This window comes from Triturus cristatus, chromosome 7 (genome assembly GCF_964204655.1).
Source record: "Triturus cristatus chromosome 7, aTriCri1.1, whole genome shotgun sequence".
NCBI classification, from domain to species: domain Eukaryota; kingdom Metazoa; phylum Chordata; class Amphibia; order Caudata; family Salamandridae; genus Triturus; species Triturus cristatus.
Window position 1 is genome coordinate 257899736 of NC_140590.1, and position 144179 is coordinate 258043914.

At 47.1% G+C, this 144179-nt stretch overlaps 1 protein-coding gene across 1 annotated transcript; it reads right to left on the reverse strand.

Annotated features, from left to right (window-relative positions):
• Positions 1-17788: 17788 nt before the first annotated feature.
• On the reverse strand, positions 17789-81776 carry NOSIP (nitric oxide synthase interacting protein). The gene is made up of 9 exons (XM_085616146.1): positions 80722-81776; positions 40227-40350; positions 37342-37447; positions 33133-33214; positions 29654-29786; positions 27581-27699; positions 23022-23209; positions 18502-18610; positions 17789-18104 (listed from the first exon to the last, which is right to left on the reverse strand). Exons 2-9 carry the CDS (start codon positions 40294-40296, stop codon positions 18033-18035), a joined length of 879 nt encoding a protein of 292 aa, XP_085472272.1. The 5' UTR covers positions 40297-40350; positions 80722-81776; the 3' UTR covers positions 17789-18032.
• Between the last annotated feature and the right edge of the window lie 62403 nt (positions 81777-144179).

Consider the following 144179-nt stretch of genomic DNA (forward strand, 5'->3'; position numbering starts at 1 on the left):
GGTAGGGCAATACTTTGGCTCAAATCTTTTCTGAGCAACAGGTCCTTCCAGATCTTCGAGGTAAATACGGTCTCCTCCAGTAAACCTCTGAGCTGTGGGGTTCCGCAGGGCTCCTCTTTAAGCCCTGCGTTATTCAACATCTATATGAGACGACTGGCTGAGGTTGTTCGTCCGTTTGGCATTAAGATCATCTCTTATGCGGACGACACCCAGCTAGTAGTCTCCTTGGCACAGGAGGATGGTCAATCTGCACAAATGGGTTTAAGGAATTGTTTGGAGGAAGTAAAAAGCTGGATGACAACATCCTCCCTTAAGCTTAACGGGGATAAAACTGAGCTGATGCTCATGGGCCCCGCTGCTCCTACGCTTTTTGACTCCTTCTGGCCTCCATGCCTAGGCACCTCCCTGTACCCAAGGACAATATAAAAATCTTGGGGGTATGGCTGGATAGATCCCTAACCTTTGACACCCAAGCCATCAGGCTCTCTGCAACCTGTTTTTGCCTCCTTAGGATGTTGAAAAAAGTGCTCCCACTCCTACCTATGGAGGCCAAGCAGGTGGCTGTTCAAGACCTGATCCAGTCTCGACTGGATTTTAACAACGCCCTTTATCTCGGTGCCCCCCACTACACACTGCGCAAGCTGCAGATCGTCCAAAACTGCGCGGCTCACGCATTGCTCCAGCTGCCTCGGAGAGTCTCAGCCAAACCAGGGCTGAGTAGCCTGCACTGGCTTCCGGTTCGGCAAAGAACTGCCTTTAAGGCATTGTGCATAACCCACCAAGCCTTCTGGCACACAGGACCGGCAATTAGCCGCAAACTTATCTTACAGTACCTTCCTAGGAGACACCTTCGCTCCAGCCAGTCCTTTCTAGTCACAGTTCCCAGAATCAGGAGAGCCAGGGCTGGGGGTGGGATGTTCTCCTACAATGCCGCCAAGACGTGGAACCTCCTCCCGCTTCAACTCAGGTCGAACCCCAATCTGCTTTCCTTCCGCAAGCAATTAAAGACATTTCTTTTCAACGTCCATGATTAATCCCCAGCTGACCGCCTCTGACTAATGACCACACTCTCTAGGCAGCGCTTGGACGTCTCAGGGCAGCAAATCGCGCTTTATATATCTACGTTTCATTTCATTTCACTATACACTAAAACAGAATTTTGGCAGAGATGGGTGAAAATCTGAAATTGCATATTTAGAGGCTAACGATGTATCTGAAACAGGGAATAGGTCTCAGTTAAAGTTCCAACCACCCAATCCACATCCGAGTCATCAGATCTGTTGCAATTATCAAGAGGAGCACACTACTCAGTTAATTATCTTACCTATAATGAGTTTGCTAGAACATTTCTCTCAACACCACTATCAATTAAGCAAACTGAATCTTTAAAATGTTTCTTCATACAGATTATTTGATCTAGGGCAAAACAATCAGGGTGAGTATTACTTACCTGAGTAATGAGCTCTTGTTTTGAAGATTTGTTGATATCTAGTTATTGGAAAGTTCTTTAATTCATATCTGCTTCCACAAGTGTATCCCATACGGCTCATATATCCAAAACCAGTTTGCATTTAGTCTATTCAGTTTGTGAACATTCTGCGTGTCTCACTGTATCCTTCATAAATCACACAGAGGTCAAATTACCCGAGCTCAGAAATTTTAAATGTTTTAATTCAGTCCATAATAAAATGTTGTCTCTGTTTAGAACATGGCTGCCTTGTGTGGAATATAAAAGAACTAAATTACTTTCTCACATTCTTCCTTTTCACCATCTTGAGGTTAAGTGGGGGCACAAACAAAATCTGTGGCAAGCATTTTGATTGTGGCGTACAACTAGAAGAGCATCTCCAAATAGGTTAAGTAATTACTGACTGTTTTCTATAGTACATATAGCTGTATCTGGATCAGCGTCCTGTTTCATTGTTATAAGGGGGTGCTTCTCTGGTGCTACAACTTTAAAAGCATTAAAGATTTGGTTTTACCAGTCCGTTACATTTAGTATACCTGTCCCAAGAGTTATTGTGGAGTCAATCTTTTTGCGAACAAATGACAGAGGTTATTGTAAATTATTATTATTCAGAGCTTCTAAGTTTTGTTTTCTGCTGGAAAGACTAGCATGTGTATCTGTGTTGACATTGTCTGCTTATCATAAACAGGTATTTAGTTTATTGTTTTGTTCTTCATTTAAGGTATCAGCTGTTTGGTAGAAAAAATTATTGAAGTTCTCTTTATGTTTATTCTGGGATTTTGTATCAGGTTTAAAATGGATGGAGATATAGGAAGCAATTTGTGAGTCGTAACTAAGAATTTGTGCTAAGTGAGTTTTGATGTGGTCAATTTCTGGTGGAGTTCTACTTTATTGATCAGTTTTTTTTAATCTTTTCCTCTTTTACTTAATAATGTAGTTAATTTGAGGTCTTCATTCAACCCATTTTTTATGTAGGATTCCCTTCCTCTATATTTAAACTGGAAGCATCAGACTTAGTCAACGCTTTCAGTAGATAGGAGAGTAAAAAAAGAATAGCACCTACCAGATTCAAGTCTAAGTCAGGATGTGAGATAAATACTTGATTTGACTAATGTTCCTTATTAGGAGCCGCTGAAATCTCTGTTCATGCATTAACATTTATTAGAACATTGGAATGTTGGGAGCTCCATTGAAAACAATGGAGCGCTCCGGGCTTATAATGGCTGGTATAAGCCAGGAGCTCCAACATTCCAATGTGTCTTTGTTCACAGCTCTCGCTGTGAACAAAGACTTCAGGGAGCCTGAGGGGATTTGAATCCCCTTGTGCTCCCTGAAGGCTTTGTTGTGTTAGAACATTCTGCCTTCTAGTGGCAGAATGTTCTAATAGCCTTATAGCCCTTCGTAGCAGGGCTATACTGGCTATTAAAGTCCCTCTGCTTTGTTAAAGTCCCTCGCCTTCGGCTCGGGCCTTTAACGCTGCAGCGGGCCTTTAACAGCCGGTATAGCCCGCTACGGCAGGCTATAATGAATCAGATTCTTTTGGCCTTCTGACATACCTGGAAGGGTTTATTAAATGTTTTGTGTTATAGTGTTTAACAGAGTACACTGTAGATTTAAGTGGCATTCACAAAGTGCCCATCATATTGTCCAAAAGAGTTGGGAAATTTAATTTGTCTCAGCATCTCGGTTTTATTTAATTAACATCCTCTACCAATACTGCTACTTATTTAAAATCAGTTGAAATCATTTTAAGTTCTACAAGACCGTCTGAAATGTTGTGTAAATCTGACACCATAGTGTTATAGGTATTTGTAAGCATGTTTGCTATAATCGTGTTTTACCTGACATTCTTAGGGTGGTCTTCCCCTAAACGTTTTACATTCTCTCCTCTTGTTATGCTGAAATTAATTTTTGTTGGCTTTAGGACGCAGTGCCCTTTACCACTGCTATCCAGTGCTAAAGGCTTGTACCTATTCTTTTATAACACGGGAACATTGGCTAACACCTAATTGGCACATTTAATCTACATATACATCCCTAGTAATAAAGTGCAACATGTCCCAGGGTTTGTACATTAAATGCTACTAGTGGGCCTGTCCATAAATTACTATCTTTTGCATTTGTCACCCCGAGTGGGACCGATATGCCCAAACGTGGGTCCCATACTCTCCATGCCAACGGAGTCAATCTAGCTTGGCTGATGAGGGGTGAAGCCCCGAAACCGGTCCCAGGATGCTTGCTTCAGGTCAAGGGAGGATCTGGCCTGGCAGTTTGGGCTGGCATGTTCCCACGGGGAGCAGGGTCAAGACTGATTTGCATATGGCTGGATTTAAAGTGGAATGGCATGGGGAGCAAAAAAAACGATGGCTTTAGGTCCATATCGCTTTACTGGGGTGGATGTTTGACATTGTTCAACATTCGGTCCATCAATTGTTCTTTTTGCACTTGTGAGCCTGCAGCACTGATTAGGACACCCACTTAAGTAGCCCTTTTAAAACCGGTCTCTAGCCTGCAACTGCAGCCTGTGTGAAGTTTTATACTTCAATTTCAACTAGGCAAAATAAACCTTTTGCCAGGCCTAAGCCTTCCTTTTTAATGCACATAAGTCACCCGTAGGGTGGGCCCTAAACAGCCCTTAGGGCAAGGTGTAGTGTATTAAAAAAATTGGACATTTACTTTTAAATTTTACATGTCATGATAGTTAAAAGCTCTTAAATTTGTTTTTCACTACTGCAAGCTCTACCATAGAATAACATTGGCATCTTTATTTTATTTAATAAGTGATAACCTTTGTTTAGGAACAAGTAGAAGTGTCACGTTTGAACTCAAATGAACTGTACTTTAAAACCTTTTTTAATGGTAAAGTCAGATTTTATGTCACAATTGTGAAAACAATAGTTTAGAAAGTTGGCATTTTCTTGTCCTAACCATTTGGTACATGCAGACGGTATCCTGAGTTGCATGACTAGTTGTCAGTTGAGCATTGTGTATTCTCAAAAACAGTGACACAAAGGGGAACTAAGTTTTGGCAGGATGGGCTATCCTGCAAGGATGGGAGGCGTGGAACTGTGTAGGGCCTCACTTATATTTCAAAGGAGCAGCCTCAGCGCACTCATAGTATGTGGGAAGCTGGCTCTGTATATACTCTACCAAAGTGAGGTATAGTGTGTACAGAGTCCAGTGGAACCCCAAACATAGGCAGGGGTAAAGTTAGATAGCACCTCACTCTCTATTGGTGGTAGTGTGGCCGAGCAGTAAGGCAGTATCAGAGGACAGTGTTATGCATTTGTTGTAGACACTCAGTCAGCAAATGAATTCAGACACTCAAAGACTGAACTTCAGACCAATTGTTTTGGTATAAAAAATTAGTTTAATTATTTTATTTTCTAGAACCAAGCAAGCCTGGCACAGGTAAGCAATAAATACTTTACAGTAGTAATGCAGTTTGTAAACAGTTCAAATTGTAATTGTATATGCACTTTGTTTTGACTTACAGTATGGTTCCAGAGAAATGCAGTACTTTGTAAATACAGTACATAGACTTGAATGGGCTTTTCAGTAAAATTCCAGGTAAGTTACGTTTGAGATTACTTTTCTTAATCAGAGTATACTACTCTGGGACATTTCCTGTAAACAGATAAGTAAAATCGTTTTTATTACTTAGTGCCATTTTAAAGAATTTCTTAAGGTTTTCCAACCCCACACTTACAAACCTTTCCAAGAAAAACAGTCAATGTTATCCTATGGAGGAAAGTAGTGTTATCAGTTTTGAGGTAAGTATTTGGTAGTGGGTGGTGAGGTTCTGGGGGTAGACTCAGGGGTCCCCCAGGGTCAAGGATGCACTCTTGTTACACCCTCAGCCGCACTAGGGCAGCCGGTTGCAGAGTGCTGAGGCTCAATGTTATACAATAGGGGTTAGGGGGCCTCAGGGAAAATGTGGAAACAAAGTAGCACCAAAGGTGCACCATCAGTGGCACTTGGGTAGCCAGGTGCAGGGTGCTGTTTCGACGTCAGGCGCCCTGTTGTTTGCAATGGGGAACCTATGGTTTGCAAAGGCACTGCAGGTTTGTGAACGAAGGTCTTCTGGGTGCGACCACCACTTCAAGAGGTAAGTTAGGAAGTAAGGGGTTTGTTAGGCACCATCGGTTTGGGCATCCAAGGCCGTGGGGCGTCAGGTGCAGGGGTACCTTTTGGGGTCGAATCTTCTTACCAGCTCCTGGTCGTGGTTGGGGGGGGGGGTATCTTCCGAATTTAGGCTGCAGGTGTCAGCTAGAGGCATGAGGCAGGTCAGGGGTCGCCGAATCTCGGGTCAGGATCGCCAGGGTGACCTCCTCGTGGTGTTTGCCCACTCGAGCTCCGTGGGCAGCGGGTGCAGAGTGGGGCGGATTTACGGTGTCTGGCCGGAGCCAGAGGTTGCCGATGAATAAATCCGGTGTTCACGGGAGACGCAGTCTTTGGGGTTGAAGGCAGGCAGGTCCTCTGGGGTTTTCGAGGTTGCTGGCTGCAGGACACACCAGTATTTCGCAGGAGCAGGTTCGAGGTGGAGACAGGCCGGTAGGACTGGGGCCAAGTCAGTGGGCGTCTTACTCTTGTTAGCTGCTGCACGGCTGTTCGGTCGGTTGTCTTCTTCACCTTGTACTTTCTTCTGGTCTGAGGAAGCAAGGTTCAGGGGTGCCCCTAAATACAAGATTTAGGGGCGTTACAGGTACGCAAAAGGCAGGGACCAATGGGTCCCTTCCCAGGGGTGGGTACATCTCCTATTATGCCACCCTCCTGTCCCTGGTTGGCTGAGTCCCCCCATCTGCAAGAAGGTGGGGACTAAGGGTTTGGCTTCACCTCGCCTCCACCACCTGAGGGGTGGAGTTGGGCACACCTCTCTTCCTCACTTGTTTGGCCCGCCGATTCACCCGCCCAAAATTGGGGGTCAAAACCAGTGGGGACCAGTTGCTAAAAACAGCAAGTGGCCTAGGGAAGCTCACAAAGGCGGCAAGCCTTTGAAGCTTCCCCTTCGTAAACCCTGCCCATCCTGAGGGAGGAGGCTTGGCACCTCGTCCCCGGATGTGTATTGTTTCAGGCCCCAGAGACCAGCAGGCTCTCGACCCAGGGGTCCAGAAACATGGCTGGTGGTGGCAGCTGAAAGCAGCCACTCAGCCTGGACACTAGTGGTATGTTAGTTTTCAGGGGGCCCTCTGTGTGCACTTTTCATTAAATCCCACACTAGCATCAGTGTGGGTTTAATGTGCTGAGAAGTTTGATACCAAACTTCTCAGTTTTCAGTGTAGCCATTATGGTGCTGTGGAGTTCGTAATGACAAACTCGGAGCACATTATACTCTTAATGGCAGCACTGCACTTACAATGTTTAAGAATGGCCTTAGACACTATAGGGATACAGGGCTCATGCACCTGTACCCTCACCACTGGTATAGAGCACCCAGCTAGAGGGGTGACTGATCTAAGCCAGGGCAGTGAGTTGTAGGCACGACACACAGGGATGTGTGCTATGTCGACTCTTCACTTTGTTCTGCACCAAAACATGCAGCCTGCAAAGGCAGTGTGTGAGTGTAAGGGTGCAGGACCGCTAAGTGTGGCACAATAAGTGCTGCAGCCCTTAGAGGCCTTCTCAGGTCACAGTGCCCTGGGTACCTGTGGTACCATTTACCAGGGGCAGACCTGTGGCCAGAAATGCCAATTGGGTTTAGGCTTCAATGCAGTTTTAGGGAAAGAACATAGGCCCTGCATACCTGATTATCAGGAGCCCAGGGCAGACTCAGTCAAAGTACATCAGCAATTCAGCAAAAAGTGGGGGCAACCATGCAGAAAGAGGGCACTTTCTCACATAGTACACTAGTTTTTGTCACCCCAGACATCCTGGGACCACGACAGGGAGGAAGGAAATTATACAACCATCGGGGGGGGGGGGTGCAAAACTCCAGACGTTTTCTCCACTTCAAAGCTGCCACCAAGTGCAAAAATTGGACCCTCAGACCCACATTACGTTACACTCCTGGACCAACTCTTCGTGCTACAGCGACCAGCAACACAAGATCTACAACAGCAAGGACTGTCTGCGATGCCCGACAGGATCTTCCTGCTCCAGCGTTAATCATCTGCAATGTCCAACATGCTCTTCACGTTCCAGAGATGAACATCCATAATGCTCTCCCTGCTCCTCGTGGTCTCCTCCACTGCGAGCTGAAAATTCTCACCGGACTTAGAGAAGGTAACGTTTTCAGCTGGACTAACCTGATCCCTTTATCTGACAGGCACTCGATCGCGGTCAGCCTGAACATGTGCCTTTCCACAGTCTAGCATAGCCAGATGACCGCAAGTGGTGCTTTGTTCTTATAGGTACCTTACTTACCGAAAACTTTGAAAATTCATACCTCTGGTACTACTGATTGGATTTTTATTGTTTTTGTCTCAAGAAATTCTACTTTCGTTTTCTAAATTGGTGTGGCTTTTTCTTGTGTTGTGTTTTCCCTTTAGTACCGTTTGTGTGCTGCGCAACTACTTAACTCATTGCCTCTAAATTGGGGCTGACTGCTATTGTGTCAAGCTACCAGAGGTTTAAGCACAGGTTAATATAGAATCTTTGTGGGGGGGGCGTGGCTAGCAGCCCGAGAAAATGACCGCAGCCTAGGGAGTCTCCGCTGTCCGAATAACTTCCCCGCAGATCCGTACACTGATCCGGAGGCTTTTCCGGCATCCACACGTAATTAGTGGTGTTGTAAGAACCCGTGCCTGCACTGCTGGTGGTCCGAGCTTGAATAAGGGCTCCTAGAGGCAGCGACGTCGAGTGAACAAACGTGGCCTATCTCGGTGAGGTGCGCCGGGCACTAGAGTTGATGAGGTGCCGGCCACCCGAAGGTCCTGAACCCACCGAGAGCAAAGCACGGTGTTGGGGCTAGGAAGAAGCCCGGCACGGCTCTAACGCACTACCGCCTTGAAGATTAGGGTGATTAGCGGCACATTTACAGAAAGGACGAACGTGGCCTACCCTGAGGTGAGCCGGGAACTAAAGTTGATAAGGTGATGGCGGCGGCACACGCGGGGATCCGGATCTTAGCAAGAGCGGAGCACAGTGTCTGGGCTAGAAGGAGACAGCTTAGCATGGCTAAACCGTACTACCACCTTGTTGTGATCAGGGGGATTAACGGCCGCATCTACAGCATCCGTGACCGTAGAGGACTGCGGCGGCGGTGCCAACAACGTTTCAGAGCTTCGGTGCCGGCTGGGACGAGAAGGGGCCGCCCAGCAGCGGCACGAGTCCCGAGTTACAGACCGAACGGAGACGACCCGAGGGGACACCCTGACGATCATCTCGAGCTGTAAGAAAACCAGAGCACCAGAGGTAGGAAGTAAAGCCACCTCCCCTTTGGGCCTCGCCATAGTGACTGCATCCACTGCGCAGTATTGACGCAGGCGGCCCTTTAACGACCCTTGAGAGGGGGAGTCTGCATCGGGCAATCTGCCGCCACCCTCAACATTGGAACACGCGACAGCACCAGGACCCACCGATCCTGTAGTAGTGCCCTACGGAATACGACGCAGTGCTGGGGGAAAGAAACCCGAAAGGCCGCATGTACTAGAGCAGCGCACTGGCAGGCAGCGGGGACTACCACCCCAGTACTGGCACATAGTGATCCGCCGTACTCACTGCAAAAATGAGGGGCAAGCCCCAGAGGGGTGCGCATCAGGCCAAACTGGAGAAATTCGCCTATGCCAAATCACAGGCAGAACACGCAGGCCAGGACAATGCATCAGCACCCAGCTCTAAAGACGCGGACAAAGAAGAGATCACACTGCAGGACATTATGACCACATTAAATAGTGTCCGCGCTTCCTTAGATTCTCGTATTGGGTCCCTCTCAGTGGAACTTTCCTTCATCAGAGCAGACTTCAATAAAATGTCAACCAGAGTCTCGGCAGTGGAAACTACAGCTTGAGACGGACAACAAACTGCTGGTCGCAAAGCTCGAAGATCAGGAAGGTTGATCGCGGCGGAACAACACTCGGCTCATAGGCGTACCGTAACGGGCAGGCGGCCCGGCACTTGACCTCTTTGTTGAAGACCTTATCATAAACCACCTTCAGCCACGGGGCCTCTCCAAACATTTCTCTGTGGAAAGGGCGCACCGGGTGCCGGGTGGGAAACCGAAACCGGAAGCTCCCCCAAGAACCATTCTTGCCCGCATTTTTAATTACCGGGATCGTGATGTGATATTGCAAACTGCCCGCACTGCCCCTCCATTGCGACTCGACAACTATACTATCCCAATTTTCGCAGATTACACGGCAGCAGTTACGAAACAACGTCGTGGATTCCTTGCTGTGAAAAAGACACTCGGAGACCGTGGACCTAAATATTCCATGTTATTTCCCGCTAAACTAAGGGTAGAAGCGGAGGGCAAAGCGTGGTTTTTCCTGACACCCGAAGACGCTCAGGAATGGCTGGAGGGTTGGCACAGGGTCACGGGATCGACTCGGACTGGAGTTGGTAACGGACGACGGGGGAGAAATGATACACTGGAAGACCCAGAACGAGCGGACAAGATGGACGAACCATCGTAAACCAGTGGAGGAGGATGACCATAACTATGGCACGGATGACATTGGCATGGATGAACAGTCAGAACATGATTGCTTAATGGCTGATTAGCCAACCTCTGGCCGATATCAGTAAATGTCCACACCAGTGAGAGACAATCATATAAGGATGACGGTGGGGACATAAAAACCTTCTACAGGGACTTAATTGCCACCTAGAACGAATCCTTTTAATGCACTCACTGTTGTAACGGATGCAGCCATTAACATATATGATGTAGTGGGGGAGGTATAAGGGGACCGCGGATGATCTTTACCCCCCCCCCCCCCCCCCCCTCTGTTATGGTATTGGGAAAGAGTACTGAGCACTCTGCACAGTTTGGGAGGCGGGTAGTTTTAAGTCCGTCATGCAGGGAGGCAGGGAGGAGATAGGGTGGGGGGAATTGGTAATTGTTATTTATGTTTTGCTGTTTGCAGGTTCTAAATGGGCAGCGGTTAGTTACTTTCACTTAAACACCATGTGCCTGACACAATGGCAACACAATTTCAGCACCATGCGTACGGACCATGACAGACATGGCAGCAGGAACGCAGCAGAGTAGTGACCCAACACCACCTCCCTTGACGCCGACTGCTCCCTTGTCACTGATTACGTGGAACGTTCACGGGCTCGGTGATAAGATAAAAAGAAGATTAGTTTTGCAATACTTAAAACGACAGGCCCCCGCAGTGGCGCTACTCAAAGAAACACACTTGGTGGGTCTATCATGTAGGGTAATGGATCGATGGGGTTTCCAGATGGTGGTGCATTCTGACTTCACCTCGGGATCACAGGGAGTGGGTATCCTAGTACGAAAGCAGTTTCCGTTGATAATTAAACAAACATGGATAGATGACCAGGGTCGATTTGCAGCCATCACATGCCAGTGGGAGGGACGGGCCTTTAACATAGCGACAGTATATATTCCTCCAGCACTTCACACAATAGCCCTCCCAGCCCTTAGTGAATATTTACTCGTCCTTCAAGAGGGAGAAAACCTAATTGGAGGGGATTTTAATGCCACAATCTGCGGTAATCTGGACCGACAACTCCCCAAAGTCCAGAGAGGTGAGACCTCCCGTCTCTCGGGATTTCTCAAGGCGCTTGGTCTCCTGAATGCCTAGCGCTTCCACCCTCCACTGACTCGGCAATTCACCTTTCATTCCGGAGTGCACAATAGCCTCTCACGAATAGATTATTTTTTAACGTCGGCGGATAGTCTGCGCAATATAGTTGAGATCAATACCATGCCTAGAGGTATCTCCGATCATTCACCACTGTTATTAACATACATCCAAAAAAGTATGAATAGACGTCACATTTTCCCCATATACCCCGGCTACCTACACAATTCCAAAATTCAAAAAGATATCACTACCGCCACACGACACTATTTCCAGGAGAATGCCCAATCCGCTTCCTCTCCGGCCACCCTTTGGGAGGCTTATAAGACTGTGATTCGTGGCCAGGCCATCGCCTCTATTACAGGGCACAAGTCCGAAAAAAAGAAGAAGGTAGACACTATGGAGCTAGACTTACACCATGCAGAGGAACTCCATGCCCAAAACCCGATGAGAGTGTCGGCTCACTCGCTACATCTTAAGCAACAAGATTATAGGGAATACCTGAAAGAATACGTCAGGGCCAGGTTGCAGGGTACGCAGCATAAAATTTATGAGCTTGGAGATACGGCGGGGAAGCTTCTGGCCTGGCTCGACAAGAAAGAACGCGCAAAACAGTGGATCGCGCAAATACGCGTGGAAGATAATCGAACTATAACAGATCCTCAGGGAATAGTCAATTATTTAGCTAAACATTTTAAACAGGTATATACACCAACTTCCGCGACGACGATTGAGGAAGCACACGCCTTCCGTAAAGATATTAAAATGCCCACATTGGCTTCAGAGGTGGTCTCCACGCTTGAAGCAGACATTACAACGGACGAACTGCAACTGGCAATAGGGGCCATACAGTGAGGGAAGGCGGTGGGGCCAAACGGCATACCCGTCGAACTTTATAAAAAGACAGCTAATACTATAGCCCCACATCTGTTGAGCATGTATCTCGAGAGTCTGGAGGCAAAGGAGCTCCTACGAGATCAACGCGTTGCCACCATAGTGGCGATTCCTAAACCAGGTAAGCCTCCCGAAGACTGTACCTCATATCGCCCTATATCGCTGATAAATGCTGAAGCGAAAATTCTCGCTAAGCTCCTAGCAACTAGATTAACCCCTCATCTCACTGATCTAATACACCCGGACCAATCGGGCTTCATGCCTGGTAGGAGTACGGCCCTCAATCTGAGATACCTACATGGGTTAATGGCACGTATACCCTTCATCCGCGAACCAGTTGTCATTCTCTCCTTAGATGCCCAAATGGCATTTGATATGGTGGAATGGCCCTTTCTTTTTGCAGTCTTACATCATTTCGGTTTTGGCCCCAAATTTTGGGTATGGGTGCACTTGCTATACTCCAAACCTCTGGCTCATGTCACAGCAAATGATCGTATGTCAGAGGATTTTTCACTGGGGCGCGGAACACGTCACCGTTATTGTTCGCCCTGGTCTTTGAGCCACTGGCGGCATGGATTAGATGGGAACCGATGATCCGAGGGCTCCATTGGGTGGCTAGTTGGGAGGATCGCATCTCCCTATATGCCGATGTTGTGTTGTTATATTTGGCGTCCTCCAGACGGTCTATTCTTGTGTTATTAAATATATGCGACTTATATGGTCAGGTCTCAGGCTACACCATAAATTGGTCCAAGTCGATTATTTATATTCTTCGGGGCCCCCCGCCGCGCCTCTCACAGGGGTGCAAGTTGCAAATAGTAAAAGGAAGTTTTAAGTATATGGGTATCCATATCACACTAAGATCAGACGAATTTGCTAAGAAAAACCTTATACCACCCCTGGAACATCTTAGACGCGATACGATACACTGGCAGGCCCTACCGTTGACATTACTCGGGAAGGCGGCACTTTTTAAGATGATGGCGCTTCCCAGGTTCCTGTACGCCCTGGAGAATACCCCATATCCGGTGCCACCAAGTTACTTTAAAGCAATAGCGGCAGAAGTCTCTAGTTTACTCTGGCAGAACAAACCGGCACGCATTGCCATGGACAAATTGGTCAGAGACTGGTATGATGGGGGCATAGCGCTCCCGAACATACAACTATATTACTGGGCATCGCAGCTGAAGGTCCTCAATCCATGGATACATGCTCCACAGACAGACCCTGCATAAAAAGCGGACTGATGTGGATTGGGAGATGTGGGCGTCATGAGAGCATTATATGCAACAAAGCGAACTTCCCCACTGATCGGACCCGCGGCACATACAGTTCAGGTTTGGTACTCTGCCTCAAAAAAACTAGGCTGGAATGGAGTTATAACACGGCTCACCTCGCTCTGGAAAGCCCAGCGACTGGGAAGACTTAGGAATAGTAAGGGTTTCCATGTGTGGGATTCTATTGGCATCTCTATGGTGGGTGACTTATCGATTAAAGGGAAGATGGTTATCTTTGATCACCTACAGGAGCACTACGAATTGGCGTCCTCTGAAAAATGTAGATACATGCAGATTAGACACGCACTTATGGCTGTAATACCACCTGATACCACACTTCCTGAGGCCTCCCCCCTGGAGGATAGGTTACTGACTGAATGCATGGACAAGAAGGCTACCTCCCTCACTTATCGTAAGCTGGTAAACAATCTGCCTGATCCAACGCAATCCCTACGCACAAAGTGGACGGATGATCTGGGGGACCTAGACGACACAGAATGGCAAGAGGCGCTTTCGTCTCCTTGTGAGGTGGCAATAACCTCCCAACTTAGACTGGTGCAGCTAAAGATATTGCATTGTACGTACTTCACACGACTGACCTTGCACAGAATTGGGAATACCGTAGATCTGCTTTGTCTGAAGGGATGCGGGGAGGAGGGAACGTTCTAGCACACAATATGGCAATGTCAACGAATAGGACCTTACTGGGTGGTGATAATGCGAACCATTTCTCAACTAAGTGGAGTCTCGGTTATACCAAAACCCAAACGGTGTTTATTAAATATTTAATGAATTATTCGAACGAAGATTTGATAATGATGGTATAACCAAATGATGGTCCAGGCTGATTGACAGTATCAAGATGTTCACGATCGCTCCGTTTCATTCCTGTTAACATAGCGGACCCTTTTGAGGATTTTTTTGTCAGGAATATGCAGAGTACGTCTGGTCTGTATATAGTTACATTTTGCACTTTATACCCTACATTTGTATGTATGAATATCCACTTATTGCTCTTACATGTGCTTTTATGGTCATTATTGACCAAATAAAGATATATTTGAAGTTTTAAATATTCTTATCATCCAACAGAACCTAGCACACACCCGATTAGCAGCATACAAAATCAATATTAATGCAGAGTAATTGTCAGCAGGCTGTAACAAGGGTCTCCTGCCTGAGAAAACCTACGGGGGCTGCTAAAATGATAAAATGTGGAGCAGATTGTCATAAGGAAATGGCAACCAGGCCATTCAACCCTACACAACCCCCCAAAAAAGTTTCAAACATTTTTTTTTTTTTTAATTTCCAATTGGATCAAATGGATCAGGACACAGCTATGCTTACAGGTGGTACTTAATGTTACAGCAGGATCCAAAATTCAAGAAAAATCCAGTGTTCCACTTTGAAATAACTGGTTGCTAAACTGCAAAAATATGCATACATATAATTACATGCAAACTATCATCAGTGTGAAAGTAGAGGCAGACTTGATGTTAAATTTTAGTGGTATTCAAACTGTCATGTATTCAGAAACCCCAGCACCACTTCGATGTAGACAGAATCCCCCTCTAATGCAAATGCCACCTTAAGTAGACATCGTGTCACTCTAGTGGAAACACAAAAAGTCCCCTCTTCTGTAGATTCAGTATACAAAGCCTCTCTCAGATGGATTCAACACACCCTCTCCTCTACTGGCACCACAATGCCTCTGTAGTTGAGGATCTGCAATATATCCTATTGTATCTCCATCAGCCAAGTTTCCACAATAACTTTTCCGCTTGCAGCTGCAGAGCGGAGACGTTTATGGAAAACTTGGCTGATGGCGATATAATCAAATATATTTCTGATCTGGGGAAACTATTGGAAATCAATCATCCTTACTGTGATTCTTCGAGGCTGTGACTGGATAAGGCCTTTTTGAGGTGACATATTTAATAACCCAGCCTATTATCTTTTGACAAGCGAGGACCAAAAATTAATTGTATATGAGAAGAATTTGAGAACGACCCATTGGGAGTGGAAGACAGTTTATCTTATCAGAAATGTTGGGTGAGGAAATAGAACAGATGGTCTTTCCTGGTATAAGGTGTTGAAGAAGCAGGGGTACCCGTTTAACACATTGGCTGCAAATACTGAACTTCAAAGGTTGTACCTTGTAATAATCAATTCACAAACTTCAAATTGGACTTAAAAAAATTACCTTTTTAATGATGGATTTGAGACATGAGAACGTATTCTGACAATGAGGCTTTTAAAGTTTTGTCAACATAGGTAAATAAGTTCCCGCTACACAAAACTCAACAAATAAATAAATAAAACAAAAATTATGACTACTGGAATTTTCTGTTCTTTATTTTGGGGGTAGGATAGTATGGTCAGCATAACGGACTCAAAATCCCATAATTTTGTGTGCCTCCCTCGTTTGATCTCGCCCAGACAAATTTTTGCTTTCTGGTAGGCAAAAGCCTCTTGTGGACCACAACAAAAATCTTACAGTGTGCTTAAAGTCCGCCCACTGCTTACCACTGGATGGCTTTAGGGCCACTCTCATTTGCTTGCTTTATTCAATGGCTTGCTTTCCTTTTTCACGTTTGTACCTTTTTTGCATCATTTTGATTTGGTGACTAATCAGAATTAGGAAACTTTTTTTCTTTTTCATTCAGCACTTCATGAGAGCACATGTTATTCTTGCTCCCTTTCTCGGCATTAGCTTTGCCAATGCTTGTATATTACGGCACTACTCCTCGTATGCAGATATAACCATACCTCCTTAGTGGCCCGCAATTGCTCCACTTATGCAATAGATTCTACAGTGACCCTATTATAATGGCCTCCAAAATTATCCGTTTATTTTGGCCTCACAATATCATTACAAAGGCGACACTCCAGTGTCCCTTTTCTGGGTGTAACACAACCGTCCTTGATTTTTGGGAGAACAGAATCCCCTTCTTCTCTGGAGACAGGCTCCACAACGTCATTATTTAAGGTCCACAAAGGCCCCTGTCTATAGGATCCACCATGCTTCTCTTATCTACACACCATAATGCTCTCTCATGAGAACATTTCACACAGTGCTCCTCTTAAGGAGACTTCTAAAACATTTCAGTTTTTATGGGCTCACTGCCTGCCATCAAACGTCAAAACAAGACATGGGCCACTCAGTCACTTGGCAGTTTGTCTAACACCTCCCAGTGCAGTATATCTGGCGGAGAAAAAAACGGAAAAAAAAAACAAATCGGCTTGCTTATAACTGATCAGACTTCCGTTCCCCCACCAGGAGAATCCTCACGTCCTTCATCATGCTACCAGATGCTGAGGGCTGCCGTGGCTTCTCCTGGGCCGGGTGGTGGCGCCTCCTCCGGCTCTCCGGCTCCCGCCTGCCTAGTGGGGTGAACTGTCTTCCCGACCGGCCTCAGGATCCCCAACACGTCCAGGAACTAAGTCTTAAACACTGAGGCTTGATGAGAGGTTATTGCCGCTCATATTTATCCTTAGTTTTTCCCACCACCCGGCTCCAGCTGCAAGAAAAGTGCGACTGCATCTACGGCAAGCATCCAGGATAAAACAAGAAAATGGCACAAGCGCATGGGGGAGCAAAGAAAAACAGACACAAGAGTGGATCTTAAGCACGGCACGGCCCGAGGTAAAGAGCAGCCGAGGGGGAGCCTCCAGGCAAATAAGTAAATTAACGGAGCGCGGTATGCCTGAAGTGGGCGCCGCGCTCCGAAATATAGTAAACAAGACACATATGGGTTTGACTGCCCTACAATAAAGTCCTCCAGGCAAGTAAGTAAATTAACGGAGTGCGGTGTGCCTGAAGCGGGCGCCGCGCTCCGAAATACAGTAAATAAACAAGGCACGTATGGGTTTCACTGCCCTTCAACAAAAAGCTGTCGGCGTTGTGCTAATGAAGCAGCGTGTGTCACGCCGCAAGTGAGAGATCGAATCTCGGTGGGCGTGGCCAAAAGGAGACAAGGCGGCAACAAGGAGGGACTACGAAGCCTCCTTTACAAATCAAAAGGCAGCGTTTTGCATCTAAGCTGACGCTAGCCAATTACAAAGATGGGCGGGGCTTCAACTCTGCCTCTGAGAGCTTCTGAATCTGTATTGATTCCAAGAAGCTCTCGGATGCCGAGAGCAGTGCATGCACGCTGCTGCTCTCCAGCCGAGACCTAAAAAAGGCCTGGATTGCAGCACAGCCAACGATCCATTCTGCCTGCAGGACGGTTCAGTCCTTCGCTACTTGACCCTTTGAAGCGGAGGCTAAATTTACACTTTCCCAGGCTCCGTCCACCGAAATTCTTGCAGGTGATTGGGAACCAAAACCATATAGGCGACAAATGTAACAAGTGCTACTTATGCTTATTCTGTCGCTCTGGCCTGCTTTATCTTGCAAATATAGCAAGGGAAAACAAATAATTAAATTATAACAGTATATTTACACAAAGACTTTAATGTGATAAAATGCATTCCTTTTAGAAACACAAAAGCGCCATCTACTCATGGTAGAACAGTTTTTACATTATCCGCTGGTCTTTGTTGAAACAGGCACCGGCTTAATCTTGCAGCAGACAAAACCAGCATCTGCACAGAAAGCGGGGTATATGTGTCCACTTAGCAGGTCCTGCTGCAGCACAACAGAGAGGATGGGATCGGAGCAAAAGCACAGGCCTTTTCTTAAGCCTGCATGACTGGGCGTGATTCCTTCGCCTCTAGCTGCACACCAGACCCTGCAAAACCTGTGCCGCCCTGGAAGAAATCAAAAAGATGTATGAATGCCTATGATGTGGAATATTCTTAACAGTCCTTTGGCGTGATAAAGAGGACCCTTCCTGTAAATTGCCTGTAAGTTGCCAAGAATGTTGTTTTAGGGTTGTGACAGCTGCTGACAAATAGCTCATAACTACAAGCGCACAGACTGCAATTAACAATGCACACATAGGAGCAACACTAAAGAGGATGGCTCTTGTTAAAAGTATCGCTGGTTGGCAATATTAAGCAATACTAAAAAGAGCTTCAGCACTTGCAGGTATTTTTGGTTATTCTTACAAAATGGTGGCACTTAACATGGGGTGTATCTCTGTGTGCACTTTGGAGCATCCTTCCTTACAGCGGAGCTGTAGATCTTCGCCGCTTGTAGACTTACCCTCTGGATAACTATGATGTCTTTCTCACTGAGACACTCTCCATTGAGTGGATCCTGCATGTCCTTCTTAATGAGCTTCTCCACACACTCTAAAGTCACAACCGCACCACTAGGAAAGCAAAACAAGCTCCAATATTAGAACCAAAGAGAACATGGATTTAAATACACAACGGGTTGAAGTACTGCACAGTGACAGACTGCACTAGGGATGCGGCATTAAAACCAAACGGCCAGTCGAGCACAATAGGGTTTTTCCAGTGATCAGCTTAAATGGAACCGAAGAGGTGCAGCCCCACATGGCACAGAGTGTACATGCAAACTGTAGGCGAGGTGTTAGAACAGGAAGACTAAGGATTTTACACACAGGGAATTTGGAATATAAGCATAAGTGCCTTAAGAGAACAACTTTCAGTATGCAGAAGCAAAAAAGTTAATCATCGGAGAATGGAAATTAGAGAAGTCAAACAAGTTTGCAGGCATTAAAGTATAATTCAGATTATATTATATTTATTAAAAAGCAAAGTACTTAAATAGTTCGTGATGTTAAGTAAAGCCTAAGTGTAGTAGAAGAGTCTACCTATCAAAAATACAATTTGAACACAAATGGAGTGAGGAACATTAATATGAGAATTGCTGAGAAAGAGCATTCAAGCTTAGTTGAAAAACAGAAACAAGCAAAGGATGGATATCATGGAAGCAAAGAGCGAGAGAAAGAAGAAGAAAGACAAAGAAATGGAATTCAGATGACAATGTCTGTAGGTAGTACTCAAAGATGTGCATGGTAGCCTCAGTCGGAGCAATCATAGGATATAAGACTAAGAGAAGGCCCATCTTAACAAGGCTGAACTAGAACAACCTCAACAATGCTAAACAATATGCTATAAAAACCAGCAACAGCAGAAGGACAATAATTCCAGAGTTCAACTGTGCGTGAGGAACAAAGTCAAAAGAGGTCTTAAGAACCACTCTCTGCCACCATGCTAACCAAATGAACATTTGAAAGCCCCATTTGCTCATTCAGTAATGGGGTCTACAGTCTCAGAGTACAGTAACAATGCCCAGATTCTTACGGATGTAGATGAATCAGCAGAGGTAATAAGCAAACTACTAGCTTGCCTTAAAATGGTTAATACAGTAAACATGTTTTGTTTACTACCAGGCACCCAATATTCATTTGAAACATCATGGTATAATCTAATCTCTCATGTGCCACCAGCTGATGGAGTGAAGAACCTAGAAGCGATCACTGGCACACACTCTACTATGCACCTTTACTTAGCAAGGTATTAAATAGTATCTTCCTCACCATTTTTTCACTGCAAAACATAATACACTGCATTTCTCCTACATTATGACTGATGCACTGGCACCCGAGTCAATTACAGTTTTTTTTTGTTTTAACTTTATTTATTTTTTGAAAAGAAACAATACAGAGATCTCCGCAGTTGTTACGTTCAACATAGGTGTGAGAGATACATTTCGACAATTCTATCCTCCTGTCCAATAACAATCTATAAGCCTGGCTCCAGGCAGCATTATCCTGTAAACCATTACAACAATCACATCCGTCGGAACCCGTAGCTGAATACTGTGCAACACTGACCCTCCCCACATCCGCCCAGGTCATTAGAACTCAACATTCATATTGGTCATATCAAATCCCTGCGCAACCCTCATCTCCGTACCCGAAATACGGGAACCCGCAGTGCCCCAGCCATCCCAAGGCCCACCCAGTCGCGCACCTCCTCCAAAGCAAGAACCTAACCTACCCCTGTGGGCACTATTCCTGTGCTGGAGTGTGATTGAGAGGAGCTCGGCAGATTTGCAATGTATGTTTTATATGGACCCCAGATGTCCTTGGGACGGGCCATGCTGGAAAGGAGACTAGAGTAAATCTCGCTCTTTGTGCTGCAGAACGCCATTGCCGTGAGCCATGCTTTAGCCGTGGGAGCTGCCCTACCACCCCACCGCTTAGCAATTTCTCGTTTAGCTAACAGAAAGCCCAGAGACGCAAGCCTCCGAACTGGTTTGGGAAAGTTGACCGTATAGCCCAGCAATGCCACCTCGGGGGTAGGAACAAGCGTAAGCCCCAGCATCTCCTCTAGGATTTTGTGTACCTGTGTCCAGTATGGTTGCAGTCTCGGACAGGTCCAGGTCATATGGGCAAAATCTGCATGAGGTGAAGAGCACTTCCAACATGTGTGAGGCCGTTTGGGATCAATGGAATGGAGTCTATCCGGTGTCATATAGCTACGGCGGAAAAACTTGTAATGTAGAAGTTTGTGGCGGCTATTGAGCGAAATCCGATTAGTGACTTTGCAGCAAGCGGACCAATGCTCGTCCGTAATAGGCCTACCCAAGTCCGCCTCCCAGGCCATACGCAACCGGTCATCGGAGCAAGGAACCAGCGCAACACACGTCTTGTACAGTTTAGAAATAATATGCGCACCTGTATCCCTGTCAATGAGGAGAGTTAGGGGCTCGAATGAGGCCGGCTCAAGGGGGAATCCCATAATTTCCGACCGAACCGTAAAGTATAGCCGGTTAAGGATGAATTTATCCATGAAACTGGCATCACTGAATCGTGCCTCTTCCGATACCGAGAATATGTGCCCGCCCGGGTATAAATCCCCAATTTTGGTGAGGTTAACGTGAGTTGCACAAGCCTCTCGCCCATGCCCGGCAACCAACCTGCATTGGGAAGCGGGAGAGAAGAGGAGTATAAAAGGGGCTGGTCCAAGTAGCACGATAGTCTGTTCCAGGCCCAGCAAGTGGTGGACACCGTTTGAATATCCACCGGACTTCTAGGTACGCCCCTGGGTAATACCGCTGACAAGCGACCCGGGAGAACAAAATCCGCCTCTGGACGAAGAAATGGGATCCGCGCGTCGGGGTGATACCAGGCGTAGGCATGTGCGCACTGAGCTACCAGATAATATAAATACAAATCCGGTACTCCAAAGCCGCCTTTGTCGTGCGGGAGAGTGGGAATCTTCCAACGGATCCGGGGGTGCTTTCCTCCCCAGACCAATCTAATTAAATGGGACCGCAGGGTGGCGAAAAGTCAATTACAGGTTCACAATGCTGATATGCGACATGTGGCTATGGCAAAAGGGCTAATATCTATGCTGCAGGATACTCAGAAGGTAGGGGTTGGCTGCATAAGGCATAGAGAAATTCGATCCCGTATGTAATGGTGCAAGGTAAAAATTACATTGGCTAAGGGTTAAGCATAAGATCCAGTCTAAAGTTTATTCATCCTACATCATAGTATTTATAGTGCGATCCCCAAGTTCAGTTAATAAAATATTTCCCTCTCCAACAAGTAGAGTGCTTTAATCTCCGACAGATGCTTAATGATTCAGGTTCCATTTTGTCCTACGTCAATGGAAGGGTACAGATTTTCCAGCCCATGATGGCTCTCTATGGAACTTGATTCCTGACAATCAATTTTGAACAAATTTAAAGCAGGCCTGAAAACCAGCCAGCTGCTGCCAACGGATGATCCACGACTAACAAGCTGGAAAGGTTGTATGATGGAACCACGCATGCCATTAACTAGCAAGCCTTTACAACAAGGTTCTTACAATGCATGCTTCTTTACCACAAATCTTTTACGTTATTAACCCAAGACCATTAAACCCATACCCACCACAAACCCTAAAAATACACTTGCCACCCAAAAACCCATACCCTGCCTAAATCCTAAAAATACCCTTGTCACCCAAAACCTCACACACATATATATTCACATAAAAACAAAGGTTACAGGGATGTTGTACTTAAGCTGACATTACACTCGTATACAACCAGAGAAATTCAGCAGTTATAGTTACTGAGCTAACTATAAATTACGCCCCCGCAATGAACAGCTATGACCTCACATATTACTTCACTCATGACATGGTCAGTTTTGAAGATTCAATCGGCGCCAAAGATATACGCAACTGAAAAACTGCTTTTTAATGGAAATCCAGTCCTAACTATATACTGGCGACTGCCCGAAGGATATAAATGGAGATTACATTTTCGGTATAAAGGCATACGTGGTAAAAGCATGCGTGGTTAAGGCGCATGCCTTGTAAGGCCTATGTGGTTAAGGCATGTGTTGTTCCGACCGTGCTGAAAAGGCTGTTCCCCAGCTGGTACGCTGCACATCCCTGTGCCGTGCATAGGCATGTAAAAGTAACACACTATACATGTGCATTCACGTTTTTTCCTCTCGCCAACCTGTTAGCCGGAGTCCAAGAATAATCAAAGAATAAACACATCTACAGCAGAGTATTTTGGTTCCTACTTTTTAACTCCCCAGTTCATGGAAATGTAGTTTTATTTCTAGCCCACTGATTTCCCCCATGACGCCATACTAATCAGTTGGTATCTCTACATTAATTCAGTGATAGTTTTTCTGCTCACAATGCTTATCGCCTCGAAATATTTAGCTTTTCTTCCAAAGCAGGCGGGTAGGTTGCCAAAATAACAATATGACAGAAAAGGTGAACGTAACCACTTCTACTTACGATGGTCGCAGTACAGCACATGGAACAGAATTGCCAAGCATGTCACGGGTCACAGCGCAGATGTAGCGGTCCTGCCTATTTATGAGGCCAACTCGGTCCAATGTCTCATCCACAGGTGTGAACTTCACAGGGATGAGATCCTTCATCTTCAATGGTTTGTCGCTCATGGGGCAGTAGACAGTTTTATCCTACAAGAGCGGATTACCAGATTAATATAGATGTTTTGAAAATGATGGGCCATCAAATGTGTAGCGGGAGTAATAGGAAACCCGAATGATAAAGGGGAAGCCTCTTATGTTTTCAGTAGGGAGGATTGCGGTGTCACGTGCAAGTAAGAGGAAAGGGTGGATGGTATCCTCATCGTACCAGAGATAATTAGGGCTGTTACCTATAGACATCTGGAGAGGCAGGAATTATTTTCAAAAGGTGAGAGTGGTTTCTTCCAAACACAAAAGATAACAAAAGAGCACTAGCAAAGAGTAACAAAAAATGTAAACAATTTTAAAGTCTGTTAGGAAAGAATTTTCATGGGTGACTGTTAGTTTCTCACTGAATGTGCTTGAGGTAAGTTTTTTCGAACTCGATAACTCAAAACGAAAGGAAGCTGACCTAGGACATCTGAGAAGATGAACTGGACAGAGTTGTTTTCACTAGAGGTCACAGGAACATAGTCCTGCAAAATCTGAACAGCACCTGAAGTTTGGTTTAATGCATTGGATTAATTTTCTGCGATAATTATTGGTCATTTATTTTCTTTGGTTCAGTATCCACACAGATAGGGATGTCTTATACAACAATAGCGTGAACCCAGGCCACGTTGTATTAACCTTGAGAAAACTGCATGTAGGAAGATGTCAGAGTAAGAATTAACTGTTTCTTCAAGGCACTTTCTAATGCATGCATGATAGTATGTGATAGGTCCCACAAAAGAAAAACCCATCTACTTGTAATCAAAGTTTATGGGACCTTCCTTAACATCATAAACCCTGGCTATTGATGCCTAAATGAATGATCTAAGAATACTTAAAAGAAAGAAAACTATCTGAACTTAAATACATTTCAGGTGTTTCTTTTTTGAACATTTAAAAAATAAAAAGCCTAGGAAAATAAACAAAAGGTGGGAAAAGAAATCAGTTACTGTAGGAGAAACAGGTTGCTTGAGAGTCGCAGGGTATAGTGCAGTGCCAGTTATCTCAGGTACATTTTTGGGCTGTGACAGTAACTTTACAGTATTTACTTGAACAGAGAACCTTGTTTCCTACTGGGAGGGCAAACATACTTAACCATTGTCTGTATTTTCATTAAATTCATAAGCAGTCCACGTGCCTATGCTTCATTGTAACTTTAGTAATATTCTTGAGAAAACTTGAAAGTAACCTTTGTCACAGGCATGTCCTGCTGCAATGACAAAGCCACACACAGGTCATTTTTCTCTGCCACTGCTGCACCAGTATTGAGCTCACACACTGAACTCCATGCAGAACCATGGGGAGCCTCTCCTACAAGACTCAGAAAACAGCATGTACAGCCTTTATGGGAAGCAGCATTCTACATGCATCACTAAAACGCAACCTGAGAGAAGAATCATAGCATCGTTTTCTATAAGAACCAACCTGATACAGACCTACGTCTGTCCCTATCTTGAGACAACACCCATATCTCAAGTTCCAATATCCTACAGCCTCATAGAGGTCTTGGGTGCAGAACCCTTTAGGATATAGTCTTTCACGAATCTCAGGGCACAGTTGCTAGAGGGAGCAGTTTCCTGCATGCTAGGGTCTCTAGAAACTTGGCTCCAACAGGATGCAGGCACATTGCTCCATAACAAGCAGCCACATAAAGGGGGTCAATGGACACCAGGTTTAATCCAGAGCATCAGTCCGATCTAAGGAGCAGTCCCCTGCACAAATCATCATCTTACAACTTTTCAGCTGCAGTCTGGCACAGAAAGCTGCACCCAATGCGTTCCACAAGGCAGTCTCTTATCGAGACTGACTTCCTACAGCTATCTGGGCAGTGTCACAGTCAGTCGGCAGCTTTAACAGTCTCTATAATCAGCTTATTTTGAGAACAGCCACTAAAGGAAGCAGCTTTTAATATGCTTTAGAAAGCAGACCTCTAGAGAGCAGTCTCCTACAGGCCTAATCGCACAGTGCTATAAGTAGCTTTTTATATGTGTGATTAATATGCCGCTAAGGGAGCAGCCGCAGCAGGATGAATAGGAAGCTCCGATGTGTATTAGTAGAAGGTAGTCTACTCACTAGAGCAGCCTACTACAGGCCTCACTGCAGTCCCCCTGGTAGGAAATGGCCTCCGACAAGCCTCATCGAGCAGCCTCACACAGACTTAACGAGCTAGCCTGTGAAACAAGCAGACTTCGACAGTTATCAGTCCACAGCCTGGTCTCGGTAGCACCCTGGATGTTCAAATGAACAAACCTCCACGCAGCAGCCAACATCTCCAGTGCCTCGAGAACCTCACAGGTGATTTGCTGGGCTTTATAAATGATTGATTGATTGATGGATGGATTTTGGCAGCCCGTTATACATGCATTGTGGTGTATAGCCTCAAACTGCAATAAGCCTCCTAGAGCCTTCATGAAAGGATTGGACCTTAAAGCTAACATCAGTAAAATCTTTAGAATTTGCAGTCATAAAGTTGCGGTTAAATAAACACAAATTCTGCAACTAAACCCATCCAAACTATGATTAATTTCAGTTATCTGGGTCTGGTCTTTAATCACTCTGGGTGTTGGCACAAGCAATTGGAAACCAGAAACAGTGAGTCTGGAAAGAGTATTAACACCCTCTTTCGATCTGCCGTCAAATGAGGAAGGAGACCAGTACATGACTTGCTAGTAATCTATCTGGCAAAATACCTAAGCGTGGCTAACTATGAGACGGGATCTGGGGCTTCAATAAAGTAACTGGGTAACACATAACCAAAAATAGGTTTGCCTGTCACTTGCTCCCCCTCCCCCAATGCACTGCAATTTTATTTGTCTAAAAGAGTTGGGGTTAATCCTCTGAAGGACAAAATACAGACCCGCCCTATTATGTTGTGGTGACGAGTTTGGACCAATAAGTCTCTAGTACTAAACAAAGCAATCATTAAAGATTGCCGGTCATTGGACCTGGGCCTTGATATTCCTTGGCTGAGGGAGATTAGGGACTGGACTCTGGCATCACCCAGACCAGAGCAATTTTAAAATCCCTCAACCCTTTTCACCTTCAACAAAAGGTAATTGAGGGATTTGTGTGATGCAAAGTACCAGGCAGCAAGGTGGGACAAAATTAGAAACGGGTCCTCTTTCATATCTTCTATTTCGCTGGGCCCTTCTGAATGTACACAGCCATATTTGCTATTTAATGCCCACCACCATCAGAATTTCCTCCTTTCGATGTTTAGAACCAAGTCAGTCAATTGGCTTGGGGCATTCCCTCAGGGTAATAATTGGGAGCTTTACCCTGGGATTCAATCTCTCCACAAAGTACTTTACATGCTACTTTCTTTTGTAGGTTTTACTCTAAACCCAGATCATGTACTGTTAAAGCTCTTTTTAACAAATTCTCCTTAAGGCATTGTACGCAGGCACTTTACTTCCTTCAACGCTTCAATTCTGATGAAATTATAATAACTGTTTCTACCCATTTCAGATTGGTAACAAAGATTAGGAGGTACCAGGGGATTAGTGGGGAAGTTCCCTCTGGGCCCCTCAATGACCAAAAACCCATGACAATATGATGTTGCAGCTTTCTGTTGGCCCACTATATGGATTTCCCTCTCTTTTGTTATGTCTACATTACAGTGCCTGCATGTAGGTTTTTGCACAGGGGGGAGGGGGGGGGGGGGGGGAGGGCGGCCTGATCGGACAACTGATGATTGTTTATAAATCTTATTTAATTCCTGTATTGCACTACCAACACCTTAAATAGTTGATTCCTCGTTGCCCTTTTTGCTGTTGTCACATCTCAGGGCTGTGGCCCCTTGTTTTTGTTTTTATATCCTGAGGTGTGAGAATATAGTTTTGTACTCCAGTGATGTGGCCCCCATATTAAGCTCGCTAATGTAGCACATCTTGGACATTCAGAAGTGACAATTGTGTTGGTGAGAGCGCATAGCAGATCCCTAGTTGAGGCTTTTATTCCCCTCCCATTCCTTTCACACTAAATTCAAATATGTAATGTCGTTTTTCGGGTTTGTCATGGGTTGGGGGTAGTCAAGGCATGATAGAGCTTCCTCGGGAAGTGCTTATATTACGTACTGCCAAAGACATGGTTGGATATTAATTGTATTTTAATGTATTTTCTTTTATTGTACCTTTATGATCCATTTATATAGATTGAATAAAGTTTATTCTGACTCTAGAACAGCCTCCTATAATAAGCATTCTTCTAGAGGGCTTGGTGCGCTAATCTATATTAACAACTTCCACTAGACCAAAGAGAACATTCTTCGATAGAAAGCACCCTCCCTACAGTTCTCCTAGTGCAGCCTTTGGGAGTCTATTCTCTATAGTTAGGCTTGTACAGCCATCAGATTAACCATGAACAACTTACGGGTTTCTTCAAGGTGGTTGCCTTGGCCTCAGGAGTGAGTGAGGGGATCCAGAAACTGGGCAGCTGTTTATCCTGTTCTTCACGACTGAGCTTGTTACTTGTGCTGGGCTGGGTTCCTCCTGTAAATCTCCAAAACATCACAACAGTTAGCAATATTTCCAAATGCTTGAACATACTAATAAAGACTGCTCCACTGAAAAATACACAGTAAAAGCAGTGTTAACATTTCCACAGACAATGGGGACACATAACACTAATATTACTACTACTACTACTTGTAAGAGCTAAAACTCCACCAGATAAATGTAGTGCAAGTAAAGTTTTGAAGATGTCATATCCAGATCTAGTGGCCTTCAGGTGTTCTACGAGTCACCACTGGCTTAGAAACACACTGCAAGAACTCACCCTTCAGGATTCAACATATGATAGTGGTATCCCTATAGTGCAGGGGGCAGTCTGTAATATGTCAGAGGTCTACTCTAAGCTGAGTTGGTGGTAAACCCCTCCTTAGTCCTCCCTAACCACTTACCATTTAGTAGCAAGTATTTCCTATTTTTCAGCCACTCATCCTGGTCCCTCCTATATGTACTACTAAGTAGTAAACTTACATGTTTGAGGATCTCTCCACAGAAAAGACAGGAGACGTGGAGGTGGAGATTTACCCCTGCAGGTTTGTGACTTGTATTTTGTAATAAGTAGTACTACTTTGCATACTATATAATGTAGTTTGTTAATTCATGCCCAATATGAATGCCAGTTGTCTGGAATCGTGTAACTGCAACAAATGATGGATGGAATGCTGAATGATTCAAACATTCTCTCCCAGTCAAGAGATCTGGGTTAAATCCATCGTTCTTTTGCCCACTACGCCACCCCAGTATGAGCCAGCCATATGCAAATCAGTCTTGAACCTGTGCCTCATGGGACCAGTCCAGACCGAACTGCCAAGCCAGGTCCTCCCTGGACCGGAAGTAAGCATCCTGGGACCGGTTTCAGGGTATGTCACCCTTCTTCAGCCAGGCTAGCTTGAATCCAGTGGCACAGTGAGCAAGGGACCCACGTCTGGGCATACCCATCCCACTTAGGGCGAAAAGTGTAACTGCAACAAATGATGGACAGAATTCTGAATGATTCAAACATTCTCCCCCAGTCAAGAGATCTGGGTTAATTCCATCGTTTTTTTGCCCACTACGCCACCCCAGTTTGGACCCAGCCATATGCAAATCAGTTGTCTGGAATCATCACAGAAAATTTGGCAACCTGCTCACTTAAATATTTTTAACTGCTTCTTTTTGGGGCTCTGCCCGAGCTACTCTGCTTGAGGTCCAGCTCAACTGAGAGGGGCGTTCTACTCTAGTAGGTGCGTTTGCCGAAAAGTGGATCTGCGAATATGGGGCCTGGATATTTATTTCAATCATTTATTTATAAAAATCATCTCCATAAATAATAAAGTGTTCAAGACAGAGATGGCTCAAGCTCCGAAAAAAAGAATTAAAGAAGAAAACTATGTAATTACAGGAGAAGGAAACATTGTGCCCCTTGGGATCCGTTATGATGAAGGTCGCCTACCCAGTTACATAAAACTAGTCTGGACTAAGATTTTCAAAAAATCCTCCCCTCAATGGAAAGCAAAGGATTCTCCCCCACAAGCTAGCCTGGTATCTTTACGGTCAGAAGCATACAACTGTTCTAGCAGATGCCAATTTCTAAGCAGGCCTTACTTTGAATACCAAGTACCGGAAATAGGAAGCTCAGGACAGTTAATAGTAAGGAAAATTATGAATTTCAAAACTGAGATGTTAAAGAGGGCAAAGAGGTGTAAATGCCTGTCTGGCATCTAGAAAAACATCTGGAAAATGGACAACTGTGCGAGGTCCCCGATTATCTGTGAGCAGGTTCTATCTAATATCTTCAAAAGTGGGAAACTACAATGATATGACAAGCCCTTCACTCACACAAACATTTCCTGCAGTGTGCATTTCTCAACTCTCCCTCATTTTTGATTCTCCTTCTCCACACATCTCTCCATCTCTGTGTTTTGAGATCACCTTCCACACTCTGAATTTTACTCACCCATGAAAGGGTTCAGGGGTTTGCTGATGATCGATGTTTCCTTTTCCAGAAATCCTTTAACTTTAGATTCTTTTGCTGCTTTCTGCAACTCCTGCACTTCTGCTTTTCTTTGGTTCTTCTGCTTTTCATACGCCTGAAGCGAAAAAGGAATCCACAGTGGCTCTTTGCAGAGGCTCTTCCATGGAGAAAACCCACAGGAACTCATGTACGGAGGGTTTTAGCATTTGCAAACCGTCTCAATCTGTAAATCGGAGGGTTTGCAAAAGTTAAAACCCTTTTTTAGGTCTCGCCTAGCTATTGCGTTTACGCAATCGCTATGCGAGACTCTAGTAAGAGGGGCATTTCAAAGTGCTCCCAAAAGTGGATTGCATGGCGAGCACACGTACAATCACGTGCATCGTGCCGCCATGCAATCCGTTTGGGGGAAGCGCTTCAGCCCACTGGCACGTGCACGTGTAGCCACAGCCTCGGCATCATACTTCAAAGGGTCCGCTCCCCCGCCTGGAATGCGCTCCCCCGCCACAGCATGCCGAGAGATTGTTTCCTCATGGCGCCTCTCACAACTGTCCCTCCCCCACCACAGGGCTAGTCTCACGGACGCATTGCCATCCATCGATTTCACTTTCATGCACGTGTTCTCTTTGTCTTTCAGCACACAGCCTGCCCTCCCCCCTCCGTGTTTTCTTGCAGCTTTGCCCAGATCTGAGTCTCAAACAACCAAAATAATAAATTTGCCCTGCACGCTTTCTGCGCTTACAAAGTTAACATATGCCGCGCTCATTCCCTTTTCATCCTTCTAAGGTCGATAACATTAGCTCCATTAATTCTGCGTCTAAGCATTTAAATAACCATATGTTTTCTTGCAACTTTAGGCACTTCACACACACAGCCCCACTGCTCACACACACACACAGGCATCAAGGCAGCAACAGAATGCTCTGAGCCCCACCAGTGCTTGCCACACACACATGCCTCTCGCATCTCGTGTTTTCTTCCAGCTTTGGCCCGTGTTCTCTTTGCCTTTCAGCACTCAGCTTCCCCGTAACCACCATTTAACTATTATCCTGCCACACTCATTCCCTTTTCATCCTCGCTTTCACTTTCATGCCCGTGTTCTCCTTGCCTTTCAGCACACAGCTTCTCCGTAGCCACCATTTAACGACCATCCTGCCACACTCATTCCATTTTCATCCTCGCTTTCACTTTCATGCCCGTGTTCTCTTTGCCTTTCAGCACGCAGCTTCTCCGTAGCCACCATTTAACGACCATCCTGCCGTAAACACCATTTAACTACCATCCTTTTAGCTAAAATAAAAGAATTGCCTCTAAGGGTTTAAGGAACCATAGAAATACAAGGCAAGGCAACATACGCTCCGAATGCCACTCAGAGCCACATAATTACATGCTACATAACTACAATGCACTCAATACAACAGACACTCCAAAAACCAATCAGTGCCACATAGTTACACACCACATAATTACACAGCGCTCAATGCCACATACACTTCAAATACCATTCAGCGCCACATAATTACACACCACATAATTACACTACACTCAATGCCACATGCACTCCAAATAACACTCAGTGCCAATTAATTACAATGCAAACAATGCAAGATACACTCAAAGTAACACTCAATGCCACATAATTACACGCCACTAAAATCAACATACACTCCACACAAAACCACTCAGTGCCACATAATTATATTCTACATAATTACACTCTATCTATCGCCCTCACTCTCTATCTATCTTATCTATCTATCTTATCTATCTATCTATCGGACTATTGCACTCTATCTATCGCATCACCACAGCCATCACTTGGCACCACCACAGCATCACTCAAGGGCACCACTACATCACTATGCGCTACCACAGCATCAATTAACGCCACAGCATCACTCGACACCACCACAACATCACTCACCGCCACCACAGTATCAATCTGTACAACCATTCAACAACAACTGGCTCTAATATGTTCTCTCAATATTTAGGCTTTATTACAAATGGCACAAAAAAATGATAATATTTAACTTCTGTTCCTGGATTTTAGGCGCAATTAAATACACTAAACATAATCTTCACAAGAGTTATTAACAAAAGTTTAAACGATTGCCATTATAATTTACATTAACTTTTATTGAAGTATTAATTATTTGCAAAAATTAAAAGCCATTGTCATTTGTAATATCAATACATCTAAGTCACGTAAATACAACACATATTGCATTACAAATGCTATAGGTGTCACATTTGCAACAGTTAAAACTATTGACATTGTACATGAGAAAGCTAGTAAGTTCAATATTTTCAATACCAACACATAAATAAAAAATTTGTCAATTTACAATACAAAAAGCTCAAACTTTCCTAATGCGAGACCTATTGCATTGCAAATGCTTGTTGTATATACTAACCACATTTAGTGATTCAGAAAATAGTTTCTGAATCACTAAATGTGCTTAGAAATCGATAATGATTTGTTATTTACAAAATCGGTATGCGGTGTATCAATGTTTTGTGAACAAAATTCAGTTCCAAACTTACTGACAGCTCAAATGAGGTAGTAACTGATTTGCAAGAGGAAATTGGTCCCACCTTGGGAAACCTTCCCCTTTAACAACATTGAAAAAACTGTTTGCTGGGGAGTAGGCAAGGGTTTGTGGTACCACTGCAAACTCGCAAACAGGTCAAAAGTAATCTTTTGAAATGCAGCGCTGTCTCCTTTAAGTAAAACAGACTGCAAAAAAAAAAAAGTTTGCTTTATTTAAAAGGCATTACAGACTAGGTGGTCTGCTTACCCCAGAGCACCAGCATCCCTTTGACAGCCTCCAATCACAGCGAGTGGCAATTTGTGACCTACCTCATTAAAAATCATGAGGTAGGTCGGATTGTGATTCCTTACTTTACGACTCAACTTTTTCCATATATAGGTTGGTTTGCAAAATAATTTTTGGGTCGTAAAAAGGTAGTGCACAAATAGTGACTTCATTTTACAACCACATTAGTAGTACATGAGGTCTCTAGGCTCTACCCCTTACATCAGTCAGCAAAATAAAAACCATGCAGTGACCTTCTCAGATTCCTATAAAGAGAAAAGCAGCCCATGAATACATACCTCCTGTAGCATCAGCCAGGGTAAAATCACACTCCAAGTTCCTGTCTCTTATACCCTTTCGCAGACAGGAAACACTACCAGTGATTCACAACAATCACAGCTTATGACTCATTCAAAATCTCTAAAGGTCCTGCAATACATGTTTTTCTACAAAGTGAAGGCACACTTTTAAGACCCATTTTCACCCCCTCTTCAGCAGGGAGAAAGCACACTCTCCTGCAGGGGACCACCTTAAAATATAATGCAAATCCTCGCTAGCACTACCTAGGACGATATAGGTACTGTGAGCGTGTCTGTTTCTGGACCTACATACTATTAATCACCCAATACACATAATATGTGGTACCTTCATCTGACGAGCAATTTCCTTCTTCTGATGCAAAATATATTCCAAGATTGCTTCTTTCTCAAAGATATAACCATCCGGGCTGTGTAAAAAAAAAAAAAAGCAAAGGAGAGACAAATTAAAGAAGTGGGAGAAACACAACATTCAAAGACATACCCTCAACCACAAAAATACACAGGAGGGTTCCGAGAAGTGAATTTTCAATCAGACAAATCACTGCTTTTCACAAAATGCAATTAATCTGTTTAATCTACTGAGTGAGTCCACAATGTCGTGAAGGTTGCCTATCCGGTACGGTTTCTCTCCGACCATGCCCAGCTACTATTGGAGTGTAGCGTGAAGAGTCATTGGGTCCGTATCCCACTGTGGGGGTTCAAACCCAAGGCGCTAGGGGACCCGGAATATGCTACTGACTAGCAGGATGCGCTCCAGAGTTTTTTCACCACGAATTGGCACACTCCAAGCTCTCATGGTGCACAATGGGAGGAATTGAAGGTAGTTGTGATGGGTGCGAGCCTTGGTATGAAATAAGGCATTAGGAGGAAGCTAGAATGGGAGTTGGGCGTAAGGGAGGAACAACTCTCGAGCTGCAACGTCGAATGAAAGGGTGGGAGCTAGGCAAGGCATCACTGGCAGAGGTACATAGGATGGTTGCTACCGTCTAGGACAGACTAGACTGCCATGTCCGGAAAGATTGTAGGCAATGACTTCATAGAGAAGGCTATAGATCAGGATGAATGTAGGCTTGGTTACTCAAAAGAGAACACCCTTCACCAATAATTCTGCCCTTCGCGACCAAATGGTTCGATGGTAATGGGTCAGATGGCCGTTACCCGACTACTACATGATCATCTCGCTATGGTATATACTGCTCTGGCACCAGTGGTGGCTTCAGGGGTGGGGAGGGTTCCTGAATCGGGTGGCTGTTCCCTAGCTGATAGCAGGCCAGCCAGAGGGTAACGGGTGGAGGTGGCACTCTCCATACGCCACTGCCTGCTGTTACCTCTTCCCAAGAAGGGGAGAAAGATCCAGTACAAATTAAACCAATTGGGCCTCCTGTTGGTGAGATGCCACGTAGCCATAAGTGGGCCAATACACCAAGTCCTGTCTGAGAGGTGGTCACATCTCCCTGTGACAGGAAACCTATCGTTCTACCTTTCCCTGCTCGAGGTCAGCAGAAGGAGGGCAGAATCAGGTCTGTGGTCGGCAGCAGCAGTAGCTTGCTGGCAGACCCTGAAAGGCGGTTACCGAGAGTAAAGGGGGTGCGCAAGGTGGTCCCCAGTACATGGGATCATACTTCCAGCACCGGATTCGGTTAGGGGTATGATTCCAACATGTTTGATACCACACATGACTAGGTTCAGTGCAGCCATTATATAGTTGCTGGGGTGCCAATTAACAGGATCCCAGCAGTCTACAGTGCAAAACCCACTGATACCATGCAAAAAGTGGGTGGAACCATGAAAGCAGATTCAACTTTCCTACAATTTTTTCTTATGCTTAACTATCACGGACCCTAAGGTTAGAATCTATGGAATTCTGATTATCAACTGAATGATTGATTGTTCTGTCTCTTAGCTATCATTTCACCTTCTTGAGACTCTCCTGTTTCTGCTTAGGCACTCATCACACTTTGACAATTTGTATGTACATGATTATACTATGCTGCAATGTTGTCTTATTTCTTTCAGTGGGTGGCAACTCCGACAAACAGCAAGCCACAGTGACCAGCCAGGACCAGGGGTTACCAGTTACCTATCGATCTTAGCAGTCTCCGGTTCAGTTCTGAATCCTTTGAATGAAAAAAGATCGAACACCATCCTGAGGTGAAACAGAGAAGCACTGCTCCTACAGTCACCCTCCCAGAGTTCTGTTACAGGGACAGTGCTCGCCAAGGACGACTTACTTATACTGGTCACAGAAACCTCTCAGAAGACAAAGCCTTGTGAGAAGAGGCCATGGCAGCCAAGTAGCATAACATGCATATTAGTAGTGTACAACATTCACTTACGAGGCAGTGTAATGGCACTGCTGAGAGATAGCAGATGTTTATGTTTATTGTTGAAAACTCACCCAAGCAGTACCGGGTTCTATCAGGAGAAAAGAATTCTGTAAAGTGTTGAACCAGGGTTATTAATTTCTGTTTCCTGTCCTTGGTGTGCTTACTTGATTTATCAAGTTCTAATATAACTATTGCTTGTTATACTCTCCCAGGTTTTCTGAAAGATATGTTTTTAACTTGTTTGAATATTTGATGATGTATATGTTTTTATCTCATAAGGATCCTGCTAATAAATACATATTGTATTTTATATTATTTTTTTGGTTTCTATTCAGTGTTGGTGATTAGGCCGTGTGGGTATGATAGCAGTGTGTATCTCTGTATGCTCAAAAGAAACCCAAAGGGATCTTGTCTTTGACAAAAGTGTATATGTTTATTGTTAGCCAACTAAATGCTACTTATTTAATCAACCCTGGGAGGATGAACGGCTGAGTGGACTAGCCAGAATTCAAATGTGACCATCGGAACAAACACAGATCTATTAAGTAAATCTATTAGTCCCTTATGTCCACAGACAAACCCGGTGTGGAAATAGATCAGGGAAAGCATAAGCTATGGGTTGCAAAAGACAGGGGACTACAATATCCGGGGGTTCCCACGTGAAAAGTACAGGGCCTCCTAAGTGAGCAGATGCGTTTTAAGGCCTGGGCAAAGAGGTCAACTGCCCAGGACCCCCACCTTATAAGGCCCCTTCTAGTATAGTGATTAGGACAATCCGCTGTATTACTAGAATAACAGTCTGCTAAAAAACAGATTCTTTTATTCCGATAACTGGCCATGCAAGCTTTCATTTTCAAAATAGAACCCTTGCACTCTCAAGCAATTGTTGGCTTTTAAATTGAATGAGAATCTCTATCGCTCTCTTATGTCTCTCTCCTTACTTCATCTCACGTCTACCTCAACCTTTTCTCCTGCTTTCTCTCTCTAAACCTATGTACATACCGTCCTCTGCATCTCTCGTTACCTCACCAATGGCTAATTCGCATTTCCCTCAATACACCTCTATCAACTCCACCTAATTGTTATGATTTCACTTCTCTCTCTCTCGACCGTTGTGTCTACCTCTACAGTATTTCACCCCCATTTTTTTCTTCTTTCTCTATACTTCTCTTCTCCAACGCTCAGCCCTCTCTCTACAGGCCCTTTTTGACTTATTCTCTCTCTACCACACCTCTCTCAATTCCTTTCTCTACCCAGTCTATCGTACCTAACCTCTGAATTTATTTCTTCACGTTTGTTACATCACCTCTCCACCTCCTCTCTTTCTACTTGTTTTCTTTATACCGCTTACTACTTTATTCCTTTTGTTTACCATTACCTCCTCTCACCATTTCTGTCAAACCTCTGTGCACACCCTTCTCTATTTCAACGTAGCCTTTTTCTCTCATCTATCTCTACTTGCTTCCCTTTATATATCTAGCTACCCATCCATTATCTTTACCTCACAGCTGTCCACTCTTTCACTCTCCATCAACCTCACCTTTCTCCACTGCACCTCTATTCTCTCTACACCTTATCTCTTCTTCTCCAACTCACCTTGCTCTCTTTCTCTCTGCCTCACTACTCTTTTTCTGACCTGTTGTTGTAGGTCTCTGCTCAGTTTGCCCTTCCCTTCACATCACTCTCCATTTACCTTGCATGTCTCTATTCTTCCCTGCCTCATCCCTCCACCTCCCATCTTTCTATTTTACCTATCTTTATCTCACTGTGTCCCAATACTCTCCCTCTCTCTCTAAATTGTATCCTACTTACTTCTAGCTCTCTCTACCTTACTCTAAAACGTTATCCATCTTGCACTTTTCTGTACCTACCTCTTGCTTGTTCCACCACTCTATCTTTATAGCTATCTCACCTTCCTCCAACTTTTTGCTCCCCCAAACTCATCCATCTCTTTGCCTCATTTCGACCCCTACCTTCCTTGTCCCCCTACTTCACTTTGCAATACTATTCTCTATACCTCGATTTTCTTCTCGGTCTCCTACTTCTTTTAGTACTAGTAGGAGCGACAGCAGGGTGATAGGAAGGAGTTATACCTTATTCACTCCATACCTGATGCACTCTGTATTTCCTGTCCTAAATCCTACCTCCCAGCACAGACATTCATGTTGTCCCGGAGAGTCACACAAGCTCCAGACCATGATACTCACGTCACGACTGGGTCTTTGCAAGGCTGCAGGGACAGGCAGCAGCAGTCAAAGTCCTTAACAGCATCTTTACTCAGGCGGACGGTCTGCGTTCCATAGCCAGATGCAGCTGTGGAAAGAAAGGAAGGTATGGCTTTAAAGTTTAGAGCATTCAAACTGAGCAGGAAAGCTAGCAGGGACTACAACACTAACGGAAAGACACCACTTAGCAGGCAACACAACCTGAAAAGCTCTCATGTCATGGGCAGGCATTAGACTGTAACAACGTGAATATAAAAGCACAGTCGACCCTCAAAGCCAAAAAGCAGACCATTGTTGTTGGTGGAACACTGCACTGACATGATGTGATGTTGGATCATCTACGATCCCATAGAGTCATTACCCTATGTGGGTCCTGCTCAGATTTACCCACTCATGACTCTAGATGAGACTTGCTGGACCAATCCCAACATGATCCTACACGGGACCTGCACCATCAGGATCCAATGAGGCATGGTGAGATCTACTGGAGGACTAGCTAGGATCAGAATCAGATCGTATCCATTGTGGGAGCTGCTAGTATTCTGTCCTGTTATGACCTACTGCGATCCACAGAGTCATGATCTCAAGCAAACATGTCTATATTATGATGTAACATGGGGCTGTTGGAATAGGATCACACAAATCCACTGGTGTGCCTTCACATGATCAAACTTGGAAGTTGCTGGGAACTACTCTGCTTGGATATTATGTGGAAACTAATAGCGTCCGATCTTCAAAATAATCTAACCTGAGACTTGCCACTATCTGCTGTTGTCATTATATTTGAGAGCTGCTAGAATCCATCATGTCATACAATAAGGGACCCAGTTGTATGTTATGTTATCTGGACTTGTAAAGCGCAGCTTATCACCCAAAGGGTATCCAGGCTCTAGAGCAGGTGTGTAGGGTGTCTGCTGGTAGTTTGTTCAATAGCCGGGTCTTCTACTTCTTGCGGAATTCCAGAAGAGAGGAGGAGGCTCTTATGTGTAGGAGGTCATTTCAAGTTTTGGGTGGGAAAAGGCCTCCTGTTTTGCTTTTGCAGATGCGAGGGGTATGTGCGAGAGAGAGTGTGAGGCCGAGCGTAGGTGTCTGGTGGGATGGTGGGTGTGGAGGTGGCAGTTGAGATAATCTGGTCCTATGCTGTACAGTGCCTTGTATGCATGTGTGAGAAGTTTCAATTGGCAGCGTTTGTGTATCGAAACCCAATGGAGTTCTGAGGTGAGGCATGATGTGGGTGCGCCATGGGAGGTCCAAGATGAGTCTGACTGTGGTGTTCTGGAGTCTCTCGAGAGGGTGGTTTTGGATTCTTGCATAGAGTGCGTTGAGGTGGTCTATTCTACCGGTGACAAGGACTCAAGCGACGGTATGCCTTGTGGACTTGGGGATCCATGTGAAGATTTTTCTGAGAATGCGTAGTATGCAGGAGGAGCTCACTGTGTTCAATTAGGAAGCCATGTCAAGTTTATCATCTAAGATGATTCCCAGGTTTCGTGCATGGTTAGTTGTCGATAGTGTTGGGCCAGGCTCTAATGGCCACCAGGTGGAGTCCCAGGAGGAGCTCTTGTTCCAGTAGATCAGCACTTCTGTCTTGCCCGAGTTGAGTTTCAAGCAGTTGTTTTTCATCCATTCTGCTATGCAGATCATTCAATTGGTGAAGTTGGATCTGGCCGTTGGGGACTTGTCTGACATTGAGAGAATGAGATCGGCGTAGTAGATGATGGAGATGCTTTGAGATTCGATGATATTAGCAAGTGGTGTCAAGTACAAGTTGAATAGGGTGGAGCTGAGAGATGATCCTCTAGGTACTCTGCAGGGCTTGAGGTGTAGGGAGGGAGTCTGACTCGCTGTGCTCTCCCTGTGAGGATGGAGCATATCTATTCGAGAGCTGGACCTTGGATGTCTTTTGCGTGTAGTCTTTTGATGAGGGTGGGGTGTGACTTTGCGTCGCACGCAGATGAGAGGTCCAGCAGTATAAGGAAGGCAGTTTATTCTTGGTCGTTCTAGATGGATCCGGATCTTATCTGTGGGGGCGATGAGGGCTGTCTCTAGTCCTGTGATTGCTTTGGAAGCCAGATTGGGAATGGTCGAGAAGGTTGTGCAGCTCCAAATGGTTGGTGAATTGCTGGTTGACGGCCTTATTAGCACCGTAGCTGGGTATGGTAGTAGGGAGATGGGGCAGAAATTGCTCAGTTTGTTGTGGTTTGCTGACGCTTTCTAAAGGAGGCCTTGACTGCGGGACGGTTTCTAAAGGAGGCCATGACTGCAGCATGCTTTCAGTTCTCAGGGAACGTTGTAGACTTCATAGAGGAGTTGATGTAAATTTTTTGGTTAGAGGATTGTGCAGTGCACTATTCACAACGTATTTTTTCCACAAAATAAATATGTACAAGTACAGATAAAATGTATAGAAATGAACAAACATACACACAGACAAATGTAAAAAAAGGACGACCATAAAACAGCAAACCCTTGTTATATTATACTGAAATTCTGAACTATGATTTGCTTTATTATGGCATATTTGAGTTCAGAAAAACGGACCAACTGTGTGTGAAATTGACACTTGGGCTCAGTCCCAGATCTAACATTTAATTATCCAATAATACTGATGTCGTCTCTGGATAGATAACCAAACAATGGTATGCTCGTGTCTGAAAGTAAATATTTTGTAAGCTTCTTTCTAATATTTTTTTTTATAAGAACACCAATATACAGTAAATAAAGAACTAATCCAGTCCATGGCGTTTGGTGTTGGTCGAAGCCCACTCTTGAGCTGCTGGAACCGCTATCATCCATGCAGCTGAAGCACCTGGCCAGATTCACAAGTATTTCTCACAGCTCAGAGCTCCTATTCTCCAACCACTTACCTGTATCCTTTTTCTTCTCGTGGTAAGTGTACACAGCCCCCGCAGTGCAGTTTTTCCCATGACGTGTCATTGTGTAGCAATTCTAGAAAGATGATGCGCAGAAGAAAGCCTTTCAGACTTGCACCTGTGTGAAGGAAATTTAAAAAGTCAACTGTGTTCCACCATTCTCAATCCACTGCAGGGACTAAACGGGGCAAACATGGAACGCATGCATGTCTAAATTGCACCTTCTCTCTCAAAATCACGAGCTTTGGGCTGTGGTATTTCATAAGGACCTGACCCCTCTCCCCTTAAGCTCAACAACTATAGGGAACTACTACCTATAGTCATTGGAACATTCAGTACAGATTTCCCTCATTCGGTTGCAAACTCCTATGTGATACAAGCAAGTTCAAGTGGAAGAGAGAAAATACAGCATGGCCTCACAGGTCTATACCTGGAATAGGAGAAAATGTGCTTTATAAAGGAACATAGAGAGCCAGTTGGTCTAAGGTAAGTTGGTCCCCAAACCACTTCCATTTGCCTAGCTTGATTTAAAGGCTCTACCTCTTTTCCACCATCTCCATTCTAGAACCTGGGTGCTGACTCAATGGGACTAGTCCATGAAGATTCACATTTCAAAGAGTTAAAATGTTGAAATTAAGTTCTTTGGATGAGAAAGAACCTCACGCGGTTTAGTCACCCAAACAGAAAGGAACCTACAAAAGTGACCACCATGTCCCAATTAATTTATAACACCTCCATTCACAAGAATCTACCTGATTACGACATTAGCAGACTGCCGCACATTCAACACAGCCACCTTTAGGTTTCCCTTGTGACAGCGCATCACTCTTGAGCAGAGGAAGCTGCAATGACAGCAGTCAACCACATACAATAAAAAATCCTATGAATAGGGCACAGGGTCCTCAGGTGCAGAAGATGAGACTAATGCAGGGAACCTTCAGAAGATAACGGCTTGCCCACTTCTGTTTTTCAATCACCGCAGAACACCCAGGGTGGCCATTTTGAAAACAGAAGCAGTACTCCAGCAGTGTATGGGACTATGGGGCAAATGCATCAAGGTAATCATTTGCAATTACCAAATAGCAAATTTAAAGGATTCGCTATTTGGTAATCACAAATGCCTATGTATGAAGGATTCGCAAATATTTTTGCAAATCCTTAACATTCCCTAATAGCGAATTGCAAATTGCGATTCACTATTAGGGAATGCATTACCCTTCATTACCACGGGCCTATAGGTCCGTAGGAAAGAATGGTAATGCATTCGCAATTTGCGATTACCGAATTGGTAATCACAAATTGCAAATGCAATTGCTAGGGGGCCTAAGGCTCCCCTGATGCACCCCAAAAAAGGTAAGTGAGCACATGTGGCGCACACACATGCCCTAAGGACATGTGTGCGCGCCACATGGTACTTTGAAAAATGCACTTTTGTGCATTTTTCAAAGGATTCACAAATTACCATCAACTTGAAATTGATGGTAATTTGCAATTCCTAAATGCAAAGTCCCATTTTGGAAATGCTACATGCATTGCATTTAGGTAATCGCAAACAATGCAATTACCTATTTTGTGAATGCAATGCCCTTGATGCATTGGAATCAGCCCATTTTCGACAGGTCAAATGCTTGATGCATGTGCCCTAATATTTCCGAACAGCATGGCTGTTCGTTACCTAGTGCACCTGCATTATATGTTCCTCTTTGTTCATAGTTGAAGGTCCGATGTCCTTAACCTGCATGCGAGATGCATTTAGGTGTACTACAAAAATACACTGATAACAAACATACGAATAATGATGCAATCCACTGAGTGCGAAAATTAAACAAAAAGATGTTTGTGGTGGAAAATGGTGGCTTTTGTTGGCTTGGCGATCCAGAAGAATATGGTGTGGCCTTAATTGCGCCAAGAGAAACAGCTGGTACAGACACCAAGTCTTACACATGTGGTATCGAATTTTAAAATTAATTATTCTGTGCTTTAAAATAATATAAACTAGATGTAATGAAAACGTTTGCACTGTAGTTTATCATGATGAAACTTATGCTAGCTGAGTAGTTTTCAAATCCATTTGCACGGCACAGTCACATGCATAAAACTGTTGTGTCTTTCTATTTTCCTGGTCTGTGTATGGAGACCCTCAGCTGTGACCGTCATCAAATGCACGAAATATAGTTAGCACTCCGTAATGTTCCTTAAGGAAGGAAAAGATTTGAATGTGTACAACTGAACGTCATTTCCTTTGGTCGAACGAAGGTGCAGTTCATATTTTTGAACGTGGTATTATTAGGTCGAGCCTGAGCCAGGGCGCATGCGCTGCCCTGCGAGGGCTGACTCCTCCTATACATTTTATTAGCTTTTGTGTGTGTCTTTCAATAATGAAAGCGCGCAAATGGCTAAAGGCGGGCACATGTCCCACCTCTTTCCTAATGTTCACTCCCACGGCGTTTTGCTCTTGGGAGCGGGCAGCAGCGCGCAGGGTGGTGGCAGCAGCATTCCTCATGGGTTCAGGTTATCGTGCTTTCTCTTTCGCTTGTTTCAAAGGCAGGCTGGCTTTTTACAGGCGCGGTTCACAGGATTTACTTTGGAAACATATGGCCAGGTGTGGGAATTAGGAAAACGTGTTTCTTTGTTTCCCAGAGACAATGAGTCCACCAACACTTGTGTATTATAGAGTAGTTGTAGAACATTTTGAAACACTTCACGACATATGACAAGCTACCAAAGTTATCAGGTGCGCTTCCTCTAGATCGCACTTAAAAAGTGCTTTAACGAGAAATACTCCGAGTGGGACTATATTCACACCAATAGGCGATGATTAAAAGATGTATCATTGCAGGCAGTGCGAATAATACGAACACACGCACAGCTCATTGTTTCTCTATGTGCTAGAAACAAGCCTTGTCAGAAGCAGCTTTAGATGCCCCCAGAAGTTATATTAACGGTAGAGAAAAAATGCAACAAACAAAACTTGAGACTGGCTCAGCAACAAAGTTTCTTAAGTTTAACATCGGTGCGCCGGAAGGAGCATGTTTACATTGTTAAACTAATATAATTTAGAACAACTGGTTTCTATTTGCTTCTAAATATCCAATTACCTTTAATACTCTTTGTAAATATCTCAATGGACATCAAAGCCCTGCTTCGACCACTAATAAAAATAAATCTGATCTAACACTAGGTGTTTTGCCAAGGTTTTCTCCTTTAGAGGGTACTGCACAGTGTTTGGAATGGATTAAAAGGTTGCTTTTTAAATTGCAGGGCCTTACAGTGCCAGGACATGAGGCGCATTCTCCGAACCTAGAGGGGTGACCTTTAAAAGTGCATGTCTTCACGGTTCTAGGCAAGCCCATTTTAAGAAGTAATTAATTCAAAGTTGCTGCTGCTCATCTCGTTTCAAGTTCTTCCCAGCTTCGTGTCAGTCATGCAGAAGCCTCGCACTTACCCTGCCTTCCTCACCCGGATCCGGCTGTGAGACAGGATTTTGTCATAATAGGCAGAGGAGTCTGCGGGGTCAAAGGCAGACAGTAGCACAATGACACACACTGGCAGGAAAAGGATCTTCATGGTGTAGCCTCCCCAGTGCCCTTGGCTCGTCACAAAGGAGAACTGGCAGGAGACGTGCGGAGCCCCTCTGTAATATATCCCAGCTCCGGGGGCTGTGGAAGGGCTGCAGCACGGTCCGCTTTCACTTTAGAGGCCGCGCTTGTTTATTTAAATTAATTTACCGTGCGGGCCGAAAGGGAGCGTTTCTATTCACTAAACTAACAAGCATTTGCAATGCAATAGGTCTCGCATTTATGCGAGTTTAAGCTATTGGCATTGTAAATGACAAAGCCTTTTATTTAGGTTTTAAAAACGAAAACAAAAATAAAAGGCACTGTTATTTGCACTGTCAATAGCTAAAACTCGTGTGAATGCGAGAACTATTGCATTGCAAATGCTTGATTTTTTGTTGCAAGGTAGATGCAGAGTAAAAGTAATTTTAACATATGATAAGTTTTCTGTTTTTCTTTTAGGTTATGTATTGCATCTTCCCTTTCCTACCGTGGTGACTGTATGACTTTTCTACGTGAAAGTGTTTAAGAACTCTTCATTTTAAAGGGGGGTCTACCTTAGAGGCAGACTTCATGTCAAACATCTTCTAATATTGAGCACTTCGTTCATTAGACCACCCCGCCCCCCTCCCCAAGAGATCAGACTTCACGTAAGTCTGTTTACCGATACCGAACTGCACTTGGATTATTTGCCTTCTTCCTCTCTCCAGGCCTATATTGAGCAGTCCTTAAGGCATTAACACTCTTTGATTCATTAGGTTTGTATTAGACCATAAACTGTTTCTGGCTATTGTTAGATTTGGGCTCAGCTTTCCCTTGCAATAATATTCTGCATATATTTTGCATATTTTGAATTAACTAACCAACCCTATATCTTTATGCCTTTTGTAATGATTCTTACATTTTAAAATAAACCGTCACGGTTTCACTTTGGATTTTGTCTCATGTGAGCATTCCTGTGTGGTTTCTCTGTGTTTACATGAAATATTGTATTTACGTTTAAGGCTCTCATCTTTAATGACTCACACATAGCCTTGATCCATCAATCAGCCCTTTTAATATTGAATGTGGTAACGCTCAATAGGAGAGACCCAGACCTTGGAGCGCATACTGACCCTTGGCCATGCTCTAGTCTCTATGTTGGCAATAAAGCACACTACGAACAACAACAGTTGGATGGGGGTCAGAGGCCCGCTTTCCGGGCTCCACAGTTTACCTAGCCCCATAGACATGGACAACACTAATATTATCACTTCCTTGCACCAAAAGATCTGGGTGTCTTGAGTCTCTGCATCTCACTTGTAAAAAACAAAAGTGTTCAGCTATATCTGTCTTTTGGCCATACTTTTTTTTTTAAAACACGTTTTATTCATCAAATGACACATATGGAGCAGGGCTCTGAACCCCCGAGACATCTGCATAATCAATACACATCATTACTTTGATTTTTTGTCAATAAAAAGAACAAGGATAGAGAAAGGGCGATACAAATGAAAATATACCTCAACGAAACCCACCCCCAAACAGCCTCCTCCCCCAGTCGCACTAACCGCCCCCCTGCCACGACCTAGTCGTGACCCTGCCCTATTTACACTCGCAACTGTACACATGAAGATAGTAAATACATTGCGCACCCGTTAAGACATTAGACTGTATTTAGGGGCCCCCCGCATCCACCGGCTCCAGCAGCAGGCCCGATAGTCCACCCACAGCTTCCAAATTTTAAAATGCTTTTACGGGCATCCCCTTGCCATAAAGATCAGAAGTTCCAAGCCCATAAAGAAGTCTAAGCCCCTCTTCCAGACCGACGACGAAGGTGGCATCGGAGCCTTCCACGCCTTAGCAATATCTGTCTTTGCCAAAGTAAACCCCAACAGTATAAGGTGACATTTATAAATATTGCCCCCAATCCCCTCCATGACATGCAGTAGCATTAGCTTCGGTGACAGTGGCAGATCCCAGCCCAGCACCTCAGAGAGGCAGGAGACCGCTCCCCTCCAGAACCGTGCCAAGGACAGACAGTGCCAGATTGTATGTATCAGGGTCCCCCTCCTCCCTCTCACATCGAAGGCATACCAGGGAGGCCACCAGACCCGCCCTCCACAGCCAGACCCGCGAAAAGTAAACCCGGTGAAGATATTTAAATTGGACAAGACGTAGGCGTACCGCAATGGCCGCCCTCCCCACGGGAGGCCAAGACCTCCGTCCAGTCTTCCTCATCCAGCAATCCAACCTCTCCCTCCCAGGCCTCCCTGAGCTTCTGCAGTGTGGGGGAGCTGTGAGTAACCAGGGACTGATATATCTTGGATATTTTGTGGTCCTGTAGGTCCCCCATAAACACCTTTGCTTCTAACGGGCTGAACTCTGCCAGCGACTCAAAACCCACTAAACTAGGGGAGAGGGCATGTCGAAACTGAAGGTACCTGTAGAATTGGGGTCTAGGCATTTGAAATTCTTTTTGTAAGTCCTGAAAAGATTTCAGCATGAGCCCCCTCATAACATCCCCCAGGGTAGATATTCCGATATTGTCCCACCCACGAAACCCAAACAGGGTAGCTAGTTGTGGCAGGCGGCCATTATTCCACAAGGGGGTTTCCCCGAGTCAGCGTACCCCACCACCCCATACGCCGCAGGGCCTGTCGCCTAATTTGGAAAACCACCCGAGTTGCTGTCAGCAGGGCTCGACGCGTTGGCGCGGAGTATAGAATAGTATGAAGGGAGAAGACCCCCCATCAGGCACCTCTCCACTGCATAGGCCGGATCATCCCTGCCCCCATACCACCACTCATTTAGGACAAGCAGGTGTGAGGCCATGTAGTAGGACAGTACGTTGGAGGTCGCCAGGCCCCCACAAGACGTAGAAAGGAAGCACGTCCGCAGTGCGACCCTCACCGCACCTCCCGCCCATAGAAATTGACCCAGCGCTGCATTAACCTAACAAAACCATCTAGGGGAAACCGGGTAAGGATGACTCTGCAGTTGGTAGAGCAGGCGGGGGAGCGCAACTATCTTGAAGATGGCCAACCGTCCATATATAGACAACGGCATACGGGACCATATTTTCATTTCCTCCAGCATGCGGTCCCAGACCGGAGCCAAATTCCTCTCTCATGCCACCTTGGGGACTCTAACAGGAAGACTCCAAGATATTTCATCCAGTCAGTGACAACTCGGACTTACGAGGCCCAGACGCCCACCTCGGACGTGCCCCCCAAAAGCCAAGCGTAGATTTGCTTGGATTCAAGTAGAGACCCGATGATTCCCCAAAAATCTGCATAATACGTAGCAACCGCGGGCCAGTCCGATCGACCTCTGTGAGAAATAATAATACATCATCTGCATATAATGCAATTCAATCGGACAATCCATGCTTCCACTCGAAGCCTGTTGCCGGTTTGTCCATGCGAACCCAGGCAGCCAACGGTTCGACCGCCAACCCCGCCTAAGGGAAAAAGTAGAGGAGGTAGAGCCGGCCACACATACCGACGCGGTAGGATCAGTGTACAATAGGGACAGATAGGACAAAAATCATCGCAGTCCCAGATTCAATCTATGCAGTGAAGAGATGCACCCAGCTGAGGGAATCAAATGCCCTGTCCATGTCAGCCAGTAGGAGCGCCGCCCGGTCGCTACACCCCGACGGCCGCTACGGCAACCTGCGCCCGGCGAATATTGTGTCTGGTCGCCCTCTGGGGCATGGACCTGGACTGGTCAGGATGCGCCCGTAGGCGGTTGGCCAAGGTTTTGGCCAATATTTTAGCTTCTGTTTTCACTACCTCCGCATGTCTCCAATCCCGAGGGAGACAACCCTGCTCCTGTGACTCCTCCACCTCCTCCTGTGACTCCTCCACGACACTACGATAATTTCTTAAAGAACTCATAGGGGAACCCATTGGGCCCCGGAGCCTTACCAGAGTTCGGGTCTACCAGAGCTGCACCCAGTTCCTCCTCTGTGGGCAGGAGATCCAGCTCCGCGCTCGCCTTATCCGACAGTGCCCGAGGCGGAAGGTCGTCCCCAAACCGGCCCATCTCATCACCACAGAGACATTCATTGGGGGCATATAGCTCCACATAGTAGGTAGAGAAACTCTCAGCAATATCCAAGGAGTCTGTGAGAGGCCTTCCATCCAGTCCCACTATGCCAGGGAGAGGCTGGGAATGGAACAACCCCTGACAGAGCCTGTGAAGCATCTTGCTAGATTTGTCCCTCCATTGGTAGATCCTACTGCGCGTTGCCAGACAGGTTAGGCGTACCTCGTCCATAAGCAGGGCTGCATAATTCTGTTGCCCTAGCTGAAGCTTTCGCCGTGTTTGACCACCTCCCACACCTCGGCTACGAAGCTCAGGATCCTCAATATTCGCTTCTGCTTGGAGCAGGGCCTCCCTCCGAGCAGCCACGAAAAAGGAGATATCTACCCCCCGCTGGGTGGGCTTCATTGCCACCTATAGATGCTCGGCGTCTGATACCGACCGCACATTGAGTGACAAATATTGATCCGGCGCCCCCTCCAAGAACGCCCTATAGTCCGCCTTCTGGAGGTTCCACGTCGATGGGCGCCAGCAGAATGGCCGTTTTGCCCAACCCATCCGTAACTTAAGGTTATCGGTGAGTGATCTGCAAGGCCCCTCAGCAGTTTATCCGCCTCCTCCACCCAAGCAACAACTGCCCGAGGTACAAACAAGTAATCGAGTTGAGAGAAAGAATTATGAACAGCGGACAGGTATGTATATCCCCGGTCCTTTCGGTGCATCCTGCACCAGGGGTCCACCCAGTCCAGTCCAGACTTTAACGAGGACAGTTTCGTAGCCTGACTAGCCACCACTCCCTCCCCTGGCCGCCAGCAGTCCCAGGCCACATCCATAACATCATTTCAGTCCCCCCCCCTATCACGGACAGGCAGTCTGGCATGTCCACCCACAGTGACATAAGCCGCTCAGCCAGACCCCAGGAAAGCGGAGGAGGAGTATAAACACAAGCCAACACCGCTGGTTCCTTCCCGATCGTGCTCTGCAGAAACAAATAGCGCCCCTGGGTGTCCGTCCATGTCTTAATATGTGTATAGAGGACTAGTCTGTGAATCAATATCGCCAACCCCGCAACACCCGCACAAACCCGGAATGGAAAACCTGGACGTAGCCATAACGCTGGAGGCAGCGAGCCTTAGAACCCATGAGATGAGTTTCCTGTAACACGAGTATATCTGCGAGGACCCGTTTGGCATAATGGAGAATAGCCCCACACTTAATTTTATCAAGGGCTTCCCTGACGATCCAGCTTACCACCCTGAGGGTCTCAGAAGAGATCCGGGCAACACTAGGTGAATTGGCCATGTAGATCCCCGATGGACAAAGCAGGTACAGAGGACAATGTGTAATACGAGCACAGAGGACTAATAGTACGACAGTGCAGGGCGAGTTGTTGACAAAAACAAAAGCCAAAATAACCCAACAAACCCCCCACCCTATACTTCAACAACGATGAAGCATCTGTCGCGGCGGGTGCTGCCCGCAGACCCCAACAGGAAGTCCCGGCACACCTCGACCAATGGATCCCCAAAATACAGCCCGAAAAGGCAGGCACCATCTCCGCTGGGAAAACAACAGAGAAGCCGGCCCTCACTGAATCACCTCCAATCTAGACAGCAATGTCCAAGTCACCAAGGACTGCAAACACCCCAAGCAATCCTTGACACAGGCTGCCGGGAGGCCGATTCAGCCTGGGAGAATGCACTGCAGGAGCGGGGCCGACGGTTAGATCTGGATCGTCTGCGCTCAATAGGCTTTGGATGAGTTTGCTTACGAGCTGCCTCGCTGGATGAAGAGTCCGACTCCCGTCGAGGTGGTGTATGAGGACTCAGCCGTACTGTCTCATCAGTCCATAGAAATACCTCCTCCGGTGTTTCAAAGAAATGAGTCTGGGAGCGATATACCACCCGCAGGTGGGCCGGGTACAGCAGGGCGTAGGGAAGTTTGAGTTCTCGAAGCCGAGCCTTGGCCGCAAGAAAAGACCGCCTCCGCTGTTGGAACATTTTTGTATAATCTGGGAAGATCAGTATCCGTGCATTGCTGAAAAGCAAAGGTTCTTTGGCCCTGGCCTGCTTAAGGATAAAGTCCTGATCATGGTAGTTCAGCAGCCATGCAAAGACCGGCCTCGGGCGGGCCCCAGCAGGGGTTTTTGCATGAGAGCCCTATGAGCACGCTCTATCACAAAATAGCGAGACAGGGACTCCGGGGAAAGCCAGCTTTCCAACCATGTCATAAGGAACTGTTCATTGCCCCCCCCCCCCCACATCCCTCTCGAAAACCAACAAAGTGGAGGTTATTTCGCCAGGCCCGACCTTCCGCACATGTCGCCAGGCCCCGCTGGGATGTTTCAAGAGAGGCCACTCATTGCCGCAGGCTGGCCATATCATCTTCCACCCCAGAAACCGGCGTCTCGGTTTCCGTGATACGGGCCACAGCATTCCGCAGGTCTTGGCGGAGGAGCATGACATCAGAGCCAACCGCTACGATTTCAGCATCGAGGACATCTCTGGACTGCGTAATAGCGGCCATAAGCACAGCATTGTCCGGCACATCCAATCCAGTCCCCTGCACCCCTCCAGACGCCGTAGCGGCGGCCACAGGGCCTGTAAATTTATCGACCGTGCCCTGTTTGGATGAGCCACCGCCCGTCTTATCTCGTGTCATTGTGTCCACCGGGCCCGCCGATTTGCAGGCCACTCGTCACCAACCTGCCCGGCATCTCCACCCAGGATACACCGGTTCACCACCGTATGTGGAACACGTCGTCTTCCTGTACTTGTAGTTGGCGCACTGAGTCTCCCAGAAATAAGGCGCGGTAGGGCAAAGATGGCCCCGGCACCACAAGTACCGCACGACCCAACCTGGCCACTGAACGCGGTATCCCCGCAGGATTCATGGGGTAGGCGTCATGTTATTATTATTATTATTATTATTATTTATTTTTATAAAGCGCATAGTCACCCGGAGGTATCCCAGCGCTATAGAACCCTAAAACAGTAAAATCTGAGGACCGAGGCGGAGTTCACGGGGAGGGCATAGGAACTAGGGAAACAGATGTGTCTTTAACAACTTCCTGAAACGCAGATATTGAGGTTCAAGACGTAGGTCACGAGGAAGAGAGTTCCAGAGACGGGCCGCTTGTACCGAGAAACGTCTTCCTCCTGAACGGACTTTCCTAAATCTTGGGGTGTTGATGAGATTTTCTGCGTTGGAACGGAGGGATCTAGTGGCTATGTAAGGGGTGATAAAATTGCAGAGGACTGGGGGGCCTTGGTTGTGCAAAGTTTTGTGCACAAGACACAAGGCTTTAAATTTGATTCTCTCCCTTATGGGGAGCCAATGAAGGAGTTTGAGAGCGGGTTTGGCCGATGATCTGGCCGGGGTGTTGGTGATAATCCGGGCAGCCGTGTTCTGAATTCTCTGCAGTTTATTCAGAGTCGCTTCCGGTGCGCCCAAATAAATCGCGTTACTATAGTCTAGTCTTGATATTATAAGACCTTGGACTAGTAATTTTTGCGATTTAGGAGGAAGAAGGGGCAGGACTTTCCTCAAGGACTTTAGAAGACCAAAGCAGGTCCCTACGACCTTCTTTGCTTGCGGGGCGAATGAGAGTTCAGAATCTATCCATACACCCAGACTTTTCACCTCAGTCTTTGGGTCTGGGGGAGGACCTAGACAGGTTGGCCACATGTCCAGGGGGAGTGAGGTTCCTTTTGGGCCAAGTAAAAGGACCTCAGTTTTTGTCCCATTTAGCTTTAGGGCTGATCTATTCATCCAGTGATGCACCTGCGTGAGGCAGTTGAAGAGATCAGCTTTCTGTTGTTTGGGATGGGACAGAGACACCACTAATTGTGTGTCGTCAGCATAGCTGACGACACTCACTCCGAAAGGGGTGATAACCTCCTCCAATGTGGACATATAGATATTAAATAATGTGGGGCTCAGGGAGGAGCCCTGAGGCACACCACATTGGAGGGGCATTTCAGAGGAGCGGGCGTTCTTCTCCCAGATCTGATAAGATCGTTGTGTCAAGAAGGATGAAAGCCAGGATAAGGCTGTACCTTCCACTCCAACTCTTGCCAGTCTTTCGATGAGGAGTTGGTGGTCAACGGTATCGAACGCTGCGCTAAGGTCGAGGAGGATCACTGCCACTGATCCTCCCCCGTCCAATAGCGTTCTGGCTTCCTCTACCGCCGCCAGGAGGGCGATGTCCGTGCCCTGTCCTGGTCGGAAGCCCGTCTGGGAGTTTTTCAGTTTGTTATTGGCCTCTAGGAACTGCGAGAGTTTCCTGTTGACAAGTTTTTCCGCGATCTTACTAACTCCTGGGAGTAAGGAAATGGGCCTGTAGTTCGCCAGGTTTTCAGGGTCAAGAGCAGGTTTCTTCAGTAAGGCTTTTACCACAGCCTTCTTCCAGCTCGGGGGTACAACTCCCTGTTGGAGTGAGGTATTAATCAGATGAGTGAGGGAGGGAATGATAGAAGGGGCTACCTCCTTAAGGATCCGAAGAGGAGCAGGATCTCTGGGGGAACCGCTCTTCATGGAGTTGAACGTCGTCCGTACTTCGTCTATTGTGACCTGGCCCCACGTGGACAGACCAGTAGAAGATGTCGAACATGGGAGAGCAATTTCTCCCCTCGGGCTCGAGGGAGGAATTGAGTCCAGGATTAGTCGGATTTTGTCCTGGAAGAAGTTAGCCAATTGTTGGCATTTCTCCTGGTCGGCTTTGGGGTCGGAAGGAGGTCCCCGTCCTTGTTCTGGAGGTTTTGAGAGCTCTTTAAGGATAGCGTATGCTTCCTTCCCGGAGCATCCCGCTTTCTCTATTCTCTCCTGAAAAAACACGCTTTTGGTTTTGCGAATAGCGGTTTTATAAGTTAGAAGAGAAATAGAGTAGATGTTTTTATTGGTTCCTGATTTATCGCGTCTCCATGAGCGTTCGGTTTTTTTACACTCTTGGCGTAGGGCTTTAAGCTCTGGAGTGTACCATGAAGCGGGGGATATCCTTTTAGGCTGTTTAAAGGTGGTGATTTTTGGAAGTATAGTGTCAAGAGACGACGTGATCCAATCACTGAATTGTTTGTCGGCCGTATTAGAGTCAGAGGAGAGCTCGGGAATGGAATCTGCAAGAGAAAGGGCCCATTTCTCAGGTGACAGTTTGTGCCATTGGCGGTCGGTAACCTGGGTTTTAGGGGTTAGGTGAATAGGTATGGGAGTTTCCCAGGAAAAAGGGACCAGGAAATGGTCTGTCCATGGAAGGGTCACAGGTGGGTTGGTGGTCACCGTTGCTATATTGGTGAAGATAGGATCCAATAGGTGGCCCTTCTCATGGGTGGGCTCGTTGTTCACTAGACGTACCTTTAGAGATGTAAGGTCGTGTCTAATGTCCGAGGCTACTCGATCCATCGGGTCTAGGAAGTGGAGATTCAGATCACCTAATATAAGGAAGTTGGAGGTGGAAGAAGCTAGTTGGGAAATAGATTCGAATATGGAATTGATAAAATTGCCTGGCGCCCCAGGGGGACGATAGGTCAGAAGCCCTGCCAGGGTGAGGGCTGGAGAGATTTGGATGGAGAACTGGCCGCACTCACAGTCCTCGATATCAGCGTTAGTCATCCTACAGATGAATTGTTCCCTGTGAATTATGGCTACCCCGCCTCCTCTCCCTTTAGGTCTATTTAAAGCTTGACAGAGATAACCTGTAGGGAGGGCTGTGACGACGTCCGGGTCGGTGTAGTCAGATAGCCATGTTTCCGTTAAGAACAACAGGTCAAGATCCTGATTCTGAATTAAGAGATTTACTTCGGTGGCGTGTTTAGGGAGGGAACGGCAGTTGAGGAGTCCTGATTTCAGAGCAGGTATGGTAGATTTAGGGGGGGGAATCGGATTGCAGTGTGGGCAAGTCGAGAAGGCCTTCTCTGCACTGAACGTGTGGTAGCAGGCCAGGATGGTTTTAGGACGTAGGGCGCATAATGTATCTGCTGTATACATCACTCGATCCTGAGGGTCACCTGGCAGAGTAACGGGGCCAAGGGCCGTCCGGGTCCGGACGGGCCCAGACGGGCTTGCCTTTGGCGCGCCTTCGGCGCGCTGACGGCGCGCCCGCTGCGCCCGTCCGCTGCGCGTCCGGTGATTACACATTTTTATGGGGCTGAGGAGGGGCGGGTGGGCGTGGCCTCAGGTAGGCGTGGCCTTGCTTCCTCGCCGTGAATGGCGGCGGGAAAGTGCTTTCCTGGGTTTGATCGTTGCAGCGAAGGAGTCGCTGTTTAAGCGTGACTCTAGCCCGCTCTGACTGCTTGCCGGGTGAGTGCGCTTTTTAAAAATGCAATTTTTAGCGTGGTGACACAGAAATACACAACAGTGACAGTTTTTAAAATATTCGGCGGTCTCCCGGCTTCCGCCTCAGGAGTTTTCAGGTGTGGAGGGTGCACCTCGGGAACGGCCGATGTCCGGACAGCCATATCGAGGGCAAGCCCCCAGGGTGGAGGGCCGTCCCGCCACAGTTAGTCCCCACTGCTGGGTGAAGGCCACCCGCCACCGGTGCGACGACTAGAACCTGACTGGGCTCTTTACGACCTCCGGTCCCTCGAGGTTTCCACCTTCTGTGCACCGAAGCGCGGGGCCACAGCCTGGCACCACCACCAGCCACAGCGGTCTCTCCAGGCCATCGCACCACAACCTTGCGCGACCCGAAACGGCCGCTGGAGCGGGGGCTCAGCGCCTCCAGGGACAGAGCATAGTAACACAGGCCCAAACTCCTTCGCGGGGCAGTCAGAATCCCTACACTCAGCACAACCGCGGCCCGATTAGACCGCCGATCTCACGATGTCATATCCTCCCGCGGCCCAACAGTGCCGCCGACTGACCTGCCTCAGACCCAGCGATAGAGTAGGGTAGGGTGGGGGACGGCATCACGCCAATATCGCTCAGGTGTCCAAAAGCCCCACTTCAGCCCGACCCCCTCACCGTGCACGCCACTGTCTATCTCCAGTTGCCGGCTCCGCCGATCTTTCTGAGCCCCAAGGACAGCTCTCCCCGTGCGCCGAGCTCCGCTACACGCTACGGCACCGCTCCTCGTCACCTAGGCCACAGCCCAGACCGCCGCCTCCACAGCTCCCCACACGGGAGGTCAGGACCAAACGGGCACAGCTCACAGCCCCCGATTGCGCCCCACCAGGGACACGATTTCCAGATGTAAAAAGGATCGGTGGGAAGGATCGTTGCAGGATAAATGTTCAGGCTGGCTGGAGCTCGCCTAGCACACATCCACCATCTTGGCTGCCATACTTTTATGCTTTTGATAAATTTACAAAACATTCAAAGGGTTCTTCCTTAAAAGCTGTGCCAGTCACACACTTCAAGGCATTCTTCAAGGAAAGTTTAATGAATTCTACATTTTTTTGTAGGTGGTGCAATTTGAACAATGTGCTGTTGTATGAAGGGCTCACTGTTAAATGGCAGCACATTTGTACAGTTGCCCATTTTATAGGCACTAACATGCATAAAGACACAGACATGTGCCTACAAAATGACGTGGTGCCATTTTAATTTTTTTTGTTGCTTTTCGCCATGATGCACAGCATTGGTAAAATCAGTGAATGAAACAAACAAGCATTTACAATGCAATGGTCTCGGCATTGTTTTTTTTAATAAATCGTTTTGTTAAACAATCTCGACATACATGCAAATATGCACAACATCAATGTTTGGGTCACAGTGAAATCAAGGTAAATACGAATATAGCAGCATAAATGATTGAAAATCACGGGGATGGGGGGGGTCAACATCATCTACATCACAAGGAGGGGTACATATATTGCCCCGGTATGCATTCCAGGGTGCCCACATCCTGGACCATTTTCGGGGGCAGCCACGGGCCATATAAACTGATTTTTCTCTTAACATACTCCAGTCAAGATCCCGCTCCCAATCAGTGATCGAGGGAGGCTTCAGGGCTCCCCAGAGTTGTGCAATATTTCTCTTGGCAATCATGCAACTAAATGTGACCCATTTCTCAGCATAAGCGTTTAGGTCGGTGGGTTCCCAGATATTAAGGAGACACCTGGGCGCTTCTGGCTTGATTTCTACCCCCAACACTTCATTATTTTTTGGGGGGAAACTTAGTTTATTGGTTTTTTGTACAAACATATACAAATCCTTACTAGATATTTATCAACATACTCACTAAGGATCAATCAAAAGCCCCCCACCAGTTATACAATACATGGTATGAGGATATGTAAGCCCTTCACGAGCTGTGCATCGGATAAAACGGAAACCTTCGTAACTTAGGCCCCACGCTTAAATACTTTGAAAACTGTAAGTTCCCTCCCCCTCCCTCATTCCCCACCAACGACGCAGGTAGCCGTCTCTGTCCTCTTGTACCATACATTCCTAGGAGTAGCTACGTGTTGAGTTGTGCGATGTACCCGTCTTGTTCCGGGGCTATCACCCATCCGTGACCTGCCCCTCTTCATCGTCGTATGACTCATAGTCTCGCAATGCCTGTACTAGCGCCTCCCTTGCAGCCGCCGCCTCTAGCGCCTTATCGTCGGTTCGCCTGCGCGCCAACGGATAACGCAGCGCGCTTTCACTGGTGGCCCATTTGAGAAATTCACCCTTCCATCTTTTACTGGTGGGACCCACTGTTGCTTTTCAACGTTTCGTAATTTCTCGTTTTGCTAATAGAAGTCCCATATCTATGAACTTACTCGTAATCTTATTCTTGCGCGTGTGGGGGAACCAGTGTAGTATACTAATGGCCATATCGAACACCAGTCGCCTCTCTGTCATTCAGGGTATCCCCCACCTCCTTCCAGTAAAGTCCCATCGCTGGGCAAGACCACAGCATATGTTCCAATTCCACCCCGCTCTCGTACATCTGGGACATGCTGCCTCTTTTACCTTAAAATATTTCTGGATTTTCCCAGGTGTCAAATATGCTCTGTGGAGGATATAGAAGTGCACTAGTTGAAACCTTGCGTTCCTCGTGCTCTTCCAGGCTCGTCGCACTATCTGCGTCCAAGCTGTCTCAGGGATATCTTTACCTAGATCAGTTTCCCACTTTCCCTTCAATACAGCCAGCGGCAGCAGGTTTTCAGGAAGCATTCTAGAATATAGGCACGTGACCGCCTTAAAGGTCCCTGCCGCCATCATGGTGTACTGGCAGGCCATCTACGTCTTAGGCTCCAGCAGCCCCTCCCTCCAGTGGGCCTGAATCGCTCTAGTAAGCGCTGCGTGTAGCAAGAAACCTCCCCTTGGTACCCTCAACACTTCACTCATGATTTATATGAATATTACGCCAATATTCGTGAATCTGCTCACAGTGCCATAGTATATGCATAAATGTACCCAGTTGTGTGCAACCCCTCCTACAAGAGCCATCTGTCACTCCACCCGTGTGTACCATCTGGGGCCCAGTTATGTAAATTCTATGGAGGATCTTTAGTTGCACCAGTTTGAGTCACGCCGGGATAGCAACCGTTCTGGGAGAGGAGACGGCTTCCTGCCATGTTTCGTCATCCAACTCTATTCCATCCTCGGTCCATTTGTCTCGTAGGTTCGACAGGGGGTTTTTCATATTATTAATGAGTTTTCTATATGTCAGCGAAATGGCTCTGTCAGGTAGGTGGCCATCCAGCAGCCTATCCTCCAGTGGAGAGGCATCTGGTGGAGTAGCGCCTGCGGGAAATGCTGCTTGCAGCGAGTGTCTGATTTGTAAATATCTGTAGCGCTCAGAACCCGCAAGAGCAAACTGAGTTTGGAGAGTGTGAAAGGACTTCACACCCTCCGCGCACCAAAGATCCTTGGCTTGGGAGATGCCTATTAGGTCCCATTTGTCAAACCCCTTTGAGTTTCCCATATATCCCAGTTTCTGTGAGTCCCATAGAGGCGTTGCAAGAGTTAGCTTGTTATGCCAACCGAGTGACCTATTTGCAGAATGCCAGATTTTGACTGTGTGGTCCGTGGGGCCGGTGAGTGGGAATTTACTAGGCGTTGAGTATAGCGCCCGGGAGAAAGTACCATTAAATAGAAGCCAACGATCCATAAGAAACCCCGGGTTATATTTTCTAATATCTGGTAGACCAATTCCACCATCATACCAACTAAGTGTCAGCTTTTTAAGAGCAATACGTGGTCGTCCTCCCCAAAGAAGGTCTCGTAAGAGCCCCTCGAGATCTTTAAAATATGAATCTGGGACAGGGTCTGTTGAATTCTGCAGTGCGTACAAGAAACGGGGCAGCGACATCATTTTAAATAGCGCAGCTTTGCCCAGAAGCGAGAGCGGGAGCGACTTCCAGTTTAGTAAGTCACTTTTCAGCCTCTGCATTGGGGGGGGGGGGAGCAGATTACGGGCATATCGGACTGAGGAATCAAGAGAGACAAATATTCCTAGATATTTGAAGCCTTCTGAGACTACAGGTATCGGGCAGGTGTGGGGTAGAGGAGGGTAGTTCCCCCATAGGACATAAAGAAGCGATTTTTGCCAATCGACACGAAACCCAGAGTACTTGCCAAAGATATCCAGTATGTCAAAAACTACGACCAATAATCTCTTCGGGGACGTGAGATAGAGGAGGATATCGTCCGCATATAAAGATATACGGTCCTCCCAGTCCGCTGACCACCGTATGCCACGGATCATTACATCTTTGCGTATCCACGCAGCCAGAGGCTCAAGGGCCAGAGCGAACAGTAAAGGAGAAAGTGGGCATCCCTGACGGGTTCCCCGACTGAGAGTAAAGGGTTCTGACTTCCTATTGTTCACAACTATCTGAGCCATCGGTGCGCTATATAGCAGTTGCACCCACCGGCAGAAATTGGGTCCAAACCCGAATTTATTGAGTACTGCAAAAAGATACGGCCACTCCAGCGTTTTAAAGGCCATTGTGGCATCTAGAGAAACTATAATGGCATCCTCTCGTATCGTCGGTACTCTACCCAAGACTCCGTGCAGTCTGCGCAGCTTAAGAGCAGTGTTTCTTTTAGGCATGAATGCTGATTGATCTGGGTGGACTAGATCGCCTATCACCTTAATCAGCCTCGTAGCAAGCACTTTAGCTAGGATTTTGGGTTCCGCGTTTAGCAACGATATAGGGCGATAGGAAGAGCATTTCGTCCTGGGTTTCCCTTCTTTGTGGATTGTTACAATGGTAGCAATTCTCTGATCATACGGCAATGTCCCCTGCTTAAGGCTATCTTCAAACATGGATTTTAGGTAGGGGGCCAATTTATCCGGGCGGAGTTTGTAAAGTTCGATAGGAATGCCGTTTGGGCCTAGGGCCTTTCCCGGACGCAATGCTCTTATAGCTGCCGCTATTTCATCCACAGAGAGGGCACTGTCAATAAATGTTTGGTCTGATTCAGACAATGTAGGAAGAGAAATATCTTTGATAAGATCCGAAAAATCAGTCTCAGGGTAAGGTGCCACTGATCCATACACCATTTAGAAGTGAGCTGCAAAGTGGTTAGCTAGGTCTTGAGGGTCAGTTACAGGGGACCCGTAAGCACCAGTAAGTTCTGGCACGAGCCTGCTGGCTTTCTCTTTCTTGTCCAGCCAGGCGAGCAATTTGCCAGCCTTGTCACCCCAGTCATATATGCGGCCCAACCTTTCCTGTCCCATTTGCTTGGCTCGGTCAGTGACCAATACCCGGTACTCCTCCTGCCGCAGCCGGAGGAAGTGAAGGGCTTCCGGTGTGGTGTCTGAGCTGACCTCCTGCTCTAGGCGATAGATCTCCTGTTCTATGTCGGAGATGTCTTTCATCCTGTCCTTCTTGGAGCCCGCAATCAGAGAAAGGGCCTGCCATCGGATTACCGTTTTGAACGCTTCCCATAATGTTTGGGGGGGACTTAACTGTGTGTTCGTTCTCAAGAAAATAATTGCCCATGGCTTTATTGAGGTCTTTTCTAATTTTGGGGTTCTTGAGGTACCAGGGATTTATTGGGGCAATTCGTCCCACCTGCGTGTGGTCTAGTACTATGTGGACCCACAGAGGGGAATGATCGGAAATGCCTCTGCCCAGGTGACGAATTTCGTGAATGTCTGTGACTTGTGGAGCCGGAACTATTATGTAGTCAAGGTGGGATAAGCTATTATGTGCCCCTGAATGAAAGGTGTATTGGATCTTGTCTGGGTTGCACGCTCTCCAACTATCTATCAGCCCCATCGCCTCTAGGAAACTGGAGAAGGTATGTGCTGCGGGAGAGGTTGTGCGAGGGGGATGTCTGTCTAGTGTCCCCAATATTATGGAGTTGAAATGGCCTCCGAGCATCAATTGTCCCTCAGGCAGAGTCAACAGAACAGCGCTGAGATCAGTGAACATAATTCCCTGTAGCCCCGGGGCAGCATATACTGACATAAAGCTAACAGTTCGACCCTTCCAAGAGCCCGTAATTCCGACGTATCTGCCCCGATCGTCTGCGTAGGTGTAGGTGAGTGAGAAAGGAAATGACTTTTTTTGCATAATGCCTACGCCCCTGGAGCTAGAGGTGAAGCCCGCGTGTGCTACCATCGAATAACCCCATCTGTTCATTGCTTTGCACGTGTTGCCTATGAGGTGGGTTTCCTGAAGTAACACAATGTCCGGTGACAGTCTCGTAATGTATTGTAGTACAACACTTCTCTTGATCTTGTCCCCCAAGCCGTTAACATTCCAACTTAAAATTTTAATCTCCTTGTTACACTGTACTCCCATTGGTGAATAAACAGGTCCCCGCTAGCTGGTTTGTGTGTACGCATTGCATTGTCGAGATGATCAAAAAAAAAACAACAAACAAATAAACAACAATCCCATCCAACATCCCCCCACCCTGCTTCCCTGCACTCTGGGCTTAGAACTGCCAATGAAAAATTAAATGCAGAGTGCCTGTCGCCCAACTATTCTACTGAAAAGAAGAAAAATGCGGGGGGAGGCCTTAGAGCCCTGTAGCCCCCTTTCCCACAGTTACAAATTACTGGTGCAATATAGGATGGCTACACAAGCCATCGAGATAGCAAACACCCAACATGCCGGCATAGATTACGACTCAAGCCCGAGTCAAACCTCGGCGGCCTGTGCTCCGTAAACGAAGAAAAACAGGCCAGTCATTGCCACCCATGGCCCATCAACAAGAGTCCCCTGCTCGACTTAATGGTCGGTGGAGATCTTTTCCGGTGAAGCCGGAAGGCCGTCCAGCCAGTCAGTCAGACACTATCTCCGGCAAGTCAAAGAAGCGGGTCCTCCCCTCGAACTTAACTCTCAGTCGCGCTGGGAAGAGCATGGCGTATTTGAGACTTCTTTCTCTCAGTCTGCGCTTAACATCGAGGAAGGAGCGTCGTCTCATCTGTACTAACCCTGGGCGTAGTTCGTGAAGTAGCACTTCGCGAAGCTACGCAAAGTGCAGTTCACACTACGCGAGCTACGCGTAGCACTTCGCGAACTGCGTAGTACCTTGTTCGCACTGTGCCAGATGTCGTTTTCAATGATTGCACAGTGCGGACAAGCAACCGGCACTGTGCAATCATTGAAAATGGCATCTTGCACAGTGCGAGCTGTAGTTTTCTGCTGCTCGAGTAGATTTTTACTCGAGCGGCAGCTTTCTCAACACGAACTGGTAGTTTCTCATCGCGAGCGGTCGCGAGCATACGCGACCACTCGCAATGAGAAACCTGACCTCCTCGTGTTGGGAATCTCGCCGGGAGGTTTATTTTCCATGCTTGCGATCGCCAACTTGATGTTGCTGATCGCGAACAAGGAAAAAGTCTCACCGGGATGTCATTTTGCTTGCTCGCGGTCGCCAACGTGACGTTGAGGACCGCGAGCAAGCAAAAAATGACCGCAGCACTACGCTACGCGTGTTCGCACTGTGCTACGTGCAGTTTGCGTAGTGCGAAGTAGCGCGAACTTCGCAAACTACGCGAGCGTAGCGTAGTGCTTTGCCCAGGCTTAATCTGTACTGCCCGGGTGAAGTCGGGGGAAAAATTTGATCTCCGCGTTTTCTAGGCGGATCAGAGGAGCGACCCTTGCTGCTTGCATGATTGTGTCCCTATCTCTATAGTTAAGCAGCCGGGCCAATATCGGACGAGGGGGAGCCCCCGGCTTCGGCCGACCCCCAGGTACCCTGTGGGCCCTCTCAATTACAAACAGTTTAGATAGGTCCTTTGGCTGCAACTTTGTAGTGATAAGGCCGTCGATGAATAGATCGACAGCGGGACCCTCCGATTTCTCCGGCACGCCAAGAACACGGATGTTATTGCGTCTCAGGCGCCCTTCATAGTCGTCCAGCTTATCCTCCGTCATCCTTCGGAATTTTTGTAGCTCCCCCATGTCCAATTGAAGTTGCGAGGTGTCCTCCACAAGGCTGGCTGTGGCAGTCTCCAACTGTTTGACCTTTTCTCTATACTTTGTTAGGTCAGCCCTGATCAATGTTACTTCCGAGGAGAGGGTATCAATAGATGTGCGGACCCCGACGATAGCTGCCATTAGATCCTTCATTGTAGGTTCAGTAGGCTCCTGCGCAGCACCGTCTTGTGGCTTGTCACTTGCACCTTTCCGCTCGGCCAGGTCCGCCCTTGGGCAGGCATAGCGGTCAAGTCAGCTCTGCTGGGACGTGCGGGTACCCTTTACATTGGACATGACGAGACTATTCTTGTTTCCCGGGAAAGTAACTCAGTCTATGCGCCGATCGGGGCGCCAGAAACCCAACCCCCCCCCACTCACGCACCAACGGGAGTCGGCAGGCAATTACCAAATCGGAGGGAGCACTCAAGCAGACTGGTGGTCATTAGAGCATAGGCCACAATCCATGCACTGATCATTGAGTTCTATAAATGCTGCCAAGGCCCACTCAGGAATCTAGCATGTGCCCCCTCCGGTGCGCAGAGTGTCAATGAAACCCCAGAGCGAAAGGGGGGGGGGGGGAAGAGAGAGATGGGGGCACACACCTCAAGGCACCGCCAGTCGACAGCATCAACAGCTGGAGGGGAAGATGGTATCCGACACCCCAAACAGCAGTCTGTTCCATCCAACTCACCCCCAGGCCATCCTCAGCCCGTCTCGGGGCGGTACTTCGCCATACTCTGCGCCAAGGGGAATCCCAGGGCCGCGCAAAATGGCGCAGGGGTCTCCGAGCGCGCCTTCAGCAAGGCGGCACTACCCCCTCCCTTGATGCAATCCGGTGGAGCTCGCCACAATCTAGGGATCGTCTCGCGGCAGGCTCGGTCACCTCAGGACTCTGCTCACCCCTCAGCAAGCGCAAGCTCCGCTCACCTCTCCGCTGGGCAGCTCCACCATACAAGGGCCGCCCGAGGTCACAGCTCAGCAGAAGGGGCCCAGCCCCGGCACCCCAAAGGCAGTGTGCAGGTGTCCGGTGTCCGATTAAGGCGCTGGGCAAAAGGCTCTTAGCAGTTGTAGAGGTGGAGGGTAGAGGCACGCTCCACTTTCGATGTTCTCCGCTTCACTGGGCTGGAGGGGGGAGGGGCCGCCTGCCCACTCGATACCAGAGTCGGCCAGGTCCACTAGGCGAGGTCCCGGCTTTCAAGGGCTGAAGGCCGCCGGCGTAGGCACGCTTTTCTCCAGTCTCGGTCGGACAATTTTTACCGGAATTGCAGCCGTGAGCTCCGCCTCATCTCCGGTTTAGATTCCAGGCACAAGGAAGATCGGATATGTGATTCGGATAGACGTGGGGGAAAGGGGGCCTCGGAGAGACGCTAGGCAGGGGCCACATTGTCTCGCCGCGAGACCACGACCCCGGTCTCGGCATTGTTAAAGTTAGAGCTATTGGCATTGCTCATGACATTAATTTTGTTTATATTTTTGTTTTTAAAACATTTAACCTCTTCAGTGCCCATGACGAGATAATCTCGTCATGGAGCACGGTCGCGCTGTGCCCATGACGAGACTATCTCGTCATGAACCCCACCCACTAATGTAACGCCCGGCACAGGAGGGGGAAAGGGCGTGGCACAGAAGGGGTTAAAGAAACAGCATTGTTATTTACAATGTCAATAGCTTAATCACTCTCAAATGTGAGACCTATTGCATTTGCACCCACACACACAAAGCCACCCAAACACACAGAGCCACCCACAGAGCCACTCACATAGAGCAACCCACACACAAATAGAGCCACCCACAGAGCCACCTACACACACACACACACACGCAGTAGCCCACTGACCTATTTACATTATGTGCACTTTGTGATCTGCATGGTACATGTTCTTTGCTGCAGGCACATTAACCCTATGTGCTACCTTTCCAGGAGTCAAAACTTCCACTAGACAAAACTCCGATCTCTCTCTAGGAAGAACTTTAAACATCAGAGTCATCATGACATTTTTCTTGTTGCCGAAAATTGCTGGAGGCCAGGAAGGAGGCAGCAAGCGCTTTTAAAACCTTAATTTACTTGCAAACATAATGTCTCCACCCAAAGTCAGCGCCCGGTCTCACCGGTTGCACTGCCCTAGAGCTGGCCCTTCTCAAGGGTTCTGTGATTTAAGTGACAGAGTCACTGTTGTTCTTGGCTGTGCTGCTTCATAGGCCTGCTAGCAAGACTGGAGGTGAACTTCAGTATGGATTGTGGTGGACAAACCTTGAAGGTTAACCCAGACTTGCCAGTGCTAGGGTCCACCTGCTGGTGCTAAGACACCAGCGCTTCTAAGGTCTTGCGAAGCCTTCTAAGGTCTAGCATGGGATTGTGCTCTCTCAGCAGAGTCGTCTGATGGACTGGTTATTAAGGCTGAACCTGGTTCCCCAGTTCCAAATTCAGCAGCTCTGGCCATAGTGCCACATCATCTCCCCCACTGAACACCATACTGTCCCACTGAGAAAAACTCACACTGCCTTCAACTACAACCCAATTGCTGCCGGCTATAAACACCTGGATGAGGCTCAATTTAAATGACGCAATAGACAAGAGCAATATACGGCCTTCAAAAATAAGTAACATCATCCTGGAAAAAGCAAACACTCATAGGGGAATGCAAAATGTAGCAAACCATGTGAAATGCAAGGAGGAACAACATTGTTACCTTAACACTTTTACACTCACTATTCAGAAATCAGTGAGTGCTTGTGCCTGAAAGGGGCCTTGAATGGTCCCATTTCAATGTCCATTGCCGATATCCTTACAAAACATTAGCAGTTGGACGCAGAGCCGCAGTACACATTTTGTTTTCCAATCCACACCTTGCAGTACCTCCAGGATTGGTGCACTAGTTGCAAGCCCCGGGAAAACAAAGACAAGAAACAAAATATAGCGCTTCACTGGCAAACTCTGTAAAAGTGGCGCTAATGTGTTTGGGTGTGAATAAAATCAATCTGGCCAGTTTTCTACCACTGTCATACTTTATTTAGTTATTTTTCATATTTCTAACCTTTTATTCCAGATGCTGCACCTTAGAATTAAAATACGACATTTCCAGCAAAAATGATTTTCTTTTTTGGATCCATTTCACAGGGGAGCAAATAAAAGAAAGTAGAGAGAGAGTGAGTACCCCATCTTGAAGTAAAGATTTTCAGTAAGTGAAGAACTGCTAGACAGAAAGAGAGGGAGGAATGAAAGAGTGGGGGGCAGCTGAAGCGGCAGAGCAGAAGCGGACACTGTATTTTTCTTCTGTAAGTAAGAAGGAAAAGACAGAGTCCGGTTACTTCTCTGCCGCCTGTGAACCATGTGAAATGCAAGCAGGAAAAACATTGTTACCTTAACGCTTTTACACTCACTATTCAGAAATCAGTGAGTGCTTTTGCCTGAAAGGGGCCTTGAATGGTCCGATTTCAATGGCCATTGCTGATATCCTTACAAAACGTTAGCAGTATGGTAAAAAGACCACATCCCTGGACGCAGAGCCGCAGTACACATTTTGTTTTCCAATCCACACCTTGCAGTACCTCCAGGATTTGTGCACTAGTTGCAAGCCCAGGGAAAACAAAGACAAGAAAACAAAAATAGCGCTTCACTGGCAAACTCTGTAAAAGTGGCGCTTAGTTGTGGAGTAGATATAGCTCCTGCCTCTTGTAGGGGGCGTTACTATATACGGGCGCTACTAATGTTAACCCCTCAAACAGGAAGGCCGTTGAGAGCGCTTTATGAAGGAGAGGTCTCCCGCACAAAAGAGGTGCCCCTATCGAAAGCTAGACCTATGCAGAAAGCTTGGGCCAGTGAGGAAAGTAAACCTGTGCTCAAGAGGATTCCAGCGCCGAAGAGATGTCTGTAAGCGAAAGGTAGATGGGAACGGAAGAATGATTTCCAGCGCAGAGATAATCCCCCGTGAGGGGCAAGGATGGAAGAGATGGCTGTAAGGGAATGTTATTGGTATGGAAGACAGGATACCACCAAGAAACAAAGTGCATGAGGGAAAAGTACATTGGTATGGAGGAAAGGTTTGCAGCACAATAAAGATGGCCCCAAGAGAAAAGTAAACATGTGGAAATGCAAGCAGGAACAACATTGTTACCTTAACGCTTTTACTCACTATTCAGAAATCAGTGAGTGCTTTTACCTGAAAGGAGCCAGGAAACGCCGGACTTGAAACGCCGATTGAGGAAACGCCGAGATCAGCCTTGCAGCAAGGAAGAGGCGACCCCACGTCCCGCTCCGTAAAGACCGCGCATAAAATGGCCGAACCTTCCGATGTAAAAAAAAAAAAAAAAAAAACGCCCATCACGTGTAAAAGGGGCAGGGACTACGAAAAAGAGAAAGAAACGAAAAAACACGCCCCCGAATCCGAAAAAGACGGGGCTTGTTTGGAGAGACAAAGCTCTTCTCCAATGGCTGACCAGCATTTAAGAGGCCAGCCAATGGAGAAGAGGGGCTGGTTCAAGCCCCTCTTCTGAAAAACATTAAATCTCGGAGCGAGACTGCGCAAGCGCAGCCTTTGCAGCCGAGACCTAAAAAGGAGAACGAAGCAGAGTTAAAGCACTTTTTTAAAGGGAGAAGGGCCTGCTGCCCGGTCCTTCCCAAGAAACAAATAATAACAAGCATTGGCATAGCCAATAGGTCTCGCCTTTGGGACCTTATAAGTATTTATTTATGCAGCAGGTCCCAAAGGCGAGACCTATTGGCTATGCCAATGCTTGTTGTTATATCTGGGCATGTTGAGAGGCTAGGGGACTGGGTCTCGATGTCGGGTTGGGAGCACAGCAATGACCTACTCAATTTGAATGCGTAGGTAATACAACCGGAGGCATGAAATGAAAGGTTCACTACAAGGAATAACAGGAAGGTAGAAAGTTAGACTTGTTAGAAAGGTAAGGAGGGGTAGAGGCAGGCATGGTGGTGAGTGGAGAAACAGATGCATGCTAGGAGAGCGATGTGAGGGAGGGAGACGAAATGGGAAGAGGCACTGAAAGGTGGGTCGGGTAAAGACCGTAGTGAGGCAAACAGAAGGGTAGCGAGGGGTGAAGGGTAGACAAAAAAGTGAGGTGTAGAAGAAAAAGATTCAGGAGCAGAGACAGGTAAATCAAAGATGGAGAGGGGAGAATAACGCAGTCGTAGAACGTGAGAGGGCCAGGTAGAGAGAGGGTGAGGTGTGTCAGAGACAGGTAGAGACAGCTGAGGAAGAGGGAATAATAAAGACTGAGGTAGACAGATGAGGTAGAGGGGTGGGTGCGTTGATATAAAGGACGTGCAGAGATGTGTCAGAGAGATGTTACTGAAGAGGAAAAGAAGTAGAGGTATTGAGAAAGGAGTAAGGTACTAAGAGAAGTAAGGGGTGAACAGAGGTAGAACGAGTGGAAGGGGAGAGAACACGTAGAAGATGAATGGCAAGGTAATGGCAAGGTAAAGTGAGCAATCAGGCAGTGAGTGTGTGGAGTGTGATACAGAGGGATATGTGGCAGTGAGTGTGAGGTGTGGGGTACAGAGGGATATGTTGTGGCAGTGAGCACGAGGTGTGGGGTACAGAGCGATATAAGGCAGTGAGCACAAGGTGTAGGGTACAGAGGGATATGTTGTGGCAGTGAGCGCGAGGTGTGGAGTACAGAGGGATATAAGGCAGTGAGCGCAAGGTGTGGGGTACAGAGGGATATAAGGCAGTGAGCGCAAGGTGTGGGGTACAGAGCGATATAAGGCAGTGAGCGAGAGGTGTGGGGTACAGAGGGATATAAGGCAGTGAGCGCAAGGTGTGGGGTACAGAGGGATACAAGGCAGTGAGCGAGAGGTGTGGGGTATAGAGGGATATGTTGTGGCAGTGAGCGCGAGGTGTGGGGTACAGAGGGATATGTTGTGGCAGTGAGCACGAGGTGTGGGATACAGAGGGATATAAGGCAGTGAGCGCAAGGTGTGGGGTACAGAGGGATATAAGGCAGTGAGCGAGAGGTGTGGGGTACAGAGGGATATGTTGTGGCAGTGAGCGCGAAGTGTGGGGTACAGGGATACGTTGTGGCAGTGAGCGCGAGGTTTGGGTTAGAGAGGGATATAAAGCAGTGAGCGCAAGGTGTGGGATACAGAGGGATTTTAGGCAGTGAGCGCGGAGAGTGGGGTACAGAGGGATATAAGGCAGTGAAACACAGGGTCGGGACGTCCTGCCAGACATGATAGGGTGCATACTGGCAGATAGATATGTTAGTGACACGAGACTGTGTACGTCTTAGTGGGATCTGAAATCCGGGCTATGCTGCAACCTCAATTTTTGACTTGGGAGGATAATGCATCGACCTCCCCCCCCCCCCCCCCCCGAACTTCATTCAGAAGTCCCCTTGCTCTCAGACTACACAGTGTTAAAAGGAGGTCTTGGTGTCCAGACCTAGCTTGCCACTTCCCCTTAGGATGCAGCCTGCACTTTCACCTATGGCTGATTAAGGAAAGAACTGCACGAACCAGAATGCCATTGAGCACGGGTTTGAAGTGGGTGGGTGTATTTCCGCACCACCTCAAGCAGTGGTGATGTCAAGTGGCACTCGAGGCAGAGCCTGTTCCGTTTCATGGCCTTAGGGAGAAAAACCCGATAATGGCACACACAACACTGCTCTGTGTCCGCTGGTCTCGGCAGCGCATACCCAACCCGCTGAGCTGCCTCATTGGTTCAGGGTGGGATGTATGCTTTAGCAGCTCAAACTGGCCATTGTCATTCTGTATGTGATAATCAGCCACAGACAGAATGACAATGGGCGGGAGGGGCTGCGAGGAGGCGTGCAAGGCGCCCCATCAGGGAGTTGAGGCCTCTGGCAGGGAACAGCTCTGCTCCCTGCAAGGCTCCGGAATTACGGACAAAAGACGTCCCTAAAAGCATGGGTGTCCGCAGGGGGGAAAGGAGGGGTGCTCCAGGGGGGGGCAAGCGCCCCTCCTTGCCCCCCCCCCCCCTGCGGACGCCCATGGGTGCCTTCTTACCAGTACAAAGATGCCACGAGTAACTCTGTTCAACGTAATTTACGTTTTTCTTTTCAAGAATACTGAGATGCAGAAAAAATACAATCCAGTGATGAGATTTTCATAGGTATTCCAGCTTTATATATTTTACAAATAAACTATCACTCACAAACAAACCTAAAAAGCACGTTTTATACAAACTCAGGAACCCTAGCTTAATAGTGAGTATAAAAGAACGGTATTATAGAAATGCTCCTGCTTAAAAAAAAACAAAAAAAAAAAAACACAACAGCGCTAAAACATCAGATGTCTAAACAATGAAGATGATTCAGTGAACACTAGTTTTATATTGATATTTACTTCTGTTATTTTAATGATGTGATTTAAAATGACCTGGCATTCTTCAGCATCACCCATGACTTTATGTCAGCAATAGGTTTTCCACAGTAAATCACTGACATTACAGAAACAGCGAACTGCCATTCACCAGCAGGGGACACTACATTATTCATTCTTAAGGCCAGAGCACATTAGAAAGTCGGTTGATTAGTACAGCATTTTTGTTCCTGAAAAAATAGGTAGACTGTCACGAAAGAAGAACTGTAACAGCTATTTTTTCACCTAAGGACCCAGAAAGGCATTGAATATGTCTGCCATGCGACTTGAATAAACGTCATCTGTACTGCATCACAAGGAGTAAACTGATGTTACAACTGCTGATACATCTAGACCTTATTATTCACTGACCTTGCATCATATTAGTTTTGTTTTTAACATTAAAAAGCATTGGCAAATAGGTTCTTATTAGCTGCCTCGTTCTCAATCAAGTTATATCGAATTGCATTGTATTATGGCATTTGTATTACACTTACTACCCCCTACGTGGTGCGCTGAAACTCTCGTTCACGTGGACATCCCCTCCAACTGCAGCGGCGCTGCTCGAGAGAGGACGCCCTGACACTCGAACCCACCCCCTGGGCTTGGATTCCGAGCGGGTGAACCTCACAACTCGCTACCGGTCGTGACCGCTCCCAACAGGAATGGTTTACCCCTATGCATGAATGGCTGACGTCTAGGCAGCACTTGCAAGAGAACAGATAATCCAGAGATCTTAATTAACCACGTCCATGCGCGAGTAGCTCGTGCAATCTAGGTTTTTCTTTACATTCTTGAACTTGTAAGCCCGATTTAAAAATAGGTTAAATAGTACTACAAATACTAAAACACAAAGAAAATGCATGGTGAGGCAAAATCAGAAACAACAGCAACCAGTATTACCGGGTACAGGGGAGTGAGGGAACCTATTTGTCCTAAATGTTACTGTTTTTTTCGTTAAAAGACCAATCAAGTTCTGGGAGGATTTTCCACACTTGAATTAAGGCCCATGGTACCGTTCCTAAACCACTGCCATAAACTACTCACGAACGGAACCGGAAAATGTACTAGTTCTTGATGTAGTGCAGCTAAAATCAAAGGGTGACAGAGCGCTTTAAACATTTACAGTTAACATTTCAAATTTCCAAATACAACAAGCGCTCGCCATGACGTATTTGCTCGGCTTTTTCTACAGTCCCACTTGGACGGCCTCGCCTGCTAAAAGGTTTCTTGTCTTTATGGGGCCATGTGTTTGGCCCCATAAAGATAAGAAACCTTTTGCGACGCAAGGAAGGCAGACGAGCCCGTCCAAATGGGACGGCTCAGAAAGCCGAGAAAATACGTCACCAACAGCTCTTTTCCAATGGCTGGCCACCGTTTAGCATAAACAGTGATGCCAGTCAATGAAAAAGAGGGGCGGGGCTTAATGCCCCTTACAGAAAATACCCCATATCATTAAATCTCGCCAGCGAGACTGCGCATGTGTGCAGCCTACGCTAGCGAGACCTAAACAAGGTAGTGGAAAAGGTGGGGGTGGAGTTAGTACATAAAGGAGAGTGTTAGAAATGGGGATCTCAAGTTGGCAACGGCTGGCACCGAGGTCCAAATAGGGATCCTACTTCCAAAGTCAGAGTAAGGGGCTACACACTTTGACAACCCCTGCTCAACCCTGTGGTAACTTAGCACGAGCAGACAGGTCTATCTCAGAGGCAGTGTGTGAAGCATTTATGACCATACACAATAACGAAGGAAGGACGCTACAAATGGACACCACAAGTAGTTATAGATAAATAGTTATCTTTATATAGACTGAACACTACGCTTAAAAGCACTCAAGGAACCACAATGCACATAAATTACAGATTCACTTCAAAAGCAATCAAGGAACTCAAAAAGTGTGTGGAACGAACTTAGTTCGAGGCCAGGGTCCACGTGACCCGGTGATGCACAATGTACCTGAGATTTAAAGGGGGCACGGCACACAGCCTCACAAGGAAGCCGCGGTGATGACAGGCGGACTCGCAGCGGCCACAGCTTCCGGCTGTAGCGGTCCGCAGCCTGAACTCACGATAATCCTGGGGTGGGGCTTAAGGCGGGCACCCAGCGGCACACGCAGGTGATAACAAGATCCGCGAAGAGGTGACTAGTGCGGGGGACTCAGCGGCACAGCTCCTCAGCTGCAGCGGCCCGCGATGATTCTCGTAGGACGGCAAATGCGGGCACTCAGCGGCACAGCTCCTCAGCTGCAGCGGCCCACAATAGCGATTGCGATGATTCTCGTAGGATGGCAAATGCGGGCATTCAGCGACACAGCTCCTCAGCTGCAGCGGCCCACAATAGCGATTACGATGACTTTGGTAACACAGGCAAATGCGGACTCTCGGCGGCAACAGCTCCTCAGCTGCGGCGGCCCACAATGGCGACGACTTGGGTAACATAGGCAAATGCGGGCTCTCAGCGGCAACAGCTCCTCAGCTGCGGCGGCTCACAATAGCGATACAATGATTTTCGTAGTACGGCAAATGCGGACACTCAGCGGCACAGCTCCTCAGCTGCAGCGGCCCACACTAGCGATAAGATGACTTTCAGCCCACGTTCCACGCAGTAGAACCAAAGGCTATGGAATTCTCAACAGAGGCCTCAACTGTGAGTAGAATTCCCCTCAAAGAGGAATCCGTGCGACTGATGGGTGAAGTCTAGTGTCCCTGAGACTTCAGCAGGAGGCAAGCTCATATCAGGCCCTTGGGTAGTTGCTTCAGCAAGATGGATGAAAGTTTCTAAGTCCTTTCCCTCTACTTACACGGACAGAGGTTCGTCTTGACATCCAGAAGTAACACACTGTGTAGGGGTTTTAGCACAGATCTTTATACCCCAAAAGTCTTTGTTCTCAAAAAGTCACATATCACTGAACCCAGCCATAACCAATTTGGTGTCGTCCTGGAGCACTTTGTTTACAAGGCTGCATCCTGCCTTTCAGGAAGAGGGGGTCTGCTATCAGACGCACAGTGGGAGGTGGAGCCATCGTTCAGGTTGCTAGGCACAGCCCTGCTCAGATCAAAGGGTCACCCCTCCCCCATACTCCAACTGCAAATCTCTCTATTCAATCCAGGTCGGCTCAGCCTGCCCTGTCCCTTCAAAACCAGACAGCTAATACACATAACAGCAGAGCACACTGGAAGGTTTAGGCAAGAAAATACCCACTTTCTAAAAGTGGTATTTTCAACCACAGAATATGGAAATAATCTTCACTACCAGATGCACTTTAATATTCTGAGCTCAGGCATACTAAATTCGGCTTTCCTATCAGGTTCCTTGAGTCATTCAGGATTATAGAAGGTAATGCAGTTAATTTACAATAGGGTGCATTCGCGCTGTGGCACAGCGCCCAGAGCATCGAACACCAGCAAACACAGAGGAGACAAAAGCGAAAAATGGAAGGGAGACCCAAGTCAATGGTGCCAGGTCTAACACACGTCCCCTCCAGCTGAAACGTGGGGAGAACTACCCACCCACTTGGGAGTTCTCATCACTAAGGTGGAAAAATCTGGACAGACCATCAGCGTTGGCGTGTTCTGTAGCAGGGCGATGTTCCACCGTAAAGATCATACCCTGTAGGGTAATGGACCACCTCAACAACTTTGGATTCTCTCCCCTCATCTGCATCAACCATCTGAGGGGCCTGTGGTCTGTCTGAACCCAGAAGTGAGTCCCAAACAGGTATGGTGTCAGCTTCTTCAGTGCCCAGACCACAGCAAATGCCTCACGCTCAATTGCACTCCACCTCTGTTCCCATGAAGTAACCTCCTACTAATGAAGGCTACAGGCTGGTCTAGGCCCTCCTCATTGATCTGTGACAGAACGGCCGCCACACCATGCTCGGAAGCGCCTGTCTGGACAACAAATTATTTTGAAAAGTTGGGCGCCTGAAGTACAGGTGCTGTGCACATGGCAGTCTTCAGGGAGTCATAAGCTTTCTGACAGGTGTCAGTCCAGTTCACAATCTTTGACTGCTTCTTAGAAGTCAGCTCAGTCAAGGGTACAACAATGTTGCCATACCCCTTGACAAACGTTCTACCAGGCACGGCAGCTTTTGGTACCAGGACCATGGGGCTGGACCAAGGGCTGCTAGAGGACTCAATCTCCCCTAAAGCAAACATTTTGGAGACCTCCTCCTTAATGCATGCCCTGACCCATTCAGTCACTCGGTAAGCCTTGTGCTTAACAGGAGGACTGTCCACAGAGTCTAGGACATGGGTGCACCAATCAGTGACACTAGGCACCAGGGAGAACAGATCACTGAATTGCCCCAACAGTTGGTGACAATCGCTCTGCTGCTTAGGGGTCAGTGTAGTGGAGGGGACCACACTCTCCACTGACCCATCTTGTTCCTCTGCACACAGGAGGTCAGGAAAAGGCTCACTCTCCTCTTCCATTCCAGCATCTGAGGCCAGAAGCATGTCCACTTCAGACCTCTCAAAGTGGGGCTTCAGGCGGTTAACATGAAGGACCCACAAGGGGTTCCTGGGAGACCGCAAGTCCACCATGTAGGTCACAGGACTCTTGCGTTCCACCACCTCAAAGGGGCCCCCTCCACTTAAGGAACCTGTTGCCCATGGCTGTCTTGGGGTCCAAACGGCGGTGGCGATCCGCCCGTCATACTACACCGCCCGCATGCCAATTACCCCCCGCCATATCAGTATGGCGGGAGGTACTGCAGCGGACGGGAAGACCGTCCCCTGCTTTTCCGCCCGGTCGACGAGTTGACCGGGCGGAAAAGGGTCTAATATGGTGGCGGTGTCTGCTAGACACCGCCATCCATATTAGTGTTCAGGCGGAGAGCAGCCTTTCCGTGGCGGCAACGCATACGGAGTTCACAGTGGGGGGCGCGTTGCGGGCCCCCAGGAAGTTGGGGAGTTGGGGGTGCACATGGGGGTACGTATAGTACCCCCCTGCATTTGCATGCACAATGCGGAAGGCACCTCGCGGTGCCTGCCACTTTGTGCATGCAAATGCACAACATGCATTTTTACCATTGCGGCTGTGCTGCTGAAAGCACCGCCCGCTGCAATGTTAATAATGCGTGATGCGCCCGCCAGTGTGGCGGGCGCATCCTAATCTCCCCCACGGGACCGCCGCACATATGGCGGGCGGGCCCGTTTTCCGTCAGGATGGCGGGCGGACTCCGCCCGCCATCCTAATGATGCCCTAAGTCTTTTGCAACCAGACAATTTGCACTATCTGGTAGACTGAACTTAAAAAGAAGTGTGTGAGACCTCATTCCATGCTTCTAGGCAGAAGGGTACGGTCATCCCTCCAAAGAGATATTAGGTATCCCTTATCATTTGTGGTGATTCAAACACAGGAGAATTTACATTCTTACAGGACATTTTATTAGTGAGCCACTGTGTTGTCAACAGCTTCGAAAATATGAGCGAACCCCTACGAACAGCTGGGACAGTAAAGGTTCCTCAGTCCTAATCAGGGTGAAAAGATAAATGAGCCAAGACTCTTATTGTAGAAGATAAGAGGGTCAATTATACCAAGAATGACTGGAAAAGGAAGTATTGTTATAGCCTAAATATCTGAGTTGTTAGGGTACTTGCTTTGGAGTGAAAGATATTGATTGTTCCTTGTACCAATGAGTTATGCGGACCCCCTCCTAAGTAGAGATTTGTTTCCATTAAAAAAGACCTATGCGACAAAGCCTACCGCAGAGTCTTCATTCCTCGGTTTACAGTGAGTCGAGGTTCTGGTATGTACATGTAAGGTTGCTTTTGTTTGTTCTCCCTCCTTCCCTCATAACCCTAAGGCCCGAAACTAGACCATGATAAACCATTACTTTTGCGAGTGACACAGGTCAGCATTGCCACAGAAATACACCATGCACTATACAAACGTGATGTAAGGGTAAGGCAAAAGGGAATGACCCATAATTTGTTGCTGCAGAGAAAAACTACTCCTAAGTGTGTGCCACAACCACAAATTACACTATTTAGGAGTTTCTTTGCAGAATTTTATGGAAAACCCTTAAAACAAACTGTGTTATGTAATGATTAATTTGGTCCCCATTCGCCTTGATAAAACAATCCTAGGGGCATGATTACCCCATGCCACATCTCCCACTTCCAGGTAGAGGCTCTGGCTAGCTCAGAGCAGTATGAGGCGGGTACTACATTATCTATAATGGATTCTCATATCTGAGAAACACATTTTTGTTTGAACTTTTATGATGAATCCTTTAAAAATCTCACTCCGAACTTTATGGCCGCTAGATCCCACCGAAATGTGTTAAGGAATGAGCAATAGGCACGAGATCTCACCAAGTTGTGTCCCAACTCATGTATTTAGTTATTTATCTAAAAATTTCCACGGCGCATGATTACCAATTAAACACTATGGTGTTAATAAGCCAGTTCACTGACATTAGAAAAAAGGTTCGGCGAGTTCCGAGATTCCTTTCACAATCAATTGCTCTTAAGTGTGCTACTAAAATTGAACGAAACCAAGAATGTAACTCCCAGGCTTCAAGTGAATTATTATGTTGTAGTTAGAGGGTAGGATCATCATACAAGAGCCTGGAGTCATTCAAGTAGGGGTAAGTTTTTTATTTCATGTTAGGCTCTTAGGTTACAACCACAGCTAAATAGGCCCTACCAGGCCCCATTCTCTCTCCATCTGTAGCTATCTACCAGCTTCAACATCACACACACAAAAAACTCCATTGCATCATTTACTCTCAGCATTACAAACGGTAATTCAGAAAACCTTTTAAACTCTCTGAAAACATGCATATGTACAAAGACAACAAATTACAGTAACTGTGATAGGCTGAGGGAAGTCTTACAACCTTCCAAGACATGAGGCTTCCCACATCTCATGACAAAAGCACACACACACACGAGGACAACTAGGTTGTGGCTAACATTGCACAACAGTCCAAGATCCTAAAGTCTTGCGATCTCCTCGGACAACTGCATGTCTATACACTCACAATGACACCATACAGCATTGATGCAGGCAGGACATGTAATAACAGGGACCTAGTCATTCGTAGGGAACTGGGTGCTTGTTGCAGTACCCCCTCACTTTTTGCATGGTATTTGATGAAACTTTGACTGAAATGTACCAGGTTCCTGATAACCAGGTCCCCAGTACCAGTGTTCTTTCCCTTAAAATGCTAAATTGTTCCCCCAATTAGCAAAACCTTTAGCACCCTCTGTAAGTTCCTAGTAAATGGTAACCCTGGTACCTAGGGTCTGAGGTACTAAAGAGGGCCCCTAAGGGCAGCAGCACAAATTGTGCCATCCTATGGGACACCTCTCCAAGCACATGCAAGGCTGCCATTGCAGGATGTGTTACTTGGTAAAGAAAAAAGTGAAAACATGAAATGTCACATACATGTGTGCCATATCCCCTAACCCTACATGTTATATTTGTAAGTCACCCCTACAGCAGGTCTGACAGCCCTATGGGAGAGTGCTGAATATTACATTTGAGGGCATACCGGCATGAGCGGATATACCCCTGTGCTGGTCAGTCCTATGACGTCCAGGGCAAGTGGATAGGGAAGCCATTTTAAAACATATGCTGGACACAGGTGAAAACGAGTTCCCCAGCTACATGATGGCTTCACTATAAATAGAGATGTTTGCTATCAAACATTTCATATTGGCAAACCCACACTGATTCCAGTGATGGATTTACCAATACATGCACTCAGAGGGCATCTTAGAGGTACCCCCTGAAAACCTACCAACCTCTGGTATGCTCCCTGACTAGTTCATGCCAGCCTGCCGCCTGGACACTGTTGTGACCTCCTAAGGTGAGGGCCTCTGCTCTCAGGAGGCCCAGAACAAAATCCGGGAAGAGAGTGTAACACCCCTCCACAGGATGACCTTCTGATTAGCCTCCCCAGGCCGGCAAGCTTCAAAGAGCTGCCGCCTTTGGAATGAGAGTCTGGCTCCCCTCACAGGCGAGGAAGCCACCCGCTTTTGTCCAGGACCCCCTTGGCACCTGGACAGGCGGGAAAATTAGCTAGTCAGGTAGATGTGCCACCTCCAGACTAGTATCACCCCTAAGGTGGGCTACACAGAGGTGGACACAATTTTTCAGAAGCAGCCATCTTTCTGATGGCATACTTATGAATTCTCAGACAGGGTTATGTCCACATCCAACAGGTAGTGGTCATATAGGGGGCGTAGTGAGCCCAAGGGACAGGAGCCCATTGGCTACTACCCTACATACCCCTACCACCCCTACATTGAGTATTTAAGGGAGTCCCTGGCACCAGAAGAGGAGATCCTGGTGCCCTACGAATAAGGACACGAAGAGCCACAATTAGAGAAGACTGAAGAGAGCACTTGACTTGGCCCCAGCCCAACTGACCTGTCTGCCAATCTCCATCTAAACTGTGCCAAAGATGCCTCGTCTTGCAGCTGTGTGCCTCCAAAATCTGGGAAGACTGCCTGCCTTCAATAGAGACCAAGACCTCCCAAAGAACAGCGGAACTGTTCCCTGCAACCTGCAGAAACTCCAAATGAAAAGACTCTGAGGACTCTGGAACTGGCAAAACAGGGCACCTGAAGCCACCACTGCACTTGTCGTTCCCAGCCCAAGTAGAAGTGGGTCTACCGTGTCATCAAAGCCCCCAGCCCTCTAGAGCCTGAGTTCAACATGGTTTCAACCCTCGTGGACCCACCGACACCACCTGCAACCTCTACACGCAGGCCCCCTCTACCGCAACGCTCCCGGTAAGAAAACCCGACACCTACAGTCACCTCTGCATCTGTCACCACCGGGCTGTGGAGAAGAGTACCAAAGGTGTCCCTACGTACCCGAGCATCGCATGGCCTGAACTCCCTTGCTGGTCCAGCCTGACGCCTCTTTTTGCAGTGACCGATCTCCATAGAATAACACTGGGCTCCAAGCGCGGTTTTGTACCCTGCAGCCCTTGTGCCGCTGGTCGTGTTCTGTTGGTTCTGCCTTGGACCTTTCCCACCACTCACCTTAACTCCTGAAGATTGGTCCTGTAATTGGCTGTACTATACCCATTTGCAATACCTGTTCTTCCTTCCATAGGATACCACTGCCAAACTCAAAAGGTGCCCAGTTTTTTAACTGAAAAGAATTTATATTGAAAAACTTGCTTGCCTGAACGATTTCTCTCTGATGCCTAAACATATATAAAGATACTTGCTATTTTTATAAATTGACGTGGATCTCCTTCTTGAGTCATTTGTCATTTATTGATGATTGTGTGTATTTGCATATGTCTTGCACTCCTCTTGGTTAAGCCTAAGGACATTCGACCACACTACACCCAATAAAGCACCGTGGGATTGCTAGAGCAAGCCCCTGTCCACTTATAAGGGAACCCCTGGACTCTTTACACGGTAGATCAGATTATTGATATATTACATAAAAGGCCAGCTTCCTACATCAAGCAACAGCCAAGGCAAAGAATCCTCAGGCCAAGGGGTTTCCCTTTCAACCCCAAGTCTACATAGTCAAGGCACAAACAACACAAAACAGAAAGGTTTAACTATACAATACTGCAACTCAAAAGTCCCTTGACAAACTCCAAACCAAAACTTGCCATCATATAACTCTCACCCTTCTCCATCGTTCATAAGGAACACACACATCCCACCATGGAGATAATCCTTCACACCATCTCACACCCACAAAAGTGCAGCCCAGTACTACAACCCTCCAAACAAGCCATCACCAGCTGGCCAAACCAACATGATAACTTGCCATACCCCCTTTCATCGGAGGTATACCCTCACACAGGAGTAGAAAGACTGCTACAACCTGGTGCTGCACATGATAATAAGTTCCCGCCATCTTCGCTCGTAACTCTACAAGGGGCACCTTCAGAAGTGGAGCCTCAATAGGCATGCACTGACTTGCCCTTTACGTGCACTGAGTTCCATATAATTGGGACAAGTGGCACCCGCGCAGCAGATCCTTAGGTGACCCTGGCTTAAGAATCCAGATATTTCGACAATAGTTGCAAAGATTTCCCTTAATGCCTATAATTACATATGGTGTTTGATCAAGTCTTTTGTTAATCGCTCCTCATGTCACAGACTTTCTGCTTTTTCGTGCCGTCTCAAATTACAGGCCCAATACTCAGCTGGCTTCAGTACCACTCCTCCTGGTGCTTGCATATCCTCCTTACTGGGCTACTCTTGCTCAATAGTCATGCTGGCATTGAGGTTGGGCAGCCCCAGACTATTCCAGTCTCTTCACAGGACCTCTCTACACCTTTAGACTCTTTTTAAGGACCAACTGCCTACTGCCCCCGAGTCCAGCAGCATCCCCACACTTTTGTCCCAAGAACTTGTTGCCAAAATGTTGTAATTGGAGGTAGTGCCTTCATAAATCAGTCTGTAGCCAAAGGGAGAGGTGAGGTGCAGCGGCTGACTCCGTAGTGTGGAGCTCATCGTTCAATCCCCAGCAGCAGCTTGTTATCATGTGACTCTGGGCAGTAGCTCACTTAATCTCCCCGACAGCCCGCAGCGACTTGAGACACTTAGGGGTGATTAGTTCGCGCTTCACATATACCGTATTGATTCATGTAGAGGTAAGGTATTTATTTCATGTTAGGCCACAGCCTGGCATGTCTTGTTAGGGGGCTGTAGTATGCTGCTCAGCCAGGATGTGTGTGTGTTAGAATTTTGGAAGTTAGAATGTTGGAATGGTTTGAGTCAGTTGGTCTATGGGCTGAGCAGCATACAGGCTGCTCCTGGTGGGGCTCACTTTCTATGTACCTTCTTACTTGTAACTTCAACCTTCAATATACTTGAAGTTACCAACAACGAACGGACATTCTTTTATCTGTTCATTACAAGGGCTCCATCCAGCTGTAACCTGCTTCCACATCACACATACATCAACATTCCGTTATATCCTTAACTCTCAGCGTTGCAGATGCCAGCTCCCAGAAACAGTGAATTGGGAGACACATTATATATACACAATACTTCAGATAGCAGGTGTTTGGGCGGGGATATGGGCGCGCGAAGGGGGTGGAAGCCAGGTCTTGTAAGGAAGGCACTTGTTTGGTTATTTCTATACTAATTACTGCGCATACTGAATTCAAAACATCGCGAGTGTACTACACTTCTAACCACACCAATCTTGAATAAACATACAGTACATTAAATCTGGCAGTTGCATAAACGTCGATACACAGATGACGAGTACTGGATGCAACTAGAGCAAGTAGAAGGGTTTAAACTTACAGTGGACGTTTTTACTCAGCGCAAACCGGAAACTGTCAATACGCCGATTCCAAACATCCGGTGCTGGTAACTAGAACTACTTCCGGTGTTGTGGACAATTTGTATCCTACAGCTCTTCTGCCATCTTCGGAACTCTGCCCTATTGGACAGCTCGGGCTGATGCCCTATACTAGCCCCGCCTACTCAAACAGAGACACGCTTTCACGGTCCTGCCTCTTTAAGAGCAGTGTAAAGCAGCAACAGAGGTGGAGATTTCTTTGGAGTAATTATTACTTTTTTGATTAGGTCACGCAGCCAGCATATTTATATCGCGCTTAAGGGATTCGGTTCTTTCACCTTGCTTTAAGCTCTGACTCCGTGCTCTTATCTAGTGGCCTTTTGGCAGTATCTCTTAAAAACAGATACTGAAATGTAAAATTAATGAGGAAAAGAAACTGAGATGTGTGAAAGAAAGGAGTGTAACGAAATTTGTGAAATTAACACGAGGGAGTAGAGGACTGAGGGAGATAGTTTTAAAACAATATTAGTGGTGGGGTAGGAAGGAAGACACGTAACAAGAAGAGGAGGAAAAATAATAAGAGAACGTGCGCGAGGTAAACAGATAAAGAAAAGGTTTTGATTTTTAATTACACTTTTTCAAAGCCACTGAACAGAGAATAGGACGCAGCATACACTTACCTTATTTTCACTGAACAGGGATACTTGCCAGTCCAGATGGCCCTATGTTGGACGAGAAGGCGCGCAAAAACTACGTCCATGCATATATTAAGGGGTAAAAGTCTGCTATAATAGAACTGGTCTGAAACTGTAATATTAGCCACCTGGTAAAGAATGCCTTACAAAACTAACCAGCCTCACTAATAAAGTGTAATTCCTACAAATCCACCCCCCTAAAAACTCAAACCCCCACTGAACTTAACCTTCCCACCCCAACATTGTGACACAAATCCTGGTCCTTTCTGGCGTGCTCACAAATTCCCTTTGTTACCATTGTCCCCATTTCCCTGGCCTCTGTGCTTACACCCTCTCCCATCCAACAGATGTCTTCTTGCTATGCTCAAAATAGCACCAGACGTGCCTACTAGCAGCAACAAGAGATGGCCTAAAGCGGTCGACCTCGAATCTGGGGAACCGGGTTCGAGTCTCGGCAATGACCCTGAACATCCTGTGATTCTGGGCAAATCACTTAATCACCCCGTGCCTAACAAAAATGAATGTGTCCTCATGTAATGCAACTGGTGCTATATAAACCACTCTGATACCCGATACCTTCGGGTCAAGTTTGCGCTATATAAAACTACGTAATAATAAAACTCTGTAATAACTAACTACAACCTTACACCCTGCCCTACTAAAACATACCCGGTATCCAGGGAAATTATTCAATTTCAAGTCGCAATAAACCGTAGACCCTTAATTCTAAAGATTATAAGCTTTATTCAGCTTCATTCAATATTTTCATATTGATGTAGGCTTGTCATTATTTATATGTAGTATTTTTTCTTACAAAAAAAACTTTTTTGTCAGATGTATTTATGTTAAATTATTTCTTCAAGTCACGTTGTACTGTATGATTTATTAATGTGTTATTCCTTTCAAAAGACATGTTTAATTGATTTTTGAATGTCCTTTTGAAAATATTGAATGAAGCTGAATAAAGCTTATAAACTTTAGAATTAAGGGTCTAAGGTTTATTGCGACTTAAAATTGAATAATTTCCTTGGATACCGTGTTTATTGTTTCCATATATGGGTGGTCCAGTCCAGGGAATTATGGACCCAAGCCTTGATTGATCACATTACTAAAACATACCAGCATAACAGAATGAAGGGATAACCAAAAGTAGTCGAAAAATCAGGGGCGGGATAAGTCACCCTACCAAACACCGTGCCTCTGAGTGTGATGAAGCCAAAAAGGCTGCCTTCAACCCATCCTCCCCTTATAAAACCCCACCTATATCCCACCCACCCCACACCTATTTTTTTGTGAAGTTTTATATAGCACAAACTAGACCCGTAGGTATCAGAGTGCTTTACATGAGCACCAGTTACGTTTCAGGCACAGGGAGATAAAGTGATCTGCCCAGAATTGCAGAATGTTGAGCGTCCCTGCCAAGACTCAAATCCGGTTCCCCAGATCCGAGGTCGACTGCCCTAGCCATTAGGCCACATTCTCTCCCTACTGACACGTTGGTCAATGGGGCTTCTGTGTGCGCTGCCCGAGTGCGCCACACTCCTGACAAGCCCAGGGGTAGACTGGGCAAGACCACCCCCCCCCCCCCCAAAACCCCATTGCTTTACACCCTTTAGTCATCTTTTTTAACCTACACAACTTGCATTGTGGGACCTGCTGTTTTCTCATAACATTGAAAGTATGACCTACAAACTCCTAGTGCTGTATTGGTATAAAAGCCGAATGGACTGAAGATGTCTCACGTGACATGGGGAAAAACAAAAAAGTGATGAGTAGAATGAATGTGTTTTTCTCAGCCACTAGTAATTACTCAGGTCGCTTTCCTGACCATCGTTTTTTTTTACCTACTATGCCCAGTGCTTAGAATGGAACTATGGTAGTGCAGGTACTCACTAATTAGAGAACTTGTTTGCTCCAGAGAAGTGCAGGTACTCTCCCAGAAGTCCAGGTACTCTCCCATTAAATTTGTTACAGCTGTGCTGAGAATTGCAGGTACTGTCCCTTACAAATTATAGAAGTACAGGTACTGAATACCGGATAGGTCCTGCCCATTAAAATCACTGACTATGTCGCCAAACAGAGACTATCACTTTTTTGTTTTTCTAAGTGAAACAAATGCCATGGGGGCCACTTGGCAACTATGGGTTCAGTTTGAACATCAGCAGTGCAAGGTTCTCTCATTCAAATTAGTTCAAATCTCATTGACTTCAGTTGAGTAGCACCTTTAAAAGAAAATGACAATACAAAAGAAATGCCGAAAAATAAAACATGCACAACTTGTAGCACAACTAGGGAACAACAAGGGTTTCAAGGTACAGTATAAACATAGTATGACACAGTTCTCTGGGCATTTTATTTTATTTAAACAGTTTTATATAGCGCTGGCTAGACCCGTAGGTATCAGAGCGCTTTACGTAAGGTCAACAATGTCACAACAATGATAACAATTACATGTTACATCAAATATAAGAGACACATTAAAGGAAGAGAAGGAAAGACAAGTGGAGAGGGAAGGGGGAGAGGGGGAGTGAGAAGGGAGGGGACGAGGGGGAAGACAGAATAAGAGACAAAGGGAAAGTCAGACCAAAGACCGAATGGGTAGGTGACGGCCGAGGAGGTAATCCAAAGCCAGTCTCCCCTATAGCTCTCAAGGAAGCTCCAACGGGCATCGGTAAGCAAGATGGATAGAAAGGAGACAAGGGAAAAGCAGAACGGCAGAAATACGATGGGGGGGGGGGGCTGGGCGAGACAGGGAGAAGGGGAGAAACTGTGCCCAAGGTCTGTCTGGGCAGTTGACGGTCAGGGGATGAACCAAGGCCGATCTCATTAGCTGAACAGAGGAGCTCCACCGTGCGTCGGACATAATGCTCGGACTCCGCTGTCAGGATAGAGATCAAGTGTACTCAGGGATTGACAGAATAGTGCGGGGGGCGGGGGAGCCATGCTCCGAAAGAATTCCAGTCATCCTCTTGAGGTCAGGCACAGACCTGGGAGTGTTGTGTAAGTAAAAGTTCAGCAAGGAGTAAAAAAAGTCACCACTGGCGGCCATGTTGGGGTCAGGCATCCCGGGACCCTTTTCCACACGAGGAAGGAAAGGCCAGTCTCCCATTAGTTCTTAAAAAGGAAGGACACAAGCTCTCCTTTCCATTAACTGGCGGCATCAGCGCAATTTGATTAAAAACGCCCAGACTTCAATGACGTGGTAGCGCGCCCCTTCTCGCCTGCACCGAGGGAGTTCTCACCTCTGTTAGACACAGTGTTCCCTCTAGGAGTCCCGCTCGTCCTGCTGCTCGTCATCGCAGTGAGCAGCCCCCGCTCAAGAGGTGGACACGGGGAGGGGGAATTACTCGCTGGGCGAAAACAGAAGCCGGGGGCCTCAGTGTGCAGCTGCCATGGCACTGTGCAAGACCTCTCCGCTTGGCAGGCGCCATCTTAGCCTCCTCGTCGGGGGAACATCGAGGCTCACCTCTCCGAGATGTCGGATCGGATAAGGGTGACAAGGATCCCATCGCGATCAGCCCGCTTTCCGGTTGCACAAACGCAGTTCTAGGGCATTATTTGGGTGAGGATAAATTTGGAAGAAGGAGAATGACAGGGTTGCATCCGATAAGGCAGACTGTTAGGAGCTCCCGGACTAGGGAGTGCCTTATGATGTAAATCCTGGAAAAAAGCCCCCCCCCCCTTCTAGTCGCCTGCCCGTTGGGCTCCAAAGAAATCAATATTGGGACCCCAAATGGCCATTACAACGCACTGAAGATCGCAGGACTGTGCTGAAATCAGCAACGAGTAAGGAACTCGGGAAGAGTCCTGGGGCCAAGGATCAACGTCGGAGCAAATCCTGCCGGATGTCTCCAGGGTCCGACCAATGCTATCTTCTCGACACTCCCTGTCTGCAGTCGGCGGTGCAGGAACATGAGCTGAACTTATTGACGAGGGCTCGCTGCCTCTCCCAGATCTCCTGCGCCCCTGCATCCAGTCGGAGCAGGGAAATGAGAGGATGAGACAATCATGTGGAGGTAGGGAGAGTCCTCTTGCCACCCTCGCCTGGTGCCGCTGCAGATGGGCGACAGCATCGCTGCCCCTGCTCATCCCAGAGGAGGAGAGAATTCAAGCCATTACTTACTGCAGAGTTTCATGGGCACTGTCTCTCCAGTCATCAAGATGCCTGCGACCTTACAAAAGAGGTGGAGATGGACTATCCACTGACCTGGACGTCGGATCCCGTGAAATACCTGGGACTATGGTTACACAGGGATCCTGATACGGTTGTCACTGAGAATTATGGCTGTGCGGTTACGCGCATCACGGAACTGGCTGAGAGATGGGTGCATTTGCCCCTTTCATTGGCAGACAGGATAGCGGTTGTGAAAATGGCCTTTCATCCTAAACTGCTTTATTTCTTTGTAAACATTCCTATAAAATTAAATGTGGCCATGTTCCGCACTCTGCAATCGGCATTGCTGATTTTTGTGAGGGGCGGTAAGAAGCCCCGATGCAGATGGGATCTTTTGGTCCAGCCATTTGATGGGGGTGGCTTCGAGGCTCCTGCCCTTCGATTACACTACTTGTGCGCACAGGCGCAATTTGAGCATTATTGGCATCTCCCCCAGCACTTTCAGCCTCATGTGGCTGTAGAATCCGATGCTGTCCTTCCAATGCCACTGCAGGCGGCGACTCTGTCGGGGGGATCAGGAGGCCCACGGACTGAAATAAACCCTGCAATGTGCACGGAGAATGCTTGCGACACGGGCTCAATTATCCTATTTATACGCTCCATTACTTCCCCTAGTGTCACACCCTGATATCTCTGCGCCGTGTGAGACGCTGGCCCTACGAGAGCTGGCTGCAGTGGGTATTACTCGGCTGGGTGACCTCTATAAGAATCGTCAATTTAAAACATTGCAGGAGGTGCAGAATGGCACAGAACTTGGCTTTATGTTTGTCTTTACATACGTCCGAGTCTGTCTGGCTGTTCACTCGGCGTATCCAGAGTAACCTGTGGAGCCCACTACTCTACGGGCATTGCAGGCGATGCTGTCGGGAGAGGGGCGTAAGGGGCTAATCACTAAACTCTATGATGCTTCCTTGCGCGAGCGAGAACAAGGTGATCACCCCTCCTGTATACGCTGGCAGGTAGCGTTGGGTACTACTATTATGCCGGAGGTTTGGACGGCGTGCTGCCAACTCACTGGTCGTCTGACGGCTAACTTCAATCTCAGAATTATTCACTTCACATTCTTACATCAGGTGTACTACTCCCCTTCCCAACTATATAGGTATGGTCTGTGAGAGACTGCTAACTGTGTGCGCTGCGGGATGGCGGATGCAGATTTCTTACACGTGGCATGGATGTGTGCGGGTGTATTTGCTTTCTGGACTACTGTGGCGAAAATGCTTACTGATATCGTGCTGGAACCTGTGCACTGTACTCCCAAAATATGCTTACTGGGATATATTAAACGCCATAAACCCTGCAATAGACGCATTGTCGCAGTTTCTACTCTATTTGCGAAAAGGGCTGTTGCGCAATGTTGGGGTGCTTAGACAATTCCTACAGTGAAGAAATGGCTCCGTGACTTGATTTATTGCAGGACTCAGTTACAGATATATGAGGAGGAGTTACGAGAGACTTCCCGTCCCAAGGACATTTGGGCCCCGTTTACAGCTTACCTGCTATCCCACCCAGACCTACTGTAAATCTCCAGAATTGATGCACAGCTTGTTTCTCTAGTTAAACAGACTCTGTGGAGGTGCCCGCCCGCCGCTCTGGCCTATGCTGCCCCCTGACTGTTACCTTGGATCTTGTGTGTTGGTTGTTCCGGCTCATGGTAGCCGATTACGTGTAAGAGCTTATCTATTGCCATCCTTGCTATTGCCCTGGATACAACTGTCTATTGATGTACAGGTATATTCCGAATGTATTAGAATTATGATCTTTTTCTGCCTGTGGAGGGGGGAGGGGTTATGGTGAGGTTTGTGTGACTAAATCATTTTGTATCTCTTCGCATTACTTGACTGTTTTGATGCCTCTGAAATTAATAAATATATATAAAAAAAAAATTTAAAAGATGCCTGCGACCTGCCAGAACGGGGGAAGAAAAGATTGAGGCGGCCATGTTGAGGCTGAACAAGAACAAGGGGTTCCAGGGCATGGGGCTAGCCTATTGCGTTGAAACAGCAAGAGCATAATTAGAAAGAGGACAATGTAGTGAACAATCATGACACAGGCACGCGTCAACCAATATATTATAATATTGCGATATCATAATGATATACTATAAAATATCATTATACTATTTCTATATTCTTTGTGCCCACTTCCTGCCAATATCAGCAGATTATAGCTACGCTGTTAGTTTAAATCTCTTGTACACACCATTGTAACATTTTCTTTTTGTGTTTAGACGCATGTATCTATTTTTTGTCTGTAATGTAATTCATGTACTCTGAAGTCTTTATATAATGTAACTGGTTCTATTGTAAAGCACTTTGACACCTTAGGGTAAAGTACGCGCTATATAAAAACGCATAAATAGATAAGGCATTTTTCTTCTTACTTGTCACACGGCCTAGTTCAAATAAAAAGCCAGAGCATTTCTAACATATTTTCCTTCACTCTGCACTCTTCTTTCAGCTGCAGATTAGTATCCAGTACCTGCACAGAAGGTGGGGTTAACTGGACATGTGAACAAGTTGGTTATCCATCCATCTAAAGCAGAGGTCTCCAACGAGTAGCTCGGGAGCTACTGGTAGCTCGCCAGTACCTTCAAAATAGCTCTCTGAGGTGAAGCAAAGCCCTGTATCAATTTCAGAGTAGGTGCCTATTAAAGAACGCAGCACTGATCATCTCAAGACGCTAAGAGTGACAGCCAGCTAAACTTATCATAGTAACTCATACTAACACGAAAAACACACAATGTGCCAGCTTATTAGACCTGCTACATGACAGTCTGTATCCAATCTCAATATAATTAAGACACAAGGAGATTGACCGTGATACAGTTCCTCCTTTATCAGTCACAACATGTGTGTGAACAGTGCACCATCAAAAAGGTATGGCAGCAGTAGCCTGAGCTGTAATCAGTGCTGACCCACCAAAGTACGGGACTGCAGGAGTCAGAGTGAAAATGTGTCAGTTAGATGCATGATCAGCTCAAGACCTGAGGAGAACAGGGTATGATCCAGACCAGAGAAAATTAAGAGATTCATCAACATTTATGTTTATGCCCATAATAAACACTATTGCTTCCTGAAACTATGCCTGATGCCAAGAACCGCCAAACATGTATGCTAGCCCCATCATAAGAGTGTTATATTTGGCATAATTGTGTCCATTCTTGACATAATAGTGCCCATGGCATAATTATGGTCATCCTTGACTATTTTAGTATTTTTGGTCTAGTTGTCGTATGCTGGCAGCCACCATAGACCTACTCTTAGCATGACTGGCCTATATGTACCTATTCCTGGCATATTAATGCTCATGACTGATATGTGGTCTTATCCCTGATCCTTCTGGTTTCCAGCCTTGGCACAACTGTGGCCTTAGTTTAATGGTGGGCATTACTGGCATAATCCAGGCATCCGTAGTGCTATGGTGAGCATCCATTATAATATAATGGGGTAACCCACAACTGTCCATGGACCTGGGTACCGATTGGTATAGGAAACAACGGTCCTAGACTTCTTTAAAGCTACAATTCAGTTCTGAAAAACATTCATTAGTCAAAGGGTATCCGGTACATATAGAATGAGCATTGTATCATTAATGTACCACCATTTTCTTTACAATGCAAATAAGTATATCTTCAAAAGACACAAAGGCACAAAATATCACTCCAATAGTGACTGTTTATTATTTAGTTACTTTTATAACAGATCACCATATTCAATGCTCCAAATAGAGAAAGAGGTTGCTCCAAGGGGAGTGTGAAAAAGGAAAGTGCTCGTGAGGTAGGACAGATATAAAGGAGGGGAATCCAAAAGGCAAATTCAATAACAATCAATTACACATTCTGGTATCCTTGGTAAAACTGGTTGTGGTTCATAGTGACACCAGTTTTACAGATAGGCCAGTGCCTTATGGATTTACAAATATTCATTTCATGATTTTCTGATGATGCACAGAGAACATTCATCTGTGAAAAGGCAGGCTGGGATGATATCAGGTCCAGGCCTACTGTGGGAGAGTGTCGACGTTTCGACCCTGGTGCAATGAGGGTAATTTATATCCTCTGCAGGCGGGTCTTCCTCAGGGGCTGTATCCTGACTGTACCTCACCCTAGATTGCTTCCCCTCCCCCATCCCGAGGAAGACCCGTAGATTTGACCTGATATCATCCCAGCCTGCCTTTTCACAAATGAATCATCAGAAAATCATGAAATGAATATTTGTAAATCCGAAATCGTCGAAATTGAGTTTGTTTGCCCACAGTGGAAAGTAGTATTAGATAGAAAAATGTGCATTTTCAGAAACTGGTGAATGATAATTCAAGCTGAGCTGGGGAGACGTACTGCTGTGCTTATGTCCTTTGTGCCACTGGGCATGTCAAGATTTGAATGTTACTTCATATGTCAAGGGGAGGCATTTAATATTGAAGAACTTTTTCCCAGCATTTCTGCTGGTAACCGCACTTGGTATACTTGGGTGGTAACTACTGAAAATCTTGCTTTGGGTGGTCATAGTGTAGTCACTATTTTACAGGTATAAAATTTGCTAGTAGCTCGGGAAGACTTTCCTTGAGCAGAAGTAGCTCTCACTACAGAAAAAGTTGGAGACCCCTGATCTAAAGGATACAAAGTAGAAAAAATTGTGAATTCAGAGAAATTTGGGTAAAATCTATACGAAGTGGAGTTACTTCAGTATGGGTGTGAACATAGGTAGCATGTGTAATATCATGCTGAGTCAGGTGAATGACAAATAATTCAAGAAAGGGTAACAGAATACAGAAGACAAACAAGACATCATTAAGTTGTATTGGGGAAAAAGTTAAAACAAGGATAGGGCACTGAAGTTGAAAATCACAACACAAGCAGTACATCTGCCGGCATGTGAGCATGTAAAGCAGCAATGTAAAATGGCAAAAAAGATGAGCTGGTGCACATGCACCTAGAGTGCTGGTAAGGGAATAACACTGGGTGAGAAATGGGTGTATGGTGACTGGATTGGAAAACCAGCCAGTAGGAGCAATTGGTTCAGTTAGGAATCCACAATGCTTTTGTGTTTTACTGTTTATCCAGTGGTCCCCAAACTGTGAGCCGTGGCTCCCTGGGGAGCCGTCAAACCTAGCCAGGGGAGCCGCGCACCAAGCACTTTAATGCATTTAATGCTGAAGGGTTTGTTGGCTTCAGTTAAACTAATTAGACTTAAATGCATGATGTCGATGATTTCTAAGAGACATGCCTAATGATGTAAACTTAGTGCTTAATTGATGACATGTCGAGGGCAATGACCTCCATATTTCACTGGATCCCCACGTTCCATCACTCCCAGAGTAAGCAGAAGATGCCCGATTTATTTTGTAAGACTCGTAAATAGTTTCTTTTTTTTCCAAATGCATTTTACACCAATGCAAGTTATCAGGCACGTACAGTTGTCATGTCTATTAAACATACTAAGTATTATTAAGTATTGACATTTGTACTTGAACCATAGGTACTTCCAGTACACATTTCTTTCAAAACACACAACTTTCCAGACAGGGCTGCTCTCTCCTTGAGCACAGGGAAGTAAAACACCATATACAGCATAATGTCAACATTTGGAAGCAAGAGAGAGGGATGTTTAAAAATAAAACCAGGGGGCGTGGCCAAGATGGCGGAGTGAGCGGTCGCACTCTCCGTGAGCTCCTGAAACCCCAGGCCCTTAGACCGAGATTTTTAGCAGTATCTCCTCCATATCTGCTGGGAGATCGAGGAGAAAGAAGGGGACTACCAGCGACCCGGTGGTGGGACTCAGCGAGGCCCCCGAACGAGATCGCGGGAGGCCGCGGAAGGCAGGCGCGGGACGGAGCAGCAGGGAGGGGCCGAGAGCCGGAGCCTGCCGACGCGGACCACGGTGCAGAGCCAAAGCACTCCCGAGGCTGAGCCGGCGAGAGCCAGCCCCGACTGCCAGAGTAACCGGGAACGGGACTGCCAGAAGCACCTCACGGGGAGAGATCGATTGCAGACGGCGGGAGGCGGAGCAGAGGCCGGGGCCCGGAGCCACTGCTCTGCGCGGAGCCGGGGGCGTGGCCTACAGGCGGACAACGTGGTGGAGAGCGACAGCGGAGCCAAGCATCGGAGGCACCGGTGAGGAGGTATTCTGGCGGGATAGCCTGTGCGGCAGTCGGTCCTGGACTCCGCGGGGGCACGACGGGTGGCCCCGCTGGCCGCCTGACGTCAGAGGAGGAGCGGCAGAGAGGTACAGGGCCCAGTGAGGAGTGCGGAGGAGCGTGAGGGTTGAGCGTGGCAGGAGAAGAGATCGAGGTGCACCCGGCGGCCTGGCCGAGGGCCCGGCACGCATTTGCCTGGGGGAGTCACCCCTGTAGTGCACGGAGACGGACAGTTCGCTTTGCGGAGTAGCCGGTGAGCCCCGGAGGACTGCAATAGCGGAACTGGGCCCGGATCGGGCGACCTAGGCCCCTGGGAGGACACGTGGCATCTTACGAGGAGCGGCCAGGGGCCTGCGGAGGGCGCCACCGGTGCAGCCGGGGGCCGGGTGGAGAACCTAATGTGGCCGGCGAGACTCGGAGTGGACGGTTTCCCTTCCCCCCCTGGCCGGCGCTGTTCCCTGGGAAGGGCTGCAGAGAGAGAAAGTAGGCCCCACGGACTCGCGCTGCCACCCAGGGGTGAGAGGCAGCAGCAACGGGGCTGAAGGCCCGAGAGAGGAGCAGGCTGAGGAGACCCTCCTGCGGTGTGTCACGTCATCGGGCCCGAGAGGTGAGGTGTGGGCTCGGCGGGGCCCTGGTGGTAGTGGGCTGGTGCCGCCCGACCAGCCGACGCAGCAGGAGGACGGGTGACCGAAGGAGCGTGGGGCGAGCCCCCGAGTTCCAGCGACGCCGGCGGGCGAGTGGAGCACCTGAGACACAGGAAGAGCCGGCCGCCCCCTACCAATGGCGGGCAGCAGAAGCAGCAAGAAGGGGGACCGCACTCTCCCGGAGATGCTCAGCAGGAACCACAAGAGGGTGGACAGGGGGCAACCGTCGCCGGGCTCCTCCGGGGGTGCGCAGGAGACGGACGAGAGAGAGCCGCCGGTGACTAGAGCCTTCCTGGAGTCACTTTTCAGCTCCCTTAGGGATGACTTCCAAACGCTGAAACAGGAGGTCGCCGGGGAGATGCGAGAGGTGCGCAGAGAGGTGGACGGCCTGGGAGAGCGGGTGGCTTCCATGGAGGGTGCTGGTCAGAGGAGGGACGAGGACATTGAGCAGTTGCAGCAGGAGGTGCTGCGCCTCAGAGACCAGCAGCTCGACCTTCAAGCCCATAATGAGGACCTTGAAAACAGATCCCGGCGGAACATTCGAGTCCGGGGAGTTCCTCACGCGGACGAGGGGTCTGATGTGACCAGCTACCTACAGAACCTGTTCAGGGAGATCTTGGGAGAGGCGACGGACTTCCCCATCCGGATCGACAGAGCACATAGGGTGGGACCGCCGAGACGCACGTCGGCACCACCGCCGGATATTCTGGCCTTTCTACCGGACTTTCCACTCAAGGAGCGCATCTTGGCTGAGGCAAGGAAGAAGCCATCCCTGACTTTTCGAGGACACCCAGTGGCTTTGTATCAGGACTTATCTGCCATAACGCTTCAGAAACGCAAAGCTTTCAGGATTGCCACAGACTTTCTGCGGGAGCACAGCACGCCCTATGCCTGGGGGCCCCCCTTCCGACTCATCTTTCGGTGGAATGGCACTTTGCACCAACTACGCTCCCTGCGGGAGACCTGCGGGGTATTGGGCGTTCCTGAGACGGAGGAAGACACAGCTACGCCGCGCCGGAGGCGCGTTACTAGAGACGGCTGGCAGCGGGTGACGGGGCGGAGCTCTTCTGGCCGCGCCGAGCGGCCGGACTCACCCACCATCAGGGCCGGCATGGCCGGCGCGGTGCTCGAGGTGGCCAGAGACACTGCCGCTGGTGACGTCGCATTGACGGCGTAAGAACACTCCGGGGGGAGATCATCACAGCTTACTTCACTCGGCAGGTTTGGGGCACTGGGGGTGGAGGGGGTAGCGGGGAGGAGACGGTGGCTGGACGTCCACTTAAGTTACTCACCACAGACTAGTCCCTCGTGGGACTCGACTGGGACTATGGTTCATTGGGGTTGGGGGAGGGAGGGAGGGAAGGGTGGGGGTTGGGGTTGTTCGACTGTTGTCCAAGGGGTTGTTTGTTGGGGTTAGGGGGGGTTCGCTTAGGTTGTGGGGTTGAGGGAGGGGACGGGAGTAGTTGGGGGGTTGAGTGGGAGTGTTGGGGGGGCTCAGGAGGGGAGGGGGGAACGTCCAGTGCACCACAGGGATTATGGCCGCCTTGGCGGCGCTCTTGAGACGCACTCCGCGCCTGCGGAGGCCTTGCGCTACTTCACCTGTCCTTCCCTATGCCGCCTACCACTCTTAAGCTCGTGACACTTAATGTTCGGGGCCTCAACAACCCGGTTAAGCGGCGCGCTGTCTTATCCCTACTAGAAAGCACCCGAGCAGACATCTGCCTCCTCCAAGAGACTCACTTGTTGCCTCGGGACTGCCACAGGCTCCGATCCCACAAATTCCCAACTCAACTCTTCTCTTCTGGCAACACTAAGACGGCGGGGGTGGCGATTTTGGTGGCCAAGCAGTTCAGGGGAGAGATCCTACACAAACAATCCGAACAGAAAGGGAGACTATTAGCCTACAGGTTCAGGGTGGGGGGTATCCACTTCACAGTGGGATCTGTGTATAGCCCTAACGAACAACAAGAACGTTTCTTACGCGCAGCTCTGGAAGACGTCACTGCCTCACAGGACAGGCACATTATCCTCGGGGGTGACCTCAATATGGTCTTTGACTCGGTCCTAGACAGATCCGCGCTTCGCTCCCCGCAGGCGGGGGAATTCTCGGTCGGGTGTAAGACACAGCTTGCGGAGCTGGACCTCCACGATCTCTGGCGCCGCATGCATCCTACTGATAGAGACTATTCATACTACTCCCACGCACACAAAACTTACGCGCGCCTGGATCATTTTTTGGTCACCGCGCCGGTATGTGCGATGGCTACCGCGACAGAGATGGGGGTGGTCTCCCTGTCTGATCACGCTCCGGTCACCGTCGAGCTTAGACTGCTGCCGATCTCGGGCCCACCGCGGGTTTGGCGCCTGCGGGACACATTGTTGCATAGGAAGGCAGTAGTCACGCAAGTGACGCATGCCATTCAGGACTATCTGTCCCATAATGCGGACTCCAACACTTCGCAGGCGACACAGTGGGCTGCCATGAAGGCGGTGATACGGGGGGAGTTTATAGCTATTTCCTCAGCCGACAACAAGGAGCGGCGACACAAGAGGGAGGAGCTCACCCAGCGGGTCCGCGAACTAGAACAGGTGCACCGCAGGACAGGGGCACCCCGGGTATGGCGGCAGCTAAAGGAGAGATAGATATCACGCACACCAATTGTTTGTCAGAAAATTAGTTAAATCCTTAGCAGGTAATTAGCGTGCAGCTAGAGGAGCGACCCCTGAACCTAGGTCGGTAGATGAATGTTAGTTGCACTGCCCCATTCGGGGTGGTGTCCCTCTATGCGCACAGCACTATGGGGTAACGAAGTTACCAATCTTCACAAGCATGAGTTTGAGTCAAAAGTTCATTTATTCATAATGAAAAGTATGTTGCCATATTGTAAACTTCAAATGTTAAGTCACAACGATATCAACGGATATCCTCTATGCATTTCGGGTAAAACCCTTCATCAGGAGGACTCCTGTAACAGAAATAGGAGAACATGTTGCTAATCCCCTTAAAATACAATGATTAAACAAAGCATACAAAAGAGTAAATGACATTGCCCTTCCGTGAAATGTCAAAATTAAACTAAATAGTGTTACTCGAAAGAGTATATGTAACAGTGTTGCAGTAAAAAATGAAACGAGAAGAAGCACAGTAACGGTGAAACTTAAGAGATAATAACGGTGAGAAGTGAAAAATAAAGCACCCATGGCCTATCAAGACATCACCAACCTCACAGATAAACGAGCCGAGACGTTCGCGTTCGGCGAAGATGAAGCTCAAAGGATCTACTCATTAATAGGAGACATCGAAGCAACCCCCTCAGGCACAGGCACCATACAAAGTAACATTAAGCAACTTCTGTACTTGACGAAACGTGAGATCAATCAACGTCTGCACGCTAGCACAATGATTCAATATCACCGAGCACAACGAATTCCGAGAGGCCTACGTATCCCTCTCAAACCATCTTTGTGCAAAAATGACCCAAAATTTGTTGACAGATGGTATGGGATCCTTAATAAATGTTCTCTGGATCTCATATTACTGATAATCGAGGAACTATCCAACATCCTAGAAGACTTGAATACAGAAATTACTCAACTCAAAAATGAATTGGCCACAAAAATGTCTTCAGATGATCTATCTCAAACTCTCAATGATATCAATGAACAACTCGAGAAACACAAACAAGAAGTGAACGAGAGAAAAATTCGAAAGTTCCGACGTGATACGATCGATTATAAACTGGGAGAGGTTTATAATTGGGCGGAGATATACGCCCGAAGAAGACAGTTCAAACCCACGTCAAAAGCATCTGATACTGATACATCTCCAGTCTCTAGTGACTCAGATACTTTTCGTCGAAAACCAAGAAATGTTTTTCAAAAAGATCGACAACAACCACAAACAACAACAGATACTGAAATTCCCTCAACCTCAACTTCCACCCCTTTACCTTCTGCGGTCCCTTTTTTAGGGACAGGCCAAAAAGATCAAGGAGACCCAGGAGGGGCAAAAAAAGCAGTTCCACCACTAGACAAGAGAACTACAAGGAGCCAGCGGTGAAGGATTGCGATAACTTGGTTATTAACATTTCTACAAGCACCTTTAATAAATCACAACTACGCTTACTACAGAAGGGGTCATCTTTTGTTCCCACCTATTCCAGTAACCTTATGGAAGCAGAGGTAAGCCTCCACAAATTCATGCGGAAACTCAGACTTAGACACTTCTTTGACAACGTCCTTATTGAACCTACAAAAAAAACCGAAAACACATTAAAAGGACTATCATCAAAGAGTACTTTTGTGGCTCCAGTGAGCCACAAGATTCTTGATACTTTTGAGACTTTGGTAAAACAAGATCTTCAGTCGGTTTTCAAACATCGCAAACCTAGACATCCTAACATTACGACAAAAGACAAATCATTGCTCAAACAACTGGCAAATAATCCTGACATCACCTTCCTCGATGCTGATAAAGGCGGCGCACTTGTCGCCATGGATACTACACACTACATTCGAAAATTAGATGAACATGTGCTAGATTCAAACACCTACTCTAGACTGGATCACAACCCTACATCGGCTATTTTGAAAACATTACAGATCTTGGTGGACAAAGCAGTCCTATCCGGTACCATTGGTGATACGGAAAAGAAATTTCTGATTTCTAGATTCCCAAAAAATCCATCTTTACGCATGCTACCCAAGATACACAAGAACTTATTGGATCCTCCTATGCGGCCCATTGTTTCCACCAGAGGCTCGCTCCATGAACCAGTTGGCAAGTACATAGACAGACATCTTCAACCTTTAGTGCAGGCCATGTCTACCTTTGTTAAGGACACCACGGATTTTTTGAATATCCTCTTGAACTTCAATATTCCATGGGAAACTGATATGTACTTCTGCACTATAGATGTGACTTCTTTATATACCTCAATCCCCCATGACATGGGGCTGGAGGCTACGGAACATTTTCTTTTGCAATCACAGACTCCTCACGATCTACAAGTTTTCTTAATGGAGCTTCTACATTTTACACTTTACCACAGCTATTTCTGTTACAATAATCAATTTTTCCTTCAACTGAATGGAACTTCGATGGGCAATTGTGCAGCCCCTTGCTATGCCAACCTGTTCATGCATAAGTTTGAGTTGGATCATATTCTACACACCACACCATGGGTAAACCACTTGTTACTGTTTGTTCGTTACATTGACGACATTTTTTTAATTTGGAAAGGTCCCAAGCCCATCCTGAGTGAAGCGATTGAGGATCTCAACACCATCAACGACAGATTGAAATTTACTTTTCAAATCAGTGATACACACATAAACTTCCTTGATGTTTCCATTTACATTGTTAATCAACACATTCAAACCACCCTGTACAGGAAGGATACTGATAGAAACAACTTGCTACACTACCTCAGTTTTCATCAGCCATCACTGAAACGTCACTTACCATACTCACAGATCCTCAGGATAAAACGCATCATCTCTGAGCCTGATCAACTGAACCAACATACTTCAGACATGGAACGACGCTTTACTGAGCGGGGCTATCCATCACAAATTCTAGAGAAGGCTATTGAGAAATCGCTAAACAAACCAAGGAGATCATTATTAAACAAACAACCGACATCCTCAGAACCACATGCGAGATTGGTTATGGTGACCAAATTTTCAACTGAAAGTTTCAACATACGAAAATCAATCCTTAGGCATTGGCCTTTATTACGTATGGAGCCTGACTTCAACCAAATTTTTTCAGATCAACCACTGTTCGCCTATGAAAGAAGCAAAAATCTCATGGATCTTCTGAAACCAACAAGCTCACCACAGTGTATTTCTGAATATAAGGGCACCATACCCTGCCATAACTGCGGCAACTGCAACAACATTATCAAAGGTAACAACATACAGCACCCAACCAAGGGTCACAACATTAAACTCTTTGTGTCAGCAACTTGTGATTCCAAAAACGTTGTGTACATGTTGAAATGCCCATGTGGCCTTCCATACATTGGGAAGACGGAAAGAAAGATGAAGATACGATTAAATGAACATAAAAGTAATATCCGAAACAACAATCTCAAATCTTCAGTAGCAATACACTTCAACGAACACAAACACAATGTCAGTCAACTACGCTTTTTGGTGTGCGAGACAGTCCCATTAAAAGATGGATGTGACAATCGAAAATTCTTGATCCAAAGAGAAACATCTTGGATATATAAAATGAACTCGATGGTACCACATGGTCTGAATGACCGCCTTGAACTCAGTTGCTTTATTTGACTTTGCATCGATGCCTGTGTGAAAACTCATGTATTTACGTTTAATTCTACAATGTTTTGATTACCTTTTAATGCTTTTTTTAATGTTATTGTGTTTTCGTAATCTTTCTTTTCTTTTAACCTTCTTCAACCATTATTTTTTATACTTTTATTTTCAACGTTTCTAACATTTCCGAACTCTTTTCCCTATTTTATTTTCTTGAACATTTCTTTTGAACTTTGTTATCCCTTTCAACTTCATTTACTTTCCTAACTTTATTGTTTCCGACATGTCTTTCATTTCAACATTCCCTTTTTGGTAAACCTTTGTTATCACGTAAATCTTTTGCTTTTTTCTTTGGGTCACATTTGCCGATAAATAGTACAACTACTAACACACTTTGCATCTTTAAGATGGCCGCCGCACTTTGAGTCCTCTTTTTTTGTTTATCACTCAATTTCCTATTTAACATGGTGACCGTTACAATTCACGATCTTCCGGATCGGCACAATTTCACCATGCCCGTTTCACCAACGAATCGAGGTAATTCTCTTTTCTAACCCGGATTCCTTTGACCCTGTTCCTTTGATCTTATCACGTTTATTAGCCTGTTTACAACGCTTGAGCACTATTTTAAGCGTTCACCCCAGCGCTTCAAACGCACAACTTTACACACGCAGTTTCACGTATTTACTCATGCACCTGTGTTTGACCCAGGTTCATTCTAAGCTTGATTTTTTCGCATATATGTTGAATTCACTGTTGCATCACTACGCGTGGTGTCTCTCACCATCCAAGTTTACTTGTATTTTATTTTTCACTTCTCACCGTTATTATCTCTTAAGTTTCACCGTTACTGTGCTTCTTCTCGTTTCATTTTTTACTGCAACACTGTTACATATACTCTTTCGAGTAACACTATTTAGTTTAATTTTGACCTTTCACGGAAGGGCAATGTCATTTACTCTTTTGTATGCTTTGTTTAATCATTGTATTTTAAGGGGATTAGCAACATGTTCTCCTATTTCTGTTACAGGAGTCCTCCTGATGAAGGGTTTTACCCGAAATGCATAGAGGATATCCGTTGATATCGTTGTGACTTAACATTTGAAGTTTACAATATGGCAACATACTTTTCATTATGAATAAATGAACTTTTGACTCAAACTCATGCTTGTGAAGATTGGTAACTTCGTTACCCCATAGTGCTGTGCGCATAGAGGGACACCACCCCGAATGGGGCAGTGCAACTAACAGGCAGCTAAAGGAGGCCAGAAAGCTCTTGGCGGCCCTGGACATGGACCGCGCAGAGTACGCGGCTTTGCGCTTGCGCCATGCCTACTACACGGGAGGGGATAGATGTGGCCGGCTGCTGGCGAACAGGCTTAGAGCGGCTCGACAACAACAGTTAGTGAAGGAGGTCTCCGACTCCACGGGGTCGACGGTTACGGAGGACGCCCATATAGCTGAGGCTTTCCGGGGATTTTATGCGGACCTCTATTCGGGGGACCCCCCGGATGCATCTGCGACGGCGGCCTATCTGGACTCGATTGCCCTCCCCTCCCTGACGCCTTTGCAGGCGGAGCACCTCGACAGGGATATACGAGTTGAGGAAGTGATTTCCGCCATCGCCCGACTTAAACACGGGAAGGCCCCGGGGCCGGATGGCTACACATCCCTTTTCTATAAAACGTTTTGTGCGACGCTGGCCCCGCTCCTCACGCGCCTCTTCAACTCCTTCACTGCTCCCGGGGCCATCCCACCGGACCTGCTGCATGCCTCTATTACGGTTATCCCCAAACCGGGGAAGGACCGGACGCAATGTAGTTCCTACAGGCCGATCTCACTTTTGAACGTGGATCTTAAGCTGTACACTGGGATCCTAGCGGCCCGGCTGGCTCCCCACCTACCGGGCCTTATAGACCCAGACCAGGCGGGCTTTGTCCCGGGACGGCAGACGGTAGACAACACCAAGCGGATAGTTCACCTCTTAGAAAAAGCATCACGGATCCCGGGGGAGAGAATGATGCTCTCGGTGGACGCGGAAAAGGCGTTTGACCGCGTCCACTGGCCTTATTTGGAGCGGGTTCTGCGGAAGGTGGGGATAGGGGACAGATTCCGATCATGGATTCTCAATTGCTACAAATTTCCGACGGCAGCGGTGCGGGTGAAGGGCTACAGCTCCAGAAGTTTTGCCATTGAGAGGGGCACGAGGCAGGGATGCCCGCTGTCGCCCCTGCTCTTCGCCTTGTACATGGAGCCTTTCGCCCAACGGGTGCGTCACAACCCAGCGGTAAAGGGGGTGAGGTTCGGAGGCTTCACTCATGCCATTAGCCTGTATGCGGATGACGTCATACTGTCGCTGGATGATCTGCTCACTGCCCTTCCGGCGTGTATCGAGGAGTTGGACTCCTTTGCTGCGGTTTCGGGATTCAAAATGAACGTGGGGAAGTCAGTGGCGTTGGACGTGTCGCTCAAGCCAGCTACTAGGACTTCGTTGCAGGACCTCTTCCCGATGCTCTGGTCGAAAGATTTAGTGCCTTATCTCGGGATTCAGCTGGCTCCCACCTTGCCGGCTATGGTGGCGGCTAATTATGCCGCTTTGGGCAGGAAGATTCGGGAGGAGATATGCCGGTGGGATCGCAGCGCCTTGTCATGGCTGGGCAGAATAGCTGCCATCAAAATGACTGTTTTGCCCCAGATTTTGTATTTGTTTAGGGCGTTACCATTGCAGCCGCCTACGGGCTGGATCCAGCAGACGCAGTCGGACCTGGCGCGTTTCATATGGCGGGGCAAGAAGCCCAGGATGAAGAGGGCGCTCTCTATGCTTGCGCCGGAGGCCGGGGGGCTGGGGATCCCGGACCTCCGCAGGTACTTTCAGGCAGTACAGTTACGCTACTTGGTGGAGTGGAGTAGGTGGGAATCCGACAAGCACTGGCTTTTTCAGGATCAAGCGGTGGCGGGTAGGCCCTTGCAAGAGGTGCCGTTCCTTCGAAGGGCTCACCGCCCGGCGAATCTATATGCTTCCTTCGTCACGCGAGTACCCCTACGGGTCTGGGATGCTACCAACGCTGTGCACGGCCTGACAACATTCCCTTCACCTCTCACACCCTTGCTGGATAACCCGGACTTCACCCCGGGACTGGAGAGGGGGGCCTTCGCTCTCTGGCGGGAGGCGGGGTGTCGGTCCTTGTGTCATATGTATGACCCGGAAGGGGTCATCCCCTTCGTGCGCTTCAGACAGGAGTACGCGCTCCCGGAGACCGAGAGGTTGCACTACCTACAGGCTCGCCACTGGGCGTTGCATCCACAGGTGCGAGAGACGGCTGACAGGAGACTTCTCCCGTATGAACGATGGCTTCTGACTCGCACGTCCGACGCGAAGCTGATCACCGATCTCTACAAGCTGTTACAAACACCCTCCTCCCACTTCTATAATCCGGGACGGGAGCGCTGGGAGAGGGAATTGGGCAGGTCACTGAGCCATAAGGAATGGGAGCAGGTGGCACATAGGGCCAGGCACTCGGCGTACCATATGGGACTCACTGACACGTTCACCAAAGTCTCGACGTACTGGTACTACACCCCGGAGCGCATACACGACATGGATCACAGCAAAGACGCTAACTGCTGGAGGGGATGCGGGCGGGTGGGCACGCTGCTACACATCCTGTGGGGCTGCCCGCTCCTCGACTCTTATTGGAAGGAGGTGATAGACGATATCGACTCCCATTTTGCCACTGAACTGCCACGCTTCCCCACATACATATTACTGGGCCTCCCGAACGGGTTGATGTATCCCTTGAAATCCCGCAGGGGTAGACACTTAGCTATTGCACTGGGATCGGCGATGCAGAACATCCTCGCGCACTGGCGCTCCAAGACGCTCCCCACTGTCACGGGCTGGCTTCACAGATTATGGCATGTGTTGGGGATGGAGAAACTGTCGCTTACACTGGCAGGGGATATAGAGCAGTTCAATGATCTCTGGCAGCCGTTTCAGTCCCTGCTGGTTACTGAATTTAGGGAACTGACATGCCCGAGATATCTACGCCTCCTGCGGCTTACGACGCTGGAGGAATCGGCCTCTTAATTGGTAATGCGGTGGAGTCCCTCTGGGAGAGACAGGGAGGGGGAGACGGAGAGGATCAGACCCACGCACTGGACGGGGGGAGGGTAGGGTTTGGGGTGGGGGCATGGAAATTAGGAGTAGGGGAGGATGGTTCGGGTGGAGGGGGGACTGTTTCTGACTGCTACGGCACTGTTTATCATCGAAGGTACGGCGGACTACTGTATTATTAGAATGTCCACTACAGGGCCTCCAGCCCGGCATCTGACTTCGCCGCTGTACTCGGATACTCTCGATGTGTCGTACTGTTTGTTTCTATGCATTGCAATAATAATAAAAACATCTTAAACCTAAAAATAAAACCAGAGGAATTTATTTGGCTCGCATTGATTTGGAGGCCATTTTAGGGAGGAGACAGAAGAAATAAAGCTTTATGTGGTTAAAAAAACTCATGAGTCACCCTGCGGAGTCAGGTGTGTTGGCATGTATGACACAGGTAGAAATGGTAGTGCATGCCAATATTCTTCAAGCACAAACACTTTGGCAATGGGGCCTACATGCATAGGGGTGCTATCTAGCACTGTAAGTAGGATGAAAAAGTTCAAGACGGTACTCTAAAAAAGGCATGGGCAAAGAAATGTAACTAGGAATACTTTATTAGACGCACTGCCTTAGTAATACGAAACACCCTGCGTATATGATTATAATACCTTCATCAGCTTCATCCCAATTATTTTCAGGGAGAAAAATGCAAGTACTCACAAGGCTGGGCTTACATCCCCCTGCCCCTCCAAAAAAAGTAACAGTGGGGAGCCACGGGTAATGGCCAATGGGTCAAGGGAGCCACGGGTCGAAAAAGTTTGGGAACCACTGGTTTAGTGTGTTAATAATAATAAAGTGAATGAGGCTAATTGATGAACAGAGAACACAGATTCAGTGGCAGCATGATAGGGTGCACATCACATCTAATTTGCTACTTCAGTTTGCTTTTGACCACACTCCTTCGAGGTGTAAGGTGTGCTAATCAAGCTCAATTCACAGCAACTAAATGAATGTGACTGAAGCATCACAAACACTCTAGCCAAAGCCACAAATGAAAATTGTGCCTGATTACTGCACCAGCTGGCATTGCTGTAGCCCAACAGGAATGCAGAGACGGGCCTCGGAAGGATTAACAAAATAAGGGATTAAACAAATCAGATAGCAATGGATACAGAAAAATATGAGGAGATCAACTCACACACTGAACCAGTCTTGGGGTGTGAGATAAAACAAGGGACTATGTTGCTGTGTGGACAGAAATGGACGCCAGTCCAACAGGGTTTGTGGGATAAGCAGCAAGTCAATTAAATTCACTGGTTTTTGTTGAGTCCATGGCTACCCGAGACAGGCTTCCCAACAGAAAAGCCCTTGTTTGAATAGTAAGCTTTTAGGCAAACAGATAGCTTTTAAGTTGCTTTCTGAAACTTTGTAGATTGTCGTTTAGTCTGAGGTTGGTAGGTAAAGAGTTCCGGAGTTTAGGGGTGAGATAGGCAAACAAGCGACCTCTGACTCTCTTGATTCTGAGGACATTTAGAAGACCTAGATTGTTTGATCTGAGTTATCTGTTGGCGTGGTAGGATTTGATGCGGTGATGGAGGATATGTGGGCTTACTATGCATGTAGCAAGATTTGCAATGCACAGTGCTTTCAATTGGATCCGGCTGCTTATTGGCAGCCAGTGAAGAGTGATGAGATGCGGGCGATCTGACTGTTTTTTTGCCTAGTTGTATTCAAGCAGCTGCATTGTGGATTATTTGCAGTTTTTAATGACGGAGAGTGGGCTCCCTAAGCAAAGGGAGTTGCCGCAGTCAAGGCAAGATTGTACTATTATTCACCACTATTCTGCGTACATCCATAGGAAGCCATTTTATATACTTCCCCAGTGCTCTAAGGAGGCTGAAGCAACTGGCTGCAACCTTCTTCTCCTGAGAGGTCATGGTAAGATGTCTGGTTATCCAGTGGGACACCCAGACTTTTTACTTCTGTTTTCGGGAGTGGTTGATCAACTCGGGACTGGCGCTAATTGAGTAGGTTCAATTGAGATAGATTGTTACCGGCTACTTGGAACTCCATTTTGGCCCCATTTAATTTTAAGAAGCTGGCTGCCATCCAGTTAGTGGCCTGCTCTAAGCATAGGTTTAATTTTGGAGATATGGAGCTTGTATTGGGCGAGAGAGAGACGATAATTTGCGTATCGTGCACATACAATACCAAGGTGAAGCCTTGAGAACAAATGTGTCAGATAGAGGGCGGGCATAGAAGTTGAAAAGCGTAGGGCTAAGGGAAGAGCCCTTCGGCACTCCAGATTTTCACTGATGATTCTTAGAGAGAAAAGGCCCTTAGCTAACTTGGAAACAGCTATTGTTTAGGAACGATGATATCCAATTCAATGCGCTTCCTATGATGTAGACTTCTTCCAGTCTACAAAGTAGGGTGGAATAGGAGATTGTATTGAAGGATGCTAGGTCATGGAAGATAAGCGCAGTTCATCCAGCCTGGTCAAGGACTTTTTTAAGATCCTCCGTAGCCACCAGGAGTGCTGATTCTGCACTACACTCAGTCAGTCAGTCAAACACATCTTTATTCGGCCACAGCCATAAAAGCATAGCAAAAACAATAAAACATTTCAGCACTAATATCCATGTAACAGTATAAGATAATTTAACTCAAGATACAGTTTTAAAAATAATGTTCGTAGGAAAGTTAAAAACAAGACTTTCTTTGATAGCACTAGGAACCAAGACCAATATCATTTTAACAATGAAAAGGGATTAAAAAGCTAAACATGTATACATTAAAAATCATCCATTAAATTATGTTTTAATGTGATTCATGTATTTTCCTACTGTGAAAGGCTGATTTTTCTAAACTTTATTAACACAGCAGATTTCTTGGGATCCTGAAGACAGAAGAAATATTAGCCCTTCCTTATAATGCTTCAGATTTGACTTACGCAGTATCGTGTCCAAGGAAGAGCATCTCAGCCCTGAATACAGAGTGCAAAAAAAATAAAGTGACTAATGCCTTGCATTGAAGTGTTAATGCACCTGTTAGGTTTGAAATTCCCGTTCCTGCAATGCACTTGTTTCCTGCTATATTAAGTTAGCAGTGCGTGGCTAAATAGATGCCATTTGTATTCATGTTATGCAAACTGCTGAGTTATCCCCGTAATGTGCAGGCTTCAGTTAGCAAGTGTGACTCCATTTTGCATTTCGTAATTCCTATTAGGCTGCTTAGACTGGGCCCAAGTTAGGCCTCGTTGCTCATGTTGCTTGCCTCAGCAGAAACCTGCATTTCGTTATTCTTTTCTCTGCTGCTCAAGGCTGTTTTCTGACTTACTAATGAATATGCCATTTTGCCCTGGCATTCTTATCTGAATGTGTAGTTTCTGCTCCCACGTTAGGAGATGCTGAGACCCAGCACCGTGGCCTTGATAACGTGTACCCAACTGGCAGGTGTTAGCTCATCCTACTGTGCCTCTTTGTTCATGTTCGGCCCAGTCCGTTAGTTTTCCACTGAGGGTGTGGTTGGGGTTCTTGGAGGAAGGATTATGTGCTGCAGGCTGTGAGTCCCTCGGCAGACATCTTAGGGTGCAGGTCTGATTGGACTCCTCTGCAGAGTATTGTGAATAAACATGTACGTTTGTATTCTCTACTGTCTGACCGACTCTTCATTCTTGGGAAGGCATAGCAGGTGGTTGTAAGTAGCCCGCGTGGCCCCATAAGGGCCACGTCCTTCACACCCACAGGGTGGTAAATCCTGTTTCCACACCCCTGGCATGGGAAAAGCAAATTTAAAGTGCAGCGTGAGCAATCTAAGAAGAGTTAGCCAATAACAATGCATGGGGTTTATAATCCATCCCAAATAAGGCTCTACATTGCGTGTTGTTGAGACTTGGGCATATTTAACAATTTTTTATTTGACCTAGGCCGTTTCTAGACGTGTTCATACAATGTTCTAGATATCGTTCTTTGATGTGTAAATTATGTTCCGGACCAATTATGCATGTATGTTTGTATAATTTAAGTAAGCCTTGTTTTTTAAAATGATTCTTTCAGATATGAGAGCCCTGATATTTAGTCTGCCCTATTGAGGAACCAGCAGTAATGCAGGTTCTGGCTAGGCCAGCCTCAGGTCATCCCCAGATTTTGACCCAGGGTAGTAAGGGGGCAAAGCCAATCAGGTCCTCCAGGTATGTCATCCCAAGTTCCTCATGGCCTATTAAGGTAGCTGTGATAGTGTCAGTAATCTGCGAGTGAAGTGATTTTCTGCTCGTTGGAGAATACCAGTTTTACTGTAGCCCCATAACCCAGCACCATATGCTCCTACCGAAATACACTTACTCCTTTGCAAATTCAGCATTTAAATGATTGGTTTGTTTTTTAACTTTTGGGCAACTCTAAATATGGCCTTGATATTCCTGCTAAAGGAGTAGAGTCTTAACGTTAAAACTAATGTCCAGCTAAGTGACTGGTTAAAAAGAATCCCTGGGTAATTGAAATTCTTCACCTTTGCTCGGTTACAATCCCCCAATTTAAAGGGCTTGGGTGACCACAAGTCATTATATAAGATTAGTGTATATATATATATATATATATATATATATATATATATATATATATATATATATATATATATATATATATATATATATATATATGTATTATATAAGACTAGTTGTAGTGCATGGGGCTTTATACCAAATGGGCAGTGGCAGCTCCTCTGCTAAGGCAGAGGAGCATTGCCCCACAGAAAAAATAAAATTATAATACCGTGTTATTATAATTTCATTTTTCATTATTGGCTACATAAAGGTGCTTCCCACAGAGCAGGGGGAGGAGTGGTGACACTCTCTTAATTTCGCATGACGGTTTGGCCGGCCGTCTTGGGCCGGCCAAACCGCCATGAGCACTTGCCATGTTTTTCACCGGGCTGTGTTATACAGCCTGGGTGGGGAACACGCCAAGCCTCCCAGTCCCTCTCTGAGCACCAAACCATAGCGCTCAAACGAATCATAACGCTGCTCTAAAGCTAGGGGACTCAGGAGCGTGGGTATTTCCTGCGTCGTCGTGGACGAAGAGGACGAAGACGAGGCGGCCCCAGGGAAGATAAGTCATTTATTTTCCTTTTTGAATCCCCACTCCCTCCCCGCCCTACCACTACTTCCCTGTAGCAGCCACTACTGCAAACAGAAGCAGCTTATGTTAGAGTAAGATTTAGCTTTAACTGCCCACAAAAAAACCTGAGATTGGTTAATAAGTTGTTGGTGGCAGTGCCCAAAATAAGAAATGCTAGAGAACAGGAGGAAGGTCACTGGCCTATCTAGGAGCATTAGAATGGAATAAGATCCCTCTGGAGCTTCGAGCCACAAGGGACAGTACATTTTCTTTTTAAGTTGAGAACATGGCCTTTTATGCAGGAGCTGGGGTTTTAGATCTTTAGACTTTTTGTCACGCGTAGGACACTCTCAGGAGTAGCTGTTGCACGAAACAAAATGTTTCATCATTTATCAATTCAAATAATTTACTTGAAGGTCTAGGTTTTTCATATGTGCTAAGAATACATTTTAAAGGATCAGGGGGCTTTTTGCTGTGTGGCCGATCAACACCACGTCACCCGAGTACAATAAAATGGGGATAGACTTGTTCCCAGTGGCGTCACTAGGGTTGGTGTCACCTGGTGCGGGTAACTCATGGTGTCACCCCCTCACGACTTACCGCATGGACCTCCTCTGCTCCAAGTCTGCCAGTGGACACAGTTGGCAAATAACGGGACCATACAGAATCCTTAGTAACGTTTGTAAATGTAGGTCCTATATTTACAAAGACTTTTAATTGTGAACGTTCGATGTGCCTTACAGTTCCAAATTCGAACTCCAAAGCCCCATACAGTGCAGAGGCCCTGTCTGAATCAGGCCCAGAGTTCTAATACTGGCTTCAGCCTCCACCCTTTCTGCACCCAGGATGTGATGTTACGGCCAGAGCTGCCTATTTAGGAACTGGGGAACCAGGTTTAATTCTTACTTGAATTGTCTGCATTTCTGGGCATATCAGTTAATTTCACATGTGACTATAAAAAATAAATGTGACCTTGTGTAATGTAACTGATGCTCATAAAGCGCTCTATTACTTCGGGTCGAGTTTGCGGTATATAAAAACTGCAAAAAGAGGTTGAAAACAAAGCCTTAACATAATGAATGACAAATAGATACTCTTTTAGTGGCCGATTTGTACAAAGCGAAACCAGAAAATATTGATAAATCACGGCCACCCCACTAAAATAGTGTGATCTTATGCAAATATTTTATTTTACCAAAACTCAATTTTCTTCATTATCACGTATGCATGCACTTTTAAATATGTTCGTTCAAAATATCAGTTGTACAACAAGTGTGGCTAAAAAAGCCAAAATATTATGATAGCTTTACCGTCAGGTAGCTACACATAAAATAACTTGCAACTTAAATGATTTTTTTTTTTTTTTTTAAATGATAGTGGCAAATGCACTGTAGTACATTATGAAAGTCTATTAGTTAATACACTGCAGAGGTCTGTGTGTAAGCCACAGAATTACATCTTAGTGCAGTGGAGAATAGTTACTTGTGCATTTCTAGTGCCACAAGGTCAGTCTGTGACAGAAAGCACTGAGATTATGTAATTCACTTTTTTTAACTTGCAGTACACGCAGTAGAAGATATACTGCTACAAAATGCTTAAAAGGTTAAGATAAAATGGTGTTTCCAAAATATATATTTTTATAATACTGAGACTGTACGTAATTTTTTTTTTACATTACTATCCCTTCAACTCCATGCCAATTAAAAACACTCACTGCACAGCTCACTTGTTAACTCTTTGCACTACCACTCAAAAAGAATTTGCCATCACAAACCTTTGATCAACTAAAGCCAGTACACTTACTAACTCCCAAGCATCCTTTACATTTGCAGATGTTTCCCTTCCCATTTGCAGATTAACTAGTAGACCCCATTTGCATTTCTTTCAGGCAGAAGGCACACTGTCTGCCAGGCTTTGGGGTTACAGCGCAGGAGACGTGCTCAATGACACTTCAGTTAAAGCACTTAATTTAAAGTAATAGAATGAATCGTCCCCACTGCTGCTACTCGAGAGGAAATAGAGGTTAAAGGAGAGAGCGACAGGCCATGGGCAGTAGGGTAAAGGAAGACAGGAAGGGGTTTAGGGAGGGAAAGTGAAGCAGACACTCCGACACCCAAGGAGGACTAAAGCACTCACCTCACTTGTAGTCATGTTGCCAGGTGTTGGTGTCTCATCAGAACAGTCCACGGTACTCTTTCAATGAGGCCCAGCTGCAACTCCAAAAATCGCCTCTTAATTACAGCTCTAAACAGAAAACACGAGGCACAGAAGCATGTGCCCTATAACTGTTTAGAGCACATGACCGCTCTGACGTCAGGCCATTTTCCAAATGCTGCAACCCCTCCCTTTCCAAGACATCGTGCTGTGATGACTTAGCCTGACGTCCAACAACGCTTTTGATATACTTTAAAATAGGATGGTAATTGCTTTTATAATTACCATACATATCGTACATTAATTAATTGGAAGGGCGGAGCCCCTCCGCCCACTCCCAGAAACCGCCCAACTCAATCAGGAGCTCTCTGCATAACTGTCAAGGTTTCAGATTGCTATGTGTGACATTGTCATAATTTCAGTGGAATTATGAGTGACATTTAAATGACTATAAGTGACACTTTCTCACGAGCAAAATCAAGCAATGAAGACAAGGGAAACATACAATTATCAGAAACGACACCCATTTGAGCAACGAGAAACTCTTAAGACGATCTTAAAACATATATGCAAAGCAACACAGGTCTGCAAGACCTAAAAAGTCTCTTTGGAACAAAGCACTGACCTATTTACATTATATGCACTCCTGATCTGCATGGAACACGTACTTAGCAGCAAGCATATTAACCCTTTGCTTTGCTTTATAATCAGTCAAAACTTCCACTAGACAAAATTAGCACATTCCAGTAAGAACATTAATCACAGAGTTAGCGTGACATTTTTATTCTTGTATGATTATTTATGGAGGAAAGGAAGGCGGCAGCAGGTGCTTTTAAAACTAAAATACTTGCAAACACAGCGAACACTACTTGTTGTCATTAACAACGTATTAGCTCCTAATTGATTGTAATCGTGCTCCATTGACAAAGTACAGCCATCCATAGTTTGATAGTTACCTTCTAGAGGTCGAGCCACGTAAAAAAATCAAGTAAAAATCTACTGAATAAATGGATATTTAAATATGGCTCTGAAGTCAACCATAGGGAATCTTCCAAAGGCTAACAGTGTCCCAAGGAAAAAGCTGAAACTAGAAAATATAAAGCTAACCGGAGGCAGGAGCAGGAGGCGAAAGAAGCCGGTACAGTCAGAATACGTGCGTTTCTACACAGAAAATGTTCGCTGGGACCGAATTTGGGAAAAATTCAATAGATTAAGGGCGTTAGAAACTAACTATCGTTCAACCCAGTATCAGAGGATAACATTTCATTTAACACAGAGCTTTGGGAGGGAGGGGTGGAGGGGGGGAAGCAGGCCACTGACAAGATTATTGTGTGTAAAAGGCCGCTTTATTGGAAACAGGTGCACATTACAATATAAAATCCTTGGCCAAAACGCCTTCCAAAACTAGACCTCACTAAATATAACATGCCTAGCCCCGCCCCCCGCCCCCTCCCCTAAATACCTTCGAGCCCGCCCCCGCCCGTACATTACAACATTACAACAATATAAAACATTATAAAACATTACACTCCTGTATAACCCCCCAACAATCTCTAAATCCAAACCTTCTGTTAACCAAAACTCCCCTGCCTGCCCCTTTACAGCTATCGGCCCCCAAACTGTGTAACCGAACTAAACTTACCAACCTAACCTTTCCCTGTCGATAACCCAACTCAACAACAATAACTCCACCAACCTCCGGTAAAACTGACCAGAATTCACCATAACCCCCGCACAGCACCTGCTCCAAGCGACAAAGTACAAACATAGCAAAAACCCCTTGCACACCTGTCCCCAAAAAACGCCTGAAAAATACGCAAAAAGGGAAAAAACTGAAAAACTTACACTAAAACCAGCCCCGAAACGAAAAAAGGGGGGGCCAAAACAAACGCGTTTTTTGAGGGGGGGGGAAGGGTGGGAACAAAAAACACGACACTAGCCTAGCTCCTGGCCACCAGGTCACCAAACCTAAAATGGTGGCCGGGAGCGGGCGCCCAAGGTATTTATACCTGAGCGGAATTTAGTTATATTTGGGCTATAATTGGGCTGCATTTGGGCTACATTATTACTACTAGCAAGCCCAAATTAAAAAAAGGCCGCGCAGGGCCAGCAAACCCCTCCCCCCACACACCCCCTCCCAAACTGCCCGGGGGTGGGGACTCCCTACGGTCGCCTTCCCCCCCCAAGCCCCCCTTGGGAGGGAGGGGTGGAGGGGGGGAAGCAGGCCACTGACAAGATTATTGTGTGTAAAAGGCCGCTTTATTGGAAACAGGTGCACATTACAATATAAAATCCTTGGCCAAAACGCCTTCCAAAACTAGAGCTCACTAAATATAACATGCCTAGCCCCGCCCCCCGCCCCCTCCCCTAAATACCTTCGAGCCCGCCCCCGCCCGTACATTACAACATTACAACAATATAAAACATTATAAAACATTACACTCCTGTATAACCCCCCAACAATCTCTAAATCCAAACCTTCTGTTAACCAAAACTCCCCTGCCTGCCCCTTTACAGCTATCGGCCCCCAAACTGTGTAACCGAACTAAACTTACCAACCTAACCTTTCCCTGTCGATAACCCAACTCAACAACAATAACTCCACCAACCTCCGGTAAAACTGACCAGAATTCACCATAACCCCCGCCACCCAGAAAGAGAGGGGCGGTGAGACCACCACCCACCTCTCTTTCTGCCCCCCCAAACCACAGAGGGCTTTAAACACCCAAGTCCGGCTTCCGCACATTCAAACACCGCGACAAAACCTCCCTGAGCTCCAACAAATAAAGATCCATGCCCAACCTTGACAAGTGAACCCCGTCTCCCCGAAAAAACTCTACCGCCTCAAAGCGGATATCTTTGTGGGTCACTCTCCCAAAGCCCAAATCCCGACAAAACCTGGAGATCTCCAAATTCACCTTCCTCCGTGACCTGTCAATCGCCCTGGGCTTCAAAGCCCCTCTCCACACCCTCCGCGGGACCAATTCTGTCCAGAGGACATGACAACCGGACCAATGCTCCTTCAACAAAGCCAAATCCCTTTTCATGGCTCGCAATAATACCACCCCTTTCACACTGCAAAGGTCATTCTCCCCCAAGTGAATTAAAAGGATATCCGGGCATTGCCCCCTCACCATGGCTTTATTCAAACAGGGGATCAGCTCCCTCCAAAGCATACCCCCCTTCCCCTTCCACACCAATCGAAAAAGGCTACTATTGAAACCCAAACTCCCCCCAAAATAACTTTTGCACGCCTGAACGTGCGCCCACTTGACGAAGGAATGCCCCACAATCCACACCGTCAATTCCCTCGTGTGTGGCCCGGCCACCGAACCTGAAAAGAAAAACAAGAATGAGACTCACACCAAAGAAGTGGTCGCAGGCGCCGGAGGAGCAGTTTCTCTTACTTATTTGTGAAAGCAGGACGAAGACCAACGCCCCAAGCGCATTATATCGCCCTGTGACCAACCCCGGTTATGCGCCTCAGTCGCCGCCCCAATCCTAAAAGAGTGCGTCCCAAACTGAGCCCTATCCAATCCCAAATGCTGTAACCCTTTACGCAGGACCATACGCAGCTGATAGTCAGAGACGCGCGCCCCATTCATGTGTCGAAAAACTAACTCGCCCCCATCACCCCCTGAGAGAGTCTTCCATTGCCTCGCCAAACGCAGCGGACATGTGCAACTAGGGGATCCTGCTTCTAACCAAACCCCTTTACCGACCCCCCTCTGATCTGTTTTGGAACTGGGCAACCAAACGTGCACACCTGTGTCCGATAAGAAAACATCCTGCCAACAAATACCCCGCTTCCCCTTGGTCCCCAAAAGCTCCGAAACCTGGAACGCTCCAAAAAACATAAAAACCATAAGGGTAGAAAACAACGAAACCTCGAAATCATCCGTGCAAACTACAGGCAACACAGCCAACAAACGTGCCAGCATCTGCCAGGAAATAGGCAAACGAGACAACCCAGTCCCACTCCGTTCTCTAGCCCAACCCTCAAGCATCCTGCGTCCTATTTCCCCAGCAGACGGGGCATAACCCCAAACAAGCTTACCCATGAAGGCAACCCCTGCCAATTTCCCGGCAATGGTGACTCTTGACAGACCCTTCTCAATGAGGTCAAGGATAAAGTGAACCACATCATCCGAACTGCGCCACAGCTCCTCCCTCCTACAGGCTCCGGAAGACAGAAATTCCTTCCAAGCCAATGCATATGCTGCCCGCGTGGAAACCGACAAGGAACCTACCACCAGTTGAAACACCCTGCGTTGCCGACCGACCAGAGGTGCTCCGGCATCGGGGTCGGTGTCCTGTCCGCCTCTTTGGCCAGCCCATGGAATCTCCCCCACTGTGAACGAGACAAAGCATCCGCAATGTCATTGTCCACACCTGGCACGTGCAAAGCCCTGAATGAAATATCATAGCGCAGACAGCCCAGCACGAACACCCTCATCAATTTCAAAATCTGCTCATCCCTGGCCGATTGTCTATTGACTATTTGAACCACCGCCATGTTGTCCACACGGAAGAGCACCCTCTTATGTTCCAGCTCTTTGCCCCAAATGGTCAAAGCCACCAAAAGTGGAAAAAGTTCCAAAAAGGCAATGCTCCGCCCACCATTCTTCCACTCCCGTGGCTACTGCTCTGCACACCAATGCCCCTGCCAGTAGATGCCGAAACCCTCACTGCCCGCTGCATCGGAGAACAGTTGCACATCCCACTGCACATCCTCGTCCCTGGCCAATGGCACCCCATTAAAGGAGTGCAAGAAAAAGGACCACATCCGTAGATCCTCCTTCACTCCCGCCGACAAGCGCACGTGATGGTGAGGCAAATGCTGGCCCGCTAAAGCCCGGCCAAGGCGCCGACAGAACGTCCGTCCCGCCCGTACCACCCTACAAGCAATATTCAAATGGCCTAGCAACACCTGTATTTCCCTCACCGTCACCTTCGGCCGGGCCAACATCTCGTCCAGCAAAGCCAACATTTTGGATTTCTTATCCGCGGGCAACCGAGCCTGCATCGCAACTGAGTCAAGTTCAATGCCCAGAAAGGAAATGACAGTATCCGGCCCCATTGTTTTCTCCAGAGCCAAAGGCACCCCCAACTCCTCCATAAACTCCTGAAACGAATCCAGTGCATGCCGGCACTCTGAAGAGCCAGGCGAGCCCACAAAAAAGAAATCATCCAAATAATGGGTGACCCAGCTGTGACCAGTGCGATGCGTGAAAAACCACTGCAAAAAAGTGCTGAAAAGCTCAAAAAGAGCACATGACACCGAGCAACCCATAGGTAGCGCCTTATCCACATACCATTCGCCCTGAAATTGTATACCCAACAAAGGCCAGTCGTCCGGATGAACCGGGAGCAGCCGGAAAGCCGACTTGATATCGCACTTTGCCATGCCTGCAGATGCGCCCGCGGTCACAACCAGTGACATGGCGACGTCAACTGAGGAGTATGACACTGAAGCAGCGTCTTCGTCGATAAAATCATTGACTGACGATCCTTCAGGCCATGACAAATGCTGAATCAGCCGAAACTGCCCCTCCTCTTTCTTGGGCACCACACCAATAGGGGAAATGATCAAATTAGGCACTGGCCAGTCACCAAACGGGCCTGCCATCCTTCCCTCCTGCACTTCTTTACGCAATTTTTCACTCACCACCAGTTTGTGCTCTGATGCGGATTTCAGATTATCCGCCCACCGTCTCTGCCGGGGCCCGTGGTACCCCAAATGAAAACCCCACCTGAAACCATCCAAAAGAGTCTGTTTTGCCACCAAATCCTCGTAGCCCTCTAAGGCATCCTGTAGCCGAGCCAACTTAATTGGCGTAGGAGCCCTTTGGCCCAGAACCCTGTGCGCCCCTACCCCCTCGTCCACCCTGCGACTGCTGCGCACTGCCAGACATCCCTGCACCTGCTTGCTGCCCCTGCTACCCTCCTGATGGCCTAACGCCCCAGCAGTTGACGAGAGGGTGCCGCTTGCCGCACTTAGAACACTCGTGCCGGTATTTACAATACTCCCGAGTGCACAGGCCTTTGTTGAAATCCCAACATGCCCCGACCCCAGTCTGTGATGCGGCTGAGCCTCCCACCCCACCCCGGGTGGGCTTTCCCTGAAAGGGACGGTAAACTAGCGGCAGACCACTAGCCGTAAAAATCGTCTTACCCCCTGGCGCGGCCCCCATGGTATGTTGCCATAGGTCGTTATCTAACTCACCCCATTTTGCTTCAGAATCCCAAGCCATACGGGCCCGAAATTCCTCGTCATACTGAGCCCAAGCATAACCAGTACCAGTGATTTGAGCCTTCCGTATAACATCCATATACTTAAATATGGCCACGCAGCGCTCAGGAAACGTTTCACAGTATACACTAGCATAAATTAAGAACGCCGCCGTCCAATTCTCGATCATCAGCGGCACCTTAGGGCGCTTAGCCAATTCGTACTCCTCTTCCTTAGAGCCCTCCTTAGACCTCACCTCCCTGTGTAATAGCTTCAGAATCTCCACATATTCACCCTTCCAAATATGCTCTTTTGTTGCCAGCATTAAATGCGCACCCAGAGGCTTAGTCACCCCCATGTACGGGAGCTTCTTGATCTTTAATTCTTTGCTCTGCGGCTTCTCCTTACCATCGCCTGCCTCCGCCTTAGACCCACTCTCCACCTTGGCCCCCGACAACGCTCCCTCCGTCCCCGTGCCAACCCCCGTATCCTTCACATACTTCCCTCTATATAATCTCCCCTCCGACACACCCCCACCCCCGTCCTCCCCAGACCCCACAGACACCATAATAGGTCTGGCCTGTGTTTTCGCGCTCTCACCTGGCTCTAAAGAGGGTGTGCGGACCGACTCCGACCGCTTCACCGCCTGTGCAGAAGAATCCCTTGGAGGATGCGCCCTCTCTGACGGGCCGTGCTCTCCTGTAGATTTCACCACCACGGACTGTGCAATGGGTGCCACACCCGGAACCTGTAACAGACTACGAGAAACATGAGAATGTCCCCCCCCTCGTAGCCCCGAATTTCCCCTTCCTCGGGGCTGTCCTCATCATAATCGAGCAGTATTGGCTCGTCCACCAGCAAATCCTCTTGAGCAAAATCCACCACACGGGCCTTACCGGACCCTGAATGAGCACTACCGGCCTCCGCGGCCTTAAAACCACCCTGCGGGGGAGCCGACTGTACACGCCGGTCCTCCTCTCTACTTCGCTTAACATAACAATCCATCCTGTCAGAAAATTCCATCCACCTTGACCGGCGTGACGTTGGGGCCAGCGAGGCCGCGCCGGACCTTCGTGAGCTGGCCGCGACGGGATCCCCCGCCGGTACGGAATGTGCCGCGCAAGGCCTCATCCTCCCTTCTCCTCGGCGATAATGGGCCGCACCTCGCCCTACCGAGTCCGCTGCTCTGCTACTTGACCTACCCTGTAAAGAAAAAGTTTGGACTGGTGTGCCAGGAGCAAGAAAACTACCAGCTACCCGTGACCCAACACCACTCAAAAAACCCGCGCCTGATAGACCACTTCTCGAAACACCCGCTCGCCCCACTCCCACAAGCTGCGACGACCCCATCTCCTCCTCATCCCCGCTCCATTCCAGCATGGCGTGACCCAAAACAGACGCCGCAACTTCGCCATATCCTTCCCCCATAGATAGCGACCTACCCGGCCTAGAACGGACGCGACCGCTCGCCCCATACACCGCCCTCGTCCTGCCACCGCCCACCTCGACCTGCCCCCGGGAACCTGACCACCCCACTGCTCCCTCCCCACCAAGGCCCCGGACACCTTCTGCCCAGGAGGGTAAAATGTCCAGGCCCTCGCTCTCAAAACCCCCCCCAGTTGCCTCCCCGCCCCCCACAAACCAACCTTCTTCCCCAACCCCCCCCTCCCCAGCCCCCCTAACAAGCCCCTCATCTAAGGCATGCCAACCCACCCCTCCTTGGGCCTGTAGCTGTTCTGAACTCCCCCGCTCCAAAAACCCCTGCTCCCCCTGCCTCCTCAATTCCTGCGCCGGACACCACCCCTCCACCTGCGCCCATTCTCCTTCCCCCAACGAACTCGCCCCCACCGAGAAAACCGCGCCCCCTATAGATGAACCCGGCGAAAACAATAAGGGGCTGCTAGGCGCTGCTACGCCATGCCCCCCGCACCGCTCGTCCGCCACACCTGCCTCTGCATACCTCCCCATGCTCCTCATCTCTGGCACTTGGCCACGTGTCAACTCCGGTCCCATTTCTATCCCCCCCGCACTCCCCGCGACAAACGAACAATCTCCAAAACCAAAACCGGCTGAGCCGGCCGCAAGTTCCGACCCCCGCGCCAAACCTGCTCCCTGCTCCCCAACTGCCGGCCCGCCCACACTCAGCACAGCCCCCTCCTCCCGCGTGCTACTTAAAACCACCTCCGGCACTGAAGACGAACGATGCTTCGTGCCGCGCCCGCCCCCGCGCTTACCCACCACCGCAGGAGATGACAGGGAGCGCGCCGCTGACGCCAACAAACCCGCCCCAGGCCCCGCCACAGACTGCACACCTGCCTCCCCCGGCACCGTTACCCGACCCGACTGGCCATAACGAGCGGGGACCGCCCTTCTCACACGCGGGCGTCCCCGCTCACTCACCGGAACCTGCCTGGAACGCTTCGGAGACGTACACGCATCTACCGCAGCCGCCACTCCGCCCGAGGCCTGCCGCGGGGGACCCGACGGCCCCGCGACCTCCCCGATAACCAGGTCCATCCTGCCTGCCTCCGACAAAAGCCTGAGAGCCTCAAGCACTCGATAGTCCTGAGAAGACATCGCGACCAACAGCCTTCGCAATAGTAAGCAAAAACACCACAACAAAAAACACGACACTAGCCTAGCTCCTGGCCACCAGGTCACCAAACCTAAAATGGTGGCCGGGAGCGGGCGCCCAAGGTATTTATACCTGAGCGGAATTTAGTTATATTTGGGCTATAATTGGGCTGCATTTGGGCTACATTATTACTACTAGCAAGCCCAAATTCAAAAAAGGCCGCGCAGGGCCAGCAAACCCCTCCCCCCACACACCCCCTCCCAAACTGCCCGGGGGTGGGGACTCCCTACGGTCGCCTTCCCCCCCCCAAGCCCCCCTTAGCACACAATATAGCACTTTACATTTTCAGTTCAACAAGCTATTAAAAAATATATAGAGAGCAACAGCTTTGCAAATTAAGATGTATCTAATTAAATCACCTTAATACCAGTGCGTTGCCTTGTGTCCGTTAAGTTCCGACCCAACGGGTGCTGCCAAACCATGCTACCTGTAGAGTTGGCAGCTAGTGGCACGTGTAAGTCTGCAGATACGGCCCCAGCGCCAACACAACAGAATGCCCGGGCATGATTAGTGATGAGCCCGAGGGCTCTAGTTCTGCTGGGCCCAGATGCACCGTGACTAGCGCTGCCATTATTGCCTCCCAGTCCAGCAGCCAACTTAATATCAAACCTGCGCAGAGTGCGCACGCTCGTGCCTGTCTCAGGAGTAGCCATTGGGCCCCTCCTGTGACGTCAATGAACAGTTCTGCCACGGCGCGCGCAGCTACAGCTGCTTCAGTCAGCCAATTTGAAAGAGGACAACAGTGACGAAACACCCTCTAAATAGAAAACGGCGCTAACAGTTCAGTTAACATGCCTCTACAGAGGCATGTTTACTGAACTGTTCGGCTCGATACTACGTCCGGCCCGACTCCCGACCCGAGCAATGTGATGAGGGGGCCCCCTGGAGCAATATGTGTTACGCCCCTGGGTGTCACCCCATGTGAGGGTGTCACCCGGTACGGTCCGCACCCCCCGCACCCCCATAGTGACGCTGCTGCTTGTTCCCCATATGAGACTCATACTTTCCATTTTCTGTCAGATAGTTGTTAGTCCTGTTAATATATAGCAGGAAGAGGAAAGGGGCCAAAATGTTCCCCTGCCTGACACCCTGCGTAGCACTAATACGGGGAGATCATCACCCAAGTGGCTGTAGGGCACCCTTACTGTAAGATCTTGATCTAATAGCCTAATGAGAGTTAGGACATCAGTCTCCAATCCCATCCTGCCCATTAATTCCCATAACTTAGCACGATTCACAAATCAAAAGCACTTGATAAATCAATAAAAGCCAAGTGCACAGGATCCTTGTTTGCCTTGACATACTTCCCCACTTTAAAAAAAAGGTTTAAGCATTGTTCAATCGTCCCTATACCAGGTGTAAAGCCAAATTGGACACTGTTAGCCAGGGACAAATCTTCAACGTGGGACAATAATAATCAACTGGGAATCTTGGCACTAGAATCCATGAGGGAGATCGGCCGATAACAAGTTGACTGGGCCCAATCCCCTTTTTTGGATATCGGAACTACGGTGGCAGGCTTCCAGGAATCGGGAATGGGGCCCGAACTACTGATCTGAACACATTTGTGAGTAGAGGAGCCCACATATGAATATTAGACTTAAAAATGTCAGCTGGGACGCCATCTAGTACCGGAGCCTTTCCTAGGACACATTTGTTTATAGCTGCAATTCCCTCATGGACTTCGATCGGATTTTGAAGGTCACAAGGGGCCCAATAGCTGGGGTCAGTTAGGCCCTTGTGGCAGGGGCGTGTCTCTGTGTGAACATTTTTGGGTAAAATAGGATACAAATACATCTACCCGAAATTACGGTATCGATGTTAGGGGCATCTGACTCCTTGAAAAAAGGCCTATTAACCACCTCCCAGAATTTGTAGTTATCCCTCAGCTTCCCAACCACGATAAGGTCTTCCGATGCCTTCAACCTGATTTTCGATTTCCGTTCCTCAAGGATCTGCTTAAATTCCTTTCTAGCATTCGTCACATGCTACCTGAGGGCAGCATTTCAGCACGCCCATCCATTTCCTGTGAGCGTCCGGACATGCTGTATTAAACCATTGGAATAGTGGCATCTCTCAGGGAGAAACAGAGCACGTGAGATTATTCTAAATAGACCTATAATTCACAAATTCCGATTGAGTCTCGCCAGGCCCATAATTGTCAGTTAAACAGGCCATAATGAAAGCCATAGAATCCTCAACTATGGTTTGGTTAAAAGCAACCGTATCCACACTATCCCACTTAAATTTCAATAATTTGTTCCTGGAAATCTCCATATTGTCAGGTATTTTGGCCTTTTAATTAGTGAATCCCGGCATAAAAAGAAGTGGGTTATGGTCACTTATGCAAATGCTAGACACCACAAAATCAGTTAAGAAGGAAGATACCTCAAAAGATAGGAGTATATGATCTATGGTTCTTCCAGCTTGCTTCCCTGTACAAGTTGGAGCACGTGCATTTCTTGTGCCACATATGTCATTTGTAAAGACTAGGCTATACTTCGACAACAGTTCAATCAACGCCTCACAATAAACAGAATGAAAAAAATGTGTTGCATTATCATACTGATCATTGCTAAATCCACAGACCTGTGTATCCGAAAACTTACATGTGATATTAAAATCTCCAGATAAAATAGACAGTACACTTAGTATTTTGATATATGTCCTCTAAAAATTAATCAAGTTGGTCAATAATAACCCTAACTACTGATTAAAAATACTGTAGTAAAAGTTAATGAACAGAATGTCAAGTTCGGCAGGGAATGATAGGAGAGAAACAAGAAATTGAGGAAAAGCTCATCATTTCGTTGTTTTAAGATCAGTGTCTTTAACAGAAAGGAAACTGGCATGCCCTCCTCCCGCTCTGCCCACCTGAGATGGTATTGCGGGTTGAAAGAAGGCAGGGTACTCGTCAGTGTGAAAGTCTGCTGTCAACCCAGGCCTCTTGACAGCATAACATTTCATGTGCATTTAAAAACGGACCCAGTCCGGATTTGTGATTTTTGTACATTCGCCCGCAATGTTCCAGGAAACAATGCGGATAACATTCGCAGCAGGAATTTATATGTGGTTTTCCAACGAAACTGCATCAGGCTGAGACAGGACAGATTTGCAGGGACCAAGTACAAAATGGTAATTCTGGATAGTTTGAGCGACCCCTTAAGCCAAAGGCTGGGTGTTTCCTGGTTCAAGCGTAAAGGCTTTGGTTCCTTATCAGAAGAAGACAATTGAGTGTGGCGTCAAGGAAGCGATCTTTGGCCTCAGCACTATTTGCTCTGCACAGATGGTCTATAGAAGTAGTCCAAAGGTAACACTTGAATAGAGCCTGGTGGTTGAAATTGATTTTCAAAAAAGTTTTTAAATGATTTTACCACCATTGGTATTCTGAAATGCAGGAAATCTCCCTTAGACTCCTTTCTACCGGGACCTGTCCAGAGGGTTCTTCTGACCATCAGGATTTCAGAAGATAAGTCCAACCAGTCTTACTTTTGAGCCAGAAGATTGTTTTGTTCTTCAGGCTCGCAAAATCTTTGTGAGTTGACAAAAAATGTGGGCTTTCTCCACAGGTTTTAATGTTTTGCGCCTTAGACCATTCCTTGCAGTCTCAGCTTGTCCTGCCTTGAGTGGGCGCTCTGTTCCCTTCTGGTGCTCCTGTGGGCAGTTTAAAGTACATGCTGCAGAGGCGGTGGGTCCAACCAGTTTCGTGGTATGACAGTATGACAGTTTTCGGACACAAATGTTTTGCCTCATGGCATGCAGAGTTTGGTGGCACTCCGGCTTGTTGTGATGAGGAGTAAGAGGGGGGCACGTTACTTAGGTTGGCTTCAATGACCCCCAGGGGGGCATAAATGAGTTCAAATTTACTTGATATAAAGTCCAGCATTGGAGTCCTTGAGATCACTGAGGAGGACATTTAATCCCCTTATGATAACATCCATGTCTTCCCGCTCCTTCTCAGGCACAGGGGTCGAAGTTATGATGTGAGCCCTTTTGGATGTAGAGCTTCCTGCCGGCCTCTTTCTTTCCCTGTCTGGCCCCCAGATCTCTTCCTGCCTGCTTGAGAATAGATACCTCCCCCAGAGGCAGTGTGGATACAGAGGTACGTGCTGGGGCCGCCACTGTCGGCTCAGGACTCCGCTATTCTTCTGCTGGGGGAGATTCATCATTAATATTGCAGTTTGGGTTGGTCACAGCCGATGCTGGACTTACATGGGAATTGGGCGGTGAAGGAAGTGAGGGGTGGCGTTCCGCCAGCTCAATTACTTTTTAGATAATTAAGACTGTTCGTTTTAAAAACCCATCCAGGCTAGTTCCCGTGGGTGGTGGGGGGAGGAGCACTGTGGTTTTACGATTCCCCATGGCTTGCAGAAAACAAATTCCGAAAGATGGAAAGGGAAGAAGAGATGGGGAGTGATGTCTCTGGAAAAACAAGAGAGGAGGCAATAGTTCAATCTGACCTCCTTTTTCTCGCACTTTCAATATATAATGGCATTTAAAAAGGTTTCTTTAGGCCCAAACAAAAAACATGAGATTCTTGCCAGGTTCACAAATTCTTTGTAAAGAGCGAAGGGGGGTGACCCTGCCCTGCCTCTTCCTGTTGCTGACAGGTGCAGAACGGGCCGGGAGTCACCCAGGCGGGGCCTGCACCTGTCCCGCGCCGTAGGATGTCTTTAGGCGCTTTATAGCATAGTCAGGTGGCGATGGCGGGAAGCGGCTTAAACCAAGCCCCTACTCTGTGGGCAATGTAGCCTGGGGTTTGGAGTCCATAAACAGCGGCCAAACAGCAACACAGCTTCCCGCCCCAAACAACATCACAGCGCCCAATAGTGTAGAGTCCATGTTCTGTCCATCTATTGTGTTCAGTTCTGAAGGACTCATCTGGAGTACTGCGTCCAGTTCTTGAGGGTGCAGCTTTCATATTGGTTCCAGTCATGTCAGCCATAGCCCAGTTCTGGAGGCCTCATCTGAGTAATCTGTCAAGTGTCTGACATCACCTCTGGAGCATTGTATCCAGCTCTTGAGTCCTCATTTGGAGCATTGCTACTATATAGGGAAGCAACATATTTCATATTGTCTCCAGTTCTGGGACATATCAGAATTTTTGTATTCAATTCTGTTGCACTTATCTGATGTACTGTCAAATGTATGAAGCCTTATGTTGTTTCTTGTGTGAAATTTTCCATGTTCTAATTGGACTACTGCAGCTACTCTTAGAGGCATATTAGAGAAACATCTGGAGTACTGTATCCAGTCTGAAGTCCATAGCTTAGAAAACATGTGCAGTTCTAAAGAGCACGTTTTGGGCCAGATGTTTGAAGCCCAGGTCGTAAACTAATGGGTGTTTTTTTACATACAGACTGGTTTGCAATCTGGGCTTCATTTTACGATGTGACTGCTGTACCACTCAGTTATAATGCAATACGTACATTCACAGAAGACCAAATCGCCAGCCTCATTAATATTTATGAGCCATTTTGCCACCCCCTGTAAATGCCGGCGAAACGCAGAAGTGGAGGCCGCATGGAACAGCAGATCTTCATCTCTTCTATCACATTTCTTACATGTGAACATTGTTTTCATAATCTTAGGGATAGGGCCTGCTTCAAAAAAACATTTACACGTAAAAAATGACTTTGTGGGGGGGAGGGAGACATGCAGTGGTCCTGTAGACCACTGTTAACCACCAGCGGGGTCGCGCATCAGAAATTACATAGTGCCAGCTGCCCGACATGGACAGGGTCCCCCTGCAAATTGTTTAAAACTCCACATCGGGTGTCAATAACATTTCAATGGTTTATGACCACATTTGCAACCGTAAACCATTGATGCATACCACTGTGACTCACAGACAGGCGTCCCTTCCATTTCTACTCCTATTTGTGAGTCAGATTGATGACAACATGTCTTTGCTCATTGCAACACGTGTTTTTGCAGTTGCAAAGCCTGTGTGGAGGTATTGGGGCTCTTTCTTGAACGTTCCTGGTGCCTTTTACCTATCCTAAAGTCTCGCTTGCCGGTTTTGAGGCCCATCTGGCGAGTCCATTGGTCTGCCTGGTGAGTGCTAAGTGACTTGTGACTTGTTCTGAACTACACCCGATTGATTCTTTAGGTCCACGTAGTGCTTCATCCTGATGGGTCCTTGGTGCAACCTGTCTCTCTTGAGATCCTATTGGTATTTATAAAGTGCCAGAGACAGGTTCTGAGGTTGGTTCAGTTGGTGGATTCTGCAATCAGACTCATGAGTCTTGCAGACTATTGGGTCAAGGATGTCAGTCTGGTTGTTTTTTGTGTCCTCTTGGTTTTGTAGGAGCTCAAGCTGGCTTGCTGGTCTTGAAGTTCTACAGCCCGTTACTGCATGCTGACTGCAGCCACCAGTGTATAATGCAGTGTTGTGGCTGGTAACTTGTGCCCACAGTGACTCAAGCAGAAAAGTTACTGAAGCTGCTGCCCCTTACACAGCACACAGCCTTATGCACAGTTATAGTGGAGACTAGCGCAGTACACACACAGCCTATGGCTGGTCACTGCTGCCTCCTTAGCAGCACAATTCTTCGTACTGTTTCTTCTCTGCAATCATAGTACCTCTTTCATATGAAAGAGCAAAACACTGAGGATGTGAGCAGTTTGTGGGAAAGGTGATGGTGTAGCCATGCAATTTAAGGAACAGAATACCCTCTGCTGTGTGTTAAAAGATACTTCAACTCCCCTCAGCATTCCACGGCTTTATGAATGAACTTGAAAATAAACCTGGCGGTCAGGTTAGACAAGGATCAATGACATTTAGCTCATGGTGCATATTTTACTCAAATAAAGTGGAAATCTTGCTTAGACCTTGGAATTGTCACATGCAAACAATGTACACTTCTAGTTAACAATTTCTAAACGTGAAGGAAACAGGCTGTAGTTTCCTACTCTATAAAAGGAATATGTCCCCAGCTTTATCACCCCTTGAAAAGTAAGGAACACTTTAGCAAAATATCAGCCATCATATTTGGTATCCCTTCACAAAGACATTGGAAAACACAAGGAAATGTGATATTAGGCAGAAAAATATGCTCTGCACCTAGCCAAAACAACGGCATGTCAAATGGTGTATCATTAAGTGTTATCCCTTTAAAAAGAGGGAATACAAAACAAAAAGGCAAATTCAACTTGTGCCCTACTAAAAGGTAACACGTGAAATATGGCGATATGAGATATTATATATGGGATAAAATGCCCCATGCCATATTTCATAACAATATTACAAGACACTGAGGAGCTCGGTGACCATATAGAGGAATGAGGCAGAAAACCAAGTTCATTTATAGAGCCATGGAACACTGAAATGAGTTGCAGTATCTTTTTAACACACAGCAGAGGGTATTCTATTCCTCAAAATGCATGGCTACACCATCACCTTTCCACAAACTGCTTAAATCCTCAGTGCCTAGCTCTTTCATATGAAAGAGATACTGTGATTGCACAGAAGATAAGTCTGTGGTGCAAACATAAACACAACAAAAACCAGTTAGTAATGTGCTGCAAAATGGTATTAAATCAGTATAACGTAAGTCAGATTAACAAATGTTGTAGCTCATGTGTAGAAACATGCAGAAAGAATCCATCTTTCCTGTACTGACATGTAGCGTGCAAAAAAGAAACATGTTCCCTAAATATCGCCTTTCTGCTAATTATTGTTGCTTTTAAAAATACAGATAAGTAAAATAAACAACCAGTTTCAACTTTTGTTGTTTAAACTTTAGCTGTAATTGCACCCTGTGATTTGTGTATGAAAACAGGGCCTTATACAGAGGCTCTACACTTTTTTTCCCCCATTTGGACTACTAGATGCTGGTTTTCAACTCTGGCAGTGCACTGAAGCCTCCTAACCAGGCCCCAATGCTAGTGCTGTCTCCCTAGAACTGTTATGTGTAAATTGGCAATCCCAATTGACAAGGAATTTACCCCGCTTATAAGTGTCTAGTATATGGTACCAGTTGTATAGAGGGCATGAGTGGTAAAGGGGTCCCCAGGGCTTACAGCACTGACTGTGCCACCCTGAGATACCCAAGTAAACTAATGACTGCAGGCCTGCCATTGCAGATTGCAGGAGCAGTGCACACTGCTCGAACTCGGCTTTGCCCTCACCATGTATGACAAACTCAATTCACTACCTTTCATATATGCCAGTCACCCCAAGGAATGCTGCCTAAATCCCGAAGGTAGGGTGCCTTATATCAAAGGCGTGGACATGTAAGTGCAAGCTTATATGGCCTTATATTGCCCTTTCCCATTAAAGGACACCATAAGTGATAGACAGTCCATAGGATAACATGGGCTGCCATCTGGGCAAACCGGAGGTTGGCAGCTCCATTATGGTACCACCTAAATATGTTGTGTTTGGTATCAAACAACGTGCCTTCTCACCCTTGATATGAATCCTGTGTTGAGGGCGATGTGGCATGCACCTAGGTGAATACCCTTGAGGCTGTCTACCTGGTTGCTCCAGCTTCTTTGTGCTCTGGCTGGCAAGCCCACGTTTCCTGCATTTGATGCCACCGAAACGATTTTGAACTCCTGCCAGGCAGTGTGATCACTCCCACAAGTCCGTAACAAAGGCTTGGGCAGGAAGGAGGTCACACCTCCCGCCTCCCAAGCAGGCTAGTGAAATAGCACATCAATGCGGTGAGCGTCAAAGGCTTCACCGCCTCTGATATGCATCACGCTGATTCCCAGTGGAGGAAACAGCCCTCTCCCTGCCCCATGCACAATTGCACCTAGACAGGCGGGAAATTAGTTAAATGAGGAAGTATATACCCCGAGAAGGCTAGCCACACCTCCAGGTTCAGCAGCATGGTCTGTACACTAATATTAGATTTCTGCCATCTTCAGGGGTGGCTGAATAGAAGGTTCTGGGTAGAAAAGGTAACCTACACTCCCAGATGAGGTCACTGCAGGCGCAAATAAGCTGTAGGGACTAGCAGCCCATTGGCTACCTGCTCCCACACCCCTAACTCCCCTAAATATAGGATTTAAGAGACACGCCTATCACCAGAACCTTAATTCTGATTCAACTCGCAGCAAAGAGAACACAGAAGGTACTTGTGTCATCGACAACACAAACTTGCACGAACACAGAAAATGATACTCTGAACCTGTGGCAACACTTCTTGGAGCTGTATGAACGAGGTTCGTCGTAGGCTGATGGTCGGTCCTCCCAGAGTGAGGGACCCCTAAGAGAGTCAGAAGCAAACTCAGACTCCCCTGGAATAGTGGCACTAGTCCCTGGAAACTGCAGGTAAAACGACACCCAGGAACCGAAAAAATCACTGCCCATTGGGCCCTCTGAGGGATCGTCTGAAACCAGATGGACTAGTGCATTGTGGGAACTGTAGTCCAGCCTTCCACAAAGTTTCAAGATCACACCGTCTTTCCCTGGACCGCCACACATCAATGAAGCTCCAAAGGCCAGGCTGGGAACCGACCCCCTAATTCGACCCTGCATCAAGAGGGCATTCCACAATACCTGCAACTGACATCGGCAATGACCTCGCTCTTGTGTTTTGCATCTTGTTTTCAGCAGTACCATGTAAAGCGGTAAAAGCAGCTCTACCACGTCTCCTGTTCAGCCACAGGGACAGCCAGGACTACTCTGCACTTGGGCTCCATGGGCCAGATAAAATTTAACTGACTATCATGGCTTGGTCCTGGGACCCGCATCACCTTTACCTTGCAGGGGTACAACGCAACTCAACCTGCAAGTGACCGATTGTCACTAGTGGTTCTTCCAATTGACTGCAATGTTAAATGTTCACTATTAGTTTGCACTGATTTTATATTGCTTCAAAAATCTATACCTCTGATTATATGTATGCTATTGCTTTCATTATGGTGTCTAAATCAAGATAAAAATACACTTTATGTTTACAAATTGATGTTGGATTTCTCTTGAGTCGTGTCAATTACTGGTGTCAACTTCCTTAAGTTCACCTGTTCCATACATCGGACCTAACTGGCCTTCTCTGGTGTGACCATCTTCTTAGAAGTCACAGGACTCATGACCAGACCTATTATAAACTAACTGATCGGAATGGCCTGCAATCCTTCGAAAGTTTCCATCCACGCCCATTAAGAGAAAATCTACTATACAGCTAATTTTTAAGAATTACTCACAACTGCAGCAATACTCAGGACTACAACAACCAGGCAAGTGACCTCACTGAGAAATTTGAGGGTAGAAATTATCCCAGATATATAATACAAAAGTGCAAGGAACCAATACAGGGAAAACCTTCTGTAACAATAAAATAGAACCCCCGAACAGGCAATTTTGACCCGCGTTACCACTTACTGCATAGCATCAAATCATGTGAAGAAGGTCATTAACAGACACTGGATCTCAATCACATCAGGCTCTTTGGTATCTTAGAAGGAGTGGCACACCCTAACATGGATTGTGGCGGCACCCATGTTCTGCTGACATGATCATGGGGGGTGGGGGGTGTCCCTCGTTTACATGTGGGTGCAGCCCAAACAAATGAGGTAAGTCTTTGCCATTGAGTCTGCATCATATTACAGAAATATGCACAATGACAAGGACCCTGGTGGGAAGTGCCCAGACAGTGTTCCGTATAAAGGTGGTGCACAGTTAGTTTCCACTCTTTGCAAGGGTGGGAAGTGGGTCCCTGGGACCGCCCCTGCAAGACCCTCGCAGGCTGCTGCTGTAATGCACTTGATCCACCTGCAGGGTGTTTGCGCATGCCCGAAGGACAGCATCTTTTTGACTATAATCGGATGTTCTGAACTGCTCTGCGCTGAATGCACCCAATTGAAGGTGCGCTGCAGCGCAAATCTTAACAGAGCACGCAAATCGCAATGGTTGTCCTGGTTGTACCTCCCGAACATGCACATCACTTTTAGCGCTTTTACAACGAGAGCAGCGAGAGTGTGTCAGACCAGTAAATTCTACAATTGAATTACAGAGTTTACTAAAAGCCCTGGACTTTGGAATGGTAGCCAAACACCTCTGGAACCTTTCACTGCTTTATGTATAACAAGCTGAACCTCCTTATTGAAAATGCTTCTGTCCTCCCATTTGTGTAATGTAAGCCATAAATATTTCAAATATTTTCAATCCTTAAAAGTATTTAAACTTCACAATACGTCCAATGTTTTATTGTGCTGCAAATTAAATACCATTGTTATTGAGCTGTGCATTGGTATTATTCGGTTAAATTCATAAGTAGATTATATTATATTATCTATTGCATTTACAAAAATGCTCTCTGGCTTTCACGTTTTGAATTGCCTTGCAAAATCAAAGAATCATTTTGCAGTGACACCTGGTCACAACATTTTATTCACCCGGAAACGATTCATGAAAAACCTGAAATACAGAGCGTGGCATTTATCAGAAAACTAGTCATATTGATTTGTTGTGCTTAACAGCCAAAGCCAATCAACACATTACTAATGGAGATTTCATATCAATGAAAGAAGCAAAAAAAAAAAAAAAATTCTCTCCTTGTTACTTTTATATGAAAAAAAGATTCTTGACTTGTTAAAATTACTAGTCCAGTGGTTCTTAACCTTCTGACGTCTGTGGACTCCAGCTTCATCAATATTGTAATCTGGGGACTCCCATGTGGAACATAACTGGAATCCGGGAGACCCTGGCCTAAGCAATTTCAATGACTGAACCGCAAAAGAAAACTCAAAACTCACAGAAACAAGAATTCATCAAACAAATACATAGATGATGAAATATTTTATTTAGTTCACAAATATTTAAAAAAACAGCATTTTAATTCAAAAATTTTTTTAATTGATTTTCATTTCAAATTACAAATAGAACAGTGAGCACATTAACAGCATATCATTTTGCTTAATATTCGTGCATTACAATTCACATAACTGTACATATCCTACACAACCTGGGAACGATTGTCCATCAGCCAATCTTAGAGAAAGAGTGTAACCATAGCCCTCTCTCGTCTGTCATCCGCGTCATAATCTGAGTTTACTCCCTCCATTTAAAATAGATCCTTAAGACTAAATCTGAGGTAACTAGCGTACCTTCGTCCCAGTTCTCGGCGAGTCATGTCCCAGTAGTCAATGAAGGATGTTTCCTATCTCTACACCGGTGCTTGTGCCCCGCTCCCTCATTATGCCAGGGTTGGCCAACGGGTATGTGCGTACGGGATCCCATATATCGTTCGATCTAGAGGCTAGGGGGAGTCATTCTGCATAGGTCAATGTTTGTTCTTGCCAAAAGAGGAGGTCCTGTATTCAGTCCTTAAATTTAGGTGCCCACCCCCTTCTCCACCTACATCACACTCAACGCATGGCCAAAAGCAATGCCAATGCCACGTATTTCCTGCAAGTAAGTGGGATCTCTTTGGTGTAGCCCAGAATGCCATGAATGGTGATGTCGGCAGTGAAGTCTGCACCATTTGACCGAATGCCTTGAATACCTGCTGCCAATATTGGTTAATGGTTGCGCATTCTCGGCCCCAGCAATCACATGTGTCATTATCTCGTAATTGAAATATGTGCGTCTTAACTGACGTGTAGTATAACCTATGGAGGAACTTATAATGTATGATGGGGAGATGGCTACTGGCCGAGATGAGTCCAGTCTGTTGGCAGCAGTATTCCCATTTCTTGTCGGACAGGGGATTGCCCAGGTCCACCTCCCGTGAACTTGTCAGGCTCTCAGGATGTGAGGCTTGTATGTTACGGTACAGAAGGGAGACCACATGTGTGGGGGTGGTGCATTGTAGCAGACTGTGCGGTGGAGATAGTGTGGGTGGCTCGTGGGGGAGCGTAGGTGTAGCCGCCCTGAAACTCTGTCTTAGCCTAACGTATATAAATAGGTCCATCGATGTGGGCTCTGCACCTTGAAAGAAATGGTCCTGCGCTCGAAGGACTCCATTGGTATGCAGGTCTCCCCATGTCTTAATATTAACACTTTGTAACAATTGGTGACATCTCAGCTCCCGGGTCACCTAGAGATCTGGGTGATCGGGAAGTAAAAGCAGGGGTGAATACAGCATCGGTATATCTAGTCTCCTCGCAATATTCTGCCAGGGGGTTGTGGCACACACTACTGTGGTGGGATCAGTATCTCTCGCCTTAGGTCCCGTTACTATAAATCCTGCCAGCGGAATTAGGTCCATGTAACCGTGCTCAACAGCAAGGTGTGGCATGTACAGGGGAGGTTTGAACCAGTATGCTGCGAAGTGTACCAGTGCACCTTGGTAATATAGTTCTAGGTCAGACGCCTCAAAGGCGCCCCGTGTAAAAGGTAGCGTTAATGTCTCCCACCTCAGTCTAGGCTGTTTTCCGCTCCAAGCAAGGCGAATCATTTGGGATTTCAAGGCTTTAAAAAAGTCACGGCCAGGGTTGCAAGGTATATCAATAAATAGATACAGTAGTTTAGGAAGAATGGCCATCTTCATCAGGGAGATGCTCCCTTCCATAGATAGGGGCATGGCAATCCATATAGTAATGTTGTCCATTAGGGCTTCAACAGCCCTTCCATTGATAGCTCGTATTAATTCTGTCTTGTCTCGAGAAATTATTATTCCTAGGTATTTCATGTCTGATGTGCACCACATAATCGGGTAATCTACATTACAGAGGAGGACAGCTGCTGTAAGCGGGAACATCAGGGATTTCCCCCAGTTGATATTAACTCCTGAAAGCTCACCAAAGGCTATAAATTCTCGTAATATGGGGTTGTGACTAATTAGTGGCTCTCTGATGTATAGTGTGACATCGTCTACATAAAGTGACACTAATATATGCCTAGTGGGGTAATGAAGAGCCCATTCTCTGTAATGCTGGCGTAACGTGACCGCCAGCGGTTCGACAGCCAATGCGAACAAAAGAGGGGAAAGTGGCAACCCCTGTCTTGTACCACATGAGACGGAAATGGGGGTGAACACATGCCTTTTAGTAAAACTCTTGCTTGTGGCTTCTGATATAACAGTTCTATCCACGAGACAAAACTGCACGTCATTCCCATTCTCTTAAGCACCCCAACAAGGTAATCACACTCCACTGAATCAAATGCTTTAGGAGCGTCTGAGAAGACTGCTACTGCCGCCACCTCCGGATCAACGTCCTGCATCACCGTGAAAAAGGTGCAAGGATTGTGTGACGGTGCACGGCCAGGAATAAAACCTGCCTGTTCTAGTAACATTAGCAAGTCCATGAGGATGCATAATCGATTGGACAATGCTTTGGCAAAAATGTTGATGTCACAGTTAATCAGGGAAAGCGGCCTATACGAATCGCATTTATCTGCTGGTTTCCTGGGCATCAGTAGCGAGGTAATTACTGCCTCTCGCATTGTCAGGGGGAGGGCTCCATCATCTTTAGCCTCTTCATATACTCTTTTTAATATAGGAGTGAGGTCTTCTACATATGTTTTGTAGAATTCGGCTGGTAAGCCGTCGGGCCCTGCAGCTCGGCCTGATCTCAGCTACCTCACCGCCGCCTTGATCTCGTCTTCCTCTATTTCCGCTGAGAGGAACTCTCTCTGCGCTTCTCCCTGTCAACCCAGGGCCACCAGGTACAGCGACAGTGCAATAGGTTGCTGCCTCCTGATGGGATGTAGAGGGAGGAGTAATAGGTCGTGGTCGGCAGCAGTATGTCAGTTGCATCTCTACAGGCCTCCCCCTTTGGTTTTTAGATTTCTAGAACATAGTTGGAGAAATGCGGCTTGCAGGTTTGGTCAGTAAGCACTTTCTCAGGTCTCTCTCCCTCCCCATATCTGCAGGCTTTGAAGTATTTGCCTCGAAACAGGCATTCACGTTCTGCGGTGTCTCCATACTTGGAAATATTATCTCTTAAGTTTTATTTGTAGTGCTTCAGTCGGAGGGTGGGCGTGCTCTTGCTCCATTTGTATGATATCCACTTCTAGTCGACTGAGTGTTGAGTGTAGATCCTTCAAGACTCCCCGAGCCCTAGCAATGCAGATCTCTCTTATTGTGACTTTGAAAGCTTCCTACACTATAGTCAGGTGAGGGACTGAGCCTGTGCTGCCCTGGAAATAGTCACATATTTCTTACCCTGTCTCTGTTCTGAATGCGGTGTCAAGTAATGTTGTTGAGGCTAGTCGCCAGGCCGAGTGGGGCATACAGTGGGTCAGAGGGGCCAATCTCATTTCTACCGGGGAGGTGCGTCTCTTGTAGCATAGCTATTTGGATGTTGTGTTATCTAGATAAGCTAGTACTTGCCTACATTTGGGCGGATTTCCCAGGCCCCGCACATCCGCACATTCCAAGTCATGAATCGTATTTCCAGCCCCCCCTGACATCCCTTCATAGAACAAATAAGTGTAATAGTATTACCAGGTAGCAATGGTATACCCACACATATACATAAGCCAGTGATTGTAATACATTCCTATCTACAACATGTGCTAGACACGCAAACGTATACGGTACCCTACCACCCTCCTCCCACAGCGACAACCCAAACTTGTCGAAGTCAAAGTACCCACGCTTCCCAAAACAAATAACCAGTAACATCAAGTTAAACCGTAATCTTGACTTACATTCCGCGGCCATGGAGGCAAGCAGAGATAAGAAGCGTGTATAAAGAGAGTTAGCTCAGATGATAGGGACAGTTGGGTGCAGGGTAAAGAAAAGCCAAGGAAGTAGACAGGCATCTCCTTGTGGGTTAACACCATAGGCCACCGAGTAGTGGGAAACAGAAAGAAGGGGGTAGGGGTGCCCAGGCGTAGTGGAGTAATGAGCTCCGTAAGCCATCGTAGACGATCATGTTCTAACAGAAAAGAGTTAGCCAAAATCTGCATCGTAATTACATTGCATCTTCTAGACGGGATATGGTAGCCTGAGCTGCAACAAAGCGCTGACAGTTCGGCGGCGGTACACTTTGAATGGACATCTGGAACATTTTGCATCAGCCCCCATGGAGCCCAGTTACTCCACTTCTGACATCGGTGATGGTGAACGATTGATTAAGCAGTTTGTGTCCTGTCTGATTGAGTTACGTTTAGTACGTTTTAAAAAGTCCTCCACTTCCTGAGGAATGTTGTTTCCCCTGATGGGTAACTCGAAGGCGCGACAGGTACATCATCACATAGTCAATTTGCGCCTGTTGGAGTTTCTTTTTCACCAGCATGAATTTCCCTCTAGCCTCCTTTACTTCCATGGTGAAATCAGGGTACATTGCGATGGCGTGACCGTCAAACATAGGCTGACGTTTTTCCCTGGCTAGGCGGAGGGCGACACTACGTTCACGATAGTTAAGTAGTCTGGCAATTATGGTCCTGGGGGGGCTCGGACCCCAGCGAGCGATGCACCCTCTCCACCACCAGCTGCGGAGAAAAGACCTCAGTTCGGAAGATGGTCTGCAACATACGCTCAACATAGTCCTCCACCCTTCCAGTGTTTGCACTTTCTGACACACCAAAGAGGCGCATGTTATTATGTCTGGACAGTGCTTCTAGGTCTTCATTCTTGGTGGCTATAACTTTTAACAAGCGCTCCATTTGACTTAATTGCTCATTTCTGGCCTCTGATGTATCTTGCAATTTAGGACTTCTGTGTTCCGCTTCCTCAATGCAGCCATCGTGTTTCTCTAATTTTTGACCAATGAGGTCTATGCAGCTACACATGGAGTCCATTTTGGTTTCTATTGAGGTGAGGCTATGCTTCATAGTCTTGTACAAAATAGTGGCCAAGGGCCTGAAGGGTGCAGAGGATCTTCCACAATATTGGAAGAGGGATGGAGGGGATACGTCCTCCCAACTAAATATGAACACAACACAAAAGTATCCCGCCCAACTGAAAATAACAACTGGGCACTGTTCTCTAGTCAGGAGGTCTCTTCAGATGTCACTATTACATCTGGGAGCAATTCCTCGCCGGGAGTAGCAGAAGTGATTAGGTGAAGGTGGGGGTCAGGATCCTTGATGACTGTCTGACTATAGGACTACCCCGTCTCTCTGCACTCTGTGAGATGCGTGGAGTCCGCCCAAATTGGGTCGGATGAACCAAGATTGAATGCCCTCATTTAGGATAAGTATATCAACTAGGCGTAAAAGGTGTAACAGTTTTTTGTTCCACTTTTCATAAACTCGATTGTATATCGGATCCAGGGAGGGAATTATCTCTGCGGTTTTGCCCTGATAAAAGCCGTGGACCCATAGAGGACGTTCACTAGCTGAAACATGTTGCCAATGGTTGTAGGGTCTTAGGACCATTGTATCCTTGGGACACCGTATTATTTATTTTATTTTAATATCCTGCCGGTACTCCATATTAAAGGGATACCAGGAGTATATGGAGGATTTTTAATCTCTAACCCCCCTGGCCTTGTTCTCCAAAGCGCTCCTTGGAATACGGTTGAGCCCACCCTGGCCTTTAGGAGCCAGGATAAACCCGATGATGAAGCATGAAACCACTAGAGTGTGTGAGGTTTACCATACAAAAAGGAATTGCTTCCAGATGTAATAGTGACATCTGAAGAGACCTCCTGACTAGAGAACAATGCCCAGTTGTTATTTTCTGTTGGACAGGATACTTTTGTGTTGTTTTCTTCATGGTCATCAAGGGGGATTTCAGGTCTTCCTCTGGGGCCTGTGATGTGCTGGAAGATTGGTCTGCCATAGGCTGGTCAACGTCCCCCTGCTGTGTACGGGATAACTTGAGGGACTCAAACTGTAGTTTGGCTTGCTTCATATCCGTTCTGCCCAGTACTATCATTTGGCAGCTTGGCACTCCTGCCGATTACTGCAGTATTGGGAGGCCGCTCTGTATCTGGCCTAAGGCAGATTGTTGAAGTCCTTGGGTCTCCAACCTTTTCTGTAGTGAGAGCTACTTCCGGTCAGTGAAAATCTTCGTGAGCTACTAAAGGCCAAGCAACTTGCGCATTTTTCGGAGACACCTCCCACGCCCTGCTTAATTGTCTTTAAGCTTAATTTCTTTATGGCCCATACTGTGGTATGAACAAAATACAACTATAGAGCTGATCAAAGCTGTCAGCAGACTGAAAATCATTAAATAGTAAACTGTATATCTGTCTCACACCTCATTCGCCAAACTGCTATGCAATGCGTCACATAACATGATAACGATAACTGCACCTTGGTGTTTATCAGGCAAGACAAGAAAGCACTTCCAACATAGGATCAAAAACCAAAGAAAACACTTCGAACCACCCACCCTACACATGCCATAGCTTGCTAACCATGTAGGTAAGTGCTCCGGTGCCACAATTAGTAAGCGCTTTTAAATTGCTGCAATAGAAGGCTTCCCCTTTCTTCATTATCAAAAAAAGTAAAACAAAGTTAGAAAGGTTATGTTACAAATGAATACATATGATTTTCATTCATGTCCGGGCCTTTGCAGACTATTGGAACAACAAATGGCCGATATTTGGAAAGGTGGTAGCCTTGCTTTCATTATAAAGCACTTCACTCAGTTCTAGAACACATGCTTTAACTCTGCAAAGTCCATTTTCAGAAAATGCATAGTTCTGCAATGTTCAACAACAGACTGTTTACTAAGCCTTGCACTCACTGCACAGTCCTCTTCGACTTCCAGTAATAATATAGTAGCATGAAACATAGGGCAATGTCCCTCAGCGCATACCTCAATAAACAGAAAGCTCCATAGTCTGATCAATAACAGGTTCTAGCCAGGAACGACCCTTTGCAATCCATTAAAAAAGGAATACAATACATTCATCTAGTCCAGCCTTATCACACTTCTGTTGAGTAGGACTCGCCTACAAACAATACGAACACATGCAAAAAAAGATAGTTGGATTATTTTATATAAACATAACTTTCTGAAAATGAGCATGAAAAATAAATAGCACACTGGTAGATCGCCTTATTCTCGTGGTATTTCAAATGGGCTCTCATCTCCCGCTCAGACCGTGGGGAAAGCTGATATTTCTCAGACATTTCTGTGACTATGCATAAAGAGGGCTGCATTATAGCGCCTATTTGCTTTAATTGAAAATGTCATTATTGAAGCAGAAGGCCCCTTGTGTAACCTTACATATTATTGAAATAATAGAAATAAAGCAAACTTATACATTAACTAATCTAATATACAGATCAAATTAATTCAAACTCCTACACATCATGAAATACTGAAAATGCTCAGACAAGCGAGCATTAATTTGTTCCTTAAAAACAAATGCCAAATCTGATCACACCTCGTGCATGCTCACACACTCCAGTTGTCTATTGCACTCACCAGCCTGCTTTCCTCCTACATAGGCCATGAGTTTCTAAATCAGTATAATGGAGTCCTTCATTCAACATTCTTCTGAGTAACACCTCAAGAACCATGCTAAATAAAGACATTACAACAATGGGATCAAAGTGCATGGGTAAAAGGACTAATGAGCCATGCTTAGAAAAATCCCACGCAAGAAGAAATTACATCATCTCAGCCCAGCCACTAAAATTGTAAACTGCCGCTAATAAATGCATAGCAGTAGAAGTACTTAACAAATCAATTTGTTTTGCGTAGCTGTGGTGCAGCAAAACACAGCTCTGTGTCACACAAGCAGAGCTGCCTATGCACAAAGGAAGAGTGTGGGAGACAGAGAGACTGGGAGTGATGGGACAGAGAGGTGAAGGGCCTGCTTTGGGAGGATCGGGTCAGTACATGTAAAGCGCTTTGATTTCATCATCGGCTGCCACCGCGCTTTAAAATTGAAAGAAGATATAATAAAGCACATTAGCAGCCAATGTTAAAATCAAAGGGCCTTGCATGCACTGAGCCGCTTTCATTGACTACCACACAAAGGCAAATTTAAAGCGTGCTGTAGTAGTAAGTGAAAGCAGTTTGTGCAGACAAGAATCTTTGATTTTAACATTGCCTGCCACCCCAGTTCCTGCCCAGTGCCTGCAAGGACCTTGGACTTTAACCTCTGCTGCCACCGTGCTTTGGTACTGAAGTCCAATATAAAGCACGGTGGCAGCCGATGTTAGAATCAAAGGGCCTTGCATGCACTAAGCCACAAAGTCCTTGCCTGCCCTGAATTGCTTTCACTGACTTCCACACAAAGGCAAATTTAAAGCGTGTTGAAGTCAGTGAAAGCAGTTCAGGGCAGGCAAGGACTTTTGATTTTTAACATTGGCCTCCGCCGTGGTAGCAGCTCATTGCCTGCAGAATCTTGGATTTTAAGGTCGGCTGCCACCGCACTTTATTATCGAAGGCAGATGTAAAGAGTGGAAGCATCCGACCTTAAAATCAAAGGGCCTTGCATTTACTTACCAGCTTTCACTGCCTACCACGCAAAGGCAAATTTAAAGCGTGCTGTAGTCAGTGAAAGCAGTTCATGCAGGCAAGGACTTTGGATTTTTATATCTGCTGCGACCGCGGTAGCTGCTCAGTGCCTGCAAGCACCTTGGATTTTAATATCGGCTGCCACCGCGCTTTCTTACTTAAGGCAGATGTAAAGCGCGGTGGCTGCTGATGTTAAAATCAAAGGTCTTACAATGCACTTAACCGGTTTTACAAACTATGCTGCTATTAATCAGGAGGGAACACTTACCAGTCCTGCGCAGCTTCCCAGGAGGATGAGATGGCAAATATGAAGTGTGGTGCCTGCCTGGAAAAGGCAGGTGGCGCGTGCTTGCAGGAAGAACGTCACGTTCTTTGGCCCGCCACACCCCAGCTAAGCTCACTTCAGCTAATCAGAGCAGCTGGTTTGTGTGAGGGCGGGCAAGGTCTTAGAGCTGGCACAGAAAATGATGGGATAAAAAATAAAATGCTTAAATGATGTCTCTATAATTAGAAAGTAGCGCGAGCTACTCCCAGAGGGTCGGCGAGCTACCAGTAGCTCGCGATCGACCGGTTGGAGACCCCTGATCTATGGGTCACTACACTTAAAACTTATAAGTCGCCCCTATAGCAGGCCTTCTCAATCCTGAAGGTAGGGTGTTGGGTTTTTAGTGAGAGGGTGTCCCTGCATGAGGAGAGCCTCTCTGCAGCCTTCGGAGACCATTCTCCCTGGTTGTCTGTGACTCAGCCCGACATATAGGTAAAGGTGCATTATAACCTCACGGTAAATGCTATCTCGAAAATGGCTGCATAGAAACATAGCGTGTTTGGTATCAAACACCTTGGAATCATACATCCACACCGGTAACCGGTGTGGGAGGTATGATTCCACCCTTCTGAAGCGAGCTTCTTGGGGTCACTGGTCTTTCCGGTGCCAGCCTTCTCGACCCGGTCAGCACAAAATGGATGCTGCCGACCAGAGACACATTTCTGCCCTCCTGCTGCTGAGCCAAGCTCGAGCAGAGGAAGACAGCACAATAGGCATCCTGTCACAGGGAGGTGTAACCACCTCCCAGACAGGATTTAGTGTATTGGGGCTGGGTGGGTGCACTCTGAGAGTGCCTGAAAGTCTGCACTGGGGGCACAGTTGGTGACCCGGTGCATAGTCCAGCTCAAACCAGTTCAATGAGCCGTTGGCTCCTGCTCAGGCACGAAACTGGACAAAGGACATAGGGGTAACTACCCCTCTATCCTGACCCTCCCCTAGGAGGGTCCCCCGAATCTGTCCAACACTCTCCCGTGGTTACAAAAGGGCTTACCTGTCTGTAAGACTTTAGATTTTACTTGGACAAGATTCTACAAGAAGAAACCACTGACCTTCGACCGTCTGGACACTCTGGACTTCGCTGCACTTTGACTGGGCCCAACTTCATCTCCCTCTCCGTCCAAAGCCTTGTCTGTGCCTTTGCTCCATACAGACTCCTTACAGGACCTGTGGTGCACTAAGGACAACTGAAGAATCTCCCTTGGAGTGAAGGAGTCACTCCCCTGCATTTGCAGGCACCTTAACGCAACTGACCGGTCTGCTGCTCCTGCGGACTCTGAAGATTTCGGCAACACAGGAGGTGGGAGTTTGAAGGTCTCTGAGGTCGATCTGCCCTCTCAGCAAGTTTGAGGCCAGTATCTCTCGTGGGGACTGCATAACCTGAACCCCTGTGCACCGAGTCCATTTGCAGTTGCATATGCTTGATGACAATTCCCGAGCTTGTGCATTGGACTCCGTGTAGTCCTGACCCTGAGCAGTATTTGTACCAAAGAACTCTGGCCTCCTCACACCGAGTGCTCCGTGGGCTGGTACTTTGCAGTCTTGCTCGAGGTCCCCTTGCAACTCCTGGTCATTCGGCCTGTGGGTCCTCATGAGTGTCATCTTGATTTCTGTTGGGCTTTACTGGTTGTTCCAGATGTGGCCTGACTCCCCATTACTTGGTGAGTCCCCTGGACTTTGCTGGTCCACACCGTAACCTGCTTGACTTTCCTGGGTGGGTCGCTTTTGCCAAGGCTTGTTGGTGCTCTGGCCGGACACTGACCCCTCAGCACTCGACATCCTTCGTGGGACAGCTCACCTCTGGCTCCTGGTTGTCGTCAACGTCTCCTGGTCCTCATGGCTGTGGAGTCAAGCATCCCTTCTTCGCACCTGAAGCACCCGACATCGGTGGGCATTTGTCTACTGAGCCCTTGGTCTCTCTGAAGTGACCCAGACTCTGTCCCCTCTGCTTTCAGGTTCCTTCCTTCCCGAATCCAGGTTTGAATTCCACTGGACCCTTTTCACCTTGACGGCAGCAGTACTTCTTCACAGCCCTCCATTGAGACCGACGGCGGTTTCCAACACCACTCCAAGCCTATGCACCCGGCTCCTCTGCGATTGGTAACTTGGGTATTACAGTATCCATGGGTGGGGTGGCTCTCCAACCTTTTAAGTTCCAAAGGGTTTGCTCTAAGTCCTCCTAGAAGGGCCCTTAAACTTTAAAATTGCAACCGCGACTTCCCCATAGAATTGTACAGAGCCTGCCGTCTTGTTAGCACACTGCACCCTTCCTCCGTGGGGTCCCTATCTATTCACCTTGGGTGGTTCCTTGGGGTCCCTGTTTTTCTACGTGCTCTAGACCTTGTCTTGACTCAAGTCGTGATTGTTATACCACTATTTTAGTATATGGTTTGGTCTCCCCCTGGAGCCCACTGTGTATTGTGCTACTTACAACTGTTCTATTGATCTTGTATTGTGTGCTTGATGTCCTACCCTCGTGTAGAGGATACTAGAGGGTGTTATATTAATAAATACATATTTTATATAACTACTGTGTGGTTCTCCTTTCATTTAGTCAATATAGGAGGTGATATTCTGGTAAAACAAGCTGCTTTACATTCCTTCAAGATTAAGCCTGAAGGCTGCTCTCCAAAGCTACCACTAGGATAGCTTTCTAAAGGTTATCTTTGACCTCATACATCATAAGGATTGTTTGGACTGGTACAAGGTGCCCACTTTAATTAGTGGACAGCATATACTAGGCCAACTTCTCACATCCCGGACCTTCTGAGTAGGTGTAGTGGTCTACAGTGCACAATGTGAAGAACCACTGGACTATTCTATTGAGCAGAAAGAGAGTTGCAAGCCATCACTAGTCCCAGTTTCTTTTTTCTTGCACAAGCACTTGCATTTGTGCCTGCTGCTGCCCTCACAGACTGTTCAGTCTTAATGTTTTTTGTGTGCAGCACAGAGTGAAGAAAAAACACTTTAACCTCTTCAGTGCCCATGACGAGATAGTCTCGTCATGGAGCACGGTTGCGCTGTGCCCATGACGAGACTATCTCGTCATGAACCCCACCCACTAGTGCAACGCCCGGCACAGGAGGGGGAAAGGGCGTGGCACTGAAGGGGTTAAGACACTGACAATAAGACAGCAAAAGTATATTGCTTAGTATCACACAATTAAATTAAGTAATCAAGCAGGTAGTAGACATCGGTCTATAGATATTACTGTTCCTGCACTGTATTCAGGGGCATATCTTCAGGGCGCTATTTGGGGTGACACACCACCATAATAAACAAATAAAATGCATTACATTTTTAGTTTGGTGTAGAGTTCCCAATTGAAATAATTTCTGTGTCGGTTTTCAATCAGGCTCAACAGCACTGAGGATAAAAACCCATGTCCCCCTTCATGGCTGCAGTGTTCATCTACTGTGTAAATGAAAGGCTGCCACCTCCAATCTGCAGCGGCACTCGGTTACAGGGCCAGCAGAGCCAAGGACGAAATATGTTGGAGTGAGGTGGTGGACATCAGCATAGCTGAAATTCCTGATCCAAAGTGCTGGAAAGCAGATGGAGCGCACTGCATCCCGGTTCCGGCAGCTAGTTGTGGCTTGGATCAGGGATCCGGCCAACACAGGGAAACATGCTGAACGTGTCAGTTTACCGATACCATGAAACATTAAGCAGCGCCTGCATGTTGTCTGCATTCTGTTCATGGAAGCAAAGTGCAGGCGGCGTGGGGACTTTCTGATATTAGATTTCAGCTTGCCCCAAAACAAAGGCCTGATTTAAAGGGCCATCAGATCTCTTTTTGTTCACAAATCATCCTGGCCGGGAGCCTAACACCTAGACTTCAATACAATAAAAGGAAACAAAGGCACACAGCTTGTTATCGCATCAAAAACACTGAAGAAAAACTATTGGAGACAGGTGTTTAACTTTGTTCAACTCCCTATGTAGGAGATGTGCCTGCACTGTAAAAATGCAAGATTTATCTGTATGAGTAATTACACAAATATTCATTTAAATGGTACCAACTTTATTTTTATTTTTTTATAGTGCTATTCAGCGCTGTACATGTTATGTTATGTTATGTTATGTTATTAAAAATTTATAAAGCGCACGTACGCCCGAGGGCTTCTTGGCGCTGGAAAGATAAAAAACATAACAAAGGGTGAGTCTACCGGAAGCGTTATTTCAAGTAAGCTTTTGTGAAGAGGTGAGTCTTGAATGCCTTTCTGAAGGCAAGGAGGTCTTTACTCTGTCTGAGGGCTAGTGGCAGAGAATTCCATAGGGTAGCTGCTAGGAAATGGAAGCTGCTGCCGCCTTGTCGTTTTTTCTTAAAGCGAGGTACTTCAAGAAGGTCTTTGTGGGCAGATCTTAGGTTCCGTGAGGGAACATATCTTCCGATCAGCTGTCTGATGAATAGAGGTCCCTTGCCTTGCAGAGCCTTAAAGATGATGCACCCGGCTTTGAATTCGGCTCTTTGAGCCACGGGTAGCCAGTGCAGGCTCTCTAGGCCTGGTTTAATCGATTCCCATTTGGGTACTTTGCAGATCAGCCTAGCGGCCTGATTCTGCAAGTACTGCAGTCTTCTGAGTTGTCCTACGGGTAGGCCTAGGTATAGGCTGTTTGAGAAGTCGATGTGGGAGAGGACTAGGGCCATGACAACCTGAATTAAGGCGGAGGGAGTGAGGAAATGGG

Coding starts and splice junctions, on each gene's coding strand:
- NOSIP (XM_085616146.1), bottom strand. CDS start 40,296: ATGACACGTCATGGGAAAAACTGCACTGCGGGGGCTGTGTACACTTAC. Junction 29,787..33,132: donor AAATTGCTCGTCAGATGAAG/GTACCACATATT, acceptor TTTTCGCTTCAG/GCGTATGAAAAGCAGAAGAA. Junction 18,105..18,501: donor ACATCATAGTTATCCAGAGG/GTAAGTCTACAA, acceptor GATTTCTTCCAG/GGCGGCACAGGTTTTGCAGG.